Source organism: Cupressus sempervirens, chromosome 10 (assembly GCF_028749045.1).
Source record: "Cupressus sempervirens isolate cs-2001-9-10 chromosome 10, ASM2874904v1, whole genome shotgun sequence".
NCBI classification, from domain to species: Eukaryota; Viridiplantae; Streptophyta; class Pinopsida; order Cupressales; family Cupressaceae; genus Cupressus; species Cupressus sempervirens.
The window spans coordinates 745,645,708-745,766,142 of NC_143127.1; the positions used below are offsets into that span (position 1 = coordinate 745,645,708).

The 120,435-nt window shown below is 35.2% G+C and overlaps 3 protein-coding genes across 3 annotated transcripts; 2 read left to right on the forward strand and 1 right to left on the reverse strand.

The window, feature by feature from the left end:
• The first annotated feature begins 10,736 nt into the window (after window positions 1-10,736).
• On the forward strand, window positions 10,737-51,520 carry LOC149536044 (UDP-galactose/UDP-glucose transporter 3-like). Its single transcript, XM_089803130.1, has 7 exons — window positions 10,737-11,010; window positions 31,832-31,929; window positions 32,094-32,224; window positions 50,063-50,093; window positions 50,317-50,420; window positions 50,509-50,630; window positions 50,720-51,520. Exons 1-7 carry the CDS (start codon window positions 10,766-10,768, stop codon window positions 51,117-51,119), a joined length of 1,131 nt encoding a protein of 376 aa, XP_089659256.1. The 5' UTR covers window positions 10,737-10,765; the 3' UTR covers window positions 51,120-51,520.
• LOC149536045 (uncharacterized) lies at window positions 39,254-41,876 on the forward strand. The gene is made up of 5 exons (XM_089805639.1): window positions 39,254-40,125; window positions 40,265-40,497; window positions 40,613-40,765; window positions 40,907-41,307; window positions 41,445-41,876. Exons 1-5 carry the CDS (start codon window positions 39,452-39,454, stop codon window positions 41,859-41,861), a joined length of 1,878 nt encoding a protein of 625 aa, XP_089661765.1. The 5' UTR covers window positions 39,254-39,451; the 3' UTR covers window positions 41,862-41,876.
• On the reverse strand, window positions 44,278-46,270 carry LOC149536046 (uncharacterized). Its single transcript, XM_089803131.1, has 3 exons — window positions 45,620-46,270; window positions 45,352-45,504; window positions 44,278-45,210 (listed from the first exon to the last, which is right to left on the reverse strand). Exons 1-3 carry the CDS (start codon window positions 45,831-45,833, stop codon window positions 44,783-44,785), a joined length of 795 nt encoding a protein of 264 aa, XP_089659257.1. The 5' UTR covers window positions 45,834-46,270; the 3' UTR covers window positions 44,278-44,782.
• Window positions 51,521-120,435: the final 68,915 nt, after the last annotated feature.

The following is a 120,435-nucleotide window of genomic DNA, read 5'->3' on the forward strand; positions in this document are numbered from 1 at the left end:
TAACTTTGCCTTATATATGATTAAGTGTTTGACACTAATAGACAACAAAACTTACAGAGACCAACAATATGATCATATCCTCAAAGAAAAAAAAATGATTTTTATAAAATGCAAACTTGTGGCAGGGTAGAAAGTTCCAAAATTCAAAATTCTCGTAGCTGACAAGGTAGAAAGTTCCAAAAATAAGAATTTTCGTGGTTGGCAGGGTAGAAACTTTTAGAATTCTCGTCAGTCGAGAATAAGATGACCTCTAAAATGATAGAAAATAAGATGAGCACAAATGCATTATTTTATTTTTATTTTTATTTTATTTGATTGATAAACGGGCAAGGCCATGGTAATTTTATTAATTAAAAAGGTAAATAACAATAGCTTGCTTCGTTCAAATGGGCACTGGTAGGAAAGAACAGAGAAGAAAACCTCCAGTCTTGCCTGGGACAAATGTCCTATATTATTACAAGTTAAAAGGGGCATACCCCAGTGAACTAATGACCTATATTCTCTATACATAAGTACAAATCAATATAGGGGCATACCCCTGGAGAAAACATCTTCATTTGGATATCAAAGCTACTATCTAATGATATAAGACGAAAGTTCCATTGAAGAGGAGAATCTGATACTTGCAGCTACCTACCAACAAGCTAATCATATTAAATGGTAAGAAATAAAGGAACACAATGAAGCTCATCCATCCGAGGAATTAGAACGGTTAATGCTGTTCTTAACTTGATTCAATGTGCAAATCAATCTAAAATCATATAATTAGCTATAAGTTGTAAAAGTTAAGAGAAGCTAGATAAGAACAGACATGCTATTAGATACTCCTTACTTGACTAAATGGGAGTAACATAATAGGAAATGACCTAGCAAGCTATTTTTTAACTAAAACACCTTCAATCAGTAGTAATCAATCAAGATAATACCAAGTAATCATAACCAAGCAAGATAAAAACCATGTAAAACTAAACTAGATATTTTAGAAAAGGGAGAAACAAGAGAAAATCTACTTTAAACAATCAATGAAAAACTAAAACAGAGTTGACTAGACATCTTAGTGAGTAATACAATCAATACTAAAGAAAAATAAGCAAAAAAAGGATCTGAGGAGATCCTCACAGATTGGCTAGGATAAGGGTTTACGTCATGAAAACAAACCAAGCCCCCGATACCTGATAATCAATAAAGCCATGCTAATAATAGCCATTCCTGGTTCGGGTGACACATAATGCATCATTAACTTGCAGATGCAAATAAATTTCAATTAACATGTTACCAGGCAACATTTAATTGTATCGAAAGGAGCCCATTGAAAAGACAAAGCAGACATTTGAATATTACTGAATGAGCAGGGATCTCTTTTCGACAGGAAGAAAATCTAATTAACAACGTCCATGCTTAAGGGTAGCTAGATAGGCTAAGATAAACTATACCAGCTAGATAAACCAAAACGATGCCTTCTAGGACATAATCGAAAACCAGAAAGCATTCTAAAGGGCAACCCTCAAGAAATTGATAAATATAAGTTAATACATAAGAACTAAACATTAAATTGAACTCCAGAAGATAATGAATCCTTCACAATATTATGATATCTCCTAAGCCTGCTCCAAGTTAGTATACATGTCCTTAACCAAAGGATATTGACCTAATCAATATATGAACTGAAACAATAAAATTTATTGACATGAATCTTATAAGCTAAGGGTTTCAGACATGTAAGAGTAATCACAAATAGAAATCATGTGTACCAGCCTTACCAAGACAGATTCAATGGAACAAGTTAAATAACACTCATATTAAGAATAAATCCAGACCTGGAGTATTAAAAGCCAGTCTGTTCATAGCTCGAAAGGAACTCTCATTAAGAGCAACCCAATTTAGGAACATCAGGGTACCAAATCCTAAACTAAAGCATTAACCCTCAGAAGCCATAAATAGAATAGGTCCATGATAATTGCCATATATTATATATAGAGTCAAAATGTTCACATATTCAGAAACAAGCGAGTCTTGGAGCTTAAAATAGAGTTATACGAAGACCATACATATATATCACATTAGGTGCTAGAAACAGAGTGTTGAGAGCGTACTAACAAAATCGCTTTATTTGTATAAACTATAGAACCCAAAGACAATAGAGTTGAACCTAAGCAACTATCATATTCTAGCTGGACCTCTGCCTTCCTTCCATAGGACCATGATCACATCCGTGATGTCGCTGAACTGCTCCACCTGGTAATTTGGAGGGAACTCAAACTAAAATTTCCTCCTACTAGTTTTTTTTGCATTTGGAGTGCAAAAGTCCAAATCATCCAAGTTTTTGAATGTCACCCCTGGCTGGATGTAAGCATTGAAGAGACTAAGATAAATGTTGAGCCAAATTACATTATCTTCGGCTATGATACCCCTCCAGCGAAGAAGAAAATGGAGACTGGTCTACATTTTAGGCCATTCATGATAGAATGCTAAGTTCTCTCGAATGACCAGAGATTGGCGATGGGGGGTTGTGACTAAGTCCAGGTGACCCAGAGGAAGATTCATGTATTTTTTAAGAAAGGAAATCCAAAATTTGCTGTCTATGCTATATACCACTAGTTCTAACCCCTTTCTCCAAGTTTGGACAAACAAGTCACGACAAAGCCTTACTACGTTGTCCGCTTGCACTCTAGCTCTAATCAAATAGCCAATAAACAACCTGATGATATCACTATTTGTTCTCCATGTGTATTGATATTAAAATACCCCCTCATCCAGAGCTTTATTGATTGAAAACTGAATCATATCATCTATCAGGTGAAGAATTTGGTTCCATCTTTCTAGCTTCACTGCCCCACAGAAGGCCATAGTTCAACTTTCTGAAGCATGAAAAAAGTACAATGTTGGACTCCACACTCAACGATGATAGAAAGATGCAAGACCTAGCTAATAACTCTCAAAAATAGCACAAGGAAACTTCTAGAGATAAGCAAATAAACCACAAACTCTAGTTCACAAAAGCAGGTAAACAAGTGATAATTAAATGCAAAGTACCAATACTCGTGATTTACCATGATGGGTGTATAATTACTCGAAACTTCGAGCGATCACACATATGAAGCTAATGTAGAAATGATGAGAGAGGTGCCAAAGCCAAGCCGCTTGAAGAAGCAATGTTTATATGATAAGCCGAAGATAGGCTAATATAAAAAAATGAAATCAAGGGCTAAGAAGGACACACGTGAAAAGCCCCAAAATAAATAACCACTCTAAAATTATTAATTAATTAGAAAAGGTATAAATAAATGAAAATTTGGAATTTTAAGGATTAAGGGAGTAACCATTATTTAAAACCAAGGAGTTAATACCATTTGCTCCTGAATTTGCTAATTGATCTGCTAATTGATTACCTTCCCTATAGATATGACCAATCCCATATTCATCTAGCATGTCTATTAGGAATAATACCACTTCTAATTGGGAATTGAGGACCCAATTAGGAGTTGATCTTTTCCTAATTGCATTTACAATAATTTGAGAATCGCTTTTGATAAAGACTTTAGAAAGGTTGAGCTTATGACATAGCTTAATCCCTTGAATCCCTTGAGAGAGGACCTCAAGTTCTGCTAAATTGTTAGTGGTAGGCTGAATCGACATTGCTTTTTTAGCAATCCATAGTCCATCCTCATTGTGAATAATGCATCTGATACCAGCTATACCCAGGTTACCCCGAGCTACTCCATCAAAATTCAATTTGACCCAACGAGGAGGGGGTGGCTCTCCTTTGCAATTTTTCCTAGCCTCTCTATTGTCCTTAGAGTAGAAAAGAGGAGGGTTAATCAAGTTGGGCCAAAGTTTTTTCATGAGGCCATCCCAATTAGTGAATGAGCTTTCCTCTAGGCAAGACTTCCTTAAAAATAATTGATAGTTTCTACAATACAAGCTTCAATTTTGAATATAAGGTTAGCAGGTTTGAGTTCCAGGTTGCGAAAAATACGACGAGTTCTTTCCTTCCAGATTTCCTAGATCAAGATAGAAGGGGAAATGTTCCATAATTTACTATAGACACCATTTACCATGTTAGAGGGCCAACCCAAAAGCAAATCAGTAAAGGATTTTGGGAAGGGGGAGGACCAATCCAGCTTTGGGAGTAAGGACAAAGATACAACAGATGATTTACATTTTCTGTACTTTGTTGACAAAGAACACATCTAGAGGGTCCTGAATGCCAAGACTATTTAATCTATCCATAGATAGAATCCTATTTTGTATAGCAAGCCATAGAAAGAAACCCACTTTCGAGAGGCTGGAGAGATCCCAACAGAGTTTAAGAGGGATATCCACAGATATCGGTCTATTAGCTTCTAAAATGGCCTTGTATCCATTTTTGACACTGTATTTCCCCTCATTGGATGCAGCCCATATTAAAATGTCTCTTTTGATAGACTGCTTAGGTTCCCTATCTTCCCAAATCTTCTCGAAATAGTTAATTGACTCTTCATCAAAATCCAAGCATCTAAGAGATTTCCATTTCCAAATAGGAGAGCCTTCTAAGTCAGACATAATTTTATGATCCTTGACTTTGTTGCCCCAAAGTTTAGCTAGTCTATTTTTAATAGTCAGAGGAACTTTGTAGGAGGAAAGTGGAGGTTTACCATCCCAGGAATCTTCCTAGAATAGGGCCTCTTCCCCTGACCCAACATCCCAAGTTAGGAATTTATTGATCAAATTGTGACACTCAATCATAAAGTTCCAACATTCAGAACCTTTGGGAGGAGAGGTAATTCTGAAGATTGAAAGTGGGTCCTCTGCAATAAGGTATTTATTATAGAGGATCTTAGCCCATTTACAGTTACTTTCATGGTATAGACGCCATATGAGTTTTGCTCCTAAGGCTTCATTTTGCCACTGTAAGTTTTTAATCCCTAAACCTCCTAATGCCTTGGGCTTACAAATGTTTTCCCACTTGATGAGAGCCAATTTAGATCGTTTTAGAGAAAATTCCTCATTTTGGAATCATTTTTTTTTTCATTCTGCTTGGAAAGGGGAAGGCACAAGAGAGGGTAGGTTGGGATGGCTGGAAGAACTGCACAAATCTTAGCACATTTCTCAGCCTTGGTGAGCCAACTATCCTTCCAAGAGCATAGCTTATAATCTAATTTTTCCAAGGTGTTATCCCACACCTTCCCTGATCTTGAACCTTTCTCTAAGGCTATGCCCAAATATTTACACAGAAAGGTTCCTTTCTCGAAGCCCATAATCCTACAGATTTGTTGTTCCATGTTTGACATGGTGTTAATGAAAAAGATTTCAGACTTGAAAGCATTAACCTTCTGCCCTGACGCTTCCATATATGTATTAATAATGCTTTTTAGGGAACAAGCTTTAGCGATTGTACTCTTCCCTGGAAGAATAGTGTCATCAACAAACTGTTGATGGGTTATATTAGGCAAGTTTTTGGTAACCGTAATGCCTAATATTATTTGATTTTTGTATGCATCCATCACGGCTCTCCCAAATGCTTTTGCCATGATGATGAAAAGAGAAAGGGAAAGAGGGTCCCCCTGCTGGATGCCTCTCGAAATCTCAAAAAATCCTTTTGGCATGTCATTGATGAGAACTGAGATTTTAGGTGTCAATATAAATTTGTAAATTAGATTAATCCATTGGTGAGAGAATCCAAATGCTTCTAATGTCTTGCACAAAAACATCCAATCCACCATATCATATGCTTTTTGAATATCCAATTTCATGAGCATATAGGCCTCCTTATTGCAACATGTAGAGTCGATAGTCTCTTGAATGATGATGATGCCATCAAGGATGGATCTACTCGACATGAAGCCAATTTGTTCCTTAGAGATAATCTTGGGTAATATCTCTTTCAGCCTATTTGCTATAACTTTGGAGAATATTTTTTAAATTGTATTACACAAGGCTGTCAGTCTATAATCACTTGGTGATTCAGGATCAGACTTCTTTGGAATCAAAGTGAGAAAGGAGTAATTGATTTCGGCAAGGATAGAAGCTCCATTTCTGGAGGCTTCTATGGCTTTCCAAAGGTCAAAACCTATAATATCCTAGCACTTTTGGAAGAAGAAAGCCTGGAATTCGTCTGGTCCTGGAGATTTATCCGGGTTCATGTCAAAAACCACTTTCTTAACTTCTTCTAAAGTGATAGGTCTATTTAGGTTTTTTTTATCTTCTTGACTAACTACTTTAGGAATAACTTTCAACAAACTAGATTGTGCAGTATAATTTGAACTATGCTGATTATTCAAGATATCCTAGAAAAAATTAACAAAGGCGTCTGCTATTTCTCTCGATTTTTTCGTAAAGTTTCCTTGTTGATTTTTAATGTGCATGATTTTGTTCTTAGCTCTATTATATAGGGTAGAGTTATGAATTTTTTTTGTTCTGCGATCTCCTTTAGCCAACCATCTTTCTCTCGATTTCTGCCTCTAGAAAATTTCTTCTTTGGAGAGAATAGATTATTGCTTTGCTAACAATTCCTTTTCGAGGTAATAGCTTTTGTTATCCATACCCTTGCTAATAGCTTCAGAGTTTAAATCTTTAATTTGATTTTCTATATCCAACTTTTCTTTGAATATGTTGTTAAATTGCTCCCTATTCCATCTTAGAATACATTCCTTTAGCATCTTTAATTTATTAACGAAGACAAACATTTTGGAACCTACGCAGCTATCTTGGGCCCACCAAAGTTTAACATTGTTGAGAAAGCTTGGGTCAAGAAACCACATGTTCTCACACTTGAAAGGGTTTCTAGTTGATTTGAGGGGCTCAATGAATTCGAATCTGATAGGGAAATGATAAGATCCAACAATGGGTAGAATTGAAGACTAGACATTTAAATTGATAGTGTCCAATTCACCTTTTATATGAATTTATCCAGTTTTTCTGCGATGTAGGCAAAGCCCTTTCTCCTATTGTTCAATGTAAAGGTACCATTATTGGTAGGAATATCAATTATATTATGCAAAGTGCACCATTCTTTAAAGTCTCTAGATGCTTGTGTAAGCACTTGAGAGCTTCCTATCTTCTCATTAATATCTAAGACCGTGTTAAAGTCACCCCCTATTATAAAGAGTTCATTTTCTAGGCTATCCAAAAATTGACCAATTTCACACCAGACTAATTGTTTATTAGTGTTGTTAACTGGACCGTACACATTTACAATAGTAAAATTAAGATCTGATTTTAAACTTTGAACCTTACCACTAATCCAATTTTTTGAACAATTAAGAATTTTAATATTGACCTTCCTTGGGTCCCAGAGGATACCCAAACCTCTAGAAGCCCCTAGGAATTCCCAAAAAGTAGAGCACCATACTCCAAATATCCTACTAAATTTATCTATTTCTACTAAATTTAATTTAGTTTCCTGAATAAGAATGACATTAGAATTAAAAGATTTGAGGTTATGTTTTAATAACCTCTTTTTGCTAGGGGCATTGAGGCCCTTAGCATTCCAAGTGGTGAGTTTCATACCTGAGTAGGAAGGCACTTCCCCTTCCCATTGTAAAAAAGATGATCTATCTTCTACTGATCCTTGTCGAGGCTCTCTGATTCTCTAAGTTCCTTTAGTGACTTCCTTCCTCTTTTACCTTTTGTCTTGCCACAACATGGGGACTTAGGCCCTTCTTGTGACATGTAAATACCAAGCTGTTCAATATTGACTTCTGCATCTGAACTATGTCAATCTTTCTTGCTAAACACTGCTTCTGATTTTTGGAGTTGCTCTTTGCAATAATCTGATTAGCTAGATCTGATTGTTTGGCGAATGTTGATGCCAAGTCTTCCATTTGAATGTTAAGTATATCTCTTCTAAGATATTCACATGAGTAGTTCTCGCCTCCCAATTGAATAATCCTCTGAACAAGTTCCTCCTTCTGAGATACTGACGACTTATCAATATTGTCTAGACAAATACTTGGATCAACTCATCAGTAAGATGATCATACTTTGCACTTTCAGCCTCTATCATATCTATTTTAGCATTTGAGGGATCTAAAGGACGTTCCTTGTTTAGAAACTCTTGAAGCTCAAGAACTGGTAGATCATCTTCTTGGGCTTTTCCTTTATTTACCTATTAGATCCTATTGCTAGGAGTGAAAGGTGAGTTGTTGTTGACAACAAGAGTATGCCAGAATTTACTGAGCATTCTAGGTGGCTTCACCATATTGTCTATCACTGGAGGCAGGATCGGATGTGAATAATTGAGCTCCTTTTGACTTTCTTTTACATTGCTTGCCCCGCATGGTGTGAATAACATAAGGTTTTTCGTCTCCTCCAGATGTCTTACTTGGTTATCCTTTGAGCATCCTGCTTGGTGAAGAGTAGGGACTTCTTCCAAGTAAGTCTCTTCATTTATTCGATTTTCATTGCTTTCTGGTCTTTTTTCATAAGAAGTTTCTATAGCTCCCATACTTAATTTCTCCAAATCTTGAGTCATGTCTCCTTTATGGGTTATGTTAGAGGAAGCAACTATTATATCTCCTTTGGCATAACTTGTTATCTCATTCTGCTTCCTCTGTGCTAAGGGCCCCTCAATGGTATCAGATTCAGGGTCAATTCGTGAATGGATCTCCATAACTTCATTACCCTTTTCTTTATTATCCATCTCAAGTTAAGAATGAATAGCTTCTGAAATTTTCTTTTGAACTGTATCTTTGTTTGCTTGATATGGTGTCGGACTGGATATCATCTCCATTCCTTCAAGTGCTCTATCTTGGTTGATTTGTAGTTGTAGTATATTATTTATGAGTTTCTGCTGGCTAGTATCCTTACTGTCCTTATCTGTTTCCTTATTCTTTTTCCCTTTATGTCTTTTATGGGTCTTGCCTCTCTCATTTGCTTTTGGTTTGTCTTTGGAATCCATTACAATTATTGATTTAAGCCTTCCTTTTAAGCAATCTTCCGCTCCTTTATTATTCATATCTTCAATACAAAGAGATTCTACTTGAGCTTGATTATCTTTATTCATAGAAGGGGATCTTTGCCCTCTGTGGTCCTAGATCCTTTTGTTCTTCGTTATTCTCAGCCAAGGGAATTTACTTTTGAGATCTGAAGTGAGAGGAAGGATCTTGGATCTAATTTTATGAAGGTCATCGAATTTTAAGATATCAACAACTTTCCCTTTATAAGTATGGAAGTTAATATCATATGATGCCTAGTTAGTAATAACTTTCTTTTGAAATTTTGCAGGATGATTACAACTAGTATTAATGAGAACTTTAACATTATTACAACAATAAAAAGATGCATCTATGCCTTTGATTTCACCTATAGTTGATCCTATGGAATTAATAATATCTGCTTGACATAACTTTGGAGGGAAAGAAGGCATGATGAACTATGAAGGAATCATACATTCTACCTTACCTATACGAAAGTCATGTGTCCATTTTATGAATTTGACACAGTGACCCTTGAAAAAGCATTCAGAAACTGAAATGAACTCTCTTTTGATAGATTCTTCTTCACATTTTAGAAATAAAATCCTATCTGAATAATGAGAAATACTTACTTGGTCCTCACAATAATCCTCCAGCCATTTCGATAGAAGAGGGACATCATTTGAGGGGCCATTCCAAATTGCAAAAACTCCTCCCTTAAGGCATTCCTCCCATGTGTCCTCAACTGCTGAATTTGAAATTTTGATAGGCTTGTCAGAGATTTTAAGTGGAGACAAGCCCGAGGATATTTTAGGGATCATTAGCAGAGAGTTTTTCCTGTGGTGTGGAGGGATATAGAATGACGAGGATACTGGTTTAGATGAAGGCTTATCTATTTGGGGTGTTGCCTGGGGTGATTTACTGGAGGATTTGAGAAAATCAGAGTTAGCATATTTGGTGAGATTGAAGATCCGAATTTGATTATCTAGGTGCTCGATGGTGAAAAAGGGGTTTAGCGAAGGGATTTTTGATGAGCCTGTGGGTGCGGGAGGAGCGTCCGAAAAACCTTCCCTGCCAATGATACCATTTTGATAAGGTTGATACCCTCCTATCCATAGCTGGTTGAAAGATTTGCTTGCGAGTTCATCAAATACCGCAAATCTATTAGCCGTCACCACTGCAAATCTAGCATTGCTATTTTCTAGAGGGACCTTGTGGAACTGCCGTTGATAAGTAGAAGCATATCTTTGTCTTCCATTATCGCCTACATTCCTAGGAAGCCTCTTCTTTTTCCTTTGCAGAAGTTTCTAGCTTGGATTTTTCGCAGGGTTGAAGATTCGACATGTTCACATTGTAAGCAGAGCTCTAATTTGTTTAGATGTATATTTTTATGTTTAATATGTTTTAAAAATTATTTATCTACGTTATCTATTTTTTATTTTTTGTTATCTTATTTATAACTTTATATTTTTTTTGAAAGCAAAAATATTTTTCTCATTACTTAGGCCAATCCAAAAAATAAAATAAAATACTTTTTAATAATGAAAAATAAATATTAAAAATAATTTATTATATTAGACTACAGCAAATTTAAGAGTCAATTTCTTCTAGTCTATTGACTTGGTCAAATTTAAAAAAATGGAATTAAACAGATCCAATCCAATATTTACCCTACCTACAACAAGAACTCGTAAAAAACAAATTAGTTGTTTGACTAGATCAAACAAATTAAAAATAATTAAATATTTGAGCCAAACACTTTGAGTCCATTTAACGTCAAAAAGCCTGGAAAAAACGTGTATGCAGCCAATCAGAAGTGCAGGGACACAAAGCAGCCAATGGATATAAAACACGTGTCACCCACGAACGGAATGCGAGCCTCCATGTTTAAGCCAAAATTTGGCCGAAAATTTTGCCAAATCTGTTCGATAACAAAATTTCTTCAATTGTTTTGGCTATCAATCGTGACTCGGAACACCAAACTTCGTTGTATAGACAAAACTTTAAGAAAAATGGAGAAGGAAATGGGCGGATTGCAGCGCGTGTTATGGTTGCTGTTGTGTGTCGGTGGAATTTTCAGCGCTTACATCTACCAAGGCTTTTTACAGGAGACATTGTAAGTCAAACCCATTTTTTAAAAAGCTTGAGATAACACAACGTTCGATCTTTTAAATCTGTTCATATATCCGCATTTTTACCCTTTTTACATACACCATACTTAATGTTTTTGAAGTGCACGCGATTTTATAAGGTTGTTTGAATTTTGTTTTTGGAGTGTTTAATGGAATGCATTATATTTTTTAGACTCACCTGTCAAATTCACCCCAGATTAGGCTGTGGTATCTCGCCGATTTTATTTTATCAAGAAGCAACTCATCCCACTGTTTGTAATTCGAAGAATCTAGTAATTCTGTTGGAATTTGAAGAATCTAGAATCTAGTAATTCTGTTGGAATTTGAAGAATCTATTAATTCTTTGCGGAACTTATATGCAATCAAATATTGGAGTTGTTTAGTTTCCGGACTTGAAGCATGTGATGTTGTATGTACGTGTGGCACATTGTTTATTGACTTGTCAGGAGTTTTGGGGCCTGACATTGTCCACCTGGTTTGATTAAAAATCTCTTGGATTTCCTGGATTCCTTTCAGCAGCTTCAGCAAAGATAAAATTTGTTCATATACACTCTTTTCCCATATTATTTTTAGCTAGCTTATTGTAAACCCTCTTGCTAATTATACGGCCGTGAGATTTTCGGGGTTTAACTACATCCGGAGTTGGGGTGATTCGGCCTCTCGGTTTAGGTATTATCTTGGACCATTGTAATCACAAGTGGTGTGTTCCTCTGCTTGATACTCAGTACACAACTGAGCTCGGAACTCATTTGTGCGAACAAATGGGGGTTAGACAGTAAGTGTTTGTGTCCTGAGTCTGACCATGTCTATAAATATCAACATTGTTTGTCAAGTTATTGTCATATCTTACAGGGGATTCGTCATGGAATAGTAAATATGTTTTCCGTTGCATTTTACATATCTTATCGAAATCGTATTGCTTACTGATTTATTTTGGTCAAGTATCTGTCAATTGTAAGCAGTACTTTTGCTTTCCATTTTCTTTTAATTTTTGCTACGAGTCACGTGATTTTGATCTTAGAGAATGAGAGAGGTCTACCAAAGGGAAGTCTACCAGTCTAATACAACTTACTGGGTGTTTCAGGCTCATTCAAATTAATATGTAATACTGGATTGTTTGAGGGTTTCCGTAGTCAAGATGATAGTTTTATGCCTGAAGTGTTTCATCTCAAATGCACCTAGCTGATGTAGCATTCCACAGACACTGAAATGCATGTTCAGTGTTTTAAAAAAAAAGTCCCTTCTTTTCTGCCTTATGCTCATTTTTATAGACCTAGGTTCCACTAATCCTCAATTGTGGCAAGTCATTCCACAGATGGTGGCAATTAGCTAACAGTTAACATCCTCAAACATTGACACTTAACGATACTCCCTCAAAATTGATGAAGGAGCATCCACACGAGATCCCGGTAACCCAAAGGATTGACAATTTGATTTCGGTTTTTGTTCTAGTTTTGTGTGTTTTCAGATTGTTACCTGTCTTTTCAAGAATTGCTTCACTTCTCATGTCTTGAGTCTCAATGATGTCAGGGCCTCTATCAGCTATTATGTCAAGCTGGACTCTTCAACAAATACCACACCGTATTAGTTTCATTTAGGCAAGAATAACTCACCCACTGTTCTTTAGAATCACCAAAATGAAATTTGTATGCAATTTACCTATATAGTGCAGCTCCATTCATCAATTTGAAGGTTGCTTCATTGTTTAAAATATTCACACCATAATGAGAGCAATACTTCTTTCACTTTTTAATCTGACAAGTTATGCATACACAATGATTGAGGTGTTTTTATTGTTGTCAACGTCAAACTGATTGTCTGGGAAATTTGATGAAGGATTTGGCTCTTTCATGGTACCCTTCTTGTTTATTGGAGACTCATCAACACTGATAAGAGAGAATATGATGTGGCAGAAAGGTGTGTTCAGAAATTAATTGAATTGTTCAAACTTATTTGCCATTTTTCTCCAAAGAATGTTGGTACAGACATCAACATTATTTACTTTCGCAAATGGGAAAGGTATTGCAGAGTCATAACTGATAAGTATCTTATTGCGAGGAGCAGTTTCCTGACAGGCTGTTGTTTCAATCTTGCATGCCCCTGACAATGCCTTAGCTGGGTGTCAATATTATTAATACCAACTGATTGGACATGGGAATTGAAGAGCACCGTTGCTTTTATGAGGTCATGGATTTTATTTGTTTGCAATGATAGTTGCTTAGATTAGTTGGCAGTCATCAAACCTGAAAAGCTAATCAGTGCTTCCTGCTACAACAGTTTTTTGCTGATGGCAGTCATGTTTTGACTACAGACATGTGTTCATCCTTTTGCTGGGCCAGTCTTTCTCACAGGCTGTAACACTTCATTATCTAGCCGTACTGCATGCATTAGATACTGAATGCTTCATTTAAAGACCTTAATATTCTTGCCGATGGCGGCCTAGAGGAGATCATCAATAATAATTTTCCTGCAATCTTGTTAATCTTATCTATTTTAGGCTGTGAAACATAATTAGTTGATAGCACCCTGTTCTGGGCTAAGGCTGTTTTTAGGTTGGCTGGGGACCTGCCCGTATTTGAAAATGATATTCCTGGAAAAACAAACACATTAGTATGGGTATAGAGAAGCTTGGAGTGATTTGAAAAACAACAATTTTTTTTATTCCTTTGTGGAGGACTGAGAGATTAGAGGAAATAAAAGGATATAGTATTTGTAAGGCTGTTGTACATGCGTACTGCCATCTACTGTCAGATTGAGAAGATTAGAAAAACTCTCTTTCAAGCCATCTGGAGAGGCTCGGATCTTGTCGACATTTTCCAGCCACCGAGAAGGTGAGGGAGCAACCAGGGGTTTTGACAATATCAGAATGAGAGTGCTTATTAACCAAAATGGATTGAGAGGGTGAATTTTCTCTTTAGCAGAGGGCAGTCATGCCTTTTATGACCCTCATTCCTTTACAAATAACACGCATTGAGTCCTCCCATATATGCGATAGGGCAGTTAACAGGAGAGTTCTCAAATTTAAAGCATATAATTTTGGGGGCACTAAGTGAAGGATTAATAGAGATTAAAACCCTAACGTCTCAATTCGGTATTAAAACATCAAACTGGTTGACTTTAAGGGCCTGACCAACTGCTCCAAGCATCTAAAGGATGAAATTCCATAGGTAAGGGGAGAGATTCTTGATAGTGATTCATCTTGGGCTGGACTGAGCGAGGGTTTTACAGTTGGAGGCATCAAGTGACCAAGGGAGGGCTCAAATTATATAGTTCTGCACCTTTCAGAAGTGTCTTTCTACAACAGCTTTCTGAGAGTTAGGGTCATGATTAAAGAGAAGGAAGATGCCTTTTTGGATCATTCGACAATAAGAAAAGTGATAACACATTTTCTGCTCCCATACTTTTTGCAACCATTCATTAAAATAGAAGATCGTGGAGGAGGGTAACTAAGCAATATCTAAAGCAGCAAAAAAGATTGCACATCCTCGAAGCCTAGTCTTTGCATTGTCTAATGCTAGAGGTATTTGCTTGTTAAGCTTAATTATGAATCTAGGGGAAGGCAGGCCTTTATGTCTATCTCTGCCATTTTTTGGTTTGGCTCCCTCTGCAACCTCCCTCTCGATGAACTTGACATTTGTGGGAAGAACTTTGGTGCCTTGGACCACTTGCTTGAAGGATTTAAGGGACTCTTCGTCCTTTTTTTCTTCGCCAAGTCGATCTTTTCTCCATCCTTGACCCCTTTCGAGCAATTGAGCACAGAGCACCACACAGAGAAAGAGGTGATTAGGGTTTGAGCAGAGATAGGCAATGGAACTTTAAGTTTTTGTTTGCGTTATGTCGTGGAATCATAAGTTTTAATCCTAGAGAGCCTTGGCAAAGCCGATGCCCTTAATGGGGCTGGCAGGATTTAAATGCAACAGGTAGACTTGGTGTACAAAGTTGCAGAGCCTACCACTTGCACCCATAATACCTCAAAAGTTTTCACTTCTATTTGATGGATTAAATTCTCCCATAAAATTGTACCTTATCACTATATGGTAGAAAGCTAATTGTTATACTTCTTTACTTCCCTTTTTAAACAATGAAAATACAATTTAATCCAAGGGAAAATGAAATGTATGTTCAAGTTCAAAATATTCTTTTTCTCCTAGTAAATCAATCTCACTTTACTTTAACCAAGAAGCTTAGTAATAAGGGAGCCACATGGTAGAAAGCTAATTTCGATACTTCTTTAATTCTCTTTTTAAACAATGAAAATACAATTTAATCCAAGGGAAATGAAATGCATGTTCAGTTTTAAAATATTCTTTTTGTTCTAGTAAATCAATTTCATCTCACCTTAACCTAGAAGCTTAGTGCCAGGAGAGTAGAACTTATTTTTAAAGACATCAAATTTTCTCTAATTAGGAATTTGGATAGTTCCTGAGATGAAGTAAGGGATAGTAGAGGCAACACAATCGGTTCATACTCTTGAGTATGAATTTGAAGAGAATGATGGGGAGGAGGATGAACTTGGTTTTTTTTGAGAATCTGGGCATTTAGGTGAATAGAATAGTTGAACAATTGCTATCATCTTTAGCCAAACCAAAAATAATGGAGAAAAAAAGAACGAGTGTGAGAACAACAAGGATGAAGTTGGAAATGCCAGATAATGTTGTAGACGAAACTAAAAATCTGAGATTGGCAAAAGGCTATGCCTTTTCTCGAGAACAATGAAGCTTCTATCGTGGAATGTCAAGTGACAAGATTTGCCTGATCAAGTGGGGTTTGGATCATGTTAGACTAGATATGGTGTTTTTGTAGGAAAGTGAAATCAAGAATGAAGATGTAGAATCCTTTAATGAGCATTTTCAATATGGAAAGGAATGCTTGTCGGAGTAGAAGGTGCTTTAGGAGGGTCGGAGATTATTTGGAATTAGGCCACTCTAGATGTGCAACTTATGGATCATGGAGGCAACTAACAATTGATTGAGGCAAATTCTAAGCAGCTTTTTGCGAATTTCTTTGTTGTTAATGTGCATGACCCAAAGAGTCCAACCTTGAAGAAGGAAGTGTGGGAGAGTTTATCTACAATCCTTGCTTGAAGTGAGGGTAATTTTGTTCTATTGAGAGGTGATTTAAAGCCATCTTTAATACCATCGAGAAGAAAGAAGGGCGGGGTTGGCAGGGGCAAAATCAGAGAGTCTTTGCAGATTTTATTGTTAACAATGGCTTGGCTGATGTGGAGCTTCGTAATGGGGCTTTCTCTTGGACCAATCAGAGGTGCGGATGCCTTAATATTGGTGAGAAGTTCGATTGGTTTCTAGTTGTTGAGGATTGGGGAAAGATGGATTAGTTGTGTTATGTTGAGATTTTATTTTGATCAGGTTCAAATCATTTCCATATTTGCTTCAGGATTTAAAAGGATGCTTCTCTGGGCTGCGCCCCCTTTAGGTTTGAAATGATGTGGTCACAAGTTGAGAATTTTATGGAAAGGATTGCTCGATGGTGGGAAGATCCTCATAGATTAGGTAATAAGGCCTTTATCTTATTTAAAAGCTTCAATTTCTTAAATAACAACTAAAAATTTGGAATAGGGAAAAGTTCAGGAACTTTTTTACTGAGAAACTCAAATTGCAGCACACTAAAGTAATGGCTGATGGAATGGGGGAATAGGAATGTTTTAAGGAGAACTATCAAATAGATATCTTGAAGTGTTAGCAAGGGAAGAGGCCTTTTGGAGGTAGAAATCTAGGGAGAGATGGTTAAAGGAGTGTGATAGGAATACAAAGTTCTTCCATAATTTGGTGAAGGTAAGAAGATCTCAAAATATGATCTTCTCAAGGAATGATATAGATGGTAACAACCTACAGGATGAGGAAGCCATTAATAGGTAGATAGTGAAATATTTCTCAAATATCTTTGTAGCTGATCTATTTGAGTATTTTGGATGTGATTCCCTTCATTATTTTTGATGTACAAAATGCTAGCTTAATAAGACTGTTAACTTCAAAGAGAGTTAGATGTGCTCTCTTCAATTTGGGTGGTGATAAGGCTCTAGGGCCAGATGGATTTGTGACCATTTTCTTTCAAAAACCTTGAAATATAGTAGGTAAGGTGATGTGGGAAGTGATGGAGACACAAGGACTGGTGGGTTAATCTTGAAGGATCTTAATAATACTTTCCTAACCCTTATCCCCAAAAATGTTGAAAGACTATCCTTTGATGATTATAGACCGATTGCTTTATGCAATACTGTTTACAAGGTGATTGCAAAGGTGATGACAAACAAACTCAAAGAAGTATTGAATTATGTGATTTCTTCAGAACAGAGTAGGTATGTGTTACATCCCAATTTTTGATGTAATTTAAAATATAGCCATTGAGGTTCACATGAAGTTAGTTGACAGTTAATGTGGTTATAATCCTGTGAAATGGTAAGATGGTTAGTCGTTATAATTTCAAAATGAAGATAACAAGCTAGTTGATAATTTGTCACAAATTCATGGAATTGAGAAGATGGTTAACCATTACGATTAATTATGATTAAATAACTTTTTATGATAATATAATTGAACAACAGGGAATTTCCTTGCAGGAAACACGTCGAAAGGGTGGAAGCATTGTTAGAAAAGAATTAGGTACAAGAGCATCACCATCATTGGACAGATGGGTTGAGGACCTAGCGACTTGGAATAGGATACATTTGTGGGACCCGCATGAGCTATTTAAATAAATAAATTGAGAAACATAAATAATTGAGTTAAAATATAAAACATACCTCTAAGGATTTAATATGATCTTTCACTTTATTATTATAATAGATATATCTATATACTTACATATAGAAATGAGATGGCACCATTATATTATAATAATTTAATAAAGTGATGTCACCCCATTAATATTTATATGTACATATATAAATATAAGATTATAATAATAACATTCGAATTATTATAATATTCGAATTGTAATTTTCCAACTTTTTCTTTTTCTTTTTCATATTCTTTGCTTTTAACCGATTAAAACACTTGGCATGATAAATTGGCAATAATCAAACTTTAATCTTTCCAACTTCTCTTCCAACCTTTTTATTTTCTTTCCTTCTCTTTTTTCAATTGATTTAATGCTTGGAATTCAAATGGGCAAATAATCTTTTTGAAACTGATAGTAGCTGAGGAGTCACTGCTAGCTTTCAAAGGAAGCCGTGAACCAACCCATTCGGCGTCTCTCCTTTTTATTATTTGTTGCATCTCCATTTGCAAGTCGAGTTTGAATCTTTCTCAACCAAAAACATTCTTCCAAATTACCTTCTTCTTCCTTACTCTATCGGCAATTGAAAATTGCATCAAGTTTCAACTAGTGGGTGAGCAATCAGCCAACACGAGTTCCGGCCTAGGGACAGCAGGAGCCACGTCCAAGCCCAGTCGCAGGTCACGAATAATATATACTTTCACATTTCATAATTGCTTCATTCTTTAAGAATATGTTCGATTGCAGTCGGCTATAAGCCTATACCTGTTAGGGCTGAAAGAAATATAATATATGCTTTCGTATTTTTTAGTTTCTTTTTTCTTTGTCTGTTGTCGGCTACATATTGTTAGAGTTGAGAATAATGCAAAATATGTTTTCATATTTATAACTTCTTCCTTTCCTAATTTAAATGTCCAACTATAGTCGGCTATGCATTATAGACTGAGATTATTTCACAACCATGCTATTGGTCTCTTACATTTACATAGAGTTTTTTGAAGATCTATATGATTAAACACCATTTATGAATTCTAATGATAATTGTTGATACTTAAATGATTGTATGAACTGACAACAATAGCCATGCTATTATAATTTTTCGAACAAGACCAGAATACATATAGATTCTCTAACACCTAGGATTCATTGGCAAAGATGCCATGAAATGGTGAAGAGGTGTAAATAATAACAAAATGCTTATAATCTTATAGACATTGAGGAATTCACCGACAAAGAAGCCATGAAATGGTGAAGAGATGAAATGAATCTGCAAGAACATAGAAGAGAAATCAGATATGATTAAGTTAATTGATTAAACAATAAATTCTGTAATCCTTAAGAATATCCTTTTCAAATCATAAATTGTGATAGGCTATAACATATATATTATTCATGAATTTGTTGAAAATCAGTAGACAAAGCCGATTGCTTTGGGATTCAAACACCTAGGATTCACCAGCTATATAGCTATGGAAAGGGTGAAGAGGTGAGATGGAGTCTACAATGACTTATAAAATAAAAGTCAAATATGATGCATAAATCTAGAATAAGATCATTTAATAGCTCATGCATGATCCTGTTAATGTAACTCCTGCTGTCGAGTCTAGTGGAGTGGTTAGATGTTAGGATGCTTAGTAGATGACAAATGATCCAAGTTCAATTCTGGGTAGGGAGGGTCTTTCTCGTTGGAGATTGTGTGTAGAATAAGTTAAGGTCCGAGGTTGGGTGGTAAAGCCCCTACAATGTTTCACCTTTCCCCAAGTTGTCGAATGTACAACAGACAAACACAAGCTATACATTCAATTTTTGTCGGAAATAGGCATTGTTACTTTTATGATGTACATGCAAGATGAAGGTAAGAATAATTGAGTTATATCGTTGTTATAGTTATTTTACATTTAGATGTTAGAGATAGATTTATCTGATGAATTGATATATCAGACTTTCATTTATATGAATAATAAATATGAGCATATCTTCTAATCTTGAGTTATTGCCACAATTAAGCTATCAGAAGAAAAGGAATGATGTAGTGGTATCTGAAGTGCTAAATGATATAGTGGTATCTGAAACCCTAATTGATACAATGGTATCTGATGCCCTAATTCATATAGTGGTAATCGAGGCCTTAATTGATACAGTGGTTTGTGATGCCCTAATTTTATATAGTGGTTTTTAATAGTAATTGTTATATTAATTTGTTATAGTGGTATTTGTAGACTACTCTGGGTGATTGTAGAAGCCTTCTTACAATAATTTATTGGTTCAAATTTCATGGTATGTGGATTTTAATTTCTATGGTAAATTCATTGACGGTGTTTTAAGTTCTTAGTTAAGAAATTTTGTCTAATTGATTTTAACGGTAAAACTCATTCACATGAACATGACTGAAATAACTGTGTTCCTATGAAATTGAAGTAATAATTGTATTCTATGAGTATGTTAGTTGTTAATTAAGACCTGGGAAAATTGGATATTACAGTATGCACCAAATAGATCTATTTACAAAGGGGTGATTGTGGCCCATGAGGCAATACACTTAATAAGGACAACTAGAGCAAAGAGAATTATGATCAAGTTGGATATTAAAAAGGCTTATGATAATGTGAATAGGGATTTTTCAATAGAACTGTTGGAAAGATTTGGATTTTGTGCTTATTGGGTAAAGTGGATAGATGGATTTATCAAGACCCCTAGACTCTTGGTGTCGATCAATGGCAACCCTTAAGGTATTTTTGAAAGGACTAAAGGGAACAAGCAAGGAGACTTGATCTCACCCTTTTTTTTTTTTTTTTTTTATCTTGGCAAAAGTGCTAGGGAGGATAATCACAAGTATGAGAATTAGCAAACAATAGAAAGGCTTCAAGGTGGCTAAAGGCAATGATCCTCTATCCTACTTGCAATATGTTGATGGTCATCTAATGGTGGAAGCTAATGCATGGGAAGCAAGGATAGTTAGAGCAACAATTGATAGATACAATATTGCTTCAGGCCAACATGTTAATGGGGCAACTCAAAGGTTTTCTTCAATACAAATATTCAAATATGGAGGCAAATATGCACGATCTTAGGGATGAGGATGGGCAAGTTGCCTAGTAAATATTTGGTCTTATAGAACTAATATATAGAAGTTCGATTTGAGTCATGTGAAAAAGTTGGAGGGATGGAAAAGTAGGCAGTTGACTTCTATAGGTAGGATTCTAATCCTGTAGTTTGTAATCTTAGCTACTCCTATCTATTCTATGAGCTGTCTTAAAATTCCAAAAAAGTTAGTAAGATATCTTGAACAAAGGATGAGGAAATTCTTTTGGAATGGTGCAATTGAGGATGACAAGGTCTCTTTATTGGCATGATATAAAATTCGTAAAACTAAAGCATGTGGAGGTGCAGGAATAAGGAATTGGTGGGTTATGAATTTAGCTCTGGAGTTAAATTGGTTTGGGATGTTTGGGGGCATGAATCAGGATTTATTAAACTTTTATCCTTTAAAACAACTTTACTATATTCACCATTGGGATATTGCTATTAGGATTTAATTGTGTGATTTTTGAGTCAAACTCATTGGCCCATATTTCATGAGTAGTGATTCAACATGAATCCATCTCTCATGAGAATAAATGGAACACTTAGCACTCATTGGATCTAGGTGATGCTCATAGGGGTGAAGCACTGGGACTTCCCGGGAGGTCACCCATCCCAGTACTACTCTAGCCTGAGCGCGCTTAACTATGGAGTTTCCTCCATGGTTAAACCCAAAGCTTGCAACCCCATTTGCAAAACCTTCACCTAGTGTTGTGCCTTATGAACCATTTATTAGAAAGCCCCTTAAGCTCATCAATTGATGAGTAGGAGATAATTTCCACAGCTAGTCAAATTGTGATATTGCTATCAGGATTTAAGTGTGTGATTTTTGAGTCAAACTCATTGACCCATATTTCATGAGTAGTGATTCAACATGAATCCATCCCTCATGAGAATAAATGGAACACTTAACACTAAGTGAATCTAGATGATATTCACAGGGGTGAAGCACCGGGACTTCCTGGGAGGTCACCCATCCCAGTACTACTCCAGCCTGAGCGCGCTTAACTATGGAGTTTCCTCCATGGTTAAACCCAAAGCTTGCAACCCCATTTGCAAAACCTTCACCTAGTGTTGTGCCTTATGAACCATTTATTAGAAGGCCCCTTAAGCTCATCAATTGATAAGTAGGAGATAATTAAATCTTGGTAGCAATATCATAATTTGACTAGTTGTGGAAATTATCTCCTACTTATATATTCACCATGTTAACCATCTCATATCTAGCTTATGTGTAACATAATTTGAAATATCAAATACTGAAATAATTCTAACTATCAATCACATCCATGAAATGTAAAAATATAATACAAAAGATTTTGGTAACCCAAAAACCCTCCAAGGTGAAGGTAAAACTGGGGTGGGGATGACACCCACAAATCTTCACTACTGCAATAACAAAATTAGCCCATTAGGACTACAAATTTGATCACTTCTGATGATCTACCCTGTGAAGGGTCTGCCTTGTTAAGAGCTATATAAGATTGTTAGGTTTACCTTGATTAAAGGATTTGACACTTACAATGAAGTAAGGACTCTGTTAGGAGATCTACAAAGGTCAGTTAAAACAACTTTGTTAAGAGATTTACCCTAATTCAATCTGTCAAAACTGATTTAGTACCTGATCCTTTGGTTTGCACTTACAATTGCTGATTATAGATCTCCTCCTTCCAATCTCTGATCTGATATGTCTTTACTCTATCCTTATGTCTTTACTCTGTCCTTCACTACTTCATTATGTCGTTAACTTTGTTGCTTTACAACATTCACATGTAGCCTCCAAAACCTAATTCCTTCGCACAATACTTTGCTTCATTCACACACTCAGCATTATCATCCACTATATCGAAATAAGGTTTGGATTTGTCTATTTATTGGCATTTGTAGAGTCTTCTAGACGTTTCCCTTTTTGCCTCTCCATTTGCTTGGTTGTCCTCCCTTCATAGGGATCAATGATTCACGTCAAAACACGTAGCAACCATTGCAACAAACTCTACGATCATTAAATGTCATGTACATGTTGGCTCGAAACAGTTTACCTCAAAGTTTGTACCATCTTAGACATTTTTGTTCACTTTGTGTTATTTGACACACTATCTCTGCTGCTTGGTCGTAATTGTCCTTCCTACCATTGCTCGACCTTAACTTACTCGACTCCTTTTGTATAACTCGACATTTATGTGCACTATTTGTTCGACATTCATTGAACTCGACTTGTATGGAAGTACTCAACGACCAAAGACTTGCTCGTCTCTGATAGACCTCGACTTATACATGATTATTTACAATCTTTACATGACTTGACCTATATAGATTAACTTCGTCGCAGTGATGACTGATTGACTCTGCCTTACATATGATTAAGTGTTTGACACTAATAGACAACAAAACTTAGAGAGACCAACAATATGATCATATCCTCAAAGGAAAAAAAGAGATGATTTTTATAAAATGCAAACTTGTGGCAGGGTAGAAAATTCTGGAATTTAAAATTCTTGTAGTTGATAGGGTAGAAAGTTCTAGAAATAAGAATTGTCGTAGTCGGAAGGGTAGAAACTTTTAGAATCCTCGTCAGTTGAGAATAAAATGACCTCTAAAAGTATAGAAAATAAGACAAGCACAAAATTCATTATTTTTAATTTTTGTTATATTATTTATAACTTTATATTTTTTTGAAAGCAAAAATATTTTTCTCATTACTTAGGCCAATCCAAAAAAAAAAAAAAAAAAAAACTTTTTAATAATGAAAAATAAATATTAAAAATTATTTATTATAGTAGACTACAACAAATTTAATGGTCAATTTCTACTAGACTATTCACTTGGTCAATTTACAAAAATGGAACTAAACAGATCCAATCCAATATCTACCCTACCTACAACAAGAACTCATAAAAAACAAATTATTGTTTGACTAGATCAAGCAAATTTAAAATAATTAAATATTTTAGCCAAACACATTGAGTCCATTTAATGTCAAAAAGCCTCGAAGAAACGTGTATGCAGCCAATCAGAAGTGCAGGGACACAAAACAGCCAATGGATCTAAAATACGTGTCACCCACAAACGGAGTTTATATACGAATGCAAACCTCCATCTTGAAGCCAAAATTTGGCTGAAAATTCTGCCAAATTTCTTCAATTGTTTTGGCTAGCAATCGTGACTCGGAACACCAAACTTCGTTGCATAGACAAAACTTTAAGAAAAATGGAGAAGGAAATGGGCGGATTGCAGCGCGTGTTATGGTTGCTGTTGTGTGTCGGTGGAATTTTTAGCGCTTACATCTACTAAGGCTTTTTACAGGAGACATTGTAAGTCAAACCCATTTCTTAAAAAGCTTGAGATAACCCAACTTTCGATCTTTTAAATCTGTTCATAAATCCACATTCTTACCTTTTATACATACACCATACTTAATGTTTCTGAAGTGCATGCGATTTTATGAGTTTGTTTGAATTTTGTTTTTGGAGTGTTTAATGGGATGCATTATATTTTTTAGACTCATCTGTCAAATTCACCCCAGATTAGGCTGTGGTATCTTGCCGATTTTATTTTATCAAGAAGCAACTCATCCCACTGTTTGTATATCGAAGAATCTATTAATTCTGTTGGAATTTGAAGAATCTATTAATTCTTTGTGGAACTTATATGCAATCAAATATTGGAGTTGTTCAGTTTCCAGACTTGAAGCATGTGATGTTGTATGTACATGTGGCACATTGTTTATTGACTTGTCAGGAGTTTTGGGGCCTGACATTGTCCACCTGGGTTAATTAAAAGTCTCTTGATTTTCCTGGATTCCTTTCAGCAGCTTCAGCAAAGGAAAAATTTGTTCATATACACTCTTTTTCCATATTATTTTTAGCTAGCTTATTGTAAACCCTCTTGCTAATTATACGGCTGTGAGATTTTCGGGGTTTAACTACATCTGGAATTGGGGTGATTTGGCCTCTTGGTTTAGGTATTATCTTGGATTATTGTCATCACAAGTGGTGTGTTCCTCTGCTTGATAGTCAGTACACAACCGAGCTCGGAACTCATTTGTGCGAACAAATGGGGGTTAGACAGTAAGTGTTTGTGTCCTGAGTCTGACCATGTCTATAAATATCAACATTGTTTGTCAAGTTATTGTCATATCCTACAGGGGATTCGTCATGGAATAGTAAATATGTTTTCCATTGCATTTTACATATCTTATCGATATTGTATTGCTTACTGATTTATTTTGGCCTAGTATCTGTCAATTGTAAGCAGTACTTTTGCTTTCCATTTTCTTTTAATTTTTGCTACGAGTCACGTGATTTTGATCTTAGAGAATGAGAGAGGTCTACCAAAGGGAAGTCTACCAGTCTAATACAACTTACTGGGTGTTTAAGGCCCATTCAAATTAATATGTAATACTGGATTGTTTGAGGGTTTCCGTAGTCAAGATGACAGTTTTATGCCTGAAGCGTTTCATCTCAAATGCACCTAGCTGATGTAGCATTTCCACAGACACTGAAATGCATGTTCAGTGTTTTTAAAAAAAAGTCCCTTCTTTTCTGCCTTATGCTCATTTTTATAGACCTAGGTCCCACTAATCCTCAATTGTGGCAAGTCATTCCACAGATGGCGGCAGTTGACTAACAGTTAACATCCTCAAACATTGACACTTAATGACACTCCCTCAAAATTGATGAAGGAGCATCCACATGAGATCCCGGTTGTCCAAAGGATTGACGATTTGATTTTGGTTTTTGTTCTAGTTTTGTGTGTTTTCAGATTGTTACCTGTCTTTTCAAGAATTGCTTCACTTCTCATGTCTTGAGTCTCAATGATGTCAGGGCCTCTATCAGCTATTATGTAAAGCTAGACTCTTCAACAAATATCACACTGTATTAGTTTCATTTAGGCAAGAATAACTCACCCACTGTTCTTTAGAATCACCAAAATGAAATTTGTATGCAATTTACCTATATAGTGCATCTTTATTCATCAATTTGAAGGTTGCTTCATTGTTTAAAATATTCACACCATAATAAGAGCAATACTTCTTTCACTTTTTAATCTGACAAGTTATGCATACACAATGATTGAGGTGTTTTTATTGTGGTCAACGTCAAACTGATTGTCTGGGAAATTTGATGAAGGATTTGGCTCTTTCATGGTACCCTTCTTGTTTATTGGAGACTCATCAACACCGATAAGAGAGACTATGATGTGGCAGAAAGGTGTGTTCAGAAATTAATTGAATTGTTCAAACTTCTTTGCCATTTTCCTCCAAAGAATCTTGGTACAGACATCAACATTATTTACTTTCACAAATGGGAAAGGTATTGCAGAGTCATAACTGATAAGTATCTTATTGCGAGGAGCAGTTTCCTGACAGGCTGTTGTTTCAATCTTGCATGCCCCTGACAATGCCTTAGCTGGGTGTCAATATTATTAATACCAACTGATTGGTCATGGGAATTGAAGAGCACCGTTCCTTTTATGAGGTCATGGATTTTATTTGTTTGCAATGATAGTTGCTTAGATTAGTTGGCAGTCATCAAACCTGAAAAGCTAATCAGTGCTTCCTGCTACAACAGTTTTTTGCTGATGGCAGTCATGTTTTGACTACAGACATGTGTTCATCCTTTTGCTGGGCCAGTCTTTCTCACAGGCTGTAACACTTCATTATCTAGCCATCACATAACACTCTGAAGGAAAATTTTTGGTGGATGGCCAAGTGATCAAGGAAGGATTATTTTATCTAAAGTGTGGCATATTAGTCTTTATACTATGGGAAATTCGGAAGGAGCACGTTTGAAGGATCTTTCAATATAGGGCATAAGCTTTGGCAAGGACTAAAGATTGAATTAATCTATTAGTTGAAGAAATGACAAGTGCTACAATTGCACACCTGAACTTGGTTATTCCCTATACTATGATGGATAAAGTAATTCAGCCTGAATGGCTAAACCTTCAAATAAAGTTTGGGAATCGACCAACTCCAAATGGTTCAAAAGATGGAAATAGGAAAATGGTTGAATGAAAGGTTCCTGAGAATGGGTAGCTTATACTTAAGTTTGATGGGGCTGCTTGAACTAATCTAAGTCCATTGGGAGCTGGGGTCAATGCAAGAGATTCACTTGGAAACATGATTGCCTCCGCCGTGCAAAAACTCAAAGAAGGGACAAACAACACAGAGGCAAAAAATGTGTTAATGACTGCTAAACTAGGAAGCTAAATGCACAGAAATTGCATATGAAGGCGATTCACAGATAATTGTGTAGGCCATGCAGAAAGGTGAAACTCAAACTTGGCACTTGTAAGGGATAATCACTTCTATTTTGTAGGAGCTTAATTTATTTAGGGATTTTAAAATAAGCCATGTGAGGAGAATATGTAATATGAAAGCTGATTTTTTGTCAAATTGGGCTTTATCCTTTGAGAATGAGGAGGAAATAATAATTGGGGACTTATAGTCACTAAATTTGGAAGTGTAAATTAGTATCCTCTTTAACCTATGGCTTATGTGCCCATTTATTATCCCCAAAATTGGTCACAACAAAAGATGGTGTTAGGTGATTTTTTTGTGCAGTTTGATTAGGATGGCTAAGGATAGCCTTTACTTTTCTTACCTTTCTTGTGGTGGCCAAGTATTGAAAGCTAATTACGCGGAAAAACAAATTGAGTAATGATGACATGCAACATAGGATGGATTGATGATAAAAGAAAATCTTTCATGGGCGTTACTTTTAAAGGTGGTTAACATAATCAAGACATTATGCACAATTCAGGCCACATGTGATCCATCGATTATGTGTGTGAAGGCAAGTTTGTAGGAGGTAGTGCCTTTTATACAGGATGAGTTGAATGTGATAATCATTTAGTGTGATCATCTTCTTTGATAAGAGATAAACAACTCTACGAATGCTTAAAAGCATAATATTGACACTGGAGTTAATGTGTAGAAAGAGTGCAATTTAGGAGAGATTTGGTGAGAGTATGGTGTAGAAGGTTTTGTAAATGGAGGCAACATTCTCAATAGACACTAGTAGGTAACGAAAGCACTTCAAGGGCCTAGTTAGTACCGAAAGAATGATGGGTTTGTCATATATAGAGGAGAAGGTTGTTATTCATATGATGCTTGTAGTTTTAGGAAGCCAATCCTAGGAAAGGAGGAAAAATGGCGGGTGGTGAATTTAGATGTTATTTTGATGATTATTGCATGTTGTTTGGAGATTGGCAAGAAAATTGTAATGGTAAAAAGGATTATGAGATGTCTATTTGATGATGATTTGTTGTTGGAGTTAGACTTTGTTTTGTAATGAGCTATTCCTAGTATAGAGTCAAACTTTTTAGAATGCCTTGAAGATGAGGAGACTCGAGTATTCAACTTGGTGCCCTTTGTTCACTAGTGGGATAAGGTGGACAAAGGCAATTATAGGGTAGAAATTGCAAAAGCATTGGAAAGGATCATGCATACACTAATGGAAAATGAAGTGGTCACAATGCAAGTGGAGAGGGTTTCTAGTGTTCCAATTCCTAGGAAGGAGTGAACAAGAAAGGGTAAAAAGTACAATCATAATCTCTAGACTGAATAAGCGGTGTGTGCTTAGGATTTTTTGCGATTTTGCATAGATATTTTTGAATTTTTTAGAGTGTTTCTGGTTTCTGAGGATGCGTTTGAAGCCAAGGTGAATCCCCTCTGTATGTCAGAATAGGGCTGTTGATGGTTCATTTTGGTTTGTGACTAGAGAGCATGGAGTGGAAAAGAGTTTTTTATTGGTTCGCGAAAAGGTCAAGACATGTTTTGGTAAGCATGAAATGAATGAATGACCAAAAGAATTCAGTTAGGGATGACAATTTGGTAACTTGAATGTGGTTGAAATGCCTTGGCAGGTTTGCATGTCCAAGATTACAAAAGGCATTATGAATCCTTTTAGTGAATATGTATGCACTTAATACATTATAGGTGTCTTTATTATTATATGCATAAATAGGTTGTTAGAAATGAATGATAGAGCTATAGTTAGGGGGATCTGAGTATGTTTGGTGTAATTGCCCTTTGGAGAAGTCTTTGAAATGATTGCAAATATGATGTAGATATGATGTAAAGTTCTTTTTATATTACTAAAATTATTATATTATTGATCAATTTATTTATTTATTTTTGATTATGTCCATTGTCAAATGCCATATGCAATAGGAAAAGCAATACAGTTAAAATACAAACTTTTTGAAGGCATGAGGGAATTTATGAGTAATTTATTATATTTTTTAATTCCATATTTATACATAGAGCGGTTAGAGATAGTAAAAATTTCTAATCCAACATTAAAACATAGTACTTCTAAGTGGTGTATGCAACTAGATCATCCAAGCCACCATTGCCAAGGAGCTAAACTCCTCTACTTCAACAATACTCCTGCCTTTATCCCGCAAAACCTCAGACACACTTGAGGCGACATCGGTAGGATAGTAACTATCAAATGCATCATATTTCAACATGTATGCATGTAAGATTAGGTGATAATCATGAAAATGCTATATCCTAACATGTTACATCATCATTATCAGTGGTGACATCATCATATAGCATGTTCATACCATCATCATAACATGTGTTCGACATAAGATAATCAAAAGTTGAAAGTATCATCTAGCAAAATATCATTTAATATATCTACATCTAATAAGCATAATGACTAAAAACATAGTGGCACAAGTCTAAACTCATCCAACAAGGTCAAATGTCTCATGGGAGTCCTACATAGCAAGAGTTGACTAGGTCAAGTTGTGACACGTTGACATTATATTTGATAAATAGACATCGATTGGAAAACTGGACATGATGAATTCTTCCTGAATTTGGTTTTCCATTAGCAAACAAAGCTACATGATCTATGATTTCAATTGGCTACCACGAAGCATCCTATAACACTGCTATGCATACTGGTGTTACCCTCATCTTTAGCCCAACAATTTTTTTCTATTTCGCAGTGGGGATTCCATCTAGTGAATTAAATAAATTCAACAGGGTTTCTCAAGACACTCACAGTTCATCAAGTGGATAAGTTAATGTTCGGGTTTTCAGTTCATCTCGCATAGATGCCTATTCAATGAGTGATGCAAATTTCATGTTGGGGTTTTGAATTCATCTTGCACAGGTGCCCATTCAACTAGAGATGCAAATTTCCAATTTTGAGCTAGCTTTTCTTTCTTAGCTGCTACTGCTGCTCTTTCTTCTACCAAGCACCTGCCAGTAGAAAATGGTTAGCCCCAATTCATTCCACCATTATCATTCGTGACTTCAACATGAGGCTAAGGCCTTTGTTGAAAAGCTGAAGATTGTTTATCTTCAGACTCAAAGGAAGCAACATGTGTAACCTGCCATGGTGCTGTGGCACAAAATGTATCATATTGATTCCAAATTGGGTTTTGGGAATGGTGTCTACCACCATCACATTTTGCTCTGCAACTCCACCATTACGATTATGTCTTTGTTTTTGTTGAGTGTTTCATTGATCATCTTCACGAACATCATCTGCTGGTTCAGCAATATGAAGAGTTCCATCCCCTACATAGTATTTCGCATTTAAAGGAATTTCTTTATTGCTACAATATTTATCTAAATGATTTCTCGTTTCTTCATTGTTGTAAGGCTTACCCTTGACATTCATCATATCCTTCTTATCAGATTCATCATTTGAAGAAATTTTTATTTTATTTTTCCTAGACTCTTCCTTCCTCAAAGCGCTTGCAAAATTTCTACAAGAAAGTGACTTGCAGTAATCCAGTACTTCTGAGTGATTGTAGTGAGGTGTTCAATTTTCCTGGTGAATATGAGGATTGTCTTTGTGCACAGAGCAGTGGATTGGTCCAGGCATCTGGATACTCTGAATGAGGAGATTGATGAGCTGTAGATCCCCATCCTTCAAGGATCTTGTCAAGTTGAAGAATTCCAATTCTCTATCCCTGTGTCACAAGCCACTTCTCCTGTTTCTCCCGGTGATGGATTACTGATACCTGACCTTATTTCTTTTTAACCTTTTTTGCAGGTTGACAAATTGACAGCTTGATACCATTGTAATAACCGCTACTAGATGCACAAATAACAAACATAAAATTTTCCAATAATACTAATTATATATCTTTTTATATTTGTTTTGCTAACAATATACATCCAAAGGGACTCCTACTCTTATACAACTTATTGGGTCCTCTAGATTACAAACTCTATACAAACTGATAAGTACTGCTTCTGAGGGTTTCTGTTGCCAAGATGATAAACTCGCCTGATTTGTCTCTAATGTGCCCAACTTCTGTAGTAATTCCATAAACACTGAAAGTAGAGCGTGATGTTCGTTAACAAGTGACTTCTCTTTTGCCTTATGCTCATTTCTATAGATGCAACTCCTAATGATCTTCAGTCATGGCTAATTGGCAACCAGTTTCCTCAAACATGTCCAGATAACTGAACAGCACTTCCTCAATCATGTAGTCCATAGTCATAGGCAATCAATCAGAAATTGTTGGCAGTCAACTGGTCAATCCACCTTTTAATAAATGGAATTCACTGATAGGCACTCGATTTTCAGCCATTGCACAATTTGTAAACAAAAAAAAACTTAGTTGCTCTTCAATTGGAGGACACTAGACTCAGCCACCTTATTTTTAAAATGCAGCATACGTTTCTAACTAAAAACTGAATGTCTACCAGCTTATCTAATTGCTAATCCTACACTGACAGCTCATTGAATATCAATAAATAACATTGAATTGAGAAGGGGACATGACAGTGATCAAGTGACCTTTTACCCAGACACAGGAAGTATGAATTTTGAACCTGTTCCATGATTACTTGTATGGATTTTTGTGGCTTTTTATTGCCTTGAAAATAAAGACTTTTAAATGTAAAATTGTATGTCGGAACTTCCATTCCTTGATGAATCTAATCAAGCACTAATTTTTTTGGTTCTGGTCTTGAGAAAGTAAATCTTAGTTTTTCTGTCTCAACAGGTCAACTAAGCGTTTTGGTCCTGATGGGAAAAGATTTGAGCACCTAGCATTTCTGAACTTTGCGCAGAATGTTGTCTGTTTAATTTGGTCGTATATAAGTAAGTTTTGTATTCTGCATGAATTATGCAGCCTTTCCTTTTAAACTTAGCTTGTAAGTTATGTACGCGGGCTTGCTTTACATCAAAGATAGGGATCTTAAAGATATTGATTAAGGCACTAATAAGGATTTTTAATTTTTTGAACCTGTTTCCCTTGATAACAGTGATAAAACTTTGGTCCACAAAAAATAGTGGGACAGCTCCATTGTTGAAATATTGGAGCCCCTGTATCTCTAACACCATTGGACCTGCATTGGGTCTTCAAGCTTTGAAGTACATCAGCTACCCTGCTCAGGTATGTGAGAGTGCTCGAGATCCTTAAATAGATCATCTATTGTTGTCATACTAGAAATGAGGTCTTATGCATTTTCCGTGCAAACCGGTTTTAATTTTGAGATTTCATTTTTCTGTGCTGGATGCATTATAAGAGAGTAGCTTGAAGCTACACAGGAAGATGTAGAAGGCTTACTATCATAAACCATGAACAATATAACCTCCGAACCAAAATTAGAGAAAAATAGATTTACTAGAGCAACTTATCGACTTATTTCGTTCATGATTTAGATGTCAAATATCTGTTCTTTGGGACCACTTACAGAAGTCAAAAGTTTTATGTTCAACTTGTCACATTTAAAATGATAAAAAGGAGAATTCTCCCACTTGATTTTAAGTTTCCTACTGAAGCTCCATTTCTGTTCAATGTTTCATTCTTGTGTTTCTCTATGAATTGAAGAGTTAGTAGTGTCTCTTTTGTGTTGCACAGATTAGCACTTGCCATTATATTTTTTGGACAAGCATGGAAAAGTTGATAAATCCTATTGTCACAATCCTGTTGTATGTTGATTGCTTGGCCACTGACTGGCACCGTTTTCTGTGGCTAACCATTTATTGAAGTGGCCGATAGTGATCCCTAGCTTAGAAATCTAAACCCGAGTTTGTAATCTTTCCTTTATAGTAGGCATAATTTGTGCTTTGGATGATCCATACAGGAATGGAAAATATGCACAAAAACTGGCATTTGAGAAATCAGGTTAAGCATACTGCATAAAACAGGTTTTGGACAATGGTTATCCATGGATCTTCTGAGGTAACAGTGTAATATATTTTATCAGCCACTTTCTAAAACTCAGCTCTAGGCTTAGAAAAGTTGTTTCAGTATACACAAATTTGCCATAGATTATGCCAAAGTTTCAATATATACAGAAGTTGCTTTGTTTAAGTGAGGAATGTGCCAATCATTTAACAGCCTAAGTAAAATACAGATTATAATCATATAAAATGAAGATAGAAATTCTTGTAGGTAAAAGCCTCACAGAAAAGTATGAAGCCCAAGAGTCATACAGTTAATGAAATGTTTGAAATGATCAAATAGAACTAATGTATGAAAATATTAAAATTTTTAACAAAGAGAGATATTACTGCCAAGATAATTACCTAAGTAGGGAGGTTTGTGTCTAAAGCATTGTATTATAATGTCTGTTTAGGTGAAAAATGGAAGAGGGTAAGATAAGACCCAGGCCTCCAATTTTCACTCTAAAGCATCAAAATATGTGGGGGAGGAAGGAGAATTTCTAAGCACAAGCCCTTTTTGAATTTGAATTAGATTAGCAAGACCCAAATAGAGGAAGGGATGTCAATTCTGAACCAAATTGTGAAAAGGAATACAATGCAAGGAAAGGCTCTTTGTCCCGTGTGTGATATGTGAATGTGATTATGCAATCGAACTAATTGACAAAGTAAGATATATATGTAAATCTAAGTGCTAAATAAATGCAATTAGCCCAATTAAGATGTGCAATTATGTTAAAACTGAAAATTGAAATGAATGATAGAGTAGTCACCTTGAATGTGTAAGGTAAGTGACTTTTTGCTTCAAAAAATGCAGATCTGGGCCTGATTTTGATGCATAAAATTGAAAACCCAGAAAAACCTTGTAGTGGGTTTTCCTGCTGAGGGTCTGGGAATAGGTAGACCTGGAGGAAAAGTGTTCAGATGCCGTTCCACTAAGTCACTGTGTTCCTGGGACTCTGTAACCAGGTGGTGCAGGGCACCTATGACTCCTTGGCATGCAAAATTGCTAGGTAGGTCTAGTAGTTGGTCTAGGTCCTCATTTGCATCATAATGACCCATTTTGTAAGATGCTCGATCACTAAGGTGTCTTTATAAACCTAGTGAATCAAAGCAACCATAGGGTCCTAGTAGATTGTTGGCATGTTTAGGTGCTTGTGGTCATGTTTGGTGTGTCTAGGTGATAGGTCAGAGTTGTTTTAGAGGTCTAGGGGGTCAAATATGTTCTCAAGAATAAGTTTTAGGCATAAGTACGCCTAAAGTGGCAAATTACATTGTTATGTTTTAATAACATTTAGTAAATGTGTGTCTTTTGGTTTCCAACGGCCCATTGGAGAACCAACAGTCATGTTTTGAGTTTAAAAGCGATGTAATGGAATTCCATAGGAGCGGGAAGGATCAGGGTGTAAGGTTGGAAGTTGGAATAATGCGAAAAATATCATTAAAACTCTGGAAAACTGGTGAGACAGCAGTTGATACGGCTTGTTTGTTGAAATCGAGTTCAGTGTTATAATTCACGAATTGGTAAGAATCTATATTGCATGGTATTGATTTGGGTTTAACAGTCCTGGTTTGGGGACATCAACGGTCTTATGTTGATGCAGTGGATTTCTTTTGGAGTTGCTATTGAATATTGTCTTATTAATTTGGGGTTTTATGACAGCGTTAAATATAGAATGTATTAAAATCTATAACAGTTCAAGAAACCGTTCTATGCATTGATTGGATTGGTTATAATCCAAGTTGATAGGACTATGTTTAGATCGGTGCAAATCATATAAAGGGGCCCAAGAGACAGTGTTTGGTCCCGAATTTGAAGGAGACCCGAGACACATCTTCATAACAGTTATGCTAAAAGAACACCGAGAGACTACACATGTCTGCAGAGAAGGAACATATTGAGATAATTAAACTGTTATATGATCATTGATTAATATTTACAAGGAAGAACTTTCAGATATGCTGATTTTCAGAATGTTTTTATGTGGTGTTGAGAAAGGTTATTAGATATATGCAAATTCAAATCGTTTGTTTGATCCCTCTGCATCAGAAAGCCGTTTGTTGTGAAGAGAATCAGGCTTTAATTCAAAGAAAGCTGATTTCTGAAGGGTAAGTTATCAAATTTGAGTATTGCTGTTCTGACCCGGTTGTGGAAAGGCCTTGGATGGCTTAAGGAGATCCTTTTTGCTGTGGACTCTGCATCACCAAGTTGACCTAACCTTTTCCAAAAGGTGTCTTCGGGAGTTGTTTCCAGATCTGCAACCACAATTTCGTTAACATGTTCTTGTGCACAGTAGATTCAAATTTTTGTTTTATGTTTGATGAGGACTTGCCTTGGTCAAGCCCTAGATTGAGAAATCAACCTTGAAATTGAAATGTAAATGTAATGGAAATTCTAACATGTAGTAGGATCAAATATATCAAATGAAAGATACAATTACCTTTGTAGATGGAATGGAATTTGATATGCAATCAAGTATATAAATGTAATAGCCTTGACTCAAAGAACCCAAAAGGAAATCAAAGAAGCTAAAAACCTCATGAATAAGAATGTATTTGACATGCCATGATGAATGATAGAAGAACTTGAGTGATTTGAAATGATAGATCTCCTCTTTAGAAGCCAAAGTCCACTACCACTTTAAAGAAAGAAGCTTGATGCAAAGAGGAAATGCTTGAAAATGCTTGCAAGCTTGTAGATGCTTGATACCTTGCGTGTGCTTGGTTGCTTATGGATTCATGGATTGTTAAAATGTAGATCCTGAGCCTCCTTTTATATTAGTTTTTGGTTGGGAGAACAAAGCAGGCTGACCTGGGAGAAAAATAAATTAATTGGGGACCCTGAGGCACTTAGGGCCCTGTGACCCCAAATCATTGAGGAAGAGGTTCAACCTCTTCTTGGAACAGGATGACCTCTTCCTGGAATAGGATGGCCAGGTTGACTATTTCCTGCTTTTATCTGTAAGGACGACATCTTCTTGAAAATAATCAAGATGGAAGTACACTGATGGGAAAATATCTATGCTCCACAGGGACGCGTCCCCTGCCTCTGTACCCTAGTACCCGTACCGGGTACGAAACGGGGACGCGGGTACGGATTTTGTGAAAAATTCAGAAACGTCTCCGAAACGGTCAATTTTTTTGGGCAGGAAACTTGGGGACGGCCAGCAGTATCAGGGACAGTTTTGCCGTCCCCTATCCGTCCCCAAAACTGCTGGCCGTCCCCTTTTTTCCAGTCAATCTGGTAAAGGCAAACCATCCCCAAAAAAACATTTTTTCCTAATTTTTGTTGTTCGTGTGGCCCCTAGTCATCTTAAAGACATAATAACAATATGCAACCCATATTTGGTCCATTAAAACACTAACTCTTCTACTCATTTTTCGATTTAACATACTTGCTAAGAGGAAGGAAAAAAGCATAAGAGCAGTAGCAGCAATGAGCAAAGATTGTGTTTAGTGAGGCAAGACTGCGTTCGGTATTTACTATTTACTAACTATTTTAGTTGGACTTCTCTTTATTTCATTCTAATTTCAGCATGATACTTGAAGCCTTTAGGCATTTTAATTTTTGCTATATATGTATGTGATTGTTATAATGGAAGCACTTAGTATTTGCCATTTGATAATATTCCATGTATTTATCTTCTAAAATGTCTATGGTGAATGGTTTATCAATGTTATGATATACATATTTGAATTTTGTCTCTATATTAAAAAAAATCCCCTATGTTTTTAATCGCCGTCCCCTAAATTTTGGCTTCGACCCATACCCGTACCGGAAACACGTCCCTGTCCCCTAAAACGTCCCCGTCCCGGAAACTCCGTGGAACATAGGAAAATATTCAACAATATGTTTTTCACTGCCACCACTTTACCAGCTGTTTTGTGCAATTTTTTTGATTGCCGGTATCAGAGATTGAATTGTGTATTTGTACATTGACAAATCTGAAGATTACTAAAGGAAAACAAAATCCGAGGAATAAATAGCATTGAAAATACAACAACAAAAAAAATTGGTTATTAAGTGAAAATAAAATGGGAATATATAGGTATTCAAGAAAGGTATAGTACTAGAAAGAATGACATATAATTTTATAGTTATTTTGCGTACATCATGAGGGTTGTAATAATCATATGTTTGTACATTGAAAAATCTGAATATTACAAAAGGAAAACAAAATCCGATGACTAAAGAGCATTGGAAATACAACAAAGTCGTGAAAGAAATTGGTTATTAAGTGAAATACAAAATGAGTATATATAGGTATTGAAGAAAGGTATAGTACCAGAAAGAATGCCATAATTTATAATTATATTGCGTACATGGTGAGGTTTGTAATATTTTTATATTTATATTCAATTTTGTTTCTTTATATTAAAATGTGATATTCTATTATTATTATTTTTTATCGGTAAATGGCTAAAGCCTAGATTAATTATTATTTGTTTGAATTAATTATTATTATATGTTAAGCGAAGGTAGATTCGAACCCAAGACCTCCCACATGAGAGGCTCGCAAGTTACCGTTGCATTGTAGGCTTTTGCCTATTAAAATGTGATATTTATAAAGAAACTAATGATGAAAATAAGAACACACATACCTATTCAAAGTTTTATTGATTAATATAAAAATTTGATAATAATAACACTTCATAAATTAAACAATTCTATTAATGTCAACTAAATAATAATTTTATATTTTTCAGCTGTTAAAATTGAGGTTCTTCACAAATAGCTGCCATCCTTTGAGTGGTGAAACAACGTAAAACATAAGACCAAAGAATGTAGTCTGCTCTTCAATTTACACATGGCTTTAATCATTTATCTAGGTTTATTCCATCTGGTTGTCCATAACTATGCTCAACAATAAAATATCGTTCAAATACATATAAAAAAAATATTAAGGTGTAGAAAAATAAAGGATAAAAATCTATCACAATATCATATAATACAACTCATTGTAATTGTATATTGCTTAACAAATAGTAATTATAGTGAAAGGTGCAAAATAAACTATAGATTTTTTAAATTACTATTTTTAATCTTCATTTTAAGTTAACAATTAAACTTTCACTTAACTTTTAATTTAATTCATATAATATTACTATTATTATAGATGTGTTAGCATTTATTAATTTAACAATTTTGTTTCATTTTTTTAGATTATAGGTATTGTCTTTTTGACACTATATTAGATAATATTTCGATTAGCATATTAACATCTTGACCCTACTTTTCGAATTATAAAACCTATTGATTTTCAAAGATAAGTTGATGTCATTGTAAATTTATTGTCATGATCTCCAAATGTTTTCATTAAAAAATCTGAAGGCACCTAAAATCGGTTTTTCAATTTTTGTATCCATTCATGCATATGAGATCTTGGTAGGGGATGGTCTATGATAATATGATTTTTGTTTGCACTCCTCTCATAGATTATTCCACCTAAAGCTTCCTTCATCCCATTATATTATGTCTTACTGTATAGTCATTGGTCTTTTGATGCTAGGAATATCCATAGATAAGTCACAAGGTTTGAATTCGAATTTGAGTTCATTGATCATAAATTCAAATCAAATTTTGTAAGGGTACAAATTTGAGAAAAATAATAGACATTAAATTTAAGTTATATATATTTATGTATTTTTAAATATTAGTATTAAATCCATAAAATGGTCAATAGTTTAACATTGCTAAACAATTTAAACTAAATAACTTAATATCATTGTAAAATAAAATAATATTACATTAAATATATTAAATATCATAAAATTCGGATGAAGTTCGAAAAGGATAAAAATTCACTGAAAGTTGAATCCATAGTTCCAAAAATCGCCATGAAATCGCCGAAATCGCGATAAGATTCATGGCTCCTGATTTTTTTGGAATCGAAAATCGCTGGTGGCGATTTTTTCTTGTGAATCGCCTGAATCGCCAAAATCGGCGATTCATGGCAAAAATCGCCAAAATCGCCATCGTGAATCTCCAGAAATCGGTCGCGGCAGCAAGGATAGAAAGTTCAATTTTTTAAAAAAAACACATGTTTTATTTGCTTTCTAAGTTGACTTTCCTCTTTGTTATAACCCTAAAGAGCCTTCTATTTGCTTAGTATGAGTAGAAGAGAGGAAGAGTGAGAGAGAAGAAGAGAAGAGAATCCATAGGTTTCCAACCGGCAAGAAGGAAGAGCATCAAAGAGATCAGAAGTCCATTTGGGGAGGCCATAAATTGCATTGGGAGCATTAAGGAGGCAATATCAACACTCCTCAACTCATTTGCAAGAGGTAAGTGTTGGTTTTTTTTTTGCATGTTAGTGTAGTATGCATTTTTTGTTAAATTTTTTTAGTGTTCATTTGCAAATCTTGAATGTTTTTTATTTTTAGTTTTACTAAATTGCAAACTAGGGTTTGTTGTTTTGTAGTTTTTGTTTATTAGTTGCAAACTTTGATTTTTTACATGAATTTTTTTATTGCAGCAGCCCTTTGCTTTCATTTTCCAATTTCCACAATGGGTAAAAAAGATGAATGCTGGAAATATAATGAAGAGTTTCCTGGGAGAACCAAATATCAAACAAAATGTATATTTTGCAAAGAAAAAATAAATTCGGGAGGTATCTATAGATTGAAATACCACATTGCTGGCATACCTGGCCATGATGTCACAGTTTGCACTCAACAAACCGTTGAGGCAAAACGCTCTTGTTTAGTGGCATTAGAAAAAATTGAACAAGACAAGTTGACTAAGAAAATGCAACTTGAAGGGTTAAGAGGTATTGGCTCCCGTGCTCCCACATCCGCAACCGCATCTACATCTGCAAGTGCATCTGCATCAGCTTCCGCATCCGTAGGTTGTGTTGGGGAGGGTTCTTCTGGGCCTCCTTTTTATCCTAGTGCTAGTGCTCATGTGAGTGTTAGTGGTAGTCGGTCTCATACTGAGACAGAGTCCAACACCAACCTATTGCGGCCTAGAGTGCGGAAAAGCAGAATGGATAGTTACTTTGTGCCCCGCACTACTCCTGGCTCCCAACCCACGCTTGAGGGCATGGGTTTGAACAAGGAGATTCATGATGCTGCCAGAAAAGAGATTTGCAAATTCTGGTACTTTTGCAACATTCCATTTATTGCAGCCAGGTAATTGATTCTTTTTTCTTTGTTATCTTCAAAGTTAAAGTTAAAAGTAAAAGTAAAACTTTAATTATATCTACTTGTTTTATGATTTTAGTTTTTGACATCTAAATTTCTAATCAATATCATTATCTATTTGTGACAGGACTCCTTATTGGCAGAACATGATAGATGCAGTTACCATTTGTGGTCCGGGGTTTAAAGCCCCAACTGAGGCTGAGTTGAGTGGATACCTCATAGAGGAAATGGTTGAGGATATGAGGCATGAGCTTGAGGACAACCGAAAGGAGTGGATCGAAAAGGGTTGCACCATCATGACTGATGGTTGGACAGATAGGAGGGGAAGAACACTCCTCAATTTTCTTGTATCCTGTGGAGGTGATTGATCATTCTACTTTCCTACATACATAATTTTGAATCGTGATTGACTATTTCAAATTTTGATTTGTTGATTGCTAATAGTAATTATAATTCGTTGTTTTGTTACTTGTAGGATATACCATGTTCCTCAAATCCATTGATGCTTCTGCTCATGTAAAAAATGCCACATACTTATGTGAGGTTATTGAGGAAGTTATAGCAGAGGTGGGGGAACAACATGTGGTGCAAGTGGTGACGGATAATGCAGCAAGTTATGTTGCTGCAGGTAAACTTTTAACTTTTTAAGTTTTGAAAATAAATTTATTTGAATTTTGAACTTTTTCTAATTCTAACTTAGAATTTCTAAGTTTCCTAAGTTCTAACATGTTTGAAATTTGAATTTCTAATTATCTTAAAATTGTTGTAGGCAAACTTTTGATGGAGAGGCACCCCACCATATTTTGGTCCCCTTGTGCAGTACACTGCCTTGACCTCATGTTGGAGGAAATTGGCAAACTTGAGTGGGTCAAGTCATGTGTGGAAATGGCAAAAAACATATGTAAGTTTATTTATAATCATTCATTTGTCCTTAGCACAATGAGGAAGTACACAGGAGACAAAGAGTTAGCTCGTCCAAGGATCACGAGGTTTGCCTCGAATTTCATCACCTTGCAGTCCTTGTTGACATCAAGGGATGATTTGAGGAGCATGTTTGTTGGGCGGGAGTGGATTTCATCTTCCTATGCTACGACCACTGCAGGGATAGATGTGGTGGATTGCATATTTGATGATGATGGTTTTTGGAAACCTGCTAGAGAAATACTTAAGGTAATTTTATTGCAATTTAACATTTAATATTTTACAGTTTACTATGCTAATTGTTTAATGATTTAGTTTTACCTTATATTATTGAATTATTCTATGTTTAAGTTTTGACTCAAATTTTTGTTTTACTTTATATGTAGGCCACTGAGCCTCTTGTATCTCTCCTACGAACTGCTGATGGGGAGAAGCCCTCTATGGGCTACATATATGAGGGCATGGATAGGGCCAAGGAGGCCATTAGAGCTCAGTATGCAGGAGTGCAGGAGAAGTATGCCCCTATTTGGGACATCATTGATAGGAGATGGCAGAATCAGCTCCACAGACCCATCCATGCAGCAGCTTACTTTTTGAATTCGGCATTTCGTTTCCGTCCTGACTTCAAGGCGGATGAGGAGGTTCTCACCGGATTATATACAGTGATCCAGAGGTTGAGTACTGATGAGGATAGCAGTGCTGCAATTATTGAGCTTGATAAGTTCAATAATAAAGAAGGGCCACTTTTCTCTAGCAGGGTAGCCATAGATGCTCGGGAAACAATACAGCCAGATAAAAATTAAATAATATATTCAATGTTCATGAATCTAGATTCTAAACTTAAAGTTGATTATGTAATTTTAGAGTTAACTTGTAATTTGTAATTTGTAAATGAGACTAATTATTTTTATTTTCCCTTATTTCAGATAGATGGTGGCAAATGTTTGGGGCCACAACCCCAAAACTTCAAAAAATTGCCATTCGTATTCTGAGTCAGCCAAGCAGCGCTTCTGGATGTGAGCGCAGTTGGTCCATGTTCGAGCACATCCACTCGAAGAGGAGAAACAGGTTGACAGTGCAGAGGTTGAATGATCTTGTCTTCTTTCATTACAACCTCCGTCTTAGGATCAGACAGATTTTGGGCACTGACTCCTCTCCGATCATTCTGGAGGAGATTGATCTAGAATCAGAGTGGCTCACAGAGGTTGTAGATCCAGTCTTCACTGAGGAAGACCGTGCGTGGATTGACCAGGTGGATATAGAGGCTGAGGCAGCTAGAGCACGTTCTTCAGGCATTGGTAGACGCACACGTGCACGCACAGACACAGGCCCTAGCGACATTCGTGAGCCCATCTTATATGCGGGAGATATGGCTCGACAGTCCTCTAGGACCTACATTAGACGCCTTGCTACTAGGCAGACTGGATACTCAGAGGCTGAGGCTGAGGCTGTAGCCGAGCTTGAGGATGATATTGAGGATGATGATGACTATGAGCCTGAGGCTTGAGCTGGAGCCTTGTTTTTATATTTTGTTTACAGATATTGATACTGAATCATTGATAGACATATGTTTCAAAGTTTCAAACTTTCATGGATCTTCATCTTAGATTCTTACATAAATTTATGATTTGATGTCTTATGGATCATCTTACATACATTCTATGATTTAAATCATTATGATCATTTGATTTCTATTTACTTCAGCTAGCCTACAATTTACATTTTAGAATCTTAGATAACATAGTTACGTATGTGATGGATTTTATGTTTCATGTTTATGTATGTTAAGTTTTAACTTCTATTTGATGATGTTATAGTGTGCTTAAGTTATATTCAATAAAGGGTGCATGAAATAAGTTTTAAATTGTTAAAATCTTTAAATTTAAAGGGTTTTTTCAAATTTGCCGATTCATCGCCGATTGATTGCCGATTCACGATTTGATTCGGCCTTGCCGATTCCGATCCGATTCCGATTCACGTTTCTTTGGTTAAATTTCATCTATGAGATTCAATCAAAGAAACGTGAATCGGAATCGGATCGGAATCGGCAAGGCCGAATCGAATCGTGAATCGGCAATGAATCGGCGATGAATTGGCAAATTTGAAAAAACCCTTTAAATTTAAAGATTTTAACAATTTAAAACTTATTTCATGCACCCTTTATTGAATATAACTTAAGCACACTATAACATCATCAAATAGAAGTTAAAACTTAACATACATAAACATGAAACATAAAATCCATCACATACGTAACTATGTTATCTAAGATTCTAAAATGTAAATTGTAGGCTAGCTGAAGTAAATAGAAATCAAATGATCATAATGATTTAAATCATAGAATGTATGTAAGATGATCCATAAGACATCAAATCATAAATTTATGTAAGAATCTAAGATGAAGATCCATGAAAGTTTGAAACTTTGAAACATATGTCTATCAATGATTCAGTATCAATATCTGTAAACAAAATATAAAAACAAGGCTCCAGCTCAAGCCTCAGGCTCATAGTCATCATCATCCTCAACATCATCCTCAAGCTCGGCTACAGCCTCAGCCTCAGCCTCTGAGTATCCAGTCTGCCTAGTAGCAAGGCGTCTAATGTAGGTCCTAGAGGACTGTCGAGCCATATCTCCCACATATAAGATGGGCTCACGAATGTCGCTAGGGCCTGTGTCTGTGCGTGCACGTGTGCGTCTACCAATGCCTGAAGAACGTGCTCTAGCTGCCTCAGCCTCTATATCCACCTGGTCAATCCACGCACGGTCTTCCTCAGTGAAGACTGGATCTACAACCTCTGTGAGCCACTCTGATTCTAGATCAATCTCCTCCAGAATGATCGGAGAGGAGTCAGTGCCCAAAATCTGTCTGATCCTAAGACGGAGGTTGTAATGAACGAAGACAAGATCATTCAACCTCTGCACTGTCAACCTGTTTCTCCTCTTCGAGTGGATGTGCTCGAACATGGACCAACTGCGCTCACATCCAGAAGCGCTGCTTGGCTGACTCAGAATACGAATGGCAATTTTTTGAAGTTTTGGGGTTGTGGCCCCAAACATTTGCCACCATCTATCTGAAATAAGAGAAAATAAAAATAATTAGTCTCATTTACAAATTACAAATTACAAGTTAACTCTAAAATTACATAATCAACTTTAAGTTTAGAATCTAGATTCATGAACATTGAATATATTATTTAATTTTTACTTGGCTGTATTGTTTCCCGAGCATCTATGGCTACCCTGCTAGAGAAAAGTGGCCCTTCTTTATTATTGAACTTATCAAGCTCAATAATTGCAACACTGCTATCCTCATCAGTACTCAACCTCTGGATCACTATATATAATCCGGTGAGAACCTCCTCATCCGCCTTGAAGTCAGGACGGAAACGAAATGCTGAATTCAAAAAGTAAGCTGCTGCATGGATGGGTCTGTGGAGCTGATTCTACCATCTCCTATCAATGATGTCCCAAATAGGGGCATACTTCTCCTGCACTCCTGCATACTGAGCTCTAATGGCCTCCTTGGCCCTATCCATGCCCTCATATATGTAGCCCATAGAGGGCTTCTCCCCATGAGCAGTTCGTAGGAGAGATACAAGAGGCTCAGTGGCCTACATATAAAGTAAAACAAAAATTTGAGTCAAAACTTAAACATAGAATAATTCAATAATATAAGGTAAAACTAAATCATTAAACAATTAGCATAGTAAACTGTAAAATATTAAATGTTAAATTGCAATAAAATTACCTTAAGTATTTCTCTAGCAGGTTTCCAAAAACCATCATCATCAAATATGCAATCCACCACATCTATCCCTGCAGTGGTCGTAGCATAGGAAGATGAAATCCACTCCCGCCCAACAAACATGCTCCTCAAATCATCCCTTGATGTCAACAAGGACTGCAAGGTGATGAAATTCGAGGCAAACCTCGTGATCCCTGGACGAGCTAACTCTTTGTCTCCTGTGTACTTCCTCATTGTGCTAAGGACAAATGAATGATTATAAATAAACTTACATATGTTTTTTGCCCTTTCCACACATGACTTGACCCACTCAAGTTTGCCAATTTCCTCCAACATGAGGTCAAGGCAGTGTGCTGCACAAGGGGACCAAAATATGGTGGGGTGCCTCTCCATCAAAAGTTTGCCTACAACAATTTTAAGATAATTAGAAATTCAAATTTCAAACATGTTAGAACTTAGGAAACTTAGAAATTCTAAGTTAGAATTAGAAAAAGTTCAAAATTCAAATAAATTTATTTTCAAAACTTAAAAAGTTAAAAGTTTACCTGCAGCAACATAACTTGCTGCATTATCCGTCACCACTTGCACCACATGTTGTTCCCCCACCTCTGCTATAACTTCCTCAATAACCTCACATAAGTATGTGGCATTTTTTACATGAGCAGAAGCATCAATGGATTTGAGGAACATGGTATATCCTACAAGTAACAAAACAACAAATTATAATTACTATTAGCAATCAACAAATCAAAATTTGAAATAGTCAATCACGATTCAAAATTATGTATGTAGGAAAGTAGAATGATCAATCACCTCCACAGGATACAAGAAAATTGAGGAGTGTTCTTCCCCTCCTATCTGTCCAACCATCAGTCATGATGGTGCAACCCTTTTCGATCCACTCCTTTCGGTTGTCCTCAAGCTCATGCCTCATATCCTCAACCATTTCCTCCAGGAGGTATCCACTCAACTTAGCCTCAGTTGGGGCTTTAAACCCCGGACTACAAATGGTAACTGCATCTATCATGTTCTGCCAATAAGGAGTCCTGTCACAAATAGATAATGATATTGATTAGAAATTTAGATGTCAAAAACTAAAATCATAAAACAAGTAGATATAATTAAAGTTTTACTTTTACTTTTAACTTTAACTTTGAAGATAACAAAGAAAAAAGAATCAATTACCTGGCTGCAATAAATGGAATGTTGCAAAAGTACCAGAATTTGCAAATCTCTTTTCTGGCAGCATCATGAATCTCCTTGTTCAAACCCATGCCCTCAAGCGTGGGTTGGGAGCCAGGAGTAGTGCGGGGCACAAAGTAACTATCCATTCTGCTTTTCCGCACTCTAGGCCGCAATAGGTTGGTGTTGGACTCTGTCTCAGTATGAGACCGACTACCACTAACACTCACATGAGCACTAGCACTAGGATGAAAAGGAGGCCTAGAAGAACCCTCCCCAACACAACCTACGGATGCGGAAGCTGATGCAAATGCACTTGCAGATGTAGATGCGGTTGCGGATGTGGGAGCACGGGAGCCAATACCTCTTAACCCTTCAAGTTGCATTTTCTTAGTCAACTTGTCTTGTTCAATTTTTTCTAATGCCACTAAACAAGAGCGTTTTGCCTCAACGGTTTGTTGAGTGCAAATTGTGACATCATGGCCAGGTATGCCAGCAATGTGGTATTTCAATCTATATATACCTCCCGAATTTATTTTTTCTTTGCAAAATATACATTTTGTTTGATATTTGGTTCTCCCAGGAAACTCTTCATTATATTTCCAGCATTCATCTTTTTTACCCATTGTGGAAATTGGAAAATGAAAGCAAAGGGCTGCTGCAATAAAAAAATTCATGTAAAAAATCAAAGTTTGCAACTAATAAACAAAAACTACAAAACAACAAACCCTAGTTTGCAATTTAGTAAAACTAAAAATAAAAAACATTCAAGATTTGCAAATGAACACTAAAAAAATTTAACAAAAAATGCATACTACACTAACATGCAAAAAAAAACCCAACACTTACCTCTTGCAAATGAGTTGAGGAGTGTTGATATTGACTCCTTAATGCTCCCAATGCAATTTATGGCCTCCCCAAATGGACTTCTGATCTCTTTGGTGCTCTTCTTTCTTGCCGGTTGGAAACCTATGGATTCTCTTTTCTCTTCTTCTCTCTCACTCTTCCTCTCTTCTACTCATACTAAGCAAATAGAAGGCTCTTTAGGGTTATAACAAAGAGGAAAGTCAACTTAGAAAGCAAATAAAACATGTGTTTTTTTTTAAAAATTGAACTTTCTATCCTTGCTGCCGCAGCCGATTTCTGGAGATTCATGATGGCGATTTTGGCGATTTTTGCCATGAATCGCCGATTTTGGCGATTCAGGCGATTCACAAGAAAAAATCGCCACCAGCGATTTCCGATTCCAAAAAAATCGGGAGCCATGAATCTTTTCGCGATTTCGGCGATTTCATGGCGATTTTTGGAACTATGAATTTAACATATCCTGTGGCTAAGATCTATAGTATCTTTTTGTTTGATTCTGAATATTCCCAAAAGTCACCTCTCTTCTATTGCTCTTTCTACTTTGCCTCCATAAATATTATCTATTTATTCTCCAATCTCCATTGCTTGCTTACCTTCTCATTCTCTCATAAGTCTAAAACTTGTCAAGAACTTGCAAGTCAGATTGGATTGACAAACTGCTTGAAATCAGTTAGGTGAGTTTCTATTTAGTACTTGTTTAGCTGAGTTTTTTTACTGATTCTTTGGCGAGTTATCATAACCTGTGCTAGAAACTGGGCAGCCAACAATTTTTTTTCCAAATTTGTTTTTTAAAAATTTTTTTGCCATGATTTGAACAATTTTTAAACAGTTCTTGTAGCTATATGCATTCTCAACATTCTTTTATTATTGCATGTTGTTTTATTTTATGGGTTCAACTTTAAATATATTTTAATATGGTGAGTTTTACCAAGTCGTGAGGCTAGTTTTATGTTTTGAGTTGCTGCCATCTTCTATTCTAGCTTCTTCCTGACCTTTATTTTCTGAATTGTTCTTTTACGAAAGGTTAATATTAATTATATTCTTCCTTGTGCCCCTGTCTAGACCTTTTCTTCATTTTCTCCCAGTTTATGACAAGTGATATACTACAATGCTCATTTTTTTAAAGCTTGTACTGATTTTTAATGAATCCTTTTGCACACTGATGCAATAGCTCCTAATTCTCTGACTAAGCATTACCAAGTGCTGTATCAAAGTATCCATACAAATGGCATATGAGTGTTTGCGAAAAATATATTTGTCCATGGTGAGCTTTGAATGGAAAACAATGTTCTCACTTTATAAATGCCTTTCTTTGATAATTTTTGTAGTGTACATGCACCTCCTTGATAATTTTTGCAGTGTTTTGGCCATGCCAATGTTGATGCAGTCTTATTTGGTGCTTGGTTTAATACATCCTTGACCCTGCATTGTTGAATCTTCCTTAGAAGAAAACAACAATTTGAAGATTAGAAACTTTTCATTATATTTTTTGCCCTAGGGTTTGTCCTCTTTTGTCTTCTACTTTCCTCCTACTTGTGCTTCTCTCCAGTTTGTTATAGCTCAACCCTCTTTTGAATTTATCAGCTGTGTTTGTTCTAATTTCCACTAGCTCATTGTACGTTTGTTTACCAACTCACTTTTTTAGATCACTTGATATCCTTCTTTGTTCTACTTTTCACTAGCTGATTGTATGTTTGTTCATCAGCTCAAGTTTCTGAGAATCTGCGAAGTACATATAAGCTTTCTCAATTTCTACATTGCCTGCAAAGTCCTCTTTAGCTACTTATCAACTCAATTTGCTTTTATTCATGATGAACTTTATTGCTAAGCTTCAATCACCGATTAATAGCTTCTCTCATAAGGCAATATATTAAAATGTATTTAATCAAGAAATATGCTGATAGGTTGTTATGTGGGCTAGTACATTGAAAAGTTCCTTAATAATGCAAAGAATGAAGTTCAGGTGGCTTTCTGGGACTGCAAGATACAAATAATTTCTTTAGGAATGACACTGCAAATAAAATTGCGATTATGCTATCCACATCATTAATATTGCTACGTCTTCGGCTTCTCAATACGTCCAAGAGTTTTGAGTCCTAGTCTTTGGAAAATACATAAAAACATAAATTTCTATTTGCTATGTGTTCCATGAGAGTGTTCCTTTGCAAACTCAGCTGTTTATTTAGAAATTCAAGAAAACAACCTTTTTGAAGTCCACCTAAATTTTGATTGTGATCAATTGTTAAAGTAACTTAATGTATTTTTCCTAATGCTGCAATAGTTAACTTCATTTTGATACTTGAGCTATAGGAACAGCCTTTTGTTAAGTTACATTTTTTTTTTTGAGATTTTGTTAAAATATATTATATTTCACATATAGCAAACATACCTTCTTCCACTCTGCTCAGACCACCACTTGTAAAACAACATTTTAGAAACCAAGTATTCATTATATGTCAGTTTTCCTAGGTATTATCATAAATCACATTCACACAAGTGTATGATAGGACAGTGTGGCTTATCTCTAGGCAGGTGATTCACAAAAACATTACTAGAAAGATAAAACCCAAAAACCCAAACTTGCTACTTTATGCTACTACCTTCATCAATTACTCAAACTTATCCAAAACTTGTTGTCTATTATATGTGTTGCATGCAACCCAAGTCAGCTACTCGGTAACCGTCATAATAATATAATGTTCTAATTGTTGTTTAACATTTTAACCCCTGTATCTCAATTCACAGCGTAGCATCTTTTTAAACTAGAACAGCATAGCATCTTTTTAAACTAGAACTTAATTGTAGTTGGATTTACTTCTGAGCGCCATTTGCCTCTTTTAGTCATTTCTATATCTCTCCCCTCCTCCCTCCCTCTCCCCTCTCCTCCCTCTCTCTCCACTTTTATGCCACCTGCTTCTCTCTCTTCTGTTTGATCTCTACCCTCTCCTCCCTCTCTCTCTGCTTTTATGCTGCATGCTTCTCCCTCTTTTGATTGATCTTTTGAGTGGTCCATTTCATTTTAGCTGTCACGGACAATTTATTACCTTGAAATTATCTATTAAATGCCCAAAAAAAATTCTTAGAAGAATCTAGCAGTACTCTCATTATTTGACATTACTTTCTAAACCAATCTTCAGTCTGGAGAGATTTCAAACTTGCTATCCTGATGCTTTTCTCCATGTTTTGAATGTTGTTATGATGTTGCAGGTTCTGGCGAAATCCTCAAAAATGATTCCAGGTATGCTTTTTTATCTTTTGACCTTGTTGTAATTCTGCAAATTTGAAGAGATTGTGTAAAGAACGATAATAGGTTATTACGTTTATTTTCATTTGGCAGAATTCTTTGCATCGAAAAAAAAATGATCTGCCAGCCTTTTTTTACTCAAACAAGAAGTATGTGAGCAGTCACATTCTAAAAAAAAATAGCAAATGACTAACCAAAGGACTACTTTGCATTTCAGTGATGCTGGTGGGAGCACTATTTTATGGCATCAAGTATACTGTACCAGAATACATTTGTACCTTTCTCGTTGCTAGTGGTGTATCTCTTTTTGCTCTGTCCAAGGTATCATATATTTTGAATATTTTATAAGGTTGCATGTTGTTTGTCTGCACCCACTCAAACATTTCCTGAGAGGCCTCTTTTGTTGCAGACTAGTTCAAAGGTTGTAAATAAACTTGCCCACCCAAATGCACCATTGGGTTATGGGCTATGTCTTGTCAATCTCTTCTTGGATGGATACACAAATTCTACTCAGGATAACATTAAGAAAAGGTGATTCTCTCCGCATGTTCATTACAATGTAGTAGTGGAATCTCTCTGAGAAAATCCATTGAAATTCTCAATGTTATGTTTATTTACAGGTATCCCAAAACTAGTGGATGGGACATCATGCTAGGGATGAATTTTTGGGGCTCTATCTACTCCTTCATATACATGTTTTTACTACCAGGTGGCGGTGGGTTCGAAGCAGTCCAGTTTTGCCAGCAGCATCCTGAAGCTGCATGGGATATACTGTGGTTCTGTGTTTGTGGGGCAATCGGGCAGAATTTCATTTTTACAACTATAAGTCTCTTTGGGTCTTTGGCAAATACTACCATAACCACTGTGCGCAAGTTTTTTAGCATTCTCGTCTCATCATTATTTAGTGGCAACCCACTATCAAATACACAATGGGTCAGTGTATTTATGGTATTTGGCGGTTTGACATATCAAATCTACTTGAAATGGAAACGGACATATTCAAGAGCCAAATCAATCTAAGGATGAAATTGAGGTTTACTAACTGAAGACGGAATATCTTCTTTCCATGTTCTTTTAAGTATGTTCCTTAGATGCAGAATTACTCAGCTGTATATCCAGTTAAAAAGTATATCTAAAGGAAGATGGCTATTTTTTCACTGCCGTGGGCTTATCATGCGTTGGGTTTGTAGCTGTGGGTGTGCTCTTCATGCTTTGATTGAATGAAGATCAATTTTGTTGTGTTTCCTTTCAGAACTATTGATCTAAGGGAAGGGTCCTATGAGGGGGCTTGAGCTCTATTTTTTTTAGGAAGCAGTGGTCTCATGAGCTAATGGTTTTCAAGAAAGACATAATTAATTTACATAAGATTGTAAAGTTCAGAGATATAGAAGTATTTTTTAAAATCTATTTTTCAGATATAATTTCTTATTTCTGATTGGCTGAGAGAAATTTTCCGGGGGGTTATTTTTATTTTTTACAATAGAAAATACAGAAAAAATACGATGCAATTAGTGTCAGAATCCACTATAGACTTCGGGCGATTATTCCAGACTGTTCTTTGATTTCTACAGCAGCGAGGGTTCCAGAGTGTTCTACAGTTTCATCTTTGACCGAACTACTCTCCAAACCAAATGCGCAGAGTGTCAATTAAACACGATATTGATAGAATAATTTGCATCCGTGGAGATGTAAGGAAGGTGTGCAGGGGCCAGGCTGGGCAGCGCACATGCATATGTACGTCAACCTTTACCAAAAGCTTGAAGTTTCAGGTCTGCTTATTGAATTCAGTTTGAGGCCTGCCCAATAAATTTAATCCGGTGATCTTTTTGGAGCTACTTCGGCAAAAAATTTTGCTAAATAAGTCCTCTGGGCACCTTCTTATTAAGAAATATTCATTCAAAACATTGCTGGCTTTTGTTTTTTTGTTCCTGTGAACTTAGCCTGCAAAATTGAGGAAGGAATTTTGTCAAATTTTACAGCCTTGTAAGAGCCCATGTTTTTTGGTTGTGCTTTTAAGTGAAGCATTTTGTGAAACAGTTTTATACCGTGAAGATCTCTCTTTAAGTTAGCTTAACGATTTTGCAAATAGTTGTCTCTAGTTCATGTTGTAAAAACCCTTTTTTGAATTCTGGCTTAGACATTTTGTTTTCCTAATAGGTGTCACACATCCTTGTTGTAAAACCTTTTATAGTTCTTTTTATTTTAGATTGATTTTTTTCTTAAACGACTGGTAAATCAATGCTGCTATTATTACTTTGATGGGTTCTTCGACAAAGAAGAACAATCCAGGAGGCTATGATATGGAAAACTGTTCCAAGCCGAAAACCCAGTCAATTTAACCCCTCCTAATAGTTTTCCTTAGCAAACTCTAGAACTATATCATTCCCTTTTGCTCCTGCCATGTATCAAAATAATAATATCTATTTTGTATGAATTATTCCTTAGCTCCCCTGCAATCCAGTTTTCCTCTACACACTGCCTCATATTTTTGCTCTGCACACAATCCCATTCAATACAGATAAATTTCCTACACTATTAAAATAAATTCCTTGTGAAAAGCCTTGTAAATAGGCCATGCATGAATCATTAGATCTTTTAGGTCGAAATGAAATTCTATTTTGCTCCTCGGAGTAGGTGACTAAATTGTTATCATGATTAGGCAAGAGATATCTCTGGCAACTACATACTCCAGACAATTAGAAGGACAAAAATTAACAACACAACTATGGAGACAGAGGTGACAACGTATGCAAAAGTTTGAGAAATGGGCTGTTCCACTTTCTCTGCATATTTGGCTTCCCCCATGTTGTTCTCATGTGATATGCAAAGGCCCATCAAATTACAAAGAAGCATGCTATCAAGGAAGAAAGCCACTCTCACTACCTGGCAAGTTAGTGGAGTTGTGTAAACAGTGGTACTCTTGGACATACCAAATTTTAGAAACATAAATCTGTACTGGACTGCAACATTTTACTATACTTACGTCCAAGGCCAAGTAAAGGAAAAGTGAGAAGGACGAGTAAAGGAAAAGCGAGAGAGAAATGAGGTTAATCTCTGCTAAAGCATCACGAACACAACTGCATGGTGAATTAATCCAACAGTTGAGAAAACATTGCACATTCCCTTCGTTCTACTTTCGCTGTAAGCCGGGCTCTATTCAAAACGGCCTATATCATGCCTATCAACGTGTTCACAGTCACGCTATCCACGTGGTCTATTGAATACTTAAATAATTTTCATCACCACGTGTCACACTTTCTGACCGTATTATTAATAGGTATGTGGTGACAGTATTATTAATAGGTATGTGGTGACTCAGATGAGACACAATCTTGATTCATTACATGTGTACAACAATCATCAACTATGTACAAAATACTCCATATAACAAGTTTTTGATATTAATTTCACCAATTATTGTTAATACATTGTGTTACTTGGAAATTTTTAGTTGTTCTCTTATTAATATAAATCTATTAAATTATATTATTATTTATAATTTATATAAATTAATTTAAATTATTAAAAATTATATATTTTAAAAAAAAATTATTTTAGATAATCTTATTTTTTATTTTTTATAAATAGTTATTTTAAATCTTTATTTTTTTCACATATATTTATCTTAAATAAAGAAAATTTATCTTTATGCATTTAGTTAGTGAGAAAGAGCATTATACACATTTAACTATATTAACATTAAATAATTCTACTTTGCTTATACATACTACAAATTAAACATAAAGCCATAAAATATCAAGTGTATTTGAATTTACATAATAATCGTCTAATAAAATTCAAAATATATTTCTAAAAGATATAATTGACTACACTAATTCATCTTAGTTTGGAAATAAATTATAATTTTCATACATCAAAAATCTTTTAGAAAATTTTCTTTTAAGAAATTTATAATTAAGTAATTATATCATTTTTTAAACTTATAAAATTTTAATACTTTAAATTTCCAACAAATTGGGGGTGTGCAAGTTTTCAACCATGTCAACAACTCAAATTTTAAAAATATTTGTAACAATAAGAATATTTTATTTCATAATTATATACAAAGTGTAAATTTATTATTAAAATAATATAAAGTTTCATAATTATATACAAAGTGTAAATTTCTTATCAAAATAATATAAAGCCTCATCATAGCAATGTCCTTAGATTCTAAAATAAATGGCCCAAAAAAGGGTTCATATAAGTCAAATTATCCCAAAATTAGTTTACTGATGAAGAATTAACATCAACTAACTCTTTTACGATTTATTATACCCTTTTTTTTTTTTTTACGTTTGATTCAACTAGCTTTCAACATTGATAACACGTCATATTTGTTTCAATATTGTCAACTATTATTATCAATCCTTCTAGTTGTTGCACAAGGCAGGGACTTAAGCTCTCCCAGAGCTCTTGTTTTGCTATGGGATTATTTGGAATCATCTCCTAAAAAGAAGAACACCAGCTTAGGAATGTCTTTTGCCACTTGTTAAATCTTTGAATTTTAGATTTTTAGGTGAAAAAGAGTTTTGAGGAAAATTAATTTTATAACTTATTTATAATGTCACCATCCTTAAATATTGGAGCTAAAATTTTCAGCTTCAATATACTACATAATTCATGGAACCACTAGCTTAAAAAAAATTCCTAAAAAATAGGAAGCAACTTACACTCAATTTTATAAGAAGCCCCCTTTGATGAGACCCTAGCCTAATTGCATCGGAGGAGTTTTATATTGAATCTTGAGATGAACAACCTGATGGAGAAAATTGATGGATTAAAATGCTTCTTATGTCTTTCAAGACTATTGAAATCATCTCCAAGTTCACTATTAAGTTTACCTTTCAAAGTTCACGTATCAATTTAGTTTGATATTTTGTTGCTGACAAAGTTGCAAGCCCATAATATTTTATACTAGTGGTTGCACTGGATGAGGTGCAATGGTGTAGCCCATAGTGATGTATATGGACATGTTTATGAGGAATCTAAGATTGTGAAATGCTATTTGTACATAGTAATTGTCTTTAAGAGTTAAATACTTTTTACCTCCAACAAATTTATAAATACAAAATGGAATGATATACAATATAGGACCAATATTTACCATATCACTTTTTGTAAAAGTGACATTTACATTTTCAAGCAAGCGACAACATTGGGGTGAAGTATTTTAAAATTTGAGCAATTATAAGGCATTTTAGTTTTAAATAAGACATCTAGATACTTTATATGACGTGTCACTATTTTATACTTCTTGTGATTACTATCCATTAGGTCATGTCCAAACCAATATGACAAACATCTTTTAGGCCTAACCAATTCACAATTTATTTTTTTGGACCATTTTCCATATGTTTTGCATAGGTGTGCATGGATGTCATGTGGTCGTGGAAGCAAGCCAAGCTTTAAACATTTCACAATTTAAAAAAATTAATGGCATTTTGTTGGGGACAACAACATAATTCACTATGAGCTTAATAGGCCAATGGCCAGAACCTCTCCAATCAAGAATTTCAGAAGAGAGCGAAAGAGAGCTAGAATTCCCAAAGCAAGAAACAAGGAACTTGTCCAAGTGTTCTGAGATAGCATCATTTCCAACCCTTCGATTGTTCCAAGTAAAGAGTCCATTGAGAGGTTTGACATTAGAGAGATGTAAAAGATCAATACTTTTTCGAAGAAGCTCAGAAGAAGGACCCAAGTGAGCCAACCCACCCCTCTTCTCCTCTAAACTGAGAACAGAGTTGAAGTCTCCAGCCATAGTCCAAGGCAAGAAAGGATGACAACTTCTGACATGCCTAATATGATCCTAGAGCCTACACTTGCCAGGGAAATCAATAGGAGCATACACATTAATAACAAGAAGCATCTCTCCAGTTTCTAGAGAGGAAGCAACCATTGAAAGAGTCGAGAGGCAAGAGACCTAGTAAAGTGGCGTAACTTTTCTTGGATCCCAGTAGATGGTAAGACCACCAGAGCTCCCCAAAGCACCAACACACTGACATTGGCCTAGAAACCAAATGTTAGGAGCACATCTAAACATGGAGTCCACTGCAAGCTTGGTCTCTTGGATATAAAGGATATCCGGAGAATGCTCAACCACTAGCTCGTGAATAGCTTTTTGTTTGGGGATGCTATTCAACCCCCTCACATTCCATGAGAGAATAATCATTGAGTAGAGTGGGGAAAATGCTCATCCAAGGTCTTGACAACCCTAGACTCTACCAATAAATCTCCTGTAAGTTTAATTTTTTCCTAATCCTGCTTTCGCCCAACTCTTGAGGGAGTAGCAAAAGAGACTTTCTTAAATGGTCTTTGCATCAGGCCCAAAGCAAGAGAAGATCCCTTTCCTTTACCAAAGGCAAACACATCTTTAACCAAATCTGCCAAAAGAACATCCTTTTCCTGTGGAGTAGGAGAAACCACAAGGGCACCAGACTCAAGGCCAATAGAAGTCTCTGGCATATGCTGAACTACAACATCCTGGTTGCCACTAAGAGTAGAACTCCTCCCCTCTGAACCAGTAGCTGCACACTGAGCCTCTGCAGGAATACCTTCCTCTATAACCATATTGTCAAGAACCTCAAAACGATTAAACCCTAAGTCCACTTGCCGATCTAGATGAGATTGCTTTTGACCCCGTCCCTTAGCATGGTTTCGAACCGAGATAAAACCATCCTTATCGGGACCAGTGGTACTGGATGGCCTTGGCCCCTGACTTGAAGTGTTCATTTGAGCTTTCCCTTTACCTACACTTTCAGTTTGAATAGTTCCTTTTCCACTAACATTTTGGCCATTCCCCTTACCATCATTAGCCATCCTTGGGCCAGAAAACCCAACAGGGGTACCATTGCCTTTGGAGGCTTGAGGGGATTGATGTTGTAAATGACCATACACATGACAAATGCGGCAACGGAAGGGAATAGATTCATAGTCTAGCTGTTGGACCCAAGAAGAAGAGCTAAGACAAATTTTTAGAGAATTTGGCAAAGGATTATTTAAATCGATTTCAACACAAATACGGGCATAGGAAATAACCTTTTTGTCCAAAGATTGATGGGCTATAGCAGTCAGCTTTCCAAGCACAGAGGCAATCTGTCGCAAGATATCTTCACGCCAGAACTCCAAAGGAAGTCGCAACAGATGGACCTAAATAGGAACTCTCAAAGGAAGATCCTCAGCAGAATTGAACCCCAGATGCCAGGGTTTGACAAAAAGACCTACACTGTCATAAAAATATGGGCCTCCCTCAAAGACTTGGTTCTGATCTAACATGCAAGAGAAATTCACCAAAAAGTAGTTGTTCCCGGCCAACATAATATCCATATCACCTTCAACCTGCCATGTATGGCGAATCCAAGCTTCCAGAGCTTCCAGGGAAATTCGAATACCAAGAAAATTGCATATCAATGCATGTGTGGCCAAATAGTCCACATCCTCCATTATTGCTTCTGGAGGAATAACCAGCACAGGCCAATCTTGGCTACGTGGAAAACAACCATTAACTTTATTTAACTTTTGGCACTCGCTAACATAAAATGGCTCCTTCTCCTGTGACCTCAACTCGAGAGAAGATCCATTGCAACTAGAGGCTCCAGCAAGAATGAGACTTGTGGAAACCCCACTCGTAGCCATAAGAGCCAAGAAAATAAACTTTGAAATATAGATGTTGAAAAAAGCTCTTAAAATTTGTTTTCCATAATAAACACAAACATTGCACAACAATAATCATCCAGACTATTGAATCTACAAAAGGTCACACCAGATTGAAGAGAAATGGGGCACTCTCCCTATGCATGCACAATCCAATGGCAACAAAACCCCCACAAACAGCTGCTTCCAGTTCCTATCCTCCCTTCATCGTCGCTTCCATGCTAATCATCACACCTCTATTTTCTTCAAAATTACTGGCATTTTCATAGATATTATAAAATGTAAATTATTTAAACTATTTTAATGAATTGAAATAAAAAAATAACACTTCTTTTGAGAGTCACAAGGACATTTATAACAACCATGATATCATCTACACATGAATATTATTTCATCTCAATTTATATTTATACAAGAAAAGGAATAACAAATTTAACTACTTCTTAATCTAATGAAAGAGAAAATAACCATCTACAATACATAATTTAAATGTGGAAAATATAAAAGTAAAATATCTAAAATGTAAATATTTTAAATGTATATCTTATCCTTGCGTTGTGCAAGCCTTGGCTTCTGAAAGAGAGGAGCAACAATGTCAAGGGCTTAACCTCTCAACTACGGACCCTTAAGCATCCCAACCCAATCTCTATTGAGAAAGACCCTCCTTACCTTGGGATTAGACTTGAGACACCATTGTCCAGTTGCTGAGCATCCTGGTTTTAGTGTACCTTGATAGTCAACTAGGCTTAGGATACCTTCCATACACCTATCTATCAATTGCTAACAACCTCGACTTCTAGTGATCACAACAAGCAACATGCCACTAACCTACCTTGACCAAGGATTTCTGTGGACACTATTTACCCAATCACCCACCTCGTATTTTGACAACAAGACTTATACAATGGACTACCATGAGCTAACTCAATTTTAAAACATCTTTTATTACGTGCTTATTTGTTATTGATTAATCCTTCTCTTATCTTGTAAAGATAACTTGTGTTTCAATGGTTATCAATTCACACCCTTTATCTCAACCATAGTGGTCTTCCTTCATAAATTTATGGGGTGATTGCATAAGTATTGTATAATCACAACAATTACATTTTGCCCAGTGTGGGCCTATGACATTACTAAAGATTCATAATTCTTGCAATTTATTCTCGACTTATAATGGTGATGTCTCTTATCTCAAGAGTATATAGCAAATAGCTCTGTATAAGCTCACAATTTTGGTTATTACTTCACTGAAGTATAGTTATAAAAAGAAATTGAACAAATGTATTGTATCATAGTTTTGCTTGATTTAGAGCATAATATAGTCCTTATACAAATGAAATGCATTTTAGATCATTTCAATTCAATGCTCTATCAATATTGGCATTGCCTTCTAATTCCAGAATAAAACTACGAGCCTCATTATATTAAATTTAAAAGCATAAATGAAGCAAAAATATTTTTATGGCCTAGTTGTATTGTCGCTTCTTGAAATGCTTGGTTAGTCTTAAATAGTGTTTGTTAAACAAGACCAAGCTACTAATTGTAGAGAAAATAGTGTTGCAAGTAACTCCAGAAGTTTGGTGTAGAAGGTTCAACACCATATATCAAAATGGATAAGAGACACTTGATTAAGGTGAAAGAACTATCCATGACAAGAAGGTAACAACTAGTATGTGACTGCAAGAAAATGTATATGATTTATAGAGAATATGTGAAGTAATGACTAAAGAAATAATGCAAGCCATATGAGATGGCAAAAAAACTCTGTCATGATTTACGTACTTAATATGAGCCATCAAATGAATGAATCTTTGCCTTCTCGGTTGCATGCCCAGTTACTGCAAGAAGTGTAAAGGTAGTGGGGAGTTACAATACAAAAGCCATCCACACATATATGTGGCAATATTATTAAAATGGCCATCAAATATTATAAGGCCCGATGAAATTTATAGAAATATGGCCACTCAAGATAAAATAATGAAACTATGGCCAAGGCATACAAAATAACTCAAAATAATGTCTCAATATAATAATATTGTGTTATGTCACCTACACTTGTTTATGTATGTACATACATATATACATATACATGTGATAATCCAACAACATATCAAGGTATACACCTTATATTAAGTGGGCATATATGTACCTCTCGTTCATATTTACTCATACATACATGTGTACTTGCAAAAGAGAAGTGTCCACAATAATAACATATTCCTTGATATAAATCATAGTTACTATAACAAGTTATCATTTTATAGAATATCATAACAACAATTTTTTAGCATGATTGACATGTTGCATTTATGACTATGTTTGTCATTGATGTCAACGTAGTATTGTTTTTGTAAAGACTGACAAAGTAGCAGAAAGAGAATTAGGTCATACGAACTGTGTATTGATGATAAGGGCAAGCGTAGTTGATGACATATTCTACATTGTGTCCTGATGTCGTGGACAAGTGCATGTGTAGAGAGTCAAAGACATGCAAGAGTTATTTAAGAACTACAAAGGACAATGTGTAGACAAAGTACCTGAGAAGCAGTTTATGATGTTTGAATTGTATCTCTTAACAAGGATAGAATAATGATAAGAGAAGTTAGACAATGACGATACACAACTTGATGATGATATCAATGAGTGTGTGAGGTTCAAGGTCATACATGTGAGAAGTTGTACTTATTGTGAGTCGACAATGTTTTGTAATTGTGAAAAGAAATAATAAATTATAATATCTTAATGAGGTTCTATTAATTGGGAAGCCTCAAGGTTGACTTAGAGAATTATTTTGATGACATGGTATAAAAGGAAAGTTTTCTTTTTTTTTGTGATGAAGTGTGTAATGAATGCAAGTGATGTGGATTTGTGAATTGTGCAAGTGATATGCAAAGTTGGTAAATGTGTATAAGTGATCAAAGGGATCATTGTGATGCAAGTTTGAAGATCTAGTATTGAGATCTAAAGAGGTTTTTGTTTGGTCAAGAGGACATAAAAGGAGTTCAAGTTATTCTACATTATATTATTCTAAAAGGAATAATGCACAGACTAGTTGGACAGAGAGTTCGATGGTCTTGCCCCTGAAGTTATTTGGATAGTGGGTCCATCTGCCTTCTACAACTCCAGATAGGGTTGGAATCTCCCGACAGGGATTCAGAGTTTCCTAAAAGAGATTGATATGTGATGAATGTATTTCATTGGCTCCTTATCAATTCCATCCTCTTACAAGGAACTTTTATATTAGTACATCATCTTGTGGGTACCATCCCTACTAGGGTTTTCCTTTTGATCAAGGGTTTCCCTAGTTAACATATCTGGTGTTATTGTGTATGTGTATCTTCTTATGGTTGTTGATTATATTGTTCACATGCTTGAGGTTTAATAAGGTTGACGAAGGTTATAATGATCTAATAATTGATTCACACCCCCCACCCCCCTCGATATCTTGGTTGGCTTTACTTTCTAACGCAATCCACCATTTCACTTGCCATGAATTTATAACAAGTAACCAACTTTTCAAGATAACAAATAATCATAATAATATAAAAATAAATGACCTTATTTCTATTTCACATGACCATATTGTTTAACTAATTTTACTATTCAACTGACTTCACATGAAATCTCAATGGCTATGAGAAAATTTTGAAATTAGGAAAAATTTGGGATGTAATATACCCTCCCCATTGTGTTTCATCATCCTCTGAATTTTCCAAACACAATAAAAAATAATTCATTTACAACATATTTATCATTGTATCAGTTTTTGAATAAATTTTTAATTCATAATTCAAGTTTTTTGGAAAAAGATGTGGACATTTCTGGAAGATCTCATCATATTCTTCCCAAGTAGCATTCTTTTTAGTGTAGAGGTTCCACTGGACCTTGTAATGGGTGATATCTCGATTTGGCAAGTGAAGCATACACACCTCGAGTATAATGGGTGGCTCTATTTCCACCGCCCCTGACTCTTGCATCTACAAGAGATTCCAATCAATAACATGTTTATGGATGGTTACATATTTCTTAAGACAAGAAACATGCAATACATTATGCATTTTGGCAAGGGCTAGAGGTAGGGAAATTTTGTAGGCTATAGGGTTTATGACTTCCAACACCTCAAAGTGTCCCACATGTCTTGGGGCTAATTTGGTATTCCTACCAAACTTGATAGTACTTTTCTATGGTTTAACTTTCAAGAGAACCATTTCTCCAACTAAGAATTGCCTAGGAATCCTTTGCATCTGCATATCTTTTCTATTGGTCATTTGCCTCCTTCAGCCTTTGATGGATATGAATGACCTATTCCTCCATCTCTAGAAGCATCTTGAGCTCGACAATGATTTGATCCTCAATTTTTGTTCCAACTTATAAGGGTTCTACATTTACACCTATATAGGGCCTCAAAAGGTGTCATCTTAATAGAAAACTGATATGAGTTGTTATAAGAAAATTCAACCATGGGGAGATACATCTCTCACTGATACTGTCGATCTATTCAATACACCCTTAAGAGGTCTTCTAGCACTTGGTTTACGCTTTCTATTTGCCCATCTGTCTATGGATGCATTAGTACAAAAACAACAATATATGACTCTATGAATTCCTAAAAAATGTAGATATATGACCAATTTTGGTTACATGACCATTGGTAGTTTATTGCTGGTCATTAATATCGCAACCAAATTTATGACTAAACTATTTTAATCATTAATTTGGCCATTGATTTGGTTGTTGATTGTTATTAAATAGTAGTTTATTTGGTGATGTATTTGGTAGTTGATTATTAGCCATTGATTTGGTTGTTGATTGTTATTAAATAGTAGTTTATTTGGTGGTGTATTTGGTAGTTGATTATTATTAAAAAGTAGTTTATTTGGTAGTTAATTTGATAATATATTTGGTAGTTGATTTGGTAATATATTTGGCAACTGATTTGGTGGTATATTTGATAATATTTGGTACTTGATTTGGTAGTTAATTTGATAATATATTTGGTAGTTGATTTGGTAATATATTTGGCAACTGATTTGGTGGTATATTTGATAATTTATTTGGTATTTGATTTGGTAGTTGATTTAGTACTATATTTTGTAGTACATTTGGTAGTATATTTGATAATTTATTTAGTAGTTTATTTGGTGGTTTATTTGGTAGTTTATTTAATCATTGATTTTATCATTTTGGGGCACAGTGGAATCAAACCACCATCCTTTTGCTTGTAAAGCAGGTGCTCTTCCATTGAGCTAGTACCCTTTAAAGAACAATCTCTGAAACTTTGAAAACCTTTCTTAACAAAGGAAATTGTAGAGTAACACTTCAAAACAATTTTATTGAAAAAATAAAAAACAAAGTAAAATGAGTAAGGTTACAAGTAACTAGTCACAAGAAAAAACTATACACCAATATTTCAAAAAAAAATTGTGTTTCTTTAAATTACTATAAAGTATTATTTCTTTATTCCATTCCAAAACTAATAGAGGATTAATCTTGAGAATGTGATAATATACGCATGTGAAAAATTGCATTTGATGCTTCATCCCATACTTTCAAGTCATGTTGTCGCTAATTCAATGTAATGGTAACCCAAACATTTAAATAATATTGATATTTTACTAAACTTGAAAGTAGAAGCAATACCCAAATTTTGTCTGTAAAAATATGCTACTTTTTTATTACTCTTTTTCTGTGATCGCCAAAATAACCCATTAGTAGAAATTATTTATTGTTGGAAGATCGTCTTTTCCCATTCTAAATTCTCAGTCATAACTTAGTATTGACATTATTGTGTAGATTAATAATTAAGAAATTAGACAGCTACAAGAGTAGTCTTACTTTTTTGAGATAAAAGAGAACATACCTCTACACATCCATCAACATTTTCTTGAGTTGTAGATCCATCCATATTCCTTACATGATTGTTGTGTATTGATATTTACTTGATAATTATTGTATACATCATCCAAATTTATCTAAATCTTGGTTTATTAATGATATAAATGATTTTTTTAGACAACATAATCTGGCTAAGCATGCCAATAAAAATAATAATTTTAGAATGGTTAGAAAGACTAAGTTTACAAGCACTCATCGTATGTTAAGGTCATTTACTTCTGACCTTGATTAGAAGTTAATCTCAAGCTTGTTTTATTCTTTATTTAAATCATAATATTTTGATTTACTCTATTTTAGGCCAATACTCTTCATCATCTCCAAGATAGATTTTTTATCAACTTCACTGGAGAATAAATGTCTCTTTCATTGGCTTCTTAAACGAATTAAACACATTACCCACCTTCGAAAGTGCCACTCACTGTACTCTTTTCTTTCTTTACTAATGATTTTGGAGACACTTTGCCTTTGATAGGTTCGAAGAAAAAAATTTCATCTATAGCAAATTGTGACTCTATTTTATTTTTTAGAACTTTCTTTTCGACACCAGATTTGAGATAGATAACATGACTTCTTTTCATAATTTTATTAGTAGAAAGAACCACTAGATATACAATGTGATTCCTAATTGGTGTTGTTGGTTCTTTATCAATTTTATGTTTCTTGAAAAAATGTGAATATTAAAAAACACATACTATAAAATGTAAATCATTTAGAAGGGCAATACCTCCAACACCCTTAGTATCTACAATGTAAACATGAAGTTATGAACTACTTGCTTGCAATATATAAGAATCTTATTTGGGATGAGATCATTCCAAGCTTGTTGTGTCTCACCATATATGTCTTCAAAAGAGTTGGATTTGTACTAAATTTTATCAATATACAAAAGGCCATAAGGAGAAGAAAAATGATCAATCGTAAAATGTGATTTGAAGTATTGATAAAAAATCTATCATGCAATCAAATCCAAAAATAATATTAGTCAACAATATAGATTATAAAAGTACTTGGTAAAGATCAAGATAATTGATTTGTAGATATTGCAGTGTACTATTCAAATCTTTATCCAAATCTTTAGGAGCGTGATGGATGTACCTACAACACATGAATGGAATGCAATAATCCATTTACACATAAGATGTGAAACCAATTGAACCTTAAAAATGAAATGAAAATTCAAGTAAACATGATTGCATGTCTATCTATAGCTGTCAACATCTAGAACCATCTTAAGAGCCATTCCATCTATTCCTTTTGTTGTTAAAATGACATTTGCACCAGCTTTTAAAAGCTTCTCAATACGAGCTTGGTTATATAAGTTTCTCTACACAACAAAATAAATACAACCAAAAAGACAGTGATCAATAGATTGCAACTGTGTGTTAAAGATACCAATACTCAACCATCTATCTAACTCCACGTTGCTACATTGAAAAGTATATATATCATGCTCATCTGCAAACTAAAATCCATAATTTCAAACAACATAAATAGACTAGTAACATCAAGTAAGGTTTGAAAATTGTGGCAACTCTTGCCTGTCTAGTATTTACTATTACTTATGCACATAATATTTGTCCTAGGCAATGCTTAGCTCATTTTTGCAAATAATTTTTACTAGAACCTCTTTGGGTGTTGAGAAAAGCATAATGGTGGAAATATCAAAAATCAACAAATTAGATATAAGTTATCCAAATCTCAATAACACTCCATATCTTATAAATAAATAAACTATATAATTAATCTACCATTCATGGATCTTATCAAGTTGCCTTGGATTAGTGACAAGAACTTACACTCCCATCTGCATTTTTGTCTTCTAAAGATTGAAATCAAAACATGTCATTCTTGTTGATGCCACTCTCATAGAATTTCTTGAGCTGTCCAACCAGTATTCAGAGCATAATCATTCAATAGATATAACCATCTTTGGACTGTCCGTGTGACTTCGAAATACTGATGCCCCAAAGAAAAAAACAAAACATGATCATTCATAAGAAATCTTCTAAAAAATTGATTCCAATATCCTAATCTCTAGTCTATGCAGAAAAAATGAATTACGCCCACATGTATTTATATAGTCCACTAGTTCCTAAGGAAGTTCAGTCTTATAAAATAGTTATTTGATAGAAAAAGATCCACATGCTCATTACTTGATACAACATGTAAAAGAATAAGGTCCTATTAAATGGAGCACTAACATAGCAAAATACATGAAAATCATGAATATTATAGGGCAATGTTGGAAAAGAATGAACAATTTTAACATAATCCTATTACCAATGGAGATCAAAGGCATGCTATTTCATCTCCAAATGTCATGATCAATAAAAAGATATAATCTCCAACCATAATCATTCTAGGATACCAATGTGTTTCATAGAATCTTGGAGGTAGAAGTTGATTCTAATAGGTGTCAATTCAAAGGTGGAGGCAACCAAAAGATAGCTAGAAGCCACTCCTAACCAAAACTTTTTGAGAACACAGATTGAAAGTTATATTTTCTAATCAACTAAATTTTGTTGGAAAATTCACATGCACTCAAACCATTCCATTCGTAGTCTCATCCATTGGAATCAAAATGTTACAGGTTCATTTTCATGCATTTACTAAAATCATTCTTTGAAGTTCATAATCAACTACTGCACCCTCACAAATACTTAATAATATTTTGATAGAATCTACCAAAAAATCATAGTATTGAGAATTTTGTAGTACTTCAATGCAACAAGAATTCGATGAAATATAAAGATTTAAACTTAAGGCTTACATTTCCTATATGTTTGTATGGGATTATAAGACTAGTACCATACTATAATCTTCTTTTCTTGCATTATAAGATATCTATTATAAAGATAAAAATGTTACAAACTTGTGGTTATATAACAACAACAACCATAACCCAAAAATTGATATTACTTAAGTATGTATACTACGTCCTCTCACTCCTAGGAAGCATACTCAAGTATGAAATTGAGGTGAATAGAATTATTTTCAAATCACTGACTCATATATAGAAGAATAATAGCAAAGTTTCTATAGCATAACTTCTAGCTATATAATCATTTAATAGTCAATATTTGTATACGCACCCCTTAATATTATAATCTCACCCTATATAATCAAATTCTTCATCACAATTAACCAGGAATTTGGTATGATGTATTATCTCATCTGTTCTTAGAAATAAATTACAGAAAAAACCATGAAATATTACATTGGAAGTCACCTCTAATTAAGGAATAGTGGCAAGCATTACTACTGGGACTAATGAGGAGGCCACATTGTCAAATAATGAGCTAAAATCCCCAAAAGATCATTTAAAACATATCAAAGAAGTGAAAGATGTGTTCATGAAGTTGTTCCAATAATCATCAGGGGTCTAATGAGATCAAAAGATCATTCAAAACTTATCAAAGAAGAGAAAGATGTGTTCATGAAGTTGTTCCAGTGAATGTCATTCCTACGATTGATATGAAAGCGAAGGTGACTATTTTGGAAAGAAATATTAAGATTGTTGACTTTTTTTTATGAACAAATGAAAAAAATTTAGAGTGGATATAAAAATTGACATTTGTATCATATTTTTCGTAAAGGTTTGTGTTGTAGCTCTAAAAGTTCCATGTAAAAAACTCCATCTTCCAAAGTGTTAAATAGTGATTAGGATAAGAAAACAAAAGACATATTTAGTAGAATGAATTTATTTTCTTGTTGGCAAATCAAACCATCATTAAAATCATGTTATAGGAACTTCAAAATGAAATATGCATTTAGTGACTAATATTTGTAATTCCACAATAATAGTATAGACACTAATTGCAACAACAACAAATGGATAGTAAGCATAAGCCTTTTCAAAGAAAAATCATAATGTCATGTAACTTCAAATTTTATCTAGTTTAGATTTATTTAGTATTGCACATCTTCAATATTACCATGGCTTCAAAAACAAATATACATAAATGACTCCATTCTCCTTATTTTAAAAAAAACATAAAGTAAGAAATGTAATGATCCAAATAGGCTTGACAAAATTTTAGAGAACACATAGGCAAGTGAACTATGAGGAGAACATAATGAACAATGAGGTTTACCATTAAAGGAGAGGCAACCTCATTTTTTGAGAAAATTAAACATCAAATATATATTATTATCTAATACAATCTTTTCAATGATTAAGATTTACCAAAAATTTAGGCACAAATTATAAATCATCCACATGGAATATCTATGCTTATTTTATCCATAATATTTGATAAATTATGATCTTTACATATATTTTCCTAGTGATCTAATGCACATCATGTTTGATATTTCCAAAATGTGTCTGGGGTTGTAGTTGATGAAGACAAAGTAATTAATATCAATAGATTTTGAACTAAATGAAATTGGAATATATATTGTTGACTCCACAGAAGTAGAATATATCATTGAGTACTTCTGAATTATATAATGTTTCATTCTCACATATAGTGTCACAAAATTTTGCTAGCTTTTTGAAGCAATTGGTTTTAGAAATTTTATCATCTAACAACAAAACATATTATCTTCAATATCATTAGTAGAGAGATAACATGTCTGAATTAAAAATTAAATAAAACTAAATGGCTAAACTTCAAATCTAGATTTACTTTTTGTAAATGGTTTAGACGAAAGACACTTTAGAAACAATAATGTTGTGGTCTTATCTGTATTTTAAAAAAATTAAAATTAAAATCAAATATTTGAACCTTATTAAACCATCCAATTGGTACTTTACCTTATCATTAAGATTTTATTTTGGTTTTTCTTTATTTCAACAATTATTTTGTATGAAATTATAAATAAGTTTTAAATGAATGACTCATAAATGGTCTTGAGGAAAAAAAATGACAGCCAATGAAACATTTAAACATCAACTATAATAGAGGGTTGACCACTATCATGACACAAAGTCACTGCATTATACTTTAGGTTTATTCATGACTTTTATTTGTTAATGTTGAATCTTGTATATTGTATCCTTACTACAATTGTAAAGTATTGTAGTGCCTACCCTTGTTCACATATTTTCTGGACATTGTTGTTGTTATTATCAGACTATGTTAGACTAGTTTATGCTGATGGATTAGTGGTATTGTTTTGAGACTATCAGACATTATGTTATGGATTCAGTTGGTATATGATGAGATCATTTAGACTTTACATTTCATGTATGCATGATGATCATTACATTGTTTTTAGTTATTGTTGATGATTAGTTAGATGGTTTATTATCTCATGTGTTTTATTATGGATACTTACCCCATACTTGCATGTGTATGGTGTGCGTGTTTTCTTATTGTATGGCATTTCTGATATGGTTAAGGAAGGGAGTCATAGTCACCTGCTTAGTCGGGATCTACACGATGCACCACTTCCTGCCATTGTCTGTTTAGCTTAGCATTATATATATTGTATGTACATGCATGGTTTTTTCTACAAGTTAAAGGTACCAGGTATCGACTTCCCTAAATTGCCAGGATGAGCGTACCTTATTATATTATCTCAATGATAAGAGAAGGGAGATAAATTCTCAAGTCCAAATCCCAAACCCTTAAGCCAATTGTCCTAGTGAGGTAGGACAAGTATCTGAATATTTTACCCATCGAATGTGTCGGATGACATAATTCATGGTTTTTAACCCTTTAGACTGATTTTGTGTAAATTGCTCTAAGATGGGTTTTCATATTTTATCTTGGAGGTCTATGGTGAATTTTCTATTAATTAAGTCTTAATAAATAGATTTAATTAATAAATTAATTAGTTGATAAAATTAATATAAAATATCATGATATTTGATATTTTGATTATAATTAATTAAATGAGAATTAATTGAGGAAAAAGAATTAAATAAAAGAAAATTAGAAATTAAAATTATTAATAATTATAAATAATAATAAAGTAATAAATAAATAATAATAATAAAAGTTATAAAAAATTAAAATGAAAGTTATAAAAATTTAAATAGAAATTATATAAAAAGTAAATTGGAGTTTTAAGCTTGCATATGAGTTAACGCACCTATCTATTTCTCTTATGTCAACAACACGGGGGTTAGTGCATCAATTAGGCACATGGTGTCTACAACCTTATGACTCATCTAGAAGGTTGGAAAAGACCCATGCTTAGTTGGTGACACCTTCTAGCTGTTTCTAGAAACATTCTAGGTGTTTCCTGAGAGCTCTTTATATTCAGGCATTCCTAGAAGCTTAGAGAGAGCGTGGAGAGCATTTGGAGCATTGAAGGACTCGGGAACTCTGAAGAAGGGAGGAGCTTTCTCTGTAAGTTTTTTGAGGAAGAGCGAATTAGCATCAGAATCTGAGTAGATTCTTGTGATTTTACTTATGCTATTTCCGCATCTTGCATTCCCTGTCTTCTTCGTGTCTTCCATATGTCTTCTGAGAATTTTTCCTATTTTAATTGTATGCATTCTCAATATGGGTAGTTAAAATTTATTTGAGAAACTTTATATGCAAAGATCGGAAGAGAATACGGGGCTAGGGTTTAAATTGTAGCCAAATCCATTAGAAAATTATTGAGTGAATTTAGAGAGCAAATATTTATGAGAAACTCTTAAAAAATTGTATATATATATTCTTTGTGGAAAAATATATATATTTTCAGATCTGCATGAGTATACATTTTTATATTTATGCTATATAAAGCTTTGTGTGTGTGTATATATATATATATATATATTTATTGTCGAATGTTATAAATGATATATCGTAGTGGGAACGAATAAAATCGCATCGCGATTTAATTGAATACGTTTTAAAAAAAATGTTAATCGAAATGAATTCTGAGAAAAAGTAATATATATATATATATATATATGTTATGCGCAGTGGTAGGGACGGAACTTGTGCCCCACGCGCTCTACCATGTGTGAAGTACCTATCGTCACAGGTACTATGACGTCAGCAAGTACTACATACCCGCTACCGCCGCAGGTCCTGCGACAATAGAGCTCTGCGTGTCGCAGAAGCAGTATTTAAATTGAGTTATGTTATGTGTTTTTTTTCAAAAACACTTTATGTTATATGAAATTGTTTTTCAATATTTCGATTTATATATATTTCGTTTTCAAAAAAAATATAAATAAAATGTTATTATTATAATTACATATATATATATGTATTTATGTATATATATATATATATATATATATATATATATATATATATATGTATGTATATAAGTATATATGTATATATGTAATTTATAATAAATAATTATTGTATTAATAAAAAGTTTGTATTAATAGAGCATTACTTTTAATACAAATTATTTTAAAGTATTATAGTGGAATAATATAAGTTCAATTTAATGATTCTTAATTAGGAAGACGAATTGGTAAATTCTTGATTATTATTTAAAATTGATGGGGGCCTTTTTCAACTAGTGTTTATATAAACAATTCATCATTAGAATAATGGAAGTTGATTCTAAGGGTTTTAGGGAGAAACTTTTATCTATCAATACATTACATGGGTTAGGTAAAACGTGAAATTTCTCCACTTGATATCTAAATTGGAAAACGTAAACTGAAACCTCCACATTTAATTCAATGATGTAAATTTAGCTAAACCAAAACATGTGTTTGCATTGTGTATCCTTTATGCTATTGTTTTGGGTTTTGGGTTGACTAGTGTTGACCAGTTATAGGACGTCTACCAGAGGCTTGGGGGTTATGTGATTGTGATGTCATGATGATGTTTTAATCTTGATCTTTATAAACCCAACCATGGTTATGTGATGGAATGCTCTATGTAATGTTTGTAATTACTGAAATTGTTATAGTTGAGATTCTTATGTATGAGACACTTGACTTAACCATTTTTGGTTCATCGATCAGTTATCCTTGGTTATTTTCTAGTCGCCACGATGGGGCTGAAATGTGGATTTATTCTTGATGATGTCATGTTGTGATATGTTTTGACTCAATCATTTTGGAGTCTTCGATTAGTATGATTGAGATATATGTTGGTTATTGAGAACCAATGGATACTTTTGATTATCAGTGATACTTCAGTTGTCAATAGAGAGTTGTGATCATGATTTTCTGTAGATGCTTGCTCATGGAGATTTGATGCTTTTATACATATTTGATGATTTTATTATGGATTATCTTTTGTGATTTTGATATTTTATGGTTTCATGAGCTTAGGGTAGGATATCTACATGTAGTGTCAGGAAGTGGCTTGCAATGGGGGCCGAGGCCCTAAGAGGCTGCCAAAGTAACTCATTGTAAGTTGGATTAATAAGTGAAAACATTCACACCTAATACTAACTGAATGAACCTAAAAAGATAAGTGTTTGGTTCTCACCCATGCCTTGAGTGCTTGTACAGGCTAGGATGGGAGTAGAGAGAATGCATGGTTGCGACCTTGCATTCCATAGTATGCCTTGTCAGTATGAGAGGATAGTAGTGGTCCCATGAGATCAGTATGGACCCATGGAGTTTAGCTAACTGCCAGGGTAACTTGTACGTGATAAATGCGATAACACTTTCTTGCTTGCATAGTAGGTTCCTACATGTCATTGTGTGCCTCTGGGATTAGATGTCGGTTTTGTGATGGAACCTTTGAGTTAGTATACTTTTAGGATTCCTGGACTTATAGAGATTTATGCTATGTGATTTTGATAGCCTATTTGGGACTTGAGATTATCTCCTCAGCACGGTGGGAGTGGACCACTTAGGTACCATGCGGTCGAGTGGTAGTGTTTTTCCACTCTTATCATTTGAGATTCATTGAGACATCGTGGCTGATGCGTCCTTCATGATGGTGGATATGTATCCTTTCATTGATGATTAGCATATGTTAGATGATGTTATCTTATGCTTATATTTGCATGTTAGATTACTTTCTGCATATGATATAGTATATGTTAGAAGTGACATTCCTACTATGTTAATACCGATGATCTCTTCATTAATTTGGAATGTTACGCACAGAGGGATGGCTAGGGCCCACGATGGTCTAAAGATGCTATTAATGGTTGGGAGGAACCATGCACTTAGTTTATTATGTTTGATCTTTACGATGGATGTATATATCTTCTATGATGATGTATCATGTGTATCATGTGATTATCTTTACTTTGATGTATCATGGATTATAATAGGATGATGTACCATATTTAACCTATGTATATTCTTTTAATCCTTTCATACCCTGTGACATGTACAGTGGATGATTGAGCATTTTAAATGTAATGTATAAACATTGGACTTATCATTATTATTTCATGTGGTGGTTATATTAGATGGATTCAATAATGTTAGTTCACTTGGATGTAATTCAACGTTAAGGGATCTTTAAAGAATGTAATCTGTAATGTATGTTATGTTTACTTTTAGATGGACATTGCTATTGCTTCCGTTATTGTGCATAAGTTATATGTGGTATTTACTTTCATGTTTAAAAAAAAAAAAACGCTCCCAAACTTAGTGAAATTCTAGGTTAATTCTTTGGATCCCTTGGCGGGGCATTACAAGTATAGATGTTTGAACAATATTTCTCAATGAAATGTGTTTCATAACTCATATTATTTATAAATAAATTTCTACCTATGAATCAAAGAGAAATGGGTGAAAAGAGCTTACCATCATATTTTCTAAAGAACTTACCATCATATTTTCTCATTATCAATAAAATGTTGAATATAATCATTATCGTTGGATATGTAGAAAGTAAAATTGTTGAAAATGTTTTAGAAGGTCTAAAGAAAATTCAAATGGCTTGATACAAGGAAAGATTCAACAATCACTTCCAACATTGTCCTGACCAACATAATGTAATTGCTAAGGTTACCCTTCCTTCGATTGTAAGACTCAAGGCCCTAAATTATGTAGTGGTGGCAATGAATTTATTACAACTGATGACCCAAGTTTTGTGAAAAATAGTATATTATATGTAAAGACAAATTAAACTACCATTATTTACAAATTAACTTCCCTATTTATGTGATTTTTACCCCTTTTTATTGTATCACCAAACAACATGGGTCAAAATCACACAGTGTGAGGATCAAACAACACATTAAGTAGCAACCTAGTCAAAAAAATTTGAAACCTTCCATCTTGGAAATGATTATAGAATCATCATACAACAAAGAATGGGAGGATTGAATCTATCCTGAAAAGGGTTTTGATCCCACGAATGAAAACACATGCCCTAATAAAAATTAACAATACACCAAAAGTTTAAATCACATTTAAACAAGGATTATACATATCTCAACAATGAGAAGAAATTTAAGAAAGAAAGAGGAACAAGATGTCTGGATCTACTAAAATTGCACAAATATTTTAAAAACAATAATAAGCATTTTATAATAGAGTGCCAATGTTTGTCCATCATATTTTCATTATCATGAAAATCTTTCCCTAATATAGAATATATTGCTCTTTATAAATATCCAATAAAACCTTGAGAAAATTCCTCTAATACAAAGCCTGCATTCTAAACAAGAAACATACAAAATGTGAAGCCAAATGAAGGATAGTTTAGGACTATTATTCTTAAATTTTATCCACCAATCTTTCTATTAACACACTAGAAAAACTTTCCCAAAGCCTCCCATAAATCTCTCAATTAAACAAATCTAAAATAGAAACATCCATTCCTCCAAAAATCTATGTATAGAAAAGACCTTCGTAATAATTTTCTAACTAATCAAAATTGAGGAAAGTTTTCAAATATAACATTTTATCAATTTTATATATTGAAAATAGTTAGTAATTTTAAATAGCCATCTAAATAATGATATTCATTAAATTAATAATAACTAGTATTATCTTATCAAATATATTTAAATAATTAATTAATTACATTATACTAATTTAATTTAATTTTATAGATAAATATAATATACACTAATTTGTTTTTTAAGCATATATACTATTTAACAAAATGATTTTTTTAGAAACTAATTCATTAAAGCCACCATATTGATTGTCTTAATATTTCAAGGTAAATTAAATAAATTTAAAAAACTACCACTATACATACATACATACATACATACATACATACATACATACATACATATATATATATATATAGATATATATATACATACATATCTATACATACATACATACATACATACATACATACATACATATATACATACATACATACATACATACATACATACATACATACATACATACATACATACATTCATGTATGTATGTATGTATGTATGTATGTATGTCAAATTTCTGAATGTCTTGAGTTATACATAAAGTAAAGAGAAGCATTTTGAGGGGTATTATAATATGCAAAACATTGTAATCTTGTACACAACTTTAAAATTCATCTTTTGATTCTTTTTAACAAAATCAATGATTTTTATTGTCCATTCATCATATATTTCTCTGTAGACCAATGAAATTTGATGTTCAAAACACATGTTGTTTCCTTGCATTACCCCTCTTCCCCCCTTCCTTGACCCTTTTTTTCTCTCTTCATTAACATCAAAGGGTAGACTTAGACATGGTTTGGATTATTTTCCTAACTGCTACTCTTCAAAACCTATTTAATCTTCATAACTCCCAATAGTCATTCACTTAGTCATTTTTAGTTGTTTGGCCAATTATTTAGTTGTGATTTTATCTCATGATCAAATTGGTCATTTATTTAGTTATATTATACTTGTGGATTGCAAAAATAAAATAAAAAATTGATCTTTTTTAGTCACATGACTAATTTTTTTAGTCATGTGACTAAACATTTTAGTCATGTAGTCATTTATTTACCAAAAATCTACGAGTGATGGTAAGGTGAGTTGATGTTTGGCTTTTTTCTCAAAGTTGAGAATAAAGTTCGCCAAAATCTAGATGTCATCTTAGAATCTCTAACAAATATGATCTTGTATGAGACTCCATGAAGTCAGAAAATTTCCCTCAAAAACTTGTGACCTATTTCTGGCGCCTCATCTGTTGAACTTCCAAGGATGAAATGTGCTACCTTAATTAGTCAATCCACAACTACCAAGATGGTATTATGCCTATTTTGTGTCATGCGTAACCCTTGGATAAAATACATAGCAATTATTTTCCATTTCAATTTGGAGACCTCATTCAGATGTGACAATCCGACTAAAAATCAATAATTTTCCTTATTCCTTTGGCACTCAAGGCATCTTGCCACATATTTAGTTGTTTCCTTCTTCACACTTTTCCAAAAGTACAAAGTTTTTATGTTTTCCAACATCGTGGTTGCTCAAGGGTGCCCTGAGTAAAGGGTAGCACGAGTCTCCCCCAAAATCATCTTCTAAATGTCTGAATCCTTAGGTATGTACATTTTAGCTTTATATCTTAAGAGTCAAACTCTTTTCAATTAGTATCCTTCATAATTGGGATCTTGAGGATCTCTATGGAGTGCTTGACAAACCTCATAATAAAACTCATCCCTTGGCAGACATTACAGTGCTTGCTCCTTGAGCCCAATATTTATTGCTACCATGGCTGAAATATGTCTTTGTCAACTTAAGGTATCAACTACTCTATTCTCTTTTCCCTTGATGTGTTTAATCTCATAATCATAATCTACTAAGAATTCTACCTATCTCCTCTAGTGAGCATTAAGGTTGGGGTGAGTGAATAATTACTTCAATCCATGATGGTCTGATATGAGTTTAAATAGTTTCTTGATTGGATATTGTATCCATATTCGTAGAGCATAGACAATGACCGCTAGCTCCAAGTCATGTGGTGCATAGTTTTGTTTATATTTTTTCAACTTCCTAAATTCATAAGCAATGAGATGGTCTTCTTACATCAGGATGCCCCCAGTCCTTCTTTCAATGTATCTTTTATAACAACAAAAAGACCCTTATGATCAAGTACCCCAAGTATCAGTGTAGAAATCAACTTATACTTCAAGTACTCAAAGGTTACTTGACAATTTTTAGACCAAATAAACTTATTCCCTTTCCTTTGTAGGGTGGTGATTGGATATCCTATCCTTCAGAAATGTGTAAATAATTTCCTATTAAAACCTATCAAACCTGTTGGAGTTGATGAAATCCAACTTTGAAGACACCTAAGATCACCTGCATGCAAAAACCTATCAAAGGGAAGCCAAGGAAGGAAGAGCGTGGAGCAAGGAAAAAACCCTAAACGGACATGAGAGAGAAAATGTGCAAACATAAGAAAATATGTATTTACAATAAGAATACGTTATGAGTTAATAATAAAATGTGAGAGAGGCTGCTTATAAAGGCCTCAAGGAAGCTTGTAGAACAAGCTGGAAGGTGGTAGAAGATAAGGTTGACAACTAAGCACACTTCCACAAAAAGGTGGAACATGCTAGAAGGGAACAAACTCTCGTGTTCTCAACAACTCATCACTACATGCATTAAATACTAAGTATTAAATAATGCATTAACCTAAGTAAGCTTAAGTAATAGAATAAATAACTAATAAATTAATTATTTAATCTAACACCCCCCCTTAAGTGCAACTTAGGGAAATGCCTTAAGCTCACAAAACTAAGAAATGCAGATATGGGTCTCAGCAACAAGGCCATGTTAGGTACCCATGTACAATGCAAGAAAATGCAACCTTTGAAAATGGGGAAAGAGAGAAAACCACGTGGGGAAAACCCTCCCCCAAAAAGAGGTAAGAACTTAGTGAAGAACTGAAGAAGCCTCCAACTAGAGGAATGTCTCCTAAAATAGGAACAAAAAGTGATCATGAAGAGCATCATTGAAGCATGTAGAAACTGCAAAATCTTCCACCAAAAAGAAAACTGTTGATCTAGAGAACCTCCATGGAAGAAGAAGGCACAAACTAAGTGTGTCTATATGGTAGATGATCCATCTCACCGAAATGCATAGGTAGCCAACCACTACAATCGCCTCATATATAGGATCAACCATTGAATACATAGTTCACACTATTGAACCATCGAACCAAGGATGCATTAGAAGAACAATATGACCCCCCCTTAATGTAGATGGGGTGAGATGATAGGAAACTAAGAAGGTGGGCCAAAGTCTCTTGCAAACAAATTAGGAACGACAAGAGAGGAAGAGGTATAGACACCTATAAAGACACAGTCACACTGATGCTACATGGCACTAATGTCATGGAAGAGACACTCACTTGACAAAGGGAGAATGCCTAAAACAACAAACAACTATCCCCCATGGTGCTTTGTAAAAATAGTGCATATACAACTGACTCAAAAACAACGTTTATAAACCCAAAATGCAAAAGTGGCACTTTATCTCAAGGCCTATACAAAAGAGCTTACAAAATGATGTCTACAATAATCAGAACAAAGAAAAAAGCTGACACAAAAGAAAGTATAGCCTAAAACAAAAGAAACCATGCCAAGAAAATGATCCTCAGACCTAAAACACCCAAAATATCCATCATAGAGAAAAAAAATGCCAAAAATATGATAGAAAGAGCATGGGCCAAAATCTAAGTAAAAATACCACATTTCTAAAAAGGTGTCAGAACTAGCTTTCCAAAAATATAATGTTTTCAAAAAATTGACATGGGATGCAAAAGATATGCATGACGAAGTTAAAAACACAACTTCAAACTTCAACTAAAAAAAGGGCAACAAAACTACATCAAAACCTAAAAATACCTACACCAATGTATCCATCTTAGAACTAGCTTTCTGACACATGTTTCAGATTAGAAAAATACCTTCGTATGCTCAAGTTATGGCCAAAAAATTGGAAGTAGGTCAAAAAGGACCTAGGAGAGGTGCAAGAAGGATGATGTAGTGCCGACGTCAAAAAATCATTGGATTAAAATTGACAGCCAGTCAGTCATTGGAGCAAAAAAAGAAGACACATGGTAGGTATGACTAACGTGGCAGGCGCTACGTGGCAAAGCACCACGTGGTAGACCCACCACGTGTCACATGGTGAGCGGCTGAGAAATTTGACTATGCTGTTGGAGGTGCTGACTAGATTGGATGCTAAGCTAGCCCTGCTAATGAAGCAAAAAACCTCCACATGGCCTGGTGACTGGGCAGTTGCTGCAGATTGGCGGAGCGGAGTGCAGGACTAGCAGTGACCATCGGTGGAGAGGAGTGTTGTGGGGACACTACCCAGCCACAGTGGCCCACTAGGGGTGGCGGTGACCACCTGGTGGTCGCTAGGTGGTGTGCCCAAAAATGATTTTAAATTTTTTTTTTGGCTCCGAAATTTCGTACAGTTCGTATAGCAACAACTAGGAGGCCTAATTTTTTTTTCCAAATGCCCTATCACCAAAAATGGAAAGTTTTATATGAATCCTAACTACAAATGGCCTTCCGAATCCAATGGCAATGTTCATTTGGGTCCAAAGTGCTCCAAAAAATTGTTGTTCCCCTGATTTGAAGAAAAATGCATAAACAAACTAGGATTTGTGACTTCAAATCATAGCTTCAAAAATCCTTCAACGAAGCAGCAATAGGAAGACTCTGATACCATTTTGGAGTTGACAAAATCCAACTCCAAAGATTCCCAAGATCACCTGCATGCAAAAACCTATCTAAGGGAAGCCAAGGAAGGAAGAGCGTGGAGCAAGGAAAAAACTCTAAATGGACATGAGAGAGAAAATATGCAAACACAAGAAAATATGTATTTAAAATAAGAATACGTTATGAGTTGATAATACAATGAGAGAGAGACCGCTTATAAAGGCCTCAAGGAAGCTTGTAGAACAAGCTGGAAGGTGGTAGAAGATAAGGTTGACAACTAAGCACACTTCCACAAAAAGGTGGAACATGCTAGAAGGGAACAAACTCCTATGTTGTCAACAACTCATCACTACATGCATTAAATACTAAATATTAAATAATGCATTGACCTAAGTAAGCTTAAGTAATAGAATAAATAATTAATAAATTAATTATTTAATCTAACAAAACCCATGTAGCTTTTGACTTCTAACACATTCCTAGGAACCATCCATTATTTTATTGCCTTGATCTTGGAAGGATCCATAATTATTCCCTTGGTTGATATAATATGCCCAATACTAGATTTTCGTAGAACTTGTGTTCAGGTAGTCTTTGCAATGCTATCTCAAGATATTTTTGGTGCTCTTCCTCATTCCTGGAATATATGAGAATATCATTGATAAAAACTAGCACAAACTTGTCTAAAGAGTCTTGGAATATGCTATTTATGAGCTTCATAAAAGTTTCAAGGGGGTTAGTTAGTCTGAAGGGTAAAATTGTGAACTTGTAGTGCCCATAGTAGGTTCAGAAAGAGGTTTTGTTAATATCCTCTTCCTTAATCCAAAGCTAGTGATTACTTGATCTCAAGTTAATTTTGGAAAATATTGATGCTCCTTTCATCTGGTTGAATAGATCATCAATCCAGGGGAGTTGATATTTATTCTTGATGGTGACTTTGTTAAGCATTCTATTATTTATGCACAGTCTCATAATTCTATCCTTTTTCTTGACAAATAACACTAGGGCTCCCCAAGGAGAGACTTGGTTGGATGAGTTTCATGTCTAATAAATCCTATAACTAAACATGTAATTCCATTAGTTTGGTAATGGTCATTCGGTATGGTGCTCTTGATATGGGCTCTGCCCTAGGTACCAAATCTATGGTAAAATCAAATACCCTAGAAAGGGGGTAGGGAAAGAAGTTCCTCTTGAAATACGTCCTAAAAATTCTTAAGATATGGATACTTTTCTTCAAAGGATTCTTTTAGCCTCTCTCTAATCTCTCCATCCTCAAAAATATAATAATCTTGATAGGTGGTTTCTAAGGGCTCCCTTGGGGTTTTTTTTTTATCTTTACTGCAAATATTCCACACCCTTTTTCTGCATATCTTAAGTAGCATGGTTGAGATCTGACAAGCTTTTACTTTAAGCATTATTCCTTGAATGCTCATAGGATTTCTCTAGTCATTTAGGCATTCTATTTTTTTTTCAAGATGACATATCTTTTCTTTGTGCTCATTGAGCTAATTTGTCCTTATGATGATTCGCATAACCCTAGAGGTGCTATGTATAAATCAACCTCTATTGAGAAATTTGGGAAGTCTACATGTGCCTCAAAGAAACATTGATCTACTCGAGCCTTTGACTAGTTTAAATATTTAACAATATGGAGTTTGGCCATAAATCATGTTCTCTTGGGAAATCTACTTAATCATTTTGTGGAGATGAAACATTTAGTGGCTCCACTATCAATTAAAATAGAGATGGGGTCTCCATAAATCTTACCAAGGTTTCCTATAGGGTCTAATTTTTGCTCTTTCTATCAATTATCCGAGATTGCATGTATCTACAGCTGAAAGACAATCTATTGAGGAGGTAAAGGAGGTTGAGGTTGCTAGTTAAAGATGCCCTGATTAGGACACTAGTTGGCGTAGCGGTCTACACCACACGTGAAACAAACCTTAGGTGGTCCTTTCATCTCACTTCCTTTGCTGCCACTACCAATGTTGGAGTTACATTTAAACTCTTTATTATTATTATTCCCCTTGTATTCAGTTAATCGGGCTTTAAAAGTTTGAAACTCTTTTTGTGTGTCTTGGAGTCAGAACTATTGGTACTCCAATTTGCTTTTCTTTTGTTATCACAGATGGATTCATCCCTTTTAACTTTGTGTTCTTGTCTGATGACCCTCTCAAGAGCTTCCTCCATGATTTGATGGGCGAGAACATCAACTGCTCTTTAAATCCTATTGTCTAACCCCATGAAAAATTTCCTAACCATTAAGTTCCTATCTTGTTGATATGGTGGAACATACTTTGCTATTATTTTATACTTAGTTGTTAAAGTTCTATATGAGTCTTATATAGATTTGTTAGCCCTTAATTGATATTTGAAATACAATACTTTTGATATGTTGAGTAATTTATTTTGTTAGTTTGTAACAATTTCCTACTTGTAGTAACGATGCTTTAATTATAAAATTACTTTTATGATGATGTCATATGATGTGTCTTAAAAAAATATTTATTATGTTCTCCTGATGGTGAGATGTTTATGTTAGAATATGATGTTATTTATATTTAGGATTTACTATTATACTTACCCCATACTTGCATGTGTATGGTGTGTGTGAGTTTCACATTTATGTTTGGTGTGCCTAATACGATTGAGGGAGGGAGTCATAATCACTTGCTAGCCAAGATCTACATGATGCATCACTCCTTGCCATTGTTTGTTTAGCTTAGATATATATATACAAATGTACATGCTCATCTTTTATATAGATTTGCAGGTACCAAACATCAACTTCCCTGAATTGTTAAGATGATCATGCCCTATCACAATAACTCAATGGTAAGAATGGGGAGATAATGATCTGGTTCAATACCAACCATAGCCTAAATACTTGTCCTTCAAGGAGGACTCATAATTGACTTTCCACTTTTTTTAATCCCATGAGTTTATCTTTGTCTGTGAAGTTCAATTTTGAGTTTTGACCAATTTTGGTAATGTTGCTTTTATGTGTATTTGATTATGTGGTTTATTTGGTAAATGATTTAATTATAATATTTGGGTTAATCATATAATATTGAGATTTATTAAATAGTATTTGATTAAAAATAAAATATTAAAATATGAGAATATTTGATTGATTAAAAACTAATTTAAAATGTGCTTTAATTTAAAAAACTTAATTTGGAAGTCTAAATTGGAAAATTGGTTACAGAGAAATTAAAATATGAAGATATTTAATTAATTAAATATGTGCTTCAATTTAAAAGATTTAATTTAAGAAGTTGGAACAGATACCCCTCAGTCCTTGGTTCTTAACCAAAGAGGCTAGGCAAAAAAGTTGAACCTCCATAAAATTTTTAAAAAAATTAATGGATTAAAAGATTAAAGATTTGTCGATATTACTTTATTATAACTATATAATTAATAATAATTAAATTAGAGTTGCATTTAATAATTAACTTTAATTATTATTAATTTAAATAATAAACTACACATAAAATAACGCTTGCACTAATTAATAAAGTGGACAAAAAGAAAATAAAAGAATTAAAAGGTTCTTTAAGTGTGCATGAAAGTATTAAATAATCAATGTAATTATTATTTAATTAAGTCAGCGACTTTAGTAATTTTGAAACCCTAGTTAGGGTTATGGTTCTTTATAAGGGGGTTGGTTGTTCAATTGAGAGACAGGTTTTGAGGGAGCAAACTTTAGAATTGGAGCAAAAAAATTGTTGAAAGTTTCAGAGGGTTTGGATTTCCAAGCATTCATATATTGTTTTAGATTTTAGCTATGGTTTTGAGGTAGAGTTTGAAAACCCATTGTAGAATTTTATTGAAAGATCTGTCTACTTCGTGTCTTCTTGGGTGCTTGCATAATGCTTATTAATTTATTGTATTGAATTTTGGATAAAGACTTATGTTGTAGATTTTGAAAAGGAAAACTTATTGATCAAGAAAACTTGACTGGGGAAAATTGAACAAAAATTTAGAAAATTATTATGACTATACTCTTTTAAAACCCTTTTTCTTATATGAGGAAAATTCAATTATAGAAAATTGAAAGAAAACAACAAATTTAATAGTTAGGGTTTTAACTTTAAATTTGTCATTAGAAACATGTGATTATCATGAATTTTCTAAATTAAAAAGATTTGACATTTAAATACTTGTTTATTTAAATAGATATATTAGCCAAACAATCTATGTAAACATGTGTATTGTTACTTTAATTCTAAACACGTCTGTATGACCCAAACTAAACAAGAGAAAATGATAGAATTAAATCATATAACTAAAAACTATGTGTTTTATTTTATTTTATTTATAGTCTTGTGATGTTCATTTTCGTAATGGTTTTCTTTGTAGGTTTTAGATTTGACCAAGTTAGGATGTGCACTACAGGCATTTTTTAAATTTATTTTATGATTATTTGACTTGATCTCATGATGTACTTTATGATTTTAATTGAGATTTATGTTTTATGAGCTTTATGCTATTGAGCATTTATGAGAACTTGGGTTTTGAGAACCAATGTTATTTTTGGGATGCCTATTAAGGAACCAAATTTGATTAGTATTACTTTTGTGGTACGTGACACAATTGTTGTTTGTGAGTTCTAGGAAGGTAGTCTAGGTGCATGTCTGTGGGAGTGGCTTGTAATGGTGGCTCGTGCCTAAAGTGGCTACCGAGGTAACTCATTGTAAGTTGTGTAACAAATGATAACATAGTAATTAAAATATCTTGCCTAGCCCTTTTCCTTGAGATACACTAAAAATATAAGTTAAAAATGTTTGCCTCGCCCATGCCTTAAGTGCTTGTACAAGCTAAGGGTGGGAATGGGATGATACCTAGTGAGAGGTATAACTGGTTTTTTTCATCTTCATGAGAGGGTATTCTAGTTCTACATGTGTTATGTTGAGGGTCTAGGGTCCACAGTGACTAGGTCAGGATAACTCAACGCTTGAGGGTCCAGGGTCTAATGAGAGACCAATCTAGGGTAACTGAAGTAGTTCAATCATGTGATGACACTCCCTAGTATGTAGCCTGAGTCGCCTTCATATATATTTTTTAATATATATTTGCCTCTATTGGTATACTTGTTGGATATTACTTTTGATGGTGTATTTATTGTGAATTGTTACTCATTGATTGGATGTCATTTATTGTTGAAACTTGACTTTTATTGATGAGTGTCATCTATTTATTGGCAGTGTACTTATTGTTGGATGTTCTTATTATTGGTGATTTACTTTTATTGATGACTGTTGTTATCTGTTGGTTATTATGCTTATGACATTGACATTGATTTAGAGATGGATGTATCTTTTTGGTTTTGATACATGATTTATATTGGTATCTAGATGCTAACTTAGTGTGTGATGTTGCTGTTGGAATGAGTGTCCTTTCAATTTTGATTATCTCTTCTTCTTGAGTAGTTTGTGTTACCTTTGAGGTAGTTTTGGCTATGAGGATTTCTTTCCTAGAAATGTTTTATGATTGATTAGCCATTTGTGGATCATTCATTATCTTCCTTGCACATTGGGAGTGGAAGCCTGACTAGGTAACCATGCAGTTGGGAGTTAGTGTCCTCTTACCATTTGGATCCCCTTCAGCTGTTGGATGTTCATTGCAGAAGATGTAGCTTTATCATTCTTATTAATATCTTGGACACTTCTATTTAGTTGATAAATATGTTAGCAAATGGTTTTTCCCTCCTAGCTATTGATATTCACATTAATTGAGAAAAATCGTTGACCACAATGAATCTTGAAAGTCCACAAAGACTCTCTATGTTCAAAGGCACAACTCTCTTCTACAATGATTCATCCATATGGCTCTTATTGTAATTGAATTAATACATTTTCTCTTTTAACCTAAAAGAGCTTAAGAAAAATAAAAGCATTCTCGTATAAACACAAAAGAATGTTGGAAGTTATACATTTTATATTTGACACATGCCACACAACATATATTTAAAGATATCATATTTATGATCAGGCTCACCAAACTAATTAAAAGGGAAAAAAAACTCCAACATAGTTAATGAAGAAGAAACACCAATGCAAGAATGAATTTTATAATAAAATACAATCAAGCAAGATAATCACATGATCATCAAAAAGAAGCCCATAAAATAACCATACAATTAGTTTTATTATCACCAACTTAATTTCTACAACTAAAAGAAACAACAACAAACTTTTCAAAAAAACAAACTATCTAAAAATGTCTAGAGAGTCAACCCTCAAGGTCTATTAAAACAAAATATATATAGCCATGTACGGCTTTCGAATCAATTTTTTATTTATTTCAAATAACTCCTAAAGGATTTACCAACTTATTAAATAGAACCAAGATTTAAAATATAGACTAAAAAAATAAGAGACTAAGACACATGGCCCTTCAGTCATCTCCTAAGCTCCAGTTGTGTCATGGACGTCAGCAGGTAGAACCTAGGAGTTAGAGAAACCACCACCATTTTCTTTCTAGGATTTATGTGCTGCAAGGAAATTGATCAGTTCCTATTGCTATGGGATGCCAAGCCACTCCAGTCAAAGTTTCCACATTTTCATGATCCTACCGGTATGACCAAGCTTTTTATCTTGTACCTCTAAATGATTTGTGTAGATGATAATCATAGAATCCGCCCTGGCTATGATGGTTAAGTCTTTAACAAACACCTCACTTGTTTCCTTCAAGAATTCCATCTTAGAAAAGAAAGTTGTCTCCACTTCCTTCAAGGTCTTCTCATTTTGGTCCTTGTTATCCATGATTTTGACATCAATGCACTTGATGTCAATTGTTAGGATCTCCTTCAAAAACCCCACTTCTTTAAGTAGTTCAGAGCATTCCTCCAATCCTTGTTCAATCACTATATTTCTCCATTCTAAGTTGGCTTTGGAAATGAAAAAAAATCAACATCAAAATTTGCCTTGGAATTTTCAATCAGGAACTTGTCTATTTCGTATTCTTGAACCTCTGAAATGTCAATAATGTATTCATCCCACTTATTTTTCTCAGATTTCTAAGAATTCATTTTTTATTCTAGAGTGGTTGCCAAATTTTCATCTCTTGCATTAGTATTAGTAAAGTGCGAGAAATAACTAGTTCCCTGGGTATGAACTACATTCAACCATTCACCATAGGCTTGAGAAATAGAGTGATCCCTCTTAACCTATTTGATGAAACTTTTAATAAGGGGAGAAGTGACATCAATGGTAGAGATAACAGTCAGCAAGGCCTTTGTATTTGGATTTTTGAATTTCATGAATATATTATGCCATCTTTTGAAAGGATTGTTTCAGTTCTTGTTTATCCATTTGATCCTTCCATATGTGGTGAGAAATCCTTGAATTTCCAACAATCCATATTTTCATATCTATTACTTTGGAAGCAAGACCAAGGATTATTTTCTCTGTTGTATAACCTTGGGGAAGCACATCATCTATAGTTTTGTTAGCCACTGGCTTCGTCACTTCAGTCATCCATTGTCTTGTATTCCCATCAACATCTAGCATGGTCTCAATCTTTGCTTTCTTTCCTTTGGGAGTCTTTCTGAGATATTTTCTTACCATATCACCAACTAGAAGAGTTGTTGGGACTATACTCCTTTACTCACAAATAAATCAAACCAATTAGGAACAGATGGATTTTCCTTAGGAGGAGGGGTTTGCAGGATAGGGGATGAAATGAGTGCAATTAAACTTAAAGTATTGTCTCCTTCCATCACTTGTTGATTCCCTTGCTCTATTTCACCACTTAGGATTTCAACAAAAGGTTCTTCTCTTAAATTAGGATCAATTGTAACTAACTTATTACAAGTTTCTTACAAAATGCCCATTTGTTCTTGCTTCTTTTTGCTATTAGAGAAAGTCCACTTGATAGAAGGAGAGAGTTGAATTGAACTTTGAACATGGTTTTTAGGTTCAAATCTCAACTTTAGTTCACTTGTAGTGGGAGAGTGAACAACTTCATTAGTATTAGGAACAACCATGGGCAAATTGGGGCTAACATGAACTTCTAGAACACTATGAGTCACTGATTTTGATTGTTTTTAGTTTAAGAGCCATTATTCTATTTTGGTTAGGATGGGCAAGGTTCTAGCATGGAAGTCATCTCCTTCAGGTATGGTCTAGTTAATTGCCAGTAAAGGGTAGGCTTCCACTTATTCAATATAAGCTAAGTCAATTGTTTCTTCATTTTCATCTTTAACTACTCCAAAGGTATCTAGTGAAAGACCAAAATCTTTGATATGGGCTAGTGAAAATGTAGACCACAACCTTCTCATGGCCTCAAAATTATCCTGACAATCAACCCAAATGTCTTCTAGATGAGGGACATGAAGAGAAGATAGACTAGCTCAAAATATCTTAGGGAAAATTTTTGGCTATCAAAGTTAGGTTTGGTAGAATAGGTCAATAGGTTCATGGTTTTAATTTCAGCCTTTAGCTTTAGGGCATCTTGAATTATCTTGTATCTATAATGTTTGAGTTCAACTAGGAATGTGTAGCCAGAGCCTTTATGAGTTTTACAACTCTTTCCTACTTTGGCCAATTGTCTACATATTCTAGTCAATTCAAAATGATCTAAGCAATGTCGAGGAAATCTTAGGGGTTTTCCTTCCTGTCCTCCAACTCTTAGGTAAGTTAACTTTGGCAACTAAGTGAAGAAACTGCCATATATGTCAATTAGTTGAGTGGCTTCCTCTCTTATCCTTGTGTTCTCTTTCCCTTGAAGCTCGAACACCAATTTAGCTAAGAAGGTATCTGGAATATTTTGAAACCTTCTAGGTTCTTTCTCTTTTGTAATGGGGGATAGTATTAATAAATTGACATGCTTTGATTCCAATCCAGGTGAGGTAAACCCTTCCATTCTCTGCCACAAGCCAAGATATAAAACAAATAGGAAGACATATAAAAGCCAAAAGTTCCACAAACTTGAGAAAGTTCCTCTTGAAGCCTAGTTACTATAATATCCACCCAATCAATAAATTCATCTTCCCCTATAATAGTTTGAATGAAAAAGTACATCCAATTCTCCCAATTAGAGGCATGGGGGTTCCCTTTTACCTTATTGAACATTGTAATGACATCTTTAATCCCAGGTATCATATGCTCTTTGGTTAACGGAAGTGGAAGGCAAAAACCTCCTCTCTCAAATTTGAAAATCCAACCTTAGCAATTGTATTATTAAACTCATTGACATCCATAGATAATTGTATGTAGGAAGAGTTGATGGTCCAACCCTCATAGACCTCATGTGGGGGAATCCTCAACACACCTATTATAAGAACTCAATTGACATATACTAAGACCTCACCATTAAAGGCACAAATACATTTTTCAATTGTGTCATACCTATCTCTATATGCGAGGACTAATTTTGGGCAAGGGGAGACTTCAGGGAAGGTAGACACTTGTAATAAACCCCTATCTAAAACCTTCTAGGATATAGACACGGGCTTTGGGTTTGAAAACCTAGACACAGGCTTTGGGTTTGAAAACCTAGATAATAATTTACCCATGTCTTACTTTGCAAGGAATGTATCTTCAATATTAGGCAAGACACTACTTATGACAAACTCCTTAACCTTATCAGGTAATTTAGGACTAATTTCAATTGTGTCATACCTACCTCTACATGTGAGGACTAATTCTAGGCAAGGGAAGAATTAAGGGAAGGTAGTCACTTGTAACAACCTACTCTCTGAAACCTTTTAAGATATAGACCTGGGTTTTGAGTTTGAAAACCTAGATAATAGTTTACCCATGTCTTACTTTGCAAGGAATGTATCTTCAATATTAGGCAAGACACTACTTATGAAAGACTCCTTAACCTTATTAGGTAATTTAGGATGAAACATAGTCATAGCAAGAAGGGTTAACAAGAATAGAGCAAGATTGAAAGAATTCACCGTGTTGGGTGCATGCAAGCTTTGTTGAAAGAAATTATTAAGCTACCTTTGTGTATCTCCAAACAAGACAAGAAAAATCCTTAAAACATCAATGGCAAAGGAATTAAAGTGAGGTAGCTATTTTAAAACATAAGACCTAGATTAAAAGCATGCCAGTGGATAACAAGATCAATGAAGAGACTGGTGCTTTTCATCATTAAAAGCTTATTTAGACTTCGCACGTACTAGAACTTTTCTTGCCATTCCCAATTAATACATATCTTTTCTATAGATCTCGATAAAGAATAGCTATTCTTCATACCACCACTTGCATGGACACATGTCAATGATGATATAAGCCTTTATGACCAAGTGGACATGAACCTTTGAACTACCAAAATAGTTCAAAAGTCAAGAGATGTTGGAAACTATGCTCTTAAGACAACAAAATTTAGAGATATAGATGAACTTGAACAAGAAAGTTCATTGTTCAACAATGATAGTGAGAAAAAGTATCCACAAGAACAAATGACTCTCCAAGACTTGAATTGACCTGATGAAAAGAGACTTATGAAATTATGAACATTGAACCTTGAACAAGGTGTTCAATATTCATGTTCAAGAGTTTATTAGACCAAAAACATAAAATCAAAGAGCATTGTACAGACTAGTGTTTAAACTGGAGATTTCAATTAGAGACCTTTTCTTGAGAAACAAGCTTAAAAAAAACCATGATCATGAATAAATATAAGTGAACCATTCATGGGTAACAATATATATGTTATCATTTATCTTATATTAAGATGTACTTGTATATATTCTCGCATACCCTATAACATGTGCAATGGAAGTTATTCATTAGATGTATTGTGTTAGATGTACTTATGCATTTGCTTATGAGATAATGTATCTGTTATATCCTTATGATTCATGGACATGTATAGAGACTTAAAATAATTATTATACAATTCTTAAACATGAATCAACACGAAGGAACCCTTCAAGAGTGAAATCTGTATTGTAATTTCATTTGTGTAAATGTTGTGTATGTGTATATTGCTTCTGCACTATTACTTTGATGTTGTTTAAACTTTAAAAAAAATAAAATTTGTAAACTTTGTAACATATTAGATTTATTTCTTTTGGGTTCCCGAGTGGGGTGTTACACGAGTGAACTTCTCCTAGTACCTATGTATTGTTAGATCTCCTTTCTTAAGCATCTGGAAGTCCAACAACATCTAGTCATAAATTTTTTGGGGCATCCACCTTTCTTAAAAATAGAGATAAACGTATGCCATGTAACATCAATAGTTTTAATATTTAGTTCTATCTTGGTGTTTGCCCACCAGGTAGCTACCTCTCTTGAAAGGTGATAAATTTCCCAAACTACTTTGGAGGTTTCAAAGAAACTTTTGATCTCAAAGTATTGTTCCATCTTAGTTAACCAAGCCTCGACAACTTCACCAGACTCAGATCCAAAAAATCTAGGGGGTTTAATCTTCTTAATGTCAATTGACAGAGCACTAACTATCTCCTATTTAGATTTCTTTTTGAACTAAGTTTTAGGAGGTTTGATTTCATGAGCACTACAAGTAGATAACTCTTGTTTAGTTCTAGGAGGGGGATATGAGTGGGTATTGAGTTGTCAGGGCATTCATTCTTTTCTTCATATTTTCCATCCTAGTGTTTATTCCTGCAATACTTGGACCAACATGTCCATGTGGTTCAAAGGAACATAGTTTTGGGGAATGAAGTTTTGAGGAAAAAAATCTTTGGGAATGGTCCCACTGGACATCTCAGTCTCTACATTATTTATATTGTTTTCCAAGGTATTTTTTCCCCTAAAATATACAATTGGTTCCTTTATCAATATTATGTTTTCATACATATGCTCATGAAGAGAGAGAAGAAACAATTATTTGCTCAAAACTAATTAAATAAAAAATGGCATTTTTTCTCATTATCAATAGAAATATTTCTCTTGTCGCAGCTGCAACAAATATTATTTATGAATTTTTCCTCTTTTGAGGATATAACAAAAAATAGTTTAGCAAAGAAATTGGACACCCTTTATGTTTGTTTCCTTCCCTGGGCATATCCTACACTTTACAAGGTTTATGATGGATCACAAGTGGATTTGTTTGCTTGGCATTCCATGCCTCAATGAGCTTGGTTCTCAAAATTGTCTTCTTTGTTAGAGCCCATATGACTCTCTCCTTCTTAATCTAGAGAAAAGCATGAGCTAAAGTTTCAACATCCTTCGGTATGGAACAAAGAGAGTAGTTGTACTTTAGCATGTTCTTAATCAAATAGAAGAATACAAGGTGGCAGGGTTTCTTTCGAGGAGTAATTGGAGTGTACATCATATTTTTCACTTAACAATGCATTTTCCAATCTTCTAGCTAAGATAGTGATGAGCCCAAGGTTGAATGTTGAACCCAACACTCTAATACCATATGCAACATGCTAAAATTTCCAAATTATTTAATGAATTAAAATAACAAAATAACACTTACTTTCAGAGTCACAAGAAGGATAGTTATAACAACCATAGTATTATCTACACATGAATATTGTTTCATCTCAATTTATGTATATTCAAGAAAAAGAAAAAGAATTTTAATTTCTTATTGATCCAATCAAGAGAAAATAACCACCTACAATACATAATTTAAATGCAAAAAATATAAAAGTAAAATACTCGAATTGTAGTTATCTTGTATGCACATCTTATCCTTGAGTTGTGCAAGCCTTGGCTTCCAGAAGAGAGGAGAAGCATTGCCAAGGGTTTATCCTCCCACTCGTGGACCCTTAAGTATCCCCACACAAGATCTATTGAGAAAGGCCCTCGCTACCCTGGGATTAGGTTCGAGATACCATTGTCCAACCACATAGCATCCTAGTGTTAGAGTGTCAACTAAACAACTAGCTAGGCTTAGGATACCTTCATAGATACTTGATTTGAGAAGTAGTCAAACCAATTTGTATATTGGAGACATCTAATATGAAAATGATATCATTTATGACATATTCTAAATGATTCTAAATAGGTACGTGTGGTTCTACTTCATTACCTTTTGTATTCTATGCATTGTACAGAGCAATATTGAAGTATTTTGTCAACTAGTTCACGTGCCTTGTGTAACAACAACATAGTGCCCAAAAATTTCCATGTATAAAGAACCAAATCAAAGTTTTAGAGATCTAATAAAATCATTTCTTAAGGTGAAATAAACTAGAGGTAGATTCTTTACAATGATTGAAGAAAAATTATCAGCAAAAAAATGAAAATGACCAACAAAACCATTCTACCTTTTCTATGTTGCAAATATTCTTTCCTAATCCATTTAAAGTGTTAGCTCCTTTGAGGTGTTTTGGTAAACATTTTTATATATTATTTTATTATTTCCCTTTTACTTCCTCCCAAACACAACCATATTGAATGGATTATGCACTTGCAATAGTTTGAAAGTTTCTAAAACTCTTTATGATTTGATGAAACTCATCTATATTTCCATAGTTTACTAAGTGTGCACAAAGAGGTAACTAGTAAAAGAGGTTTGATACTTGTGGATCACATTTTTAATATCAAAGATAAAGAGTCAATTGTGTACAACAAGATATAGGGCTCAGAAAAAGAAACACTAACTAATATCTAGGATAGAGTCGTAAAGCTACCAAAAGCAAAGGTCCTACCCATACAAAATGTAGGAACCCTTACAACATTATATACTATAGCATTTTTCTTTTTTACATTAAGTCTCAAAAAACTTATGATGCAAGAGCATCTTGGGTTGCATTGCTATACTGCATGTTTTCTAGTTCTCTATTGTTGTTGAGTTTATAGTTGCTACCAAATTTGTAGTTGTTGTCGAGTTCATAGTTGATGTCGAGTTTGTCGTGGATGTTGAGTTCTCAGTATGTGCTAAGTGCTATGTTGACTAAGTCCTACAACATTAGCCGAGTTGTTCTTTAATGAACAAGTATTTTTTCATGTGCCAAGGGAATCTATTTTTGTTGATACTTGAGTCCTTCATTGACCGAGTTGTCTGTGTTTTGGTTTTTAGTTGGAGCCAACTCTCATATTTAATTTGGATAGTGAATTTAATGATAGGATCTTGTCTAGGGACAAGTGTTGATCATGTGGAGGTCAGCCTATCTATTATGTAATGATCTAGAATCTTTTGTAAGCCATTTTGCCAAGTATAAATAGGGTGGTTAGGCTTAGAGTTTAAGGGAACTAAGATGGCTTAAAGAGTCATAGAAGATGTTTATGGAATTACGAATTTGAAGTTAGATCATGGATCTAGAAATTGTATTTTGTATCTGGTCATAACCTAGAAGGTCTCACAGTTGGACATGTATGTTGATATATGAATCAATAGAAGTATTTGCTCTCTCTCTCTCTCTCTCTCTCTCTCTCTCTCTCTCTCTCTCTCTCTCTGGTGTTTTCCTTTGTGTGATTGCTTTTGTTGTGTTAACTATGCAAGGTTGTTTGGATAGCTGGGTGTGCATTTGGCCCTAGTTGTTTTTTTTCCTTCACTCCTTGCATTAGGTGGTATCAGAGCTTGAGGTTTTTCCTTGTGGAGATTGGAACATGTAGAACCTTGATTTGAATTTGATTATAGGGTGGCAGATCCAAGGATTTGACCTACAACTTGTAGAGGGTTACGATCTTGTAGGATCTCAATTGTAAAGATGGTTCGAGGTAGAAATGTTGATAATGTCATATTAGATACTGAGACAAATTACAACCAAATTAGATGTCGTGGAGATAACCTAGATGAGAGGAGCACATCTTGATGATGTAAGTGATGATGAAGTGGTAGCACCAAACCCTAATCCATAACCTAAAGAAGATCAAGATGAAGTGAGATTGTTGAGAGTATTGTCTAGGGCACATTAAAAGCCTACTGTAGAAGTTGTTCATTATGACATAAAACTAGACACCAATATTGTGTTGGATTGGATCTCAGATATGGAGAAGTTATTTGAGTATGAAAAAACCCCTAATAATAGGAAGGTTTGCAGTTTTTGTGTTGAAGGGTCATGCCTCACTATGGTGGGAGCATTTACAAATTAATAGGCAGAAGGGAGGAAAGGAGAAAATCACTTGATTTGGCTGAAAATGGTGAACAAGGTGAAGAATATGTTCCTTCTCGTTGATTACCAATTTAGCTTATTGAGAAAGATACAAAATTTGAAGCAAAAGGACATGATTGTGAAGGAGTATATTGAGGTATTCTACAGATTGGACATCAGATCTAGACATGTGGATGATGACATGGAGAAAATTGCAAGATATGGAAATGGATTGAGATCTGGAATTCAAGATGAAATAAGTTTTGTGAAATTGAAAAGTGTGGAAGAAGCATATCAATATGCCTTGAAAGATGAGGAAATCTTGACAAAGTAGCATGAACAAAGACAAAGAGGTAGAGGTAGAAGATTCTAGAGAGGTAGAGGTAGATCTTATGGAGAAGGTGGTAGATCTAATAATTCTATATAAGACAAGGGGAAATATAAATGGAAAAGTGATGAAAAAGAAAGACTAAGTGGATAGGTGGTAGATCTTACTAAGGAGGTACCAATTCTTATTGAGGAGGTACTAGTTCTTATCAATGAAAAGGTAATTCTTATTCTAGAGGTGGTTTTCATGGTAGTTGTTTCAAATGTGGTAAAGAAGGGCATAGATCCATTGAGTATAGATCCTTTGAGAATGTACAAGGTAACATGAATGTTGTGGTTTAAGGAGATGTTGAGGATTCAACAAGTGGATGTAAGGCTAGATAAAATATGATGTTGACAGGAACCTTACAAGGGAAGCGATGAGGAACATGTCTTGAGGAGAAGTTTTTTCAAGACCAAATGTAAGATGGTTGGGAATTGTTGCAAGGTGATCATTGACAGTGGAAGTTCAATAAATTTGGCATCAAAAGAGATGGTTACAAAGTTGTAGTTATAGAGGATGAAGCATCCTAAACCTTATCATATTTCATGGATCAAGGATGAGCATAAAATGTTGGTGATTGAACAATATATTGTGAAGTTCAAGATTGGACATTACTTTGATGAAGTTTTGTGTGATATTATGCCTATGGATTGTTGTCATATTCTATTGGGTAGACCTTGGCAATATGATAGATATGTTATTCATGATGGAATATTGAATCAATAGACTCTTTGGGTGGATGGGAAAAACAAATATTGTTGCCTTTGATTGAAATTCCAGATGAAGTTAATTGTACTACTATAAGAATTTGCATGGTTAATAGAAATTAGTTTGAAAAAGAAATAAAGAAGAATCAAATCCATTTTTCCATAATCCCTAGGAGATCGAGTTGTGCCAGTAGCAACCAAGTGACATAAAATATTGTTAACCAAGTTCCAGTCAATAATAATCGAGTGCTGGTCAGTAGTGACCGAGTGACAATAGAAACTGGTAGTATTGATCGGGTACTAATAGAAATTTTGAATTTTTTGAATGAGTATAAAGATATTGCTGCAGAAGATATACTTGATGGTTTACCACTAGTAAGAAGTATAAGTCATTGTATGAATATGATTCCTAGAGCTATTTTTCCTAATAAAGCACCATATAGATTGACACCTATAGATAATGATGAGCTTAATATACAAGTGCACGAGCTGTTGCAGAAAGGTTTGATTAGAGAAATATTGAGTCCATGTGTTGTAATTATTGTATTAGCACATAAGAAGAATGGAGAATAGAGAATGTGTACTAATTTTAGAGCTATTAACAAGATCATAGTGAAATATAGGTTTCCCATGCCAAGGATGAATGATACAATGGATTGTTTGAGTGGAGAAAAGTATTTTACCAAGATTGATTTAAAGAGCAGTTATCATTATATTAGAATCAAAGATGGTGATGAATGGAAGACTAATTTTAAGACAAAAGATGGTTTGTATGAAAGGTTGGTAATGCCTTTTGGTTTGACTAATGCACCTAGTACTTTCATGAGGTTGATGAATGAAGTTCTCAAGAGATTTTTGGGTAATTTTGTGATTGTTTATTTGGATGAAATTTTGATATTTAGTAAGACTAAGGAAGAACATATTGAGCATGTTAAACAAGTATTACATAGATTGAAAGAGGGAAAATTGATGATTAATTTTAAGAAGTGTTCTTTTATGCAAGAGGAGATTGTGTATTTAGGAATTGTGATTTCAAAAAATGGTTTGAGAATGGATCCTAAGAAAGTTAAAGCAATTTTGGAATGACCTACCTTAAGAATGTTGGTGAGGTAAGATCATTTCATGGTTTGGCTAGTTTCTACAAGAATTTTATAAGGAATTTCAATTTTGTTTGTAATGATATGACTCAGACAATGAGGGAAGATAAAAAGGAGTTCAAGTGGACACATGGAGGTAATAAGAGTTTTGAGACTTTGAAACAAAAGGTTGTTGAGTTACCTATATTAGCTTTGCCTGATTTCAATAAGGTATTTCAAGTTGAAAAGTGATGTAAGTGGCAATGCAATAGGAGATGTATTGAGTCAAGAAGGTAAACATGTTGCTTTCTTTGGTGAGAAGTTGAAGGATGCTAAAATGAAGTGCTTTGTGTATGATCAAGAGTTTTATGCGAGTGTTCAAGCATTGAAGAAGTGGAAACATTATTTGATTCCTAAGGAGTTTGTGTTGTATACTGATCATAAAGCTTTACAATACTTGGGAAGTCAACATAAATTGAATCAAAGACATATGAAAATACATTCTTTATTGACTAAGATGAAGTTGAAGTTCATGGTTTTGATAAAAAGGAGTTGTATGATACTAACCTTGATTTTTCTAAGATGGAGAGAGAGTGCAGAGTGTAGACATCTAAATCTTTTAGAAAATAAAGTATTTTTATTTTCTAAAAAAGTCCCTGATGATATCATCATTTATTAATTAATTGTTTATTTAATTAATTAATTTATTTTTATGCCATTAAATCCCTTTATCTTAATTAAAAATATTTAATTAAGGAATCCCTCCCAAAAATGGTTAAATCTTATTTAAACATTATTTTCTTATTTATTAATTATTTAATTAATAAATTGACCAAAAATCCCAAAATAATTTTTTTTTTTTTTTTTGCCCAAAACTTGGCCAATTTTCTTAAGACCACTAACCTCTTCCAAAATCTTCTAATCCTTCTTTAATTTTGATTAAAGGCTAATCCCATCATTTGCTACCCCTAATCCCAACTCAAAATATTTAATTAAGATTAAATATTAATCCTCATGTCTATTAAAAATATTTTAATAAATATCTCCTCAACCCAAACCCTTGAAATAAATAAAACTTTATTTATTTCCTAAAAACCTTATTTATCCTCATCCTAAGAAGTTTTAGACTCTTTTAGAAAGTCTTCATCCTCATCCAAATCCTAGACTCTTCTAGAAGATGTCAATCCTTATCTTTGTTCCTAATCCTAATCCCCCCCCCCTCCCCCCACCCTACCCTAACCTTGTCACATTCCCTAAACATGGGTTGAGACTTGCTAACCCAAGCCAAAGCCAACAAATATTTCCTCCTTCACCCACCCTCATTAAATGTCATCCACTTGCCCATCTCTAACAAGCCTAATCTAATCTTAACCCAGCCTAATCCAAGTCTTAATCATTTGCACATTCCTAAGTCAAGCTTAAGACTTTCTTAATCCAACCCAAGTCAAAATATCTCAACTCTCTCACAAATATTCCAACCATAAAACTTTATGAAGTCCACAAAGCCATAAATGACTCTTACAAGCCCATTCATTACTCTTACAAGCCATTATGAGGGTCTTTATGAGTTTTGAACCTCCTTTGTTGACTCCTCAATGCCTCTTGCTCTAACCAATGACCCTATGACATGTGTCACTCCCTAATTGGTTGTAAGGAAGCACAATCCATGTGCTCTCCTCTCATTCAATCTAAATCTTCCATAAGATTTCTCCCATCCTTGCATCCTAGCCCTTGATCCCTCAAGCCCTTTGCCTATTTAAGGAATCCTCTCCCAAGCCATTTTAACACAATCACCCATAGTAACAAAGTAATGTCATTTTGATCATGAAGTAAAGCCATAATGCCATTTTTGAGATCAAGTTTTTACATAAAAAATCCATCCATCCACATCCAAATTTCAAGAATCCATTGAAGCTAGTTTGAGTACCTTGAGCATACATCCTAAATCCATATCCAAATTAGACACATCTATAAATCAAGAGAACAATCTCATTGAGAGAGCCCCTTAATGGCTCATATTCTCATTTGAGGGCTTCTCTTTGTCTATCTTGAGGTTTATGTTAATTTAGTTAATGTTAATGCTTTTGTTTCATTAAGTGTTTACTTGCATACTAAATTAGTATAAACATTCTGGCATGCCCGGTGGGACCTCGCATGGGTCATTCTCATTAGTTTTATAGCCATTTTTATGTGTTTTTATGCTAATTTGGCTAATATCTTATATTTGGTGATTGGTAGAATTGTATAAATTAGTTTTTCAGGTTCACATAAGCATGTAGAAGACAAAGGAACTCATAGTCTATCTCATAGTGTTTTCAAAATTTTCAAGCTTATAGGTGGACAGAGCACTTGGAATTCTTCTTCCTCTTCTTGTCTATATTCTTCTTCTATTCCGTCTACTTCTTCTTCTTCTTGTGGGATTTTGGCCTCTTTTTTTTTTTTTAAGGAAGCAAAGTCATACACACCTTGTTTTAGTGCTTAAAATGAACCCCCAAATCATACTTAAATCCATTAAAAACTAAAAATTTGCAAATAAAAAATAAAAAATGTTTTAACAAGTGAAACTAAATCAATCCAATCATTTGCATCCTTGCAACATCAAGGTTTTAGATGCATTCATGGAAAGTTAGGAACATTTCATTTTTGGAAACTTAAACAGAACTTCAAATTTCCATTTCAAAAGGTTCAAAATCAACACTAAGTGCACACAAAATTCTAAATCAAACTCAAAGCATCAATCAGAGATAAAATGAACTTCATTTGCAAATATTTTAAAGTTCTTTTAAAATCTCATGAAAACTAAGAGTCCTAAATGGTTGCCAAAATTGTCCTAAAAGCTTTGTTATTTGTTCCAAACAAATGTCTTGTTGTAAAATCTTGAATGTTTCTTAGATTTTTCATGCATCAAAAAAATCTAAGAATATCATTTTCGGGCTTAAAACATGCAAACTAGAACACAAAATCTTGAATGAAAACCAAAGTCCAAAGATTCATTTTTTTTGAGTCAAAAACAATCTTGAATGATCTAAATTGGAAAGAAAAGCATCCCTATTCCTTCCTCTTTGAATTTCAGTTCAAACAAACTCAATCTTGAATGATCTGAGGTTAAAACAAAGCACTTCAAAGTTCTTAAAACAACATGCAAAATCTCAATCTTGAATGCTTGAAGGAAAGAACTTGAATGTTTAAAACACTCGTCTTTGAATGCATGTTGCTAAAATCACTCTTGATTGCCATGGATTAAAATCAAGTTTTTTTTTTTTTATTGGAATGCATAACAAATCCAATCTTGAATGCCACAGATCAAATTTATCATACATCACACTTCATCTTTTGGGGCATAAAAAGAATCCACATTTTAGAAACTTTCTAAGTTATAAAAACAAATAAAGACACTTTGAGTGAGTTTGTTGTTGGACTCACCCTCTTTAATCACCCATCATTCTAACCATTGGTTGCAATATCAATGCCATATATGGGGATGGTTCTACCTAAGAGGGTGTTAAGTGCTCCACAAAAATCAAACTCCACTCACCTGAGTTTTTATTGGTTTTTCTAAGATAGAAAATTTCTTGAATGCACATTAGTCTTGCTAACACTTCATTTGGGCATAAAAAATTGAACAAATCTTGACATGGAGGGCCTTCGAGTACGCGCTTGAAATTGAGCTTTACACACATCTTTGTTTTGGGCTTAAAACAAAATTACACTCAATCTTGAATGCCTTAAAGAAAATCAATCGATACTTGACGTGGAGGACCTCTGGGCGCGCGGGTTTATTTTCTTGTTGACCCTAACTCTTCTTCTTGCTTGCATTCTTCAATTGATTTTACTTTTGTTGACGCTTCAAAATTGGAATAAACATTGTATCTTAAACATGAGTGCTTGCAAACTCTAGATCAGCACACATAAGAATAAGTTGGTAAAAGAACAAACATGTTTTTAGCCCAAGGTCATCCAAATCTTCTCCCCCTTGTCATCTTTCGAGGCTATCTTGGGTGCATAAGACTAGGATCCAAAACCTTGTTTCTTTTTTTAGGAGGCTTGCTCGAGGATTTCATCACCTCAAGGGAAGACCTCAACTCTTGCATTCCGATAGAGTATAAAGATCGGGAGGTGAATCCAAAGACACCTCTCTTGGGATCAAAATTCTGTCACTCGGGCTAAGCCTCAAGGAACTTTATACCCTTGAGAAGTGAAAGAGGAGAAGTGGGTTACCACTCCTCTCAGCTGTGTGATATTGTTTTAGTTTTATCTATGGATTTGGGCCTCATGTACCATGGGTATATCGAGGACTCCCTAGCTAAACCAACTGTCAGCCTTGCAGACAACCATCTAGGATGTTAATGTGTTTGAAGTGACTAATCGAAACATTTGTAAAACATACACACTCCTTGGCGCAAGTATCACATTCTGAGAATCAAAAACCTCTAACTGATTGTTCCTATCTATTTCTTAATCTTTTACTTGTTGAATGAATGTTTGCCAAACTTGGTCAATCCTAGCTTAGGGCACACTTAGCGTAGTCACTGCCTATTTCAAAAGTTGAACAAGTTGAAGCAAAACAACCAAGACCTCTCAAAGCCAAGCAGATTCAAGAATTTATGTCAGAACAACTCAAACCCAAACAGAAGTTTCACAAAGCCAAACTCAAGCCATCTCAGGTATACCAAGAAATTTCAGCCAAGAGAAAGGAAGTAACACCAAGCCCTCAAATTGCCAAACTCCACAAAGCAGAAGACAAAGTTGTTGACGAAGTCTGTCAAGACGCCTGGTTAGATCACACTATCAGATTTAGCAAACATCTAGGAGTAAACCTGCTTATGCCTTACCAACTAGGCATAATTTCTATGATTAAACCCCCTTGTTTCTCCACATCTTCTTGCATAAGCTTCACTTTAGAGTCATCTTTGTAGGAAAGCCAACCATTTTAGGTTATCCCTTTAAGCATTTTAGCTCATCCATTTCATTTAGTTCTTTTCCTTAGAACCAAACCATCTAGCCAGCAATCAAAAAGTTCACATCCAAGCCTTCAAAATTGTTGTCACCTTGCCAAACATCTACCATTCCTACCATCTTGCAAATCCACCAGCCTCACCAAGGTTATCCATCTGATAGAGATTTGTCTAGGGTAATCTAGCCTTGTCACTTGCCATCCCTCATCACCTTGAGCTAAAGGTTGAGATCCACAAGTGGTCAATCTTGTGTTTTTCCTAAAGGATCATTAGTCTATCCTTAAGTTGACACAATCACCACCAAGCTTGCACATAGGAAAATAGACCTTTCATGCTTTGGCAACATATCTTTGAAGATTAGAATCCCCAACCCAATCCTCCTTAGGTTTTTCATATAGCTTTGCCTCAACCCAGGAAATCATTTGCATAGAAAAGCCTTCCCACTTTGCATCCATCAGCATTGTTGCATCTCATTCCTAGGAACATTTTCATGCCACCTGTCACTCGCTTAGCCAAGAAGAAGAAGGAAACAATGGAGCCCTATCATTTGGATCAAACAACATCACTCCCCTTGAGCACTCAACCATCCTTCAGCCCAGAGAAAGCTATACCATCACCTATTGACATTGAAGCTTTCATGAACCAACCAAGAAATGCAGTATTGGTGAACACCATTATAGACAAGAACAAAGAAACAATCATGGCTAACTTTCAAAGGGACAATATAGGAGCCTTCGACTTTGGAAGACCTCCTCCCTTATCAGATCCATCTCACTCGTTGTTTGGGAAACTACCACTCCCAATAGGCTCTTATTATTCAAATTATCCTCAATATGTGCCAAAAGAAGAGCCTCAAGCCAATCCTTTTGATCCAACAGACCCAAACATACCAGCCTCCACTCAAGTTGAAATCTCCCTTCTGAAAACCAATCCAGCTACCACCACTCCACCATTGGTCCATACCACTCCACTCCAAACTATCTTCACCCAAAAGAACTCACCATTAACTCCCTTCACTATTGATGTTGCTGCTCTCCAACCTAGCCTTCCAAATCCACCCATCTCCCAAATCAATGCTAGCATCTTTGGCCAACCTCAGCAATATACAACAGGGATGCCACCCATGGGGCCAAGTAATCAACCTTTCATCACCCCCAGCTTGTTTACCTCAGCTCAAAATACAATTCCATCATTTCCACTAGGTCCTTGGAGCTCGGTGCCATCAACCACAAATCCACAAGCTACTACCCTCATTCCACAAAGCTATCAAACCTCACAAGCTACTACCAATGTTTTGCCAAGCTCTCAAGTGACCCAAGCTCCTGCCACCACTCTACCAAGCTTTCAAATCCAGCCACCAAGCTATCAAACCCCATCAGTTCCATTCCCAAGCTTTCAATTCCCACCACCAACTAATCCATTACCTCCAATTACCAACTACTTTTCTATGCCACTTCTAGGGGGAAATCCACCACCACCAACCACCAAATACTTGGCCTCTTTTGCCATGCAGATACCTTCCCAAATGGGGGCACAACCCACATATATTGGTCAAACTCTTCAAATCCAAGTCACATTCCACAAGCTCCCCGATCCTTTCCCCAAGCTTCACAACCATCTTATACCTTACCTCCACAAAGCAATCCATTTATCCCACAGCCAGCTTATGTTCCTCAATCCCAACCTCAAATCCAATATCAGCAACAAGCCTTGCAACACATGCAGCAATATGTGCCACCTCCACCTCAGCAACCCATCATCCACCATTCAGTTGCCCAAGCCATGTATAATCCCTACTAGCCCATACCTCAAAGCCATCCATATTCAATTACACCATTCAGTGCATATCTCCCTTAGAGTGCTCCTACAGTAGAGGCACCACAACCATCACCCATTAATTTAGAATGGGAAGCCATGAAGAACATCCAGGAGGGAAATGATCCAAAAACCTTCAAGTTTGAGAATGTGTGTCCTTACCCATTTGACAGAGCCATTACCATGACACCATTTCCCAAACACTTTGAGATACCCAAGTTTGACAAATTCAGAGGAAAAGGAGACCCTGTCACACATATCAAAAAAATTTACATGCACCGCCAAGAAGTGGCATACAGTGACATCTTCCTCTTGCGCCTCTTCCCCAAAAGCTTGGTCGGACCAGCTCTTGAATAGTTTTATAGAATCCCATATGGTACAATCAAAAACTTTGCTAAATTGTCTGAGGCATTTGTAGCCCAATATGCCCATCTTGTTGAGACAGAACTATCAGTGGTTGATCTTGTCCACACCAAGCAAAAAGGTGGAGAAAGCTTTCTCGAATATCTGCAAAGATGGCAAACCCTTACCACCCACATATCTTGCACCTTGCCAGAGCGCCATTTGGTGAAATTTTTTATTGATAATGCCCATCCCAGCTTGGCTCACCACATGACCATGAACTGTTTGCAGACCTACAAAGATATCAAAGAAAAAGGAATGATCCTTGAGCAAGGACTCATTAAAGATAGTGTGGTCAAGATTTACAAGGAAGCCAACCAAAATCAAACACATTCAAATGACAAGTCTAGGTATTGGAACAAAAACAAGCACATTGCAACAAATGGCATCACTGACACCAGACATGTGAATATTGTTGGTCCTTCCCAAAATCAGTCCAACCCACCTTATCAACCAAACAAACAACAAGCTATCAACAACCAACAATAGACTCAGCAAAGCTTTCAAAGCCACAATCCAAAGCCCAACTTTCAAGGGTCTAACAATCAAGCTAATGCCATCAATGTAGCTACAGGACCAAAGCCCAAGTTCCAGTCTGCACCTCGAAACTATACACCCCTTGGTGAGCCATTGGATGTCATTTTTGAGAAATTGGCCAAGGAAAATCTCATCAAATTTTCTCCTACCCAGCAAATTGACTTGGGCCAATCCAAAGCTGCATGGTACAGAGACAATGAGTATTGCAAATTTCATAGGGTAAAAGGTCACACCACCCTCAGATGCATGAAACTGAAAGATTATGTGCAAGACCTCATTGATCGGAAAGAAATCACAGTTGGTGCCCAAACCTCACCCAATGTAGGCTTACAAATTTATCAAAATGCCTTTCCTCCTCACAACAACAACAATCCAGGAAAAGCACCCATCCAAACCAACAACAACACCAACAACTGCCAACCAAACCAACAACATGAGAAGAAAAATGACCACACTTCATCCTGCATAGACTATGGTAGCCTCATAGGTTGTATATCTGAGAAAGAGCCTTCTGTTAATGTTATCAATATCCAAGGCCCAAACAATGAGTGTGCAGTCACCACCAAAAGAGTGTGATTGAACATGGCAACCCCATCAGTCCCATCAGTACTATCAACCCCAGCAGTATCATCAGCTCCGTCCAAAAGCCAATACAACATCTTGGAACATCTCGAGAATATGCCAACTCAGATCTCCATGCTTGACCTGCTCTGCACCAGTCCTCTGTATAAAGACATCCTTGACAGTGCTCTCAAAGAATCTTGTGTCCCTTCGAATATTAATGCAACTTATTTTCGTAATCTTGTTGGACACCTTTCATCCTCATGTGCCCTATCATTCAAACCCACTGACATACCTGTGGTCGAGTCAGATCACACCCTTCCGCTTCGCATAGCCATTATGGTAGCCAATTTTGCCGTAAAAAAAGTAATGATAGATAATGGATTAGTCTTGAATATTTGTACCCTATAATTTATAAAACAAGATGGGTATACTAAGGCAGATATCATCAGTGAGATTATCACCATCAAAGCTTATGACAACTTGGAGAGAACCACAGAGGGCACAATTTTGCTACCCATCAAGGTTGGGCCAGTCATCCAAGAGACAGTTTGCCTTGTTGTTGATCTAAACCTACCATTTAACATCCTCCTCGGTCACCCATGGATTCATGCCATGAAGGACGTTCCATCCACATATCATTAGTGCCTCAAATTCTCACATCAGGGCACTGAAGTGACCATCCATGCCGATCCATAACCCTTTTCTTATTGCAATGCGGTTGAAGCCTCATATACAAACCATTGCCCTAGCATTGAAATCGGCCAATCCATTGCTAGTTCATCCAACACCTGTAATGACCCAGAAACCATCCTTGTCTCCACCCTATCTACCGTAAAGATCAACAACAAAGGTTGCAGAGAATATAGCCTGTCTGATGTATTTGCAGTTGGTGCATTACCACTTGATCCACACACCCATGGACGACCCACATATCATAACGCCAAGGAGATTCCACCTCCTCGATACACACAACTTGGCCCAACAACCTTTGTATCCCCAAGAATCCCTCTTCATGAGGAGCTCACTACAGATATTAACAATTGGTTACATAAGGATGCACCTCCAAGAAATCAAGCACGCCTTGATCACTTCAGCCAGAAGTATCCCCAAGCACATAAGCTCAACATTGAAAAATGGAACTATCAAGTTGGTGGTCTAGGACTAGAGGAAAGAGGCATATAGTGCCCCATTGAAGCACACAAATAGGAAAAGAAGATTGGTCTAGGCTTTGGCATACCCATAACTGGGGGCACCAACACGGACGGTCATGCTTTTTTGAACATCCACTGTGACCTTGTAGAAATTGAAGACATTCTGGAGGAAGTTGAAAAGAGAGCCTACGACGATATCCTAGACCAAATCTTCCTAGGATCAGACTCTGTTCTCCAAGAACTATCCATCCATTTCATCAATCTACCACTCGCTCACCCTGAACTCATAGATTGGGACCAACCAAGCATCATACACATTGATAAGTTCACATCAGAGGAAGTGCTTCTAAGATTCATGGGAGCTGAAACTCCTCACAAGAAAACAAAGCCAGATTTTGGTTATATCTATAAGCTAGATCCCAAAGGGTATTTTGGAGAAAATCACCAACCTAGTTCCGATACACCCAAAACTGGAACTAAGGTGAATCTGGGACTAGCTAAGGCAGTGAAGAGAGACCCTCAGCAAGAAAACTTAGAGTCACAAGCAGAACATGAGGATTTAGCATTGCCTCCTCAAGATAATTGACCAGAGGTGTCTTCTATTCTAATTGAGGATACTAGAGAAGTCAACATCGATTCTTCAAAGATCCCCATACTTGTTCACATTGTTGCATCCCTATCACAAGACCAAGCTAACCTCCTCTTTGAGGTACTAAGAGAGAACATTGGCCAATTTGCATGGTCATATCAGGACATGCCAGGACTTGATCCAAAGCTTGTAGTTCATCATCTTGCAGTCGATCCAAAGATTAGGCCCGTCAGACAAAAGCTTAGAAAAATGCACCCCAAGATGGCATTATTAGTAAAAGGTGAATTAGAAAGAATGTTAGCTACTAAGGTTATCCGACCTATTGACTACTCAGAGTGGATCTCCAACATGGTCCCTATCACTAAGCCTTCTGGTGACATCAGAATCTACACTGATTTTAGAGATCTTAACAAAGCTTGTCCAAAAGATGATTTTCCCTTACCCAACATAGATATGATTGTAGACCTTACAACTGGACATGAAATTATGTCCCTTATGGATGGATTTTCTAGGTATAATCAAATCAAGATTGTAGCAGAAGATCAACATAAGACAACATTCACTACCCCTTGGGGAACCTTTTGCTACAACATGATGCCTTTTGGTCTAAAGAATGCTGGGGCTACCTATCAAAGAGCTATGAAAACCATTTTCCACGATCTTATCCATAGCATTTTGGAGGATTACGTGGATGATATCTTGGTCAAATCTCATACCTTCATGGATCATCTTGCTGACCTGGAGAAAGTCTTTGATAGGTTAGCCAAATATCATCTCATGCTAAATCTCAAGAAATGTGTCTTTGGGGTCACATCTGGCAAGCTTCTTGGCTTTATAGTTTCTAAATGAGGTATAGAGATCGACCCCAATAAGGTCAAGGCTATCTTAGACATGCCTCCTCCCCAGACACTGCAACAGCTTCGTACTCTTCAGGGAAAGCTTCAATCCGTCTGATGCTTCATCTCCCAACTTGTAGATAAGTGTACGCCAGTGGCACATTTACTAAAGAAGGATGAAAACTTCAAGTGGGATCCTTTATGTCAACGCAACTTTGATCAGCTCAAGTAGTATCTCGCCAATCCCCCTATCTTGGTTCCACCAGCTCTTGTTTGTCCCTTGATCTTGTACATATCAGCAACGCCTACTGCTCTAGGGGAACTTCTAGCACAACACGATGACTACAACAGAGAAAGAGCCATCTACTATATCAGTAGAACCCTAGTTGATTATGAACTCAATTACACTCTTATGAAAAAAGCTTGTTTGGCAGTTGTTTTCTCAACTCAAAAGCTTCGCCACTACATGCTAAGTCATACCATCCAGCTAGTATCCAAAATTGATCCTCTCAAGTATATGCTCTCTAGAACAGCACTTACAGGACGTTTGGCCAAATGGGTTATGCTCCTTAGTGAATTTGACATCCAATATGTAGACAAAAAGGCAATCAAAGCCCAAGCCATAGCAGATCATTTAGCTAACACACCTTTAGTAGATGCATATCCTTTAATCACAGAATTTCTAGATGAGCATATCTATCTAATTGAAGAACAACCCCCATGGAAACTTTATTTTGATGGCTCATACACATCTCATGGATTAGGGGTAGGAATATTGTTGGTCACACCTCAAGGAGATTACATTCCAAAAGCTTTTAAGCTACAATTCCCTAGCACCAATAATATAGCTGAATATGAGGCTCTCATAGCAGGATTAAAGATAGCCACATAATGGAACATCACTGAGTTACAAATCTTTGGTGATTCTTAGCTCATCATCAAGCAAGTCTTAAATGAATATCAAACCAAAGATGAAAAGCTATTACCCTACAAAGAGCTAGTTGATCAGCTAATCCAACATTTTATAAAGCTTCAGTTTACACAAGTGCCTTGAATGCAGAACAAAGTAGCGAACACTATGGCTACTATCGGCTCACTCTTGAAAATTCTCCAAGCGGCTACGCAGTATGAGTTTTTAGTCAAGCAGCTCCTCACACCCGCCTATGCGAATGAGGATTCAAATTGTGTTTGTATCTTGGTTGGTCCCTAATCCCCTTGGTAAAATGAAATCCAAACTTACCTTAAAGATGGTATCATATCCCCTCACCTCACACGAACCCAATGGCAGAACCTCATCCAAAAATCATCCTGTTATGTCATCATAGTCAATACCCTATATCGTCGGGGTTATCACGATACTCTCTCTAGCTGTTTAGACCAAAACGAGGCCGCGATGGCATTAAACAAAGTACACTCCAAACTTTGCGGTGCCCACATCAGTGGTATTTTCCTAGTGTGAAAAATCCTTAGAGCAGGCTACTATTGGCCTACCATTGAAGAAGACTCCTGTGACTTTGTCAGAAAATGTCTCCCATGTCAGCAGCACGCAAATCTTGTGCATGCTCCAGCACAAGATCTACAGCCTATTGCACCACCTTGGCCCTTTGCATGTTGGGGCCTTGATCTAGTTGGAACTATCACACCTCTCTCATCTGATGGACATAAATGGATAATAATAGCTACAAGCTATTTCACTAAATGGGTGGAAGCAGTCCCCCTAGTCTTAGCTACAGGAGTTCAGGTCTCCAAGTTCATCTTGTACCTCATTCTTTGTCGCTTCAGCTTCCCATCCACTATCTTCACCAACCACGGTGGTAACTTTGAAAATCTCAACATGGAAGAATTATGCACTTCCCTCCGCATCCATCACCGCTTTTCTAGCCCATATTCCCCACAAGGTAACGACCAAGTAGAGGCAACTAACAAAACCCTCCTCAAAATCCTAAAGAAAGTTGTCAATGATTCCGACTGCGATTGGCACCTACAAATAAATCCAGCCCTATGGGCCTATCAAACCTCCTTCCGCACATCCATAGACACAACTCCATACTCCCTAGTCTATGGTGTTGAAGCGGTACTACCCATAGAGCTTGAACTTCCCTCCTTGCGCATATCTTTGCGAGGGCAAATATCAGATGAAGAATACAGAGTAGCTTGGTTCACCCAACTAGATCTCCTTGATGAGATGCAATAACATGCCTATGATCACCTCACAATCTATCAATCTTGTCTCAAAAGGAACTTCAATAAGAAGGTGCAATTCCCCGACACTTTCAGCTGAGTGACATGGTCCTCAAAGAAAATATGAAAGTCCAAGCCGATCGAGAAAAGAAAGGCAAGTTTGAACCTACATGGCTTGGTCCTTATGTTGTCACTGCCTCCTTTGGCTCCAGAGCCTATCAGCTATCTACACCGAAAGGAGAACTCTTGAATGATCCTACTAACATCATTCATCTCAAGAAGTTCTATGCTTGAAGATCCTTGGTATACCCAGCTTTTGAAAAATACAAAAAAATAGTAAAGAGAAATAAGCGTCCAATGGTGAAAACTTTGCAATTCAAGCGCCTTGGATAGGTACCTTGGTGAAAACCTGGTAATTCAGGCACCTTGTGTACTAAGACTAATCCATTATCTATCACTATCCTATCCCTCATCCATCCACTCACCATCCAATAAAACACCTGCTTGTTCCCTTGGTGTTCCAACCAAATATCCAAAATCTAATGAAGCTTGTAAATACCTCTTGTACAACTTGTAAATCTTGTACCTCAGCTTGTAAATCTTGTACCAAAGTTTGTATTATACCTTGTAAATCTTGTACCATACCTTGTGCATCCAAATCTTGTCCAAAACGTGTACCATATTGTAGCTTGTATTAAATGCCAAAGCTTGTATCCTAGTTTGTATCCTATCACATGCACACAAAGAATTCCATTTTCCTTAAGCTTTTTCACAAAACCATCAAATTATCCAACTATCCATCTATCACAAATTGCAAACATCCAACACACTCTCAAACATTTCCATCTCACAAAACCAACACATGAACAACCTTGTACATTTGTAACATATCTTGGTTTGTCAGGTTGTACATCCTCTTTAGCTTAGTACCATTGTATCTATCTAGCTTTCGTGTCAATTCATCCTTGATCAGCATGTTGCACAAATCACACAAATCTTGGTTAGCTATTTGAATGTATCCTTTAGCTAGATTTTCTATCATCAAAGTGTTATCCTTCTCAGTTTAGCTTGCCAAGTGCATCACTCATCCAAATCCACCAGCTTAGGTGCTCTCCGATAGATCCTTGCAGGATATAGCTTTCCTCATGTCTAATCTTGGTCCGTTAGTACTTCGTCCTACCCATCTCATTGGCAAATGGTTCTCTTTTGGATTTTTGCTTTCTTTTGATTTGGAATCTTCCCTTTTGGGTCTTGAAGTATCTTTTCCAAGCGATCTTTTTGTTCCCTCCTCAAGGTTGCCACGATCTTCCATATCATTGTATGCTATGAATGGGGCACTCTGAGTGTACGATTTTGATCAAGTCTTTCATTTGTTTTTTTTTTACTTGTGGGTTACCTAGTGTCAGTTCCACGATGTTTCCTCTGAGTTTCACGTGTGATGCTTGGGCAATCCTTGTGTGTTTGTTTTGAGTCAGTCCGTCAGTCCTCTGGACAATTGGTGACATGGCCTTGATGTTCTTAGTAACCTTGGCAATTAACCAACAGTCCTATAGCAAATCTAGTGCTCAACTACATGGTGGTACTTCTCTTTGAAGTATCCCCCTGCTCAAAAAGCTTCAATGAATTCCCTTCATCTCCATTATCCCTCATCCATATCCAGCATCTGTCTCTCCTACCCTAGCTTATGCATCAGTATCTCTTTGAATCAACTGTCACTTTTAGCTTTAGGGATCCACAATCCTAGTCTTAGGGATCCACCAATCCAATCAATCCACCAAGCCTCATCTTTCGAGATCCACAATCCTAGTCCTAGGGATCTTCGAAACCCATCTTCCGCCAACCTGAATCTTTGAAATCCTGTTGCATCAGCTTTATAATCCCCTCATCCTTCTCTCTATTTTGGATTTCTTTTTATAGCACTCCGCTCCTTCATCCTCCACCTTCTCTAAAGTCTTAAGCTTGCTTCCTCTTGTGCATCTGATTCTCCTTTATCATTCTCCTATAGTGAGAGTTTGAGCTAATTCAGCCCCTTCTCTTTGCCAATCTAAGTCTCCTTGCTTATCTCGGATTCTTGTATTTTTCAAGAAGCTGTCGAGCCTCATTTTCTCTCTCCACCGCCTTCTTGAGGGGGCATCTCATAGTCTAGTCTCTCCTTCTTATCCAAGACTAGGGCAACTTTGTTGCTAAAACATCTTCCTTGTGTCGTTTATATTCAAACTTCTTTGAAATAATGTTATCTCAACACTAAGTCAAAGAGGGGCAAAATGTAGACACCTAAATCCTTTAGAAAACAAAGTATTTTTATTTTCTTAAAAAGTCCCTGATGACATCATCATTTATTAATTAATTAATTTATTTATTTTTATGCCATTAAATCCCTTTATCTTAATTAAAAATATTTAATTAAGGAATCCCTCCCAAAAATGTTTAAATCTTATTTAAACATTATTTCCTTATTTATTAATTATTGAATTAATAAATTGACCAAAAATCTCAAAATAAATAATTTATTTATTTTTTGCCCAAAACTTGGCCAATTTTCTTAAGACCACTAACCTCTTCCAAAATCTTCTAATCCTTCATTAATTTCGTTTAAAGGCTAATTCCATCATTTCCTACCCCTAATCCCAGCTCAAAATATTTAATTAAGATTAAATATTAATCCTCATGTTTATTAAAAATATTTTAATAAATATCTCCTCAACCCAAGCCCTTGAAATAAATAAAACTTTATTTATTTCCTAAAAACCTTATTTATCCCCATCCTAGAAAGTTCTAGACTCTTCTAGAAAGTCTTCATCCTCATCCAAAGCCTATACTCTTCTAGAAGATGTCAATCCTTATCTTTGACCCTAATCTTAATGCCCCCCTAACCTTATCACATTCCCTAAACATGGGTTAAGACTTGCTAACCCAAGCCAAAGCCAACAAATATCTCCTCCTTCACCCACCCTCATTAAATGCCATCCACTTGCCCATCTCTAACAAGCCTAATCCAAGCCTTAATCATTTGCACATTCCTAAGTCAAGCTTAAGACTTTCTTAATCCAACCCAAGTCAAAATATCTCAACTCTCTCACAAATATCCCAACCATAAAACTTTATGAAGCCCACAAAGCTATAAATGACTCTTACAAGCCCATTCATTGCTCTTACAAGCCATTATGAGGGTCTTTATGAGCTTTGAGCCTCTTTTGTTGACCCCTCAACCCTTCTTGCTCTAACCAATGACCTTGTGACATGTGTCACTCCCTGACTGGGTGTAAGGAAGCACAATCCATGTGCTCTTCTCTCATTCAATCCAAACATTCCATAAGCTTTCTCTCATCCTTGCATCCTAGCCCTTGATCCCTCAAGCCCTTTGCCTATTTAAGAAATTATCTCCCAAGCCATTTTAACCCAATCACCCATAGTAACAAAGTAATGCCATTTTGATCAAGAAGTAAAGCCATAATGCCATTTTTGAGATCAAGTTTTTACATCAAAAATCCATCCATCCACATCCAAATTTCAAGAATCCATTGAAGCTAGTTTGAGTATCTTGAGCATACATCCTAAATCCATATCCAAATTAGACACGTCTATAAATCAAGGGAACAATCTCATTGAGAGAGCCCCTTAATGGCTCATATTCTCATTTGAGGGCTTCTCTTTGTCTATCTTGAGGTTTATGTTAATTTAGTTAATGTCAATGCTTTTGTTCCATTAAGTTAAGTGTTTACTTGCATACTAAATTAGTGTAAACACAGAGCACCTAGTTTAATAGAACAACCAAGTAAGTTTGATGAGTATTTCATTCAAGAAGGTATGTTGTTTAAAGGAATTTAGTTGTGTATCCCTAGAATTTCTATAAGTTTGAATTTAATTAAGTGAAAACACAGTGGTGGATTGGCTGGACATTTTGGAGATGATAAGACATTGAGTTTACTGAAGGATAAGTATTATTTGCCACAAATGTATAAGGATGTTCAAAAGTTTATAAAGGGTTGTGAAGTTTGTCAAGTTGCAAAATGAGTAAGTCAAAATATTGGTTTGTATACACCTATTTTTGTTCTTGAGAAACCTTGGAGTAACATCAGTATGGATTTTGTTCTTGGATTACCTATGACAGTAAAGGGGTATGATTCCATATTTGTTGTTGTGGATAGATTTTCTAAGATGGCTCATTTTATACCATGTAAGAAGACATTAGATGTTGAGCATGTTGCTAAGGTTTTCTTCAAAGAAATTGTTAGATTGCATGGATTGCCAAAAAGTATTATTTCTGACAGAGATAATAAGTTTGTTGGTTACTTTTGGAGGACTTTGTGGAAGAAGATGGGTACTAAATTGAGATTTAGTTCTACATTCCACCCATAGATAGATTGGGAGCTAGTATTGGCACAAGCTGAGTTTGCATATAATAATTTTGTGAACAAGAGTACAGGAAAAACACCTTTTGAGATTGTTACTGGAATGCAACTTAGAGGAATATCAAATTTGAGGGATGTTGCTAGTGAAGAAAAGAGAAGTGTTGTAGGGGAAGAATTTTCTGATTTTATGGAGTCTTTGCATGAGGAAGTGAAGTTGAGGTTGGAATAAAGTAATCAAGAGTATAAGGAAAATGCTGATAAGTCTAGAAGACATAATGTTTTTGAAGTTGATGATTAGGTGATGGTTCATTTGAAGAAAGTAAGATTTTTTATTGTAACATACATTAAGTTGAAGATGAAGAAGTTTTTACCTTGAAAGATTTTGAGGAAGTTTGACAGTGGAAATGCTTATAAAGTTGAGTTACCTAATGACATGGATATATCTCCCATATTCAATATTTCTAATTTGTATAAGTATCATGAGTCAAATGATGAACTTGTTGTATTAGATGATTATCTCAAGAAGCAAATTGAAGAGATTGAATGAGTATTGGATTAGAGAATTGGTAAGAGCACAAGAGGAAAATATTTCTATGAGTATTTGGTGAAACGGAAGAATGGACTAGTTGAATATGCTACATGGATTTCCTAATCTGAGTTGGATTCAGCTCAGGTTGTAACACTTGCATGATCCATGAGAATCATTTCTTTCAACCCCAATTGTTTGATGCAAGAGCATCCTGGGTTGCATTGCTATCCTGCATGTTTTCTAGTTCTCTCTTGTTGTCGAGTTCATAGTTGTTTTTGAGTTCGTAGTTGTTGCCGATTTTTTACTTCTTGTCAAGTTCATAGTTGCTGCCAAGTTTGTAGTTGTTGTCAAGTTCATGGCAGATGTTGATTTCTCAGTATGTATTGAGTGCTATGTTGATTGAGTCCTACAATGTTAGCCGGGTTTTTCTTTGATGATCGAGTAATCTTTCACGAGCTGAGTGAATCTGTTTTTGCTAATACTTGGGTCCTTCATTAACAAGTTGTTTGTGTTTTGGTTCTTAGGTTGAGTTGACTCTTGTATTTAAATTGGATCGTTAATTTAATGATAGGTTCTTGTCTAGGGATGAGTGTTGATCACTTAGAGGTCAACCTATCTATTATGCAATGATCTAGAATCTTTTGTAAGCCATTTTGGAAAGTATAAATAGGGTGCTTAGGCTTAGAGTTTAAGGGAACTAAGATGGCTTAGAGAGTCAGAGAAGATGTTTATGGAATTATGAATTTGAAGTTGGATCGTGGATCTGGAAATTATATTTTCTGTTTGGCCATAACCTAGAAGGCCTTATAGTTGGGCATGCATGTTGATAATTGGAAGAATCAATAGAAGTATTCTCTCTCTCTCTCTCTCTCTCTCTCTCTCTCTCTCTCTCTCTCTCTCTCTCTCTCTAGTGTTGTCCTTTGCGTGATTGGTTTCACTATGTTAACTTTGCAAAGTGGTTTGGATGGTTGGGTGTGCCTTTGGACCTAGTTGTTTTTTTCCTTCCCTCCTTGCACCAACGTATGATTAAGATCAACAATTTTATTAGCTCTGATTTCTTTCATTGTTGTCCTTGTACTCATTAGTAGCACCTCCATCAAAATTAGTTTCTCTTGTCACTAAGATTAACTCTGTCATGAACATTGTAATCCCATAAAAAGTAGTTTTTTTTAACAGGTCCACTATTAGCCCTACTCTCAACATTATCGACCTATAGATCAATATTGGGAGTGGTCTCTAAGGCATGTTCAACATTGTCTCTTTCAATTTCATTGATAATCATCATGGTTCCTTGTTCATTGTAAGAATAATTCTTGATATCTTTTTGGAAGATAATCATTGCACCATCCTAGAGCAAGAAGATGAATCTATCCTCTAAAACTTCAATAAAAACTGTAACCTATGACATGATGTGAAAAAACTAAGCTTATGATTAAATTTAGTCAGAACTTGATGTCTGGCTTAGAAAATTTCCTCATTTCTTTGTTTCTAAATAAATCACAAGATCTTAGTAGATAAAGTGAACTAGAACTTATTGAGATGTAAATAAAAAGATTTCACAAACCCAATAATGACATTAAAAAAATAAAGATCGGGGGTAACATTCCATGTAAACTCATTACCAAAGAATAAAGCCCAAATCTTAGAAGTCCAAATCAGTGGCAGTCAAGTGAATGTGGAATTTTCGAGTGAAAACTCCAAAATTCTAAATGCCTTTGTTGATTTCTATAAGAATCTCTTATCCTTTGAACATTGTGATGCTAATCAATGTATGATGCACATATGTGCTAATGTTATCCCTCAAAAAATTAATAATAGACAAGCTAGAAAGCTAAGACAAGGAATCTCTATTAAGGAAATTGATGCTACCATTGATTATTTGGCTAATGGTAAGACCCTAGGGATGGATGGTATATAAGCCAAGTTTTCTAAAAAGAACAAGGATTGGATAGATGAGGATATGTTATAGGGTTATCAGTACGCCTTTGAAACTAGCTATCTTGGGAATAATATTAATAATGGGGTCATTAAGCTTCTTCCTAAAGATGGGGATAAATACCAAGTGAAGAATTAGAGACTATTACTCTCCTAAACCTTTCCTACAAAGTCATTGCTAAATTATTGGCTAGAAGATTGACTGACATCTTAAATGAAATTATTTTAGTGACTCAAATTTGGTTCATCAGAGGAAGGTACATTTTGGAGAATCTCATAACGAGTTGGGAAACCATGCATTGGGCCAAAATGGATTGGAAAAATGTAGGCATGATTCTCTTAGACTTTGAAAATCCCTATGCTATAATTAAGTGGCCTTTTTGTTCAAGATGCTTGAAACTTTTGGTCTTGAGTATTTCTATAGATGGGTTGATATTTTATTTAAAGATTCCTCCACTATCATTGAAGTGAATGGTTAGCTCTCTGACCCTGTTTTGTTCAAAAGATCTATTAGACAAGGGTGCCCCCTTGTCACAACCCTTTTGATCATTGTTCATTCTCTTTCTTACATTGTAAAAGCTCATGATTTTGGCCCCCCATCAAACGAATCACTTTACCCAATAAGGAGGAGATCTGCCTTGAGTAGTTTACAAATGACACTACCATTTTTGTGGAATTCTCTGAGAAGAATTTTGATAATGTGATGAATAAACTCTAGATCTTCTGTGTGGCTTTACGATCAAAGATTGCTCCTCATAAGTCTTCTATGTTATGATGGACTGACTCCTTTTCCAATTAATTTGAAGACATATAAATTGAAACTTTTTTGGTCCTAATCACATGGTTATGTATCTTGGTATACCTTTTTCTCTAAACCCCTCCTTGACACTTATGTGGGAGTGGATCTTTAAGAAGATAGAAAGAAAACATATCAAATGGAAAATCCACATGCTCTCCTTGGTTGGAAGGGTGCGTTAGTTCAAAAATGGTTGGCTTCTCGTGCTTTATACTATGCTTCTACTTGGCTCTTTGCTAAATATCACACTAACAAGCTTGAGAAAATTCTGAGAGATATGCTTTGGGCTGATGGGTTGGGCAATATAAAAAGGCATTGTGTGAAATCAAGTTGGTGATATTCCCCCAAAAATAAAAAAGGCCTTAGATTGAAAGGCCTTAAAATTCAAGGAGTTTTTGTAGTGGCCAAATGGATTATCAGTTCTCTGTTGGAGGTTCTTATTAGAAACAACATATGCAAATCTCAAATCAAGAAGGGTAAGCTTTGAAAGGATATCCCGCTTCATGACATGGTGTTTGGTAGTTTTGATATCAAAGTCTTTGGTTCCAAGGTTTTTTCTTTTATTTGAAAGGCATGGTATCGGGTGAGGCCCCTTATATTCTTTAGGAATGTTGTTGGTAAAAATCCTTCATTTACTATGCATGATAGATTTATTTGGTGGGGCATCTATCTTAGAGATAAGCCTTTAGCACTTTGCCAGTGCTGCTCTGCCAAAACATGGAATAATAAAGGCATTTCCCTTAGGATATTGTGAATGCCAACAAAATTATCCCTTGTGAAGATTTGTGATCCAAATTTGACATTCCTAGTGTTCATAAGAAGACTTACACTCATATTTTGAAAGTAGTGGGTACGTGGTTTCTAGGTAGAACCATCACTTCTTCTGATTCTTATGATCGCCTTAGATGAAGTTTTCTTGCAAGCATATTTATGACATGTTGAAGGATGATGATGATATCATTAACCATATCAAGATGGCTTGGGGCTTTAACTGGGCTAGAAACTGTTAGAGTAATTATTTGTTTGCACTTATTAATTAAATCACTTTGATTTAATTAATTAAGTTGCCTATTAATCTAGTTTTCTTAAGCTATCTTGTAGGTGCATATAATTAATATTTTATTAATTATATTGTGCAACCTAGCTTTTTTAGGCTTTAGGTTCCCCTTTTTAGGTTTTGATCTCCTTTATAAGGATTGATCTCTTTGTATTTTTTATTATGAAGATCCGTTGAATAATATTTTCTTCGTTTGAGTTTTTCAGATCAAACCCTTGCCTCTTCTTGTCTTTTTCTTCTCTGTGATAGGTTTTCTGCATGCAAGTTTTCTTGGGCTTCATGGATTTTTTGTGCGCTTTTGCTCAAATCCTACATGGTATCAGAGCCAGATCTAATGTAGCTTGTTCGGTGTTTCAAGAAAAAGGGAGATCAAGGGTTTGGCAGATCAAATCTAATTTTTTTTGGATTTTCTGAGAAAACAGGGGGGTCACCAATTTTTGGAGCAATTTGAGGCCAAACGGACATCACGAATGGATTTAGAAGGCGTCAAAACCCTTGTTTCCATATAAAATTTGTCCAATTTGGACAACGTTGATCTAGGAGGCAATTTTTTTTTTGTCTGACAGGCCCGTACGACCACTGGCACATGAATCGAGGTAGAAAATTATTTTAAAAATTGCAAAATTTTTTTTTTGCTCAATTTTAAAGTGCGACGGTTAGTTAACCGCATCAAAATTGTTGTGGTTACTATTGGTGGTTACCGCTCAGCAATCCGCTAGCTGCTCCGTGACGGCTCTGCCGCAGCGGCGCCTCCTGCCCACCACCGCCACCAGCAGCTCAGCCGCCCTTATCCACTCCACCTCCGCTCCTTGGGTTGTGCATTTTTTATGAAGGTTTTATTATTATTATTTTTTACTTAATTTTTTTTTCATGCATCTTCAGAGGCCCTGTCGGTTTTTCTTTCGTAACTTGAGCATACAGACGTATTTTTTGATCCAAAAAATGCGCTAAAAAGCTGGTTCCAAGATGGAGATGATGGTATAGGTTTTTTTGGGTTTTGATGTAGTTTGGTTCCCTGTTTTAGCAGTCAAAGCCAGATGTTCTATTTTACACTCTGGGAGGCGTATCTTGAGCATCCGATCTCTGATTTTGGACTTCTTTATATCACTAGAAATCTCTTTCTATGCTCTTTCTAGTGATATTGGTTGTTTTTCTAGATTTTGTTCTAGGCACATCCTATTTAGTCTTTTGTATTTTGGCATTCTGGTGGATATCTTGATTGTTTCAGGTCTGGGGATCAATTTTGTTGCTTCAGATACTTCATTTTGGGCTCTACCTTTTGTTGTTTTAGCCTTGTGTGTTTTCTGATCATTGTTGATATTCATTGTAAGCATCTTTATGCAACACACCAACATAAAGTGCCACTCTTGCGTTTCGGGATCCTTTTCATCATTGTGATTCGTTGTACTTGCACTATTTTATAAAGTGCCATGGGGGGGATAGTTGTTTGCCACATATAGGCCCTCTTTCTCTTTTGCCTCATGCAGTGTCGATGACACGTGCCTTTATTGGTGTCTGTACCTCACTCTCGATGTGTTTGGTTCTTGTGTTGTAGGAGATTCTTTGGTCCACCTTTTCAGCTGCCTGTCACCTCACCTACATTAAGGGGGGATTATATTGTTGTTCTATGCTTCTTTGGTTGATGGTTCATTGGTGTGAGCTAAGTATTTAGTAATTGATCCTACATACTAGGCGATTGCAGTGGCTGGCTACCTATGCATTTCGGTGAGATGGATCATTTACCATATAGACACGCTCGGTTCATGCATCCTATTCCATGGAGGTTCTACAGACAAATTTTTGATAGAGTTTTGTGGTTCTTCATGCTTCAGTGATTCTCTTCTAATCTCTCTTTGTTCCTTCTTCTGGAACATTCTTTGCTATCTCTTTTTGGAGTAGGGTTTTTCCCATGTGGTTTTCTCTATTTCTCCTCTATATAGAGATTTTGTTGTGATTGGGTACCTGATCAGGCCTTGTTGCCGAGACCCAATTTTTCTGCTTTCATAGCTGTGCTAGGTTAGCTTACCTCCTGAGCTTCGCTTAAGGGGGGGTGTTAGAGTAATTATTTGTTTGCACTTATTAATTTAATCACTTTGATTTAATTAATTAAGTTTCCTATTACTCTATTTTTCTTAAGCTATCTTGTAGGAGCATATAATTAATATTTTATTAATTATATTGTGCAACCTAGCTTTCTTAGGCTTCAGGTTCCCCTTTCTAGGTTTCGATCTCCTTTATAAGGATTGATCTCTTTGTATTTTTTATTATGAAGATTCGTTGAATAATATTTTCTTCGTCTGAGTTTTTTAGATCAAACCCTTGCCTCTTCTTGTCTTTTTCTTCTCCGTGACAGGTTTTCTGCATGCAGATTTTCTTGGGCTTCGTGGATTTGTTGTGCGTTTTTGCTCAAATCTACAGAAACATGTGACACACTAAATTTGATTTGTTTTGGAATATTATTTTGAACCCAAAAAATATTGTTTCATTGGATCTTGATGCTT

Coding starts and splice junctions, on each gene's coding strand:
- LOC149536044 (XM_089803130.1), top strand. CDS start 10,766: ATGCGAGCCTCCATGTTTAAGCCAAAATTTGGCCGAAAATTTTGCCAA. Junction 11,011..31,831: donor GGCTTTTTACAGGAGACATT/GTAAGTCAAACC, acceptor CTGTCTCAACAG/GTCAACTAAGCGTTTTGGTC. Junction 50,421..50,508: donor CTCTTTTTGCTCTGTCCAAG/GTATCATATATT, acceptor CTTTTGTTGCAG/ACTAGTTCAAAGGTTGTAAA.
- LOC149536045 (XM_089805639.1), top strand. CDS start 39,452: ATGAATTTTTTTATTGCAGCAGCCCTTTGCTTTCATTTTCCAATTTCC. Junction 40,498..40,612: donor TTTTCTTGTATCCTGTGGAG/GTGATTGATCAT, acceptor TGTTACTTGTAG/GATATACCATGTTCCTCAAA. Junction 41,308..41,444: donor CTGCTAGAGAAATACTTAAG/GTAATTTTATTG, acceptor CTTTATATGTAG/GCCACTGAGCCTCTTGTATC.
- LOC149536046 (XM_089803131.1), bottom strand. CDS start 45,833: ATGATAGATGCAGTTACCATTTGTAGTCCGGGGTTTAAAGCCCCAACT. Junction 45,505..45,619: donor TTTTCTTGTATCCTGTGGAG/GTGATTGATCAT, acceptor TGTTACTTGTAG/GATATACCATGTTCCTCAAA. Junction 45,211..45,351: donor AGCAAGTTATGTTGCTGCAG/GTAAACTTTTAA, acceptor AAATTGTTGTAG/GCAAACTTTTGATGGAGAGG.